Source organism: Phodopus roborovskii, unplaced genomic scaffold (genome assembly GCF_943737965.1).
Source record: "Phodopus roborovskii unplaced genomic scaffold, PHOROB, whole genome shotgun sequence".
Lineage (NCBI taxonomy): Eukaryota > Metazoa > Chordata > Mammalia > Rodentia > Cricetidae > Phodopus > Phodopus roborovskii.
This window is the reverse complement of record NW_026125264.1, coordinates 2848587-2969990: the sequence shown is the minus strand read 5'-3', so window position 1 is coordinate 2969990 and position 121404 is coordinate 2848587. Positions and strand designations below refer to the sequence as shown.

Sequence of the window (121404 nt, the reverse complement as noted above, 5' to 3'; positions counted from 1 at the left end):
AGATGAGAATTGATTCACTAACCTATGGGTATGAAAATAAGTCGTTAGGAGTCAATTTAACACTGTTTAATCAATTAATTAATTTAATATTTAAATATTATTTAATACTCAATACTATTCAACAGAGTAGTAGTAGGTTGCCCCTAAGTCTATGACCTATCTAACCACAGATTCTTGGCCTGATAGTGGTGTTTGTTAGGTATGAGGTTCACCTTATAGATCAATATTTAAACCCAATTGGAAAGTGATTGCTTCTCCCCTTGATGTTTGTGCCACTATTGTATCATTGGGCAGGACTCATAGCTGGATAAGACTGATGATTACTTTTCTCCTCTGGTAGCACAGCTAGTACCTTCAAGACTATGAAACAAACCAGTAGAGATGAAGCTTCCAGATCAGTACCAGCTTAGTTTCTCCATGTTCTATGACTCAAGTATGTGCTGTCTTCATCAAGAGGGTCTTACTGTCAAATTCACATAGCATAGTCTGTAATGTTTGAGTGTCTATGGGATTTCATTGGTCTGCAACTTCAAAGGAGGTAACCCATTTCTGGCACTGGGCTTTTCACTGTTCGCCTGAAATGTCTATAAGGACATTGTTGTTCCATTACAGGGTAACTCCATTTAAATTCTGTGTGTTTCTAGGAAGCTTCTGTGGTAGTTTCTATAGGGAAGGCATGGTAGACCATTTTTGGTTTGGGTTTTTTGTTGTTATTGTGGGTTTTTTTGGGGGTGGTAGTGTTTTTCTTGGGGGGTTGAAGGCAAGGTTTCTCTGTGTAGCCCTGGCTGTCTTGGAACTTACTCTGTAGACCAAGCTGGTCACAAATTCAGTAACCTACCTGCCTCTGCCTCCCGAGTGCTGGGATTAAAGGCATGTGCCACCACTGCCCAACATGTTTTTGTTTTGTTTTTTAAGATGGGGTCTCACTGTCTAGCCCTGGCTGGCCTAGAACTTGCTTCATAGATCTGGCTGGCCTCCACTCACAGAGATCTACCTACCTCCGCGTCCTGAGTGCTGGGTATAAGGTCACAGACACAGAACGGGAACTCCCCAGTACACCTGGCTGAACTGGCTTGCTGAGCAGTTGGCTTGCATCCCTTCCAATTTCTTGGACAGTCAGATAAGCATCTCAACTTGGGTTTTGCCAAGTGGGCCTTCACCATCGGAGATCATTTAGGACTAGTGCCAGAGCTCAGGCTAACCCAGTGGCTGCTGTGATCTTTCCTCCACACTGTACATGCCTATGCCCTTGTGTTTCTGTTACACTTAAGAGAATGTGCATTTGTGAGAATGTGGTGGGCTGCTTGATGGGGAGCAGAAGCCACCAGCTGAGAGTGGGCTTATACACGCCTGTGCCCGTCTACCTTCTCTCTGTTCTGTGTGCGGTGTGTGCGTGCTAGATCTGAATTTGGGGTCCTCATTTCTCTCTGCCTAGGTCACTTCCCAGTTTTGATTCTCTGTGTCCCTTCTCTCACCCCATCTCCCAAGTAGTCTTCCCCTTTTCTGCCCCCTGGGAAGACCTCCAGAAATGGCAGAAACTCTGGATTAGAGAAACAAGCCATGCCATTCTGACAGTGTCATTCTCTCCTAGTGGATTCTCATCATCTGTAAAGTGGGGACACATGGTCACTGACATGTTGGTCTAGCGTCATTCTCTCTTCTTGCCTCTTTTCCCATCATCAGACAGCCCTCTGACCAAACTGACTATATCCAGTTTCTAAGTACAAACCCTGCCTCTATCAATTTGTTCGTCAACTAGTCGCTAATCACTCTGGTATTACTTGGGACATATTTGAGGAGCAATCTGGAAGAGCCCCGCCAGGAAGTATCACAGTAGGGCTACAGCTTGCTGTGATAGGTGTTTGGTGGGCCAGTGCCAATTGTGGGAAATTGCAACTGAAAAAGTATGGATGGAAAACGCATGTTTCTCCCTTTAAAAATTCGTATTCCCATCTGTGTCCTGTTTAAGCTTCACAGGATGGAAATGTCCTAAAAATAAGGAACTAAGTAAGAAGAGGAATCCCATTACCTGGAATTTTAAAAGACTCTCTCAGGGTTCGTGTGGACCCTCTTCCCAGCCGCTGTGTGGTCTGGCCAGGCCAGCCAAGTCCCCATGCCCACCCACCTCCAGCCCCAAGCTTTCCCAGGATTCACATGGTAATGAAGGCATCCATCTTCCCACACATACACACTCAAGACCCTCTAGGCCACACAATGGCCCAGCACAGTGGCCCCACCACCTGTTGGATTTTCCCAGGGAAGGGAGGGAGCTGACCAAGAGGAGGAGTCCCCATCTCCCAGCCCCCACCTCCTATAGACTCTGATCTTGGGAATCAACCAGCCAGAGCCTGCTGTCCTTGACTCGGCTAGCAGCCATCCTCCTCCACACTGTATTTCCTCCTCAGCAAATGGAGGTGATGCTTTGCATGTAAGCAACTTAGTGTGGCAGGCCAGGCTACTGATGTCAAGGTGGTGGCAAGCTAGCAAAGGTATGCTGCAGGACAAATGGAGAATGGTCCAGGACTAAGCGCCAGGCTAGAGCTGTGTGAGATCTTTTAAAATTTTTACTAATCTAATTTTTTGTGATAGAGTTCTTCCCTAGCATGCAAGAAACCAAGGGTTCCAGTCCCAAGAACAACTCCAGTCCTTGTGGCTTCTTGGGGACTTAGCCAGACTAAGCTGGACAGGAGGCTGTCTCAAGTTTGATATATGTCCACCAAGCCACAAAGCTGGGATATGAAGGCAGTTTTGCTATTCCAACCTGAAATTGGAAGCACATTAGGTCATTATTAATATCAATTAATGAATTAGGTAATGACTTTGGTCATGTGCAAACCTCAAGAAAGCTAAGGAGGGAAGAGACCAAACGTTACCTACCACTGTCTTCCCAGAACTTGGCCAGAGCATGACAGTAGGTGCTTAACACTGAAGATCAAAGCCAAGTATGATGGGCCTGCCCACAATTCCTGCTCTCACTCCAGATGCTGAGGCATAAGGATTGCAATTGTTTTTTGTTTTTTGTTTTTTTTTTAATTTGTTGTATTTTTGAAATAGGGTCTTAGGTACACAGGCTGACCTTGAATTTGCTGTGTAGCTAAAGATAATCTTAAATTCTGACCCTCCTGTCTCTACCTCCTGAGGGCTGAGATTACAGAAGTATGCCAAGCTTCTATGGTGCTAGGAAGAGAGCACAGGGTTTCCTGCATGTTAGGCACACAGGCAGCTTCACTGCCTGCCCAGGATTATAGCAAGACCCTGCCTAGGCTGCCTTGAAGAAGAGAGAGAGAGAGAGAGAGAGAGAGAGAGAGAGAGAGAGAGAGAGAGAGAAGAAAAAGTACTGAAGATGAATGACACCTTTAATCCTAGTACTCGGGAGACAGAGACAGGAGGATCCAGGTCTACAGAGTGAGTTCCAGGATAGGCTCCAAACTAAAACTACACAGAAACCCTGTCTTTAAAAAAAAAAAAAAAAAAAGTGACTGTATGACATGACCAGGTGATGGCCACATATCTTCACTCTACAGATGTCCTGTCATAGATGATGAAGGTCTCCCGGCATCAAGGTGCTCAGCTCTGGGTGCTTCCAAGCTTGTTTGCCAGGTCTCTAAGTGATGTTGGAGACATTATTCCTCCTTGGTTTATAGCCACCAACACCTCAACTGCTCATGAACTCAAACACAATTGCACCTCGACATAAATGAAGGACATTGGGGTGAGCTGGGACTTTTGCCAACAACAGAAACAGAATCAGAAACTCTATTCCAATGGGATCTTGGAAGTCATTGGCTGCCCCAGCTCTCCATTCCCCATGTAACATAGTATCTTCACACTTCCCAAGTCTATCTCCTCCTGCCCACACAAGCAAGCTACTTTTCTCTGCATTCAGGAGAGTGAACTAAGACTTCCATTCCATTTAAAGACAAACGTGTCTCTAAGTGTTCCACTGTGGATGTGTTGTCATTTTAGTAAGCACACTACAAGCAACACAACACCACAGACTACCAAAGGCTGCAGAAACATGGACAACACATCGAGTCTGAGTTGCTCATATAATACCCATCCTAATCCCTACTGAAACAGTCTGCCAAGCCAGTGTGATAGTCCACAATTCAGGAGGCAAAGGCAGGTGGGTCTCTGAGCTCGGAGCCAGCCTAATCTACAGATTGAGTTCCAGGACAACTAGAGCTATGAAGAGAAACTCTGTCTTGAAAAGAAAAAGAAAAGAAAGAAAGAAAATTGTCATTGTCTCCATGCTTTTTTGTTTCTGATATGGGGTCTTTTTTAAATGTGCACTGGTGTTTTGCTTATATGTATGTCCATGTAAGAGTGTCAGATCCCTGGAACTGGAGTTTTAGACAGTTACAAACTGCCATGTGGATGCTGGGAATTGAACCCACGTCCTCTGGAAGAGCAATCAGTGCTCCCAACCTCTGACCCATCTCTCCAGCCCCTTGACATGGGGTCTTAAAATGACCTTAAATCCCTCTGTAGGAAAAGATGGCTTCAGTCACCTCTGCTTCTCAAATGCTGGGATTACAAATGTATGCCATCGTGCCTAGCTGTGCCCTTAAAAAATATGTTCCACTGAGCATGGTGACACACACTTTTAATACTAGCAGTAGAGACAGGCAGACCTCTGTGAGTCTGAGGTCAGCCTGCCCTGCATATCCAGTTCCATGCCAGCCAGGGTTATATAGTGAGACCCTGTCTTAAAAACAAACAGAAAACCTATGTTCTACAACTGGAAAGGTAAGCTCACTTGGTAAAGCACTTGCCTAACATGCACAAAGCCCCGGGTTCAGTCCCCAGCACTACATAAACCAAGTATAGTGGCACACATCTGTCATATCATTACTCAAAACAGTCTGAGCTACATAGCAAATTCAAGGCCTGCTGGAGCTACATAAGACTTTATCACAGAAAGAAAGGAGCTGGAGAGATGACTCAATGGTTCAGAGCATTTTTTGCTCCTACAGAGGACCCAGCACCCATATGGTGGCTCACAATAGCATGTCACTGTAGCTCCAAGAAATCTGACACCTCTGGCTCTCATGGGCACCCACAAACACATACACATGGACACATGATAATTTTTTTTGTTTGTTTGTTTTGGTTTTTTTTGGATTTCTATATTGTTTTGGAGTCTGTCCTGGAACTAGCTCTGTAGACAAGGCTGGCCTCCTGAGTGCTGGGATTAAAGGCATGCACCACCAACGCCTGGCTTAATTTTTTTTTTAATCTAAAATAAATAAAGAAAACTAGTCTTGGTTGAGTGTGCAGCCAGCAGCTTACCTCAGAAGGTGAAACCCTTACCTTCTCAGCATGCACAAGAAAGGTCCTGGGGTAGCTATCCTAGCCTTGTTAAACAAAAGGGGGGAGTGTCCCTTGAAAACCTTACTTCTATCAAAGAAATTGTAAGGCAGCTATGGTGGTGCCACATCTTTAATCCCAGCACTCCGGAGGCAGAGGTAGGTGGGTCTCCAAGTGTGAAGCCAGCCTGGTCTACAGAGTAGTGAGTTCCAGGCTAGCTAGGGCTACACAGAGAGACCCTGTCTCCAAAATCAACAAAAGCAGAAGTCACCAAGGATTCACCCTGAACAATTCCATTTACATCGAGTATTCAGCCAGATATATAAAGACAGAAAATTAATTAGAGGCCTGGGGTAGGTTCCATGGGAGTAGTTACTAATGCCTTCTCTCAGGCAGTGGGAATGCCCTATAATCCCAATTGTGATGGTGACACAGCTCTGCCAGTTCACTAAACACCACTGAGGAGCAAGCCGTTGTTTGGATATCTTTAAAAAGTTTGTTTTATTAAAGTGTGTGTGTGTGTTTGTGGAATGGGGTCAGAGGACAGCTCTCTGGAGTTGTCACTTCTTTCACATTACATGGGTGTAGCATTGAACTCAGGCCATCAGGCCAACAGCAAGTACTTCTACCTTTCACCTTAAGGCACAAAGCAGGTTTTTGATATTGTTGTTTGCAGTACTGAGGATTGAAACCAGGATTGCATGCATTCCAGGCAACAAGCTACAGCCCCAGCCTGTTGTTTTCATTTGTTTGTTTGTTTGTTTTAAACAGGTCTTATTGTGTAGTCCTGGAACTCACTATATAGACCAGGCTGTCCTCAAACTCGGAGATCCACCTGTCTCTGCCTCTTGAATGCTAGAGTTTTTTTTTTTTTTTTTTTAAGGCATTCACCAGTAAACCTGAATGTTTTCCTTTTTAAGAGATTTATTTTTTATTTTAAATTGTTTGTACATGTGTGGGTATGTATGTACATGTATGTACCAATGCCAGTGGAAGAGGCCAGAATGCATTAGATTCCTGGAACTAAAGATGGTTGTGAGCTGCCATATGGGTGCTGGGAACCAAACTTGGGTCCTTTGCAAGAGCAGCAAATGTTCTTAACTGTTGAACTATCTCTCCAACCGTGGTAGTTTTCTTTTTTAAGACAGGGTCTTGTGCCGGGCAGGAGACAGAGGCAGGTGGATCTCTGTGAGTTCGAGGCCAGCCCGGTTTACAAAGCAAGGACAGGCTCCAAAGCAATACAGAGAAACCCTGTCTCGAAGAAGAGGTAGAGGAAGGAGAAGAGGGAGATGACAACAGGGTCTTACTGGTGTAGCTTCCACTTCCGAGGGCTGAAATTACAGGCTCACATTCCCTGCTCCACTATTCCTCGCTCTGTCACGTGACTACGACACCATGATTCGAGACGTGCCTTGGTAATGGCTGTGTGGCTTTTCCAGCTGGCCGCCCTTCTCAGACATACATTATTTCCCACGTTTGAGGACATCCTTAGGACAAATTCCTGAAAGGAAAGTGCTGTCTCATGAGGTCCCAGAGGCACCAGGAATTCATAGTTTATTCAGCCATTCTTCCAGTGGCTGTTTCCTACGACTTTCTTCTGGTTGCTCTTTCAGACAGGCTGCCGCAAACATTGTGGGAAGTCTCCTTGAGCCCTTGGCTGCCTGTCAGTCAGCATTGTGGGCTTGCTCTCCCAAAGGAAGAGAACAAATTAACCTGACTTTTTTTAAAAAAAAAAATGGAATTTAAAATATTTTTATTCGAGTGTGTGTAAGTTTGGAGGTCAGGGGACAATTTTGGGGAGTCAGTTCACACCCTTCGTCATGTGAGTTCCTGAGACAGAGAACTGAGTTTATTAGGCCAGCTGAGCCATCTCACCAGACTTTTTAAACTGACCTGAGACAGAGGCTCATACAACCCAGTCTGGCCCCAAACTCACTATGTAGCTAAGAATGGCCTTAAACCTTCCATCTTCTTTTCTCTACATCCCCAGTGCAGACAGACAGGCAGAGCTGGAGAGATGGCTTAGTGGTTACCAGTACGTGTTGCTTTTACAGAGGACCCAGGTTTGGTTCTCAGTACCCATATGATGGCTCACAACCATCAGTAACTCCAGTTCCAGGGGATCCAATATCCTCTTCTGGCCTCTTGGGGCACCAGGTAATAGGTACAATACACTTACGTGTGTGCAGGAAAGTCATCCACATAAATAAAAATAAGCAAATTTTAAAAAATAAAAAAGGTTACCTTTTACACATCACACAATGGTGTGTACTTATTAACCTACAATAGGGGCTGAGATGGCAAGGCAGGGATACCCTGAGTTCCAGCCTGGGCTACATAGCAAGGTCATCTCAAAATTAGTAGTAGTAATAATACTATCTCTTCTCATATGAGGTAATGTATTTGTATTGAGTATCTCCTTGTCCCCACCTCCAAAATGAAAGCAGCCCAGGACAAAGACTGGAGTTGTTTCTGTCCCCCTGTAATATCTCAGCACTGGCCAGAATCTGGCACGTAGAGTCCTCCAGATACTTGGTTTTGTTGGTTTGGGGTCTCATATAGCCCAGGACTGGAAAACGATTCTTAGCTGAGAAAGTCCTTTAACCTCTGATACTCCTGCCAAGTGCTGAGGTTATGGGTTTGACTCCACACCATGCTGGACTCCCCTAGGGATTCTTGAGTTAGGTTTGTAAAGTCCCAGCAGACAAGAAGCTAAAGAAGGCATGGTGTAGAGGACCCAGGCTTTGTGATTCTAGATTGTAGCAGCAGGCCCTACACACTACCACCTGTGCCTTTGGTCCAGTCGCTGCTGTTGAAGACCTACCTCCAGGTTCATGAAGCCTCGCTGGAGGCGATTCTTGGATCAGCTTATGCACAAGTGGCTATGAGAGTAGGAGGTTTTGAGCCCCGCTGTGGCCAGGATGGTGTGGTTGCACCCACAGACTCCTGTGCCTCCCTACATCTGGGTGGCACGGTGGTGCAGGGTGTGGGTGCGGTAGACCCAGGTTGAGACACGGGATAACATCAGCCCTGAGACCCAGACCTCGGTCCCTGGCTTCCCATGCCCTCCCCAGCGGCCACGAGGGAAGGATGCAGGAAACTGGCCTGTAGGTTTTTCCCAGGCCCCCGCCCCACTCTCGCGAACATCTGGTCACAAACATCTGCCCTTCGCCTTTGTCGCACAGCCGGGGCCAGCCTCGCACCCATCTGCCGCCGCCCCCGGCGCCCGCCCCATCTGTGCCCTGCCTCACCCTGGCCACCGGTCGGTTCCCACGGTCCAGCGCGCGCAGTCCGGGCTCCCATCTGCCGGGGCGGGGGATGCTTTCGGGCAGTGCGCTCCCAGAACAAAGCCGGGTGCAAGCCTCTTTCAGGCCCGATCCTACTCAGTCCCAAATCGCCGCAGGAGCAGCTGGGGCCAAGGCCCATGCCCATGCCCAGCTCTGCCTCAGTTCTGAACACTGCAGGCCTGGGCTGAAGGTGCTGGCTTTGATTGTGGGTTTTTGTTGTTGTTGTTTTTGTTGTTTGTTTTGATTTGGTTGTTGTTGCTTTAAGGAGGTCCCATTAACTTGCCCTGCGCTGGGTCTTTCCATCACCTTACCTCCAAAGCTTAGGCATAGGCAAGTACTTAGAAGCCCAGAATGATACTGAACTTCCAATACTCCTGCCTCTACCTGACATCACAGAAACGGACCACCATGCCTAAGTTATGCAGTCCTGTGGGTCAAACTCAGGCCCTCATGAATGTTGGTAAGCACTCTTAACAACTTAGCTACATCCTTAGCCACCTCATACTGTTTCTTTTCTTTTTAAAGATTTATTATTTTAATTATGCACATGCTGGTGTGTCTGTGGGGGAATTAGGGAGGAATGAGTTCATGCCAGAGCCCATGAAGACCAGAGGCAACAGATCTTCCTGGAGTAACAGATGATTGGAAGCTGCCAGTGAGGTGCTGGGATTCCTATTGGAGCAGTATACACTAACCATTTCTCCAGTCCCTCCTCTTCCTTCCATAAGGATTGACTCCTTAGTTTAGCTAGTGCTCCCTTTTCCTCAAGGCTAGCTACCGATCACCCCCCACATCCACTGTCTGTAATGAAGTGAGCATGTTCTCTTCCAGGACATGCTTCTATTTTTGAGGTGGTTGTTGTTGTTTTTGCTTTTTAGGTTTTTGTTTTGTTATTTTTTGGAGTTTTTTGTTTTGTTTTGTTTTGTCTTTTGGTTTTTCCAGACAGGGTTTCTCTGTGGTTTTTGTAGGCTGTCCTGGAACTAGCTTTTGTAGATCAAGTTGGTCTCAAACTCACAGAGACCCACCTGCCTCTGCCTCCCGAGTGCCGGGATTAAAGGTATGTGCCACCAATGCCGGGCTTGTTTTTCTTTTTTGTTTGTTTCTTTATTCTTTCAGAATGGTGACTCCCACTTCACAATCATTTCATCAAGAAAAAACATACATATCTATATCACCTTTCTGTTTTTGTTTTCAAGACAGGGTTTCTCTGTGTGTAGCCCTGGCTGTTGTGGAACTCACTCTGTAGACCAGGCTGTTCTCAAACTCACAGAGATCCACCTGCTTCTGCTTCCTGAGTGCTGGGACTAAAAGTGTGTGCACCACTACCGCCTGGCCCATGCTTCTATTTATTACTCTCCCATGCTTCTTTCTTTCCAGGGTTCCCAACCTCCCTAATGCTGTGACCTACAGATCCTCAGGTTGTGGTGACCCGTAACCATAATTGTTTCCAATGCTACTTCACAATAGTAATTTTGCTACTGTTATGAATCTTAATGTAAATATCTGTGTTTTCTAATGGTCTTAGGCGACCCTGTGAAAGGGTCATTTGACTCCCAAGAGGATGTGACCCACAGGTTGAGAACCACTGCTTTAAACTTTGCTGCATATAAACATTTTGACATTGCTGGAAAGATTTTTTTAGTGTTTGTTTTTTCTGTCATTCTGCCCTTAGCAAGAGTCGGTCATGTATCTGTTGAGTGCCCTTGTTGCTCTGGCTCACCCAGATGAAATGTTGCACAGCTGGCCATTGTCATTTCATTTCTGTTCCATGGAGGACAAGGCACTTCCCATTCGTGGCTGCTGGGCAAGTACTAAGGGTTCCAGCCCACATCTGCAGCGGGTTGTATGAAAGACTCTCTGGGTTTGTCAGTGGGAGTGAGAGCAAGCCTCTGGGTCACAGGGTGCTTGAATGTTCACTTTTACTACTCATTGCCACACAGAGCTCCAAGTGATCCTACCAGTTTCCACGCCCACCAGCAGAGGACCAGAGGTTTCCTTCCCCAACACCATTACCAGCGTTTTAATTAAGCTGCCTTGAAAGGGCTTTGCAGTGTGATGTAGGCATTGATCTGCAGATGCTGGAGCTAAAAACATCTGCCTCATCCGGGCAGTAGCCTCTTTGACAGGAAGACCCCCTTGACTTCTATGTGTAGTCAGTCCCCCATAGTTCCCTGTATTCTCTGTCCCAGCCTGGGGAACTTGGGAGATGATGGCCTCATTACATACAGTCTGTCCCTTCTAACAGACTGAGTTCCCCAGGCAGGGACCTGAGTTTCAGGGCTACTGAATCAGCTGTGAAGGGTACACAGGCGCCTGTTCTTGCAGGAGTTTTTCCTACCCAGAATATATGGCTTCCACTATTACAAGAAGTGTGCTGTTGAGGTGACAATGGCCAGCTCCAGACAGCTTCTGTACGTCCCAAGCAAATCGTTCCCATTTGGTTACTCCCAGCTGAACGAATGGGGTCCCCTAAAGTCATGAAGTCAAATCATTCCCTGTGGTGCAAGTGTGAGCTATGGAGATATTATGGAATAAATAGCCATGGTGGGGCCTCTAAGAGATAGCATAGTGTTGGAGACAATAATTAAAAAGCAGTGTCTACTGAAGGCTGATTTTGCTGGACCAAGCTCCTCACTGGCCTAACCATTTCATCCTCTCAGAGGTGGGAGCATCAGCCATCCATACTCTCAAAGATAAGGACACAGGGATATGATGAAATGAAATTGCTCAGTCCTGTGGTGCCAAGCAGACTCTTGGGGCCTCTGAGGTACCCGGAGAAGGCTTCCTTTCATCTTTAAGAGTCTGTGGATGTCTTTTATTATTATTATTATCATCATCATCATCATAATCATTACTGTTTGTGGTGGTGGTGTTTGTGACACGTTCTCCCATTGTTGCCCAGGCTGGCCAGAACTCACTATATAGCCTAGGCTAGCCTTGAACTAAAGGTAACTCTTGCCTCAGCTTCCCAAGTGCTAGGATTGCAGGTTGGGCCATCAAGCTCAGTTTCCTGGATGTCTTAACTTCCTTTTAACCAGCGCGCCACTGCTTTGGCCTTGGTAAAATGATTATACTTTTAAAAAGAACAGTAGGAAAGGCACTGTGGTGAGTCACACATCTCCTCTGAATCCAGCTGTCCTTCCTTGGGGCCTGAGATGAGGGAGTAGCTAGAGGTGCCAACCCCCAGTGACAGGATACTCAGGGTTGGGTGGAGCAAGACAGGAAGGGGGTGCTCAAGGCTTTGAGGGACAAGGATGGGCAGGGAGCTGGGTGGGGTCCTATGAAAACCTCAGCTGCTCCCCTGGTTCCAGGCCCTGGAGCAGTGGGAGGGGGAACCCAGGTGTATGGGAGGTAGGTGAGTCAAAGGAAGGCCAGGTCACATGCTAGGGAGGGAGGGTGCTGCTTCCATGATGGGATCTCTGGAGGCTCCTGTCCATCCCCAGTGGGTGCATGAAGAAACCACTGAGGCCCCACCCAGAGGTCTCTTGTGCAATCTCCTTGTCCCACCCTTCCACCTCTGCTGGGCTTTGCTTAGGCTGTAGCCTGGGAGCCTCAGAGCACTCCAGGGTCAGGCTAACTCCTACACTGAAGTCCTGGGAAAGGGCTAGGTCTGCATTCGTGGGTGTGAGACTCCTGAGGTCTGGATAGCTATGGCTGTGTGTCTGTGGGGCTTTTGTAGCATTCTGAAGCATATATTCATGTTGAGGGTCAAGGGGTTGTGTATAACTAAGACCACTTGGGGCTGGGTGATAATACAGGGGTCTTGGTGGGATATTTGCTTGTTTTAATTTTAAGCTCTTTAGACTCACGTGATCTGTTCTTTATTTTTGTTTATTGTTATTTTAAGACAGGTCTCCATAGGTAGTCGAGGCTGGCCTTGAACTTGTGATCCTCCCAAGTAGCTGGGATCCTAGTTGTGTGCTATCACCCAGCCAACATGGAGTCTTCATCCTGGTGTGGGTTGACAGTGGCTAGATGTAAGAACTGTGATAGATTTCTAGAGGAGGAGTTTTTATCACAGCTGCAGGCCTTGGTATGGCTGGGAGGCTTTTGTTTGCTTTTTAATATTTTCATTTTTGCTTTGGCTTTTTTGATTTTTGGAGACAAGATCTCACTTAGCATGTAGCCCCCGTTAGCCTGGAACTTATTAGGTAGACTGAGCTGGCCTCCGATTCTCAGTGATCTTTCAGAGCCCTTCTCCACGCTGGGATATGAGGCCTGTGCTTGGTTCCTTTCACTTTTGCCGGGTTGGAAATGGAACCTAGGGTCTCCGGTGTGCTCCAGCCATGCTCTGCCCCAAGCTGCACTTCAGCCTGGGGATGGTGCTTTGGTATGAACAGTTGGAAGTGTGTGTGGTGCTAGTGGTTCCAGTTGGTGCAGGGGAGGGATGGGTGTGTGCATCTGTGTGCTGTTCGGTTCCTGGGATGGCTGCATGTGCTGTGTGAGTGGCTGGGATGAGGGCAAGCATTCTGTGGTTTGTGTGTTGTCTCTTTAGTGTCCAGTGTGTTGGCTTTGTGCAGAGTTTGTATCTGTGTTTGTGTGTGCATGTTAATGTTCATCTTGGCAGGTTGCTCCTTTGGTGAGTGTGCTGCTGTCACGCTGCCGGTGTCTTTTGCACACTCGTGCGGTGCTGGATCGGGGCGTCTATATTCTGCTGTGTGGGGGTGTATACAGCAGTGAGCTGCCCTAAGTTTTGGTAGCTTAAGATAGAAGCTCCCTGGCATAGGCTTTGCCCTTTCTCCTCGTCAGTGGAGACACTGGGGGATGGGGACAGCAACCCTTTGTCCAGTCACAGGAAGGCCCCACCCCCTTCATCTGCAGGGACCCGGGGAGGGGCCCAGACTACCAGGCTCCAGGCTCCTGCCCATTGTTCTAGGGCCTCTGTGGGAAACTGGGGTGGACTGCAAACGGTGGGTCCAGGCCTGGACCATCACACTCCCTAGAACCTCCCAGGAACCTGGCCGGTAACCTTTAGGGTAAGGCTGGCTATGGACCCCATTGTGCAGATGGAGAAATTGAGTCCAGAACAGAAAGAGATGATTCCATGAGTGGTAAGGCCAGAGAGGTCACACACAGCCTTCACACACCTGGTATGTGAGCTCCCCACCCCCACCCCCTCCTGCTGGCCCCAGGGGCTAGATAAACAGAAAAGAAACAAAACTGTCCTGGCTCGCATTTCACAGTACTTGTGAGCTGAACATTTGCCCTAGCTCCTGGTTAAGTTCAACATTTAAATTCTATCTTGTTATTTTATTTACTTAGTGTTCATACACTCATGAGGACAGAGGACAACGTGTAAAAGCTGGCTCTCTCCTTCTCTCATGTGGGTAGGGTCCCAAGAACAGAGCTCAGGTTGGCAGCCCTTGCCCAAGCACCTTTCCCCTCCTCCACTGAGCCATCCATACAGGCCCAAGTTCAGTTTTTGTCATCATTTTGCAAATGAGGAAACTGAGGGCCTTAGAGAAATAACTTACTACTTAACTAAAATTATCTTAAGAATTATTCAGCTCCGAGTAGTATGCTGTGTGACTTTCTTTGAGCAAGCTGTTGACCTTTTCTGAGCTATGCACTTCAGTGAGCCACTAATTCTGCTCCCCCCCAACCCCCTCAATAGGGGTTGTCCTATGCAATCTACGGCCATCCAGCTGCATCTACCTGAGTGCCAGGATTACAGGTTTATCATGCCCTGTAACTCCTTCTTGCTTTCTAGAGCTCATGGGTGGAGGATGGGATCAGGAAGGAAGTGGATAACAGAGCACAAGACAAAGATCACTTTAGATAGTAAAAGAAAATAGCCCAGGGTGTTCCGAGGTCTCCAGTGAGGAGGGGACTTTTGACCTGGGACCTCAGGGTGACAAACTTGCAGAGATCTGGCTGGTAAGTGCTCTAGGCTGAGGGCACATCCAGGGCGAAGGCCCCAAGCCGGATGGAACTGGTTAGAGGAAGTCAAGAGGCTGCAGGGAGAAGTCGGAGGACAGGAGGGGGGGGTAGTGAAGAGGAGGAATTTGGGTTCTGTTCTCGATGAGATGGGCACAGACACTGTGTTAGCTGGGCCAGAGTCATGGGGTGGGATGGGGGACGCCATAGTCTCTAGTTACAAGCAGGGGTGGGGACAGCCAGAGCCCAAGGTCTTTCCCCAAAACTCCCTCAGTCCCAGCCCAGAGGCGCCGGCCTGGCTGCTGGAAGACTACACTGTGGGCACATCTGGGGAACAGCTGCCGGGCCAGGGCCAGAGTAGGTCACGTGGCACCAAATAGGCCCGCCCTGGAGCCTACAGAGCCAAGACTTTGGGAAAGGGCAGTCGAGGAACAGGCTGGAAGTACAGGTCCACAGAGACACATTACAGTGTGGACTTAGACGCAGTCTCCTCACACCCTCACACAGGAAGGCAATGCCACCTCCACACTGTGTACCCTGAAGCTGATCATTCTAGGGAGCACGAAGTGACTGCTTACTCCAGGGGCAGTTGATTCCTTATTCAGTGACCTGTGCCTCTCCAAGGTGACAAACCTGCAAAGCACGCTGAACTCCCTGGCTGGGTGGAACAGCTGAGCCCCCGGCCCTCTGGTGCTCCGGCTTAGGCTAGTTCTTAGAACAATGCCAGAGACTGAGGGAACACTAAATTACTCTGAGCCATTTGCATGACAGAAAGGGAGGCCCGGTGACAGAAATCACACCGAAGAAGCTATCCCTAGCAGGTGTGATAGCACATCTGTAGCCTTGGCTAATGGTGCCCTGCCTGTTTCTCCTGTGCCTCTCCAGAGTACACAAGGGTAAATTGTCATCTTGACTATCAATTTGACGGGAATCAGAACTAATTAAGAGACACACCTCTGGGCTTGTCCGTCAGAGCCATTTCAAAAAGCTTGAGTTGAGAAGACCCAGGGTTCAAGAGTGAATAAAGAGAGGAAAGAGGGCGTTGGAGCTTTGCACCAGCGCTGTCTTTCTGTGCTTCCTTACTGGATACAGTGTGACCGCCGCTTCACACTCACACTGCCCTGCCTTTCCTGCTCGATCTCCCACGGACCATGGTGCCTTTGCCACTCCAATGGACTACCTCCTGCCAGCCGAAAAAAACCAGTTCTCCCGTGAGTTGTTTTGTCAGGTCCTTTGTCACAACGACGAGAAAAATAACCAATATGAGAAATCACCCTCGCACTGGCGGCTCTTCCAGAGGATCAGAGTTCAGTTCCCAGAACCACATGATGGCTCACAACTGTCTATAACTCCAGTTCCAGAGACTCCCATACCTTCTTCTGGTTTTAGAGGGCATGGGCACCAGGTACACAGACATATATGCAGGCAAAAACCATACACATAAAATAAATAAGAAGAGGGCTGGGGTGTAGCTCAGCTTGCACAGGGAGAGCTTCCCTGGCCTTCACAAAGCCCTGGGTTTGATCCCCAGCAACACATAAAGAAGGCATGGTGAGGCATATCTATAATCCCAGAGCTCAGAAAGAGCAGCAGTTAATACTACATAGTTAAGTGGCATCCACCCTGGGCAAATGAGACCCCATCTCAGGAAGGGAAAGAACAAAAGAAAAGAGAACTCCTTCTGTTGTTTCTAGGGCATCTAGTAAGATGAGTTGATTTTGTGGTCCTGCTGGGAGAATAATGACAAGCCCAGACCTTTCAAGGTTAGAGAAGTACAGCAGGTAGGAACACCTAACATGAAACCCTGAGAAGCTGCGTTTAATCTCCAGAAGCCGTGCTAGATGGAGACCATGGTGGAAGGAAATAGCAAACTCCTACAAGTTGTCCTCTGACTTCACATGCACCAAGCCTGCGCACACCTGCGCTTCCACACCCTCGTCCACTTAGTTCTGATCCCTCATTTCTGTCGCCCCTACTGTGTGCAAAGCATTCTTGGCCTTGACCTCTTTTCCGCAAGCAGTCGGACCCAGAGGTAGGAACTAAGTCTGTGAGGCAGACTACTACACAAAGGAGTATAGACACAAATTTTTCTTTTTTTTTCTTTTTTCCCCTTTTTCTTGCCTATTTCTTCCTCCATTGCCTCTGTTTCTATTGAGAGGGCCTGCGACACACTACATTCTGCACTGTGAGCTTCACCCTCACTATATAAGCTTCTGTTAAAAAAGCACACTCATAGCCAGGAGTAGTGGTACTTGCCCTTAATCTCATCATTCCAATCTCTTGAGTTTGAAGCCAGCCTGGTTCAAGTTCCAGGCCAATCAGGACTATACATGACTAGCAACCTTGTCTCAAAAAAAAAAAAAAAAAAAAAAAAAAAAACACATGCATTTGGAACCTGGTGTGGTGGCTCACAACAGAAATCCCAGCAGTGGGGACTGGAGATGCAGAGGCAAGAGTCAGGAGTTTCGTGGCTAAACTTTAAACTTTGGATACATAGTATGTTTGAGGCCAGACATGAAGCTCTGCCTCAAAAAAAAAAAAAAAAAAAAAAAAAGTCTTCAGCCTTGGCCTCTTAACCTTCTCAGTGTCGATTCTTATTAGTTATATAGTTTTTCTCCCTATCCCTTTGGTGGTACTGGGGTTGAATCTACCTAGGTCTTTGCACATGCTAGACAAGCATTCTATCCAGAGTTACACCTCCAGCCTTTTATTTACCCACCCAGGCCAGACTGGCCTGGATCTCACTATGTAGTCAAAAATCAGCCTCCTACCTGCAGTCATCTTTCTGCCTCTAACTCGGGGGAGTTTGAGATTACAGGTGTAATCCATTAGGCTTGAATCTTTAACAGTGTTTCAATTTTGGGCCAGGTACATGTCTTAATCACAGCACTTTGTAGGAAGAGTGGGTCTGTGAGTTTGAGGCCAGCCTGGATTACATAGTGAACAAACTTTTTTTTTGTTGTTTTTTGTTTTTTTGAGACAGAGTTTCTCTGTGTAACTATTTTGGCTGTCCTGGAACTCACTGTGTAGACCAGGCTGGCCTTGAACTCACAGAGATTTGCCTGCATCTGCCTCCCAAGTGCTGAGATTAAAGGCATGCACGGCATAAACTTTTTTAATTTATGTATTTCCCCCTAAAATTTAAAATTTGAGATGGGATCTTCCTCAATTGCTCTGACCAACCTTGAACTCAATGCATAACCTAGACAGGTTTCAAACTTGCAGTCTGTCTTCCCTTAGCTCCCAAAGAATCCTGCTAGTATTACAGGAGGCTGGTGCTGCCTCAATGCAACTCTTTTGAGACAGCAAAGCTGTTAGCATCCTTGTTGCAGGAAGCGCTATGTGTGTCTTTGTAGGTTTCTCAAGAATTGACTACAGTAGAATCTTTGGGGCAATAAATGATTAGTTGTTAGTGTTGTAATAAAAAAAAAAAGCAATGCACAGAGAAAGACATCATACAGCAGAGCTTGGGTGGAGAGGTTTTTATTGGGGGAAACTAGCTGGGAAAAGGGAGGAGGGGAGAAGGAAGACCAGCCTCTGGGGATAAAATCAGCAAAAGAGAAGGGGGGAGGACAGAGAGACAGGCAGAGAGAAAGAGAGAGAAAGATTGGAGGTGGGCAGGGCCCTTTTAAAAGGAAACAGTGGCTGTAGCTAAGGATGTACCCTGTCAAAACTCCAAGGACAGGCCCATTACAATACAGATGCCTGAAAACTAACAGTAATTTATTAATATTCTAATTCCCTTCTCTGGCTACCTAGTGCCTTTCCAGTCCTTCAGGCAAGTCTCTCTTTTTTAAATTATCTAATTTCGTGTTTTTATTTATTTTGTGTATAGCAGGAGATGTCTTATGTATGCATCATGATGCACTTGGAAGGCAGAGGACAACTTGCAGGGCTCAGGTCACTCCATCTACCCTGTGGCTCCTGCCTTCAGGCTTGGCTGCAAGTGCCTTTACTTGGTGAGCCATATCACGGCCAACCCCAAGCAATTCTTTTGAGCAGTGCAAAGTGCAAACCTATTGTGATATGATTGTTAGCTGTTTGGCGAACACTGGAGCTTGTAAGGAGTTGGGGAGGAGAGAATTTGGCTCGTTATTGACATGTTGCTTTTTTTTCAGAACAGGTTGGCCTTAAATTCCTAATCCTGTGGATCCTTCTGCCTCATTGTTTGGGGATTGCTGGGATTGCAGATGTGACAGCCTCCTCTTTGAAACTGGTCAGTTTTCCTGGTTTCCTGAGGTGCAGCAGGCATTGGGTTATTCATTGTTCCAAGTATTTGTATGAATTCATTGCTGTGGGGAAGAGAAACCACAATGTCATCCTCTCCTAGGGAGCATACAGTATTTACCCTTGTTTCTCAAGGTTGTCTTGAGTGACAAGTGACAAGCCTCAGTCTTCTGCTTGTGATTGTCTAGGGTTCTGGGGTCAGGTAGCATGTCCTCTTTAAGAGGGAGGGTAAGGGTCAGGCCCTCACATACATACACCGTATATACCAGCCTGGCCTTGAGCTCAATGTGTGGTTTAGTATAAACTTTTTGTTTGCTTGCTTTTGGGGTTTTTTGTTTGTTTGTTTGGTTGTTTGGTTTGGTTTGGTTTTTGAGACAGAGTATCACTGTGTAGCCCCGGCTGCCTTGGAACTCCTTCTTTAGACCAGGCTAGCCTTGAACCCACAGAGATCCACCTCCCTCAGCCTCCCAGGTCCAACTATCCCCCAGCTAGGATAAACTCTTGATCCTCCTACCTCTACCTTCGAGTGCTAAGGTTGCAGGCTTGTGCCCCCACACAGGTTTTATTGCATGCTGGAGACAGAACCCAACTGAGCTACATCCTCAAGACAACACTGTGCCCTTGATGTAACAGTGCTTCTAGGATAATAGCTAAGGTTCCTGGGAGGTTTTTAAGCCCCTGTTCTTTTGTGAATAAACTAAACAGGTCCGTCTTTAGTGGTATGGAGAAAACTACGACAGATGAAGGCAAACTTCACATAGCTCTGGTTCCGAAAAAGAGCAGCGTGACTGGTCGTGGCTATTGTACAAACCAGGCAGAGTAGAGCAGAAAGCATGCACTTACACCGCGACCCTTCTAGCTCCTTCACATCTCAGACTCTCCTCCGTTTTAAAGATGTCCCTCCCTCCCAAAAGAAGACATTTCCGGTATCGTTCTATGGACCTAAGTCCTGGTCCTAAGAACTTCACGTTCATTTTCTGGAAACTGAGTCAGCCTCGAAGTCCAAAAGAAAAGAGGGCCTGCTTTAAAATCTGTCTCAGAACATGGTGACAGAGCACACCTGTAGTCTCAGTGTAGGAATCCAACTCAGCTGAGGAGGGGCCTCGTTCGAGAGGGGTTTGGAGTGTGAGAAAACCTCCTAAACCACACGAGCTGTGGGGCTGGGTGGAGGAGACTCAGCAGGTGTGGGGCGGGGAGGTAAGTTGACCCTTGGTCAACGACCGCGCCCACGAGGAACGCATTCCCAGGCCTCCCGCCCAAGGTCTGCAGGTGACAGGCTCATGGGAGGGGGAAAGAAGCGGAGAATGCTCCTGCCCAGTTTGCCGTCTCCATGACGACCGCCCGCGCGGCGCCAGTTTGACAGCCCGTCCGGGTTTTATGAATGGGTGACGTCACGGGCCTGGCGTCTAACGGTCTGAGCCGCTTGTTCAGACGCTGACACAGACCAGCCCGGGAAAGGAAAGGGAGGGGTGATCTCCGCAGCTGCTGCTCTGTGGGAGGGAGAGCTTGCTCCGAGGGCTTCAAGAAAAAAAGGAATCTAGCAAAAAGAGGAGAAAAAAATTAAAAATCACCAGCTGCTGCAGATTTGGGACCTTTCTGCAAGAGGCTGCAAATCCAGGGTAGAATTGGGGGGATGTAGTCCCACTCCACAGCGACCCTTCTATCTCGTGCAGGAATAACTCTGTCCTTCACTTTAAAGATGTTCCTGGTATCGCTCCCAGTTCAACCGACCTAGGTCTTGGTCCTAAGAACTTTACAGTTCATTTTCTGGAAATTGAAATCAGCTGGGGCGTTCAGAGTACGCGAGGGCTCTTAACATGATGTGGCAGGGCACACCTGTAATCTCAGCACCTGGGAGGTGGAGCAAGGAGCATCATAGCAAAGTTCTGAATCCAGCTTGGGTTACAAGAGACTCAGTGTCAAGACAAACAAAAACAAACAAACAAAACCCTCAATAAATAAATAAATATAAAAATAAAATTCGCAGAGAAACCCTGTCTGGAAAAACAAAAATAAGTTCGACTTTAATAAATGGCGATCATAGCCCAATCTTCCGACTGTATCTGGGAATACTGGGTTAGTCCTTAGTCAATGGCCACCCCAGAGCCAGCTACTTCTCCATTTTCGTTTATCTCATCTACAAAATAGACCTGGAGAAGCTAGAAAGAGACCACAAGAAGCTGATTCCTGGGGTCTTTTTGTTATCTGCAAAATTGGCTTAGCCTCTTTGCTTCCTTAAAGAAGCCGTTCTGCCCATGGCCTCCCACCCTTTCTATTCTTAAGCCCCACCACCTTTCCAGGAGCTGGGATCCGAGGGCGCGCTAGACCACGCCTCCAGACAAACCATTGGTTGCTTTTGAACGATCTGAACCCGCCCTGGGTCCGCCCTTATAAAAGACTGGCTCGAGCGCAAGCCTCTCATTGTACAACCTTTCCATAACTTCTGTGCACTCTCTTCCTACGCTCCCTTCGCAGACTCCTCCGCTCTTCCCCGTCTGCCTTAGAGATCATGAAGGTCGCCAGTGGCAGCACCGCGGCCACCGCGGGCCCCAGCTGCTCGCTGAAGGCGGGCCGGACCGCGGGCGGCGCGGGCGAGGTTGTGCTTGGCCTGTCTGAGCAGAGCGTAGCCATCTCGCGCTGCGCCGGGACGCGCCTGCCTGCCCTGCTGGACGAACAGCAGGTGAACGTCCTGCTCTACGACATGAACGGCTGCTACTCACGCCTCAAGGAACTAGTGCCCACCCTGCCTCAGAACCGCAAAGTGAGCAAGGTGGAGATCCTGCAGCACGTTATCGACTATATCAGAGACCTGCAGCTGGAGCTGAACTCGGAATCCGAAGTCGGGACGGCTGGAGGCCGGGGGCTGCCCGTTCGGGCTCCGCTCAGCACCCTGAATGGCGAGATCAGTGCCTTGGCGGCCGAGGTGAGGTCCGAGTCGAATCATTACATTATTCTTCTGTGGGTGGGTAAACTGAGGTCATGGGGAGAGGTTAGCGGTATGTCCGCCTTACTTTTCGGGCACATGGCTATTTAGGGGCGCCTAATGGGAAAAGCTGGCTGCTTCATCGTGGCCCTTAAGAGTGGAGAGGTGGGAACGCCTTTCCTCTTCTTGCCTTTCCATCCTGTCTCATTCCTTATCTCGCTCTGGTGTTCACAGGCAGCATGCGTTCCAGCCGACGATCGCATCTTGTGTCGCTGAAGCGGCGCACTGAGGACCAGATGGACTCCAGCCCTTCAGGAGGCAAGAGGAATAAACTGCTCTGGGTTCCCCAGGGAAGCCCGGGAAACACTCTAAGACTACCGCGGCCACTGGACTCTTGGCGGATCTGGCCACCGGGCTCAGAGGGTTGACCAGCAGAGGCTAACCCTCTCCACCTTTCAGCCCCCAGAGACTTTGGGGAGGGAGTTAACCAACCCCGTGTGTTTCTATTTTTTGAAAAGCAGACATTTTTTTTTAAATGGTCACATTTTGTGCTTCTCAGATTTCTGAGGAAATGTGTCGTATTGTATATTACAATGATCACTGGCTGAGAATATTGTTTTACAATAGTTTTATTGGGGTGGGTTTTTTGTTGTTATTAAACAAATACTTTAGATAATGTTGTAGTGACTTCTTGGATGGAGGGAGGGGGGGTCTGTGGGCAGGAGTGATGACCTCTGACCATTTTCACAGCTGGTGTTGAGAAGCGAGGAATTGGAGGGTCACATCTGCACTGTCATTCTTTCTGACCTGAATGAGTGTTTCCGGTGTCTTTAATGTCTATTCTTTTCCTTCATCCCTGGCCATTTCCCTGTTCCCTAGTGCCATAAAATTAAATCCTCTAGTAGGGCTTCTCTCAAAGTGGTCGCTGGGCCATCTGGATCACCCAGGGAGGTTGTTAAAATGCAGATGGACCTGCTGGGTCAGCCTGCTCTGGGCTGGGGAGTATTCATGCCATTCAAGTTGGAAAAGCAGGTCACTGGACCATTCATTTCCTTGCCAAGGGCAGGGGTGTGTGTCTGTGTTGTGTGATGAGACCTAGGCAAAGAGGCCTGTATAGGGCCATAGCTTGCCTGAATCAGGACTTGTGTGGCCCTCTCTTCCCCGCTGAGCCACCTTTCTCTGGATGCCAGCAGGCTGCCTTAGGGCTCCTGGCTTGTCCAAGTGGGTGATGAAATTGGCAGGGTTAGGCTGTGTACAGCTGCAGGGCCACCTGCTCTGGGTCTGAACTCAGCCCCCTCACGCTGGCCTGGCTGCTAGCAGATCAACATTTCCCCTGAGGCTACTGTGTAGGCGAGTCATGTTCCCAGCTCCTGAGAAGGAAAGGTTTCACTCAGGTTCAGTCTACCTGGACATGTGGCTTTGTGCTCACAAGGGGAGTGCACAGATGTCTAGGCTTGCCTGTGTGTGACCTGAGCAACTTGGTAGGACTGGGGCATCTCTTGTGCAGGCTTGGTGGTGTATGTAGGTAGCAAGACACGCATGATAAGCACATAGGTTCTGCAGACTAGTCCCTCCAGCCCTTTGGGCTTTACTTGGGTAGTGCTCATACCTGCCTGGCTCTGGGTTGGTAGATACTGTATGTTACAGGCTGTATAGCCACATTGGGCTCCTTTGTAATTGCCGATTACTTTGCATTTCTAGGCCACTGCCAGGTCCAGGGCAAGAGTGGAGCATCTCTTTAGGCAAACCATTTCTCAAAAGTACAATTGCCACCTCCCTGGCCAATTGTGAGTTAGAGGGGACACTGCCCTTCAAGTATCCCTGCCAGGTTAATTCCCATGGAATGCCAGAAAAGGCAAATAACTTGTCCCCAGTAGTAAGAATGATAATTTGTCACTAAACAAAATCATATAGCGTGGTCTCCCACAGCCTGGTCTGTGTAGCAAGATCCTGACAACCTAGAGCTACACAGGGAAACCCAGGGTGTCTCAAAATACACCATACAGATTGAAACCCAAATAGCCAACACTTAGAACCAGGAGCCAGACTGCTCCTCTGTCTGAAGGACCTCATGGATCCCAGTTGGGGTTAAAGACAGAATTCTGAGACAGTTTTTCACTGAGGAAACAAGCTGAACAAAAATAAAATTCAGAAATATTTATCGGGCACTTAGATTAGGTTTGACTAAGTTACGTTGACTTTAACACTAAGCCAGGTACATAAAATGATCTCAAGCATTTGATGTACTTTACCAAACAGCGCAATAATTGTAGGTGATTAAACTCTTCTGTGCCCTCTCCATCTGGCAGTTTTATAGAACTAATCTCACAGAATTGTCCAAAATAAATGAAATCCAGCACAGAGTTTTTAGCACACTGCCTGGTGCATAAGACAGTTAGAAATTATTAATCTGAGGCACACACGTGTGCACCCACTTCCTCACCATGTGAGTCCCCCCACACACACACACACACTCTTGCAAGCCCACCCACAGGGACATAGGCGTGTCCCTGCGTGCACCTCTACCCTGCAGAGCCTTTTTCTAGCCCAGGAAGGGGCCGCTGAGCCCCTGGCCACTTCCCCCGCCATCCAGGCACACTCTGGCTTCCACGTTTCCCTCTCTTCCTCTTTGGCCCAGACCCAGCCCATCTGGAGGCCGGCTCCGCAGCGGCCTGGGAGCGTTTCCATCAGCTGGGCCCGAGGAATGCAGAACTATTTAACCTGAGCATCCCCAGGTGTACGGAGGCGCCTGGCTGTCTGGGCCCGCCGACTTTGGCACGGCCGCGCTAGACAAACAGCGGCCGCCCCCGCCCTGCCCCTCCGCCCGCAGCTGCAGCCTGGCCTGGGAACGGGGCGGGCGCCGGCAGCTTGCATAAGAGATACCAAGGAGGGAGGGGGTCAGAGGCCACCAATGTGTGTGCATATTTCCAGTTGTGTGTGTACCCCAGACCAAGGGAGGGCCAGAGGCCACCAACGTGTGTGTGTGTGTGTGTGTGTGTGTGTGTGTGTGTGTGTGTGTGTGTGTGTGTGTTTGGAAATCATTAACATCTCAAAAATCTCCTGCTAGGAGCAGGACAAAGACTGAAGAGGAACCACAGGGCAAGTTCCTTGGGTGCAGGACTCAGGGTCCTCTTTATTTAACAAACACATAGGGCTTAGTATTTGCTAGAACTTATCCTACACTGGGTCTTAGACAAAAGGCCAAGAAATGATTAGGGACTTCATATATATAAGTGATAGGCATTACATATACTAAACTTTTTTTTAAAAATGTCAATTTATGCCGGGCAGTGGTGGTGCATACCTTTAGTCCAAGCACATGGGAGGCAGAGGCAGGTGAATTTCTGTGAGTTCAAGGAAAGCCTGGTCTACAGAGCAAGTTCCGGGACAGTCAAGGCTATTACATAGAGAAACCCTGTCTCAAAAGCAAACAAAAATCAAGTTAGTTAACCCCTTCATCACCCAATGCAATCTCCTGCTCATTTTGGTTGGGAGTCTAGTCTTTAGTGCTGAGCCATCTCTCCAGCCCCTTAAGCTCTTTTTACTAGCAAAAATAGTAATGGTTGAGCCTCAAACATGATAGACAAGCACCCTGACCGACCACATCCCCAGCTCTTGCTCTTTTTGAGACAGCATCTCACTCTGTAGCCTGCCCATATGTGAGCTGGCTTGAGAAATGGCATCCCTCCTACCTCTGTGATTACGAACTGAGGAACAGAGGCAGGAGGATCAGGAGTTCAGGGAAACCTCACCTACATAACAAATTTGAGGCCATCCTGAGCTACATGAAATCCTGCCTCAAATAACAAGAACAAAATCTAACCGGAACCCGGAAAGGTAGAAATAGCCCAGGTTCCCTCTGTATCTAAGATGTCCCGGGTCAAGTTTAATGTGACCTGCCTTTGAGAGGACCCACATAACCAGATGGAAACCAACCAAATCCTATGTAAAGGTCGGTTCTATCTGGAGAGTGAGGGATCATCGAACCCTAATATTTACATGCATTCTTACCTCCATCCCCAGGGGCCAGTGGTACTTACTGAGTTTTTGTTGTTTTTCTGTTTTTGAGGCAGGGTTTCTCTGTGTGGCCCTGGCTGTCCTGGAACTTGTTATGTAGACCAGGCTAGCCTCAAACTCACAGAGCTCCACCTGTCTCTGCCTCCTGAGAGCTGAGATTAAAGGTGAGCACCACCAACTGCCTGTTCTTAGACTTTTTCTTAATGACATTAGTTTTTCTTTTTTGTTTGCTTGGTTTCTTTTTTCTTGATCACTATGTAGACCAGGTTGGCCTCAAACTTAGAGTGATCCACCTGCCCCTGCATCCAGAGTTCTAGGGTCAAATGTGTATCACCACTATTAGTTCCCACTGCACCAGCAGCCCGCCTGTGCTGCCAGAGCACTTAAGTTACATCATCACTGGTCCCCAGGTGCCTTTCCATCATCAGCTATGCAACACGGGCACTCCTTTAAAATGTTCACCAGGAGTTGGGTGGTGGTGGCATATGCCTTTAATCCCAGCACTCAGGAGGCAGAGGCAGGTGGATCTATGTGAGTTCCAGGCCAGCCTGGTCTACAAAGCTACACATAGAAACCCTGTCTCAGAAAATCTTAAAAAAAAAAAAAAAAATCCACCAGGCACAGCTTTCTCTCTTGCCTCTCTTCTTCCTCTTGTCCTGGTCCTGTCTGTCTGTCTGCCTGCCTCTCTCATGTGCCTACTCCTATATGGCCTTACACTCTTCCCCTCCCCCTAATAAGTCTAACTCTGTTGCACGTGGTGTGTTTGCTTTGTGGCATGCTTTGACAGGGCCTGATAAAACATACCCACTTTGCCTTCCTTTCTCATTTATCATTACATTATACATCACAAGCTTGGCTTGTTTTGAATTGGAGACAAGGTTTTACTCTGTTACCTAGTCTGGCTTTGAATTCAAGGCAGTCCTCCTGCCTCAACCTCACAACTGCTAGGATCACAAGTGTGGGCCAGCCACTGCCCCCAGCAATAGCACTGACTCTTATTGAACACCAGAGCCACCAACCAGAGAGGGTTACCTAATGCCCAGGGTCACATAGTTGGGTTCCCAAGTGGTAGGCACACCTCAGATCCTGCCTGGCTGCTGTAGGGAAAGGAGGTGAGTCACAGGGCCAGGCAAGAGTTGGGTGAGGCTGGGGTGAGGACCAGGCACAACTTTCCTGGAAAAGGAAGGGAAGAGGAAGCTGTGCTAGGAGGAACCACAGGTCGAGGGAGCAGGCCTGGCTCCCTTATCTCTCTGACCCCACCCTGGCTGGCTCTGCTTCCTGCCCCTGACTCTTGCAAAACCTCCTTCCCAGAGCTTCCCCCAAGAGAGGTGCCCCAGGCCCGTACAGGGTTGCATCAGGGCCTTGTGCAAGGAGCGGTTAGGAGAAGATGAGAGGATGGCTGGAGGCCAAGAGGGAAGCAGGAGAGCCAAGCCCAGTGCCATTTCTGATCTGATGTTTGCTTCTGCCTGGCTCTCCAGCAGCATCGAAAGTTTCTGTACACTGCTCTGAGGTTCCAGCAAAGTCAAATCTATGCACCCTGAGCCCCAGGCTAAGCTGTTGTCACTACTCCTGGGAATTTATAGGAGTCCCAACTCTTAGTCATCCTGTAGTTAGAAAGCTCTTCCAGTACACAGGGACAGACTACCAGAACTAAGTCCCAGCAAGACTCAGCACCATCTAAGAGTTTCTATTCTTAGATGAACATGGATGGTCAATGAATATGTGAATATGCACACATTTACACTGAAATGACCCAACAAGCTTAAAGTTCAGGCTCCTCACAATAAGAGTTCTAGCTTAGAGTTCATGGGTTTCTTTGTGAGATTTATCAAATTTGTATGTTGTGTTCTTGTTAGAGAGCCACAACACCTAGGTTGTGCCTTGTGCTTGAAGAGAGGCAAGACAGAAGAATCACGATTTCGTGTCTGTTGGGTGTTAAGACCCGGGATCTCTAAGCCAGGAGAAGGGTGAGGAAAATTGCTGAGAGATGAAGCAGTGGACTCTCCCCATCCCCCCAGTAACCCTCATGAGGCAAGCAAGTATCAGCTGTGTGGGTTCTGGTTTTTATCTGGCCACTCGCGCCCCCTCTCGGAAAGAACTGGGACTGCGCCCGCACGGGTGAGAAACCCCATCTTGGTCCCCACTGTTAGAGACACTCTGAATCCTGGCGGCCTCTAATGGACTGTGAGAGTATTAAATTCAAGTATGTGTGTGCTGCCCTTTGTTTGGTTTATGAGTATGCATCCAGGTTCTCAGATAACTGTTCCCCAGAATCCGAAAACTTCCACCCACATCAAAGCTCTGATTGATTAAGAGCTTGTATATTGGGGCTGAGACATGGCTGCTCTTCCAGAGGACCTGGGTTCAATTCCCAGCACCCACCTGGAAGCTCAAACTGTCTGTAACTTCGATTCCCTGGGATCTGACACCTTCACACCAATGCACATAAACTAAAAATAATTAAAAAAAAAAAAAGATCTTGCTGACAGGTGATGGCACATGCCTTCAATCCCAGCACTCGGAAGGCAGAGGCAGGCAGATCTCTGTGAATTTGAGGCCAGCCTGGCCTACAGAGTTTCAGGACAAGCTCCAAAACTACAGAGAAACCCTATCTTGAAAAACTGAAAAAAAAAAAAAAACTTATATATCGCTGGGTAGTGGTGGCACACGCCTTTAATTCCAACATTGGGGAGGCAGAGGCAGGTGGATCTAAATTCAAGGCCAACCTGGTTTATAGAGTGAGTTCCAGGACAGGAAGAGCTATTACACAGAGAAAGCTTGACTCCAAAAAACAGATGGATAGATAGATAGATAGATAGATAGATAGATAGATAGATAGATAAAGATAGATAAATAGAATAATTCATTTTTTTTTAAAGTATCTCAGGCTGGCCTTAAACTCTTTCTTCTTTCTTTTTAAACTTTTTTGCCTTGAACTCCTTATGTAGCTGGGGATGATCTTGAACTTCTCATACTCCTGCAATCATCTTCCAAGTGCTGGGATTACAGGCATGCCATACCACGTAAAACCTAAGATCACCCTCAACCACAGAATCCCAGGCCAACCTGAGACTCGTGAAATGCTCTCTCCATCAACAAACAGAACAGGTGACAGAAAGAGTTTTGAGGGTGTCTCAGTTCACAGTTTCACAAGGTTGACTCCATCATGGTGGGGAGGGCGTGGGAGGAAAGCTCACATAATGGTGGATAGGCAAGAAGGGCCACAGTAGAAAGGGGCAGGGACAATATTTTCCTAAGGACCTACCTCCTACTTTCTTAAAGCTGGGTCCCATCTCCTCCTAAAGTCTCCAGAACCTTCCAAAATGGTACCTCCACCTGGAGGCCAGGAGCTAACACCACAAGCCTGTGAGGGACAGTTTTCTATTCAAATCATAACACAGACCTTGTCCTGTGACACAAACTGTATAGGGCTCATGGTGTATCTTAGGGTGAAGCACGCACTTTACATATTCCAAGCCCTGGGTTTGAGTGAGGCCCAGCACAGAAACAAACCAAACCAAACAGGAAACAAAGACAGAAGCCACTGAGTGACCCCAGGTTTCTTTCTTGGGGGAACAGTTCAAAACAGGTGTGTGTGCATGTGTGCCTCTGCCTCCAGAATGCTGGGATTAAAGGTGTATGCCATCACTGCCCAGCTGACCCCAGATTTTGTTTTTTAGAGACTGGGTTTCACTGTGTAGTCTTGGCTAGCCTGGAATTTGCTATGTAGACTTGCAGAGATATGCTTGGCTCTGCTTCCAGGAATTACAGGAGTATGCCCCACCAGGCCCAGCTCCAAAGTTTTGTTTTTGTTTGTTGTTGTTGAGGCAGGGCCTCAATCTAGCCCAGGCTGACCCTGAATGCACACTATAGTCCAGGCGACCTTGAACTCAAGATGACTCTGCCTCAGTACCCTGAGCGCTGAGATTACAGCCATCATGCCTGCCTGCTCCTTCCCAGTTGTTTTAAGACACAGAGTTTGGGGTTGTTTGTCAGGGAGCGTAGCTGATCTTTCCTGTTCAGGGAGCATAGCTGAGGTGATCTTTCCTGTTCACTTGTTCATTGTTCTTCTCTGTCTCCCTGAGTGTTCTGCCTGCTGCCCTATGGCCACTGACGGCCACAAAGGCATTGCTCAGTGAACATGTGTTTCATAAAGAAGGCAGTTAAATAGATCCCGACCTGCCATACTAGTGTCCAGCTTCGTATCCAGCTGGGTGGAATTTGGGACAATACTGTAGAGACCCTGGCGTTGAGGAGAGGGGAATGTAAGCTTCCGACATCTAGAGCCCTCAGCTGTGGGGCAGGAGCATTGAGAACAGCTCCGGTTCTAGAATGCGGGTGATGATAAATGTTATAATAAATTGTGAGGGGAACCTTGACAGATTCCATGGCAGGCGAGGGTGACTGAGGCAGGGAACAAACACGCCAGGCAGACAGCTTAGCGAGAGGTTTAATTAAAAAGGGAAAGTGTGTGTGTGGGGGGGGGCAGGGGACATAGAGACACAGAGACAGAGAGAGGACAGAGAAGAAGAGGGAGACAGGAAAAGTCCGTCTGCTCCTGATGAACAGCAGGAAAGAGAGAGGGAAAGAAAGTGTTAAGTGGGTGGGGTCTTTCTTCTAAAAGGGTCCTTTGCACCTCCGTGAAGACTATGCAACCATGGAACCCTGGGATGACCAGGGTACTGCCTGAGTGCATTCTGCCAGGTGACGGGGCAGGCCAGCATAGTGCCTGAACCCTTACACTATGGAGGCTCCTACATGCTCTCTTGTGTCACTTCTAGAGCCCACAGCTGTGGTTCTGGAAAGCTCATGATGATATGGAGGCCCTTACATGCACCCTCTTCTTGTTCTGACCTGTAGACTTTGCACAAAAGAAAAGAAAGAAAGAAAAGAAAAACTTCAAACAATGTTTGCCAAATCTCCTTTATCTGAATTCACCTCCTCCGGGAACCTCTCACAGGCTCCCCTGGGGCTATAGTCTGGATTTGAAGTGCCTTTTCAAAAGCTTTCTGTACTCAGGGCTTGGTCTCTAGCTAGGAGCAATGCTAGAGGCCCCTGCTCATCCATAGATGAAGCCACTCATTGGTGAATTCATTATTACATTTTTTTGTTTTTTGATTTCCCCAGACAGGGTTTCTCTGTGTAACCCTAGCTGTCCTGGAACTAGTCTTTAGACAAGGCTGGCCTTGAACTCACAGAAATCCAACTGTCCTCTGCCTCCTGAGTGCTGGGATTAAAAGTTTAAAACCACCAGTGCCCGGTTCATGATTAAATTTTTAAAAAGGCTAGGCCGGTTGTGAGACTAGCCTTTAACTAAAAACATTAATCTAGTCATGAGCTTAATGGTGGAGATGCACACCTTTAATACCCACATTGGGGTGGGGGGCAGAGACAGGTGACTCTATATGAGGCCAGCCTGGTCTACAGAGTGAGTTTCAGGACAGCCAAGACTGTTTCACAGAGAAACCCTGTCTCAATTTTTTTTTCTTTTTCTTTTTATGTGTATGGGTGTTTAGTGTGTATGCATGTATATCTGTGTACCTTGTTCATGCCCAACACCCAAAAAGTTCAGAAGAGGGTAGGGTGTCAGATCCCCTGAAACAGGGAGTTATCGATGGTTGTGAGCTGCCGTGTGGGTGCTGGGAACTGGAACCGGGTCCTTTGGAAGAACAGCCAGTGTTAACTGCCAAGCCATCCCTCCAGCTCCAGATTCACAATTTGATGGCATCATTAAAAGGTGAAAGAAAATAGAAGGCAATGCCTGCTTGGAGGAAATAGGTCACTAGGGGATGTGACGTCGAATGGCATGTCTTGTCCCTGATCTCTTCGTCTGTCTGTCCATCACTTGTTACTGGTTGCCATGAAGCGGTGGCATCTCTGCTCTGACACTGTTCCGATGTACCACACAGCCATGGGCTGAAATCTATTAAACCATGACTCACCTTTATGTTGTTTCTCCTAGTTGTCTGCCACAGGAATGAAAAGCTAACTGACATGCTTCTGGAGTTCCAAAGACAAGCTTCTTCCCCTACTTCTGTAACTCCTTCGTTTTGTGTTCAGACAAGGTCTCACTGATCTTGGGCTGGCCTTGAACTCCTGAGTGCTGAGATAATAGAGTCTTAGAGACAATCCTGTCATTCTAACTATGTTCCTGCAAAGCAACTTCTTATCTCACATTACAGCCTCCCAATAGTCACCCAGAATCCATCACTTCCACAGTTGAGTCTAGTGACCCTGAGCTTCTGTCCCAAGACACCCTCTGAGAGTCAGGTCTGCGCTGAGAATTTTGTAGCAGCACCTCACTTCATACCTGCTCAGCTCAGTGAGGGCAGAGCTGTAATCACTCCAGCTGAGGAGCTGAAAGAAAACGTCATTCTGGATATATAGTTGACAAGTGTTCTTCCAGATCCATTTAATATCAGCAATATGACCATAGCTTTTTCTTCGCTTTTATTACTTATTTACTTAAGAGGGTACATGGTGCATTGATGTGGAGGTCAGAGGACAACTTTCAGGAGTTCTCTCTTCCTACCATGTGGGTCCTGAGGATCAAACTCTCTTCCGATTGGCAGAGAGGTTTTACTCGCTGAGCCATCTCTTCAGCTACTCATCTTTTAAAACAGGGTCTCGTGTAGCCCAGCCTTGCTTCATAGTGAGTAACCTGGACCATTTAGTAAGACCCTGTCTTAAAATAGAAAGTAAATTATTTTTTAAAAAGTTCTGGGGATATAGCTCAGTGGCTGAGAGAGAACTCACCTAGCATGTGCAAGGCCATACGGTCAAATCGCTAATCAAGGAGAGAAAGCAGGGTGTGTGTGTGTGTGTGTGTGTGTGTGTGTGTGTGTGTGTGTGTTATAGAGGCATGAACCTATAACTCCAGTGCTAGGGAGGCAGAGAGGAGAGGCTGCCTGCGCTTGCTGGCTAGCCAGCCAAGGACAATCAACAAACTCTAGGTTCAGTGAGAGACCCTGTTCTGTAAGATAAGGTAGAGAGTGATAGATGAAGACACAGGAGGCTGACATCTGGCACATATCACACATATGGGCATGCACGCACGCACGCACGCGCACACACACACCCCTCACAAAGTAAAGTAATAATATTTGGGGTTAGAGAGATTGCCCAGTAGTTAAGAATGTTTCCAGAGGACCGTTGTTCAGTTATCAGCGAGCACATGGCACAATAGCTCACAGCCACCTATAACTCTGACTCCAGGAGATTCCATCTTTAAAATATAATAATGGGTTGGGCGGCGGTGGTGATGCATGCCTTTAATCCCAGCATCCCATAGGCAGAGGAAGGTGGATCTCTGTGAGTTTGAGGCCAGCCTGGTCTACAGAGCAAGTTTCGGGACAGCTAGGGCTGTTACACAGAGAAACCCTATCTTGACAAACCTTTCATCCTAGCATTTGGAAGCAGAGGCAGGTGGACCTCTGTGAGTTCATGGCCAGCCTGGTCTACATAGTGAGTTCCAGATCACCTAGGGCTACATAGTGAGACCCTGTCTCAAAAAATAACAATAATTGTACAGTAGGGCTGGATCAATGGCTCAATGGTTTAAGGGCCTTGCTGCCCTTGCCGAGGACCTGAAATCAGTTCCTAACACCCACACAGTAACTGCTGTTCCAGGGGATCAAATTCTGTCTGGCCTCCTAGGGCACCAAGCATGCACGTCTCCAAAGAAATATATATACACATGCAGGGAAAAACAAACAAACAAACAAAAAACACTCAAACACATATACTGAAAAACAAACAATTCGACCGTGTTTTAAGAGCCACAAAGGATGTTCTTCAATGGCCCTACAGGCACAGTGGGCCGCCATACCTACCATGCCCCGCGAAGGGGGGCCTGTCTTCTTCACTCTTCCTCAGCCCTGGATAGAGCTTCCAAACAGATGGTCCTCATCAGCAGCTTCACTCCACATGGCAGGCCTGCAATTCCCACAGAAGCTGGTGGGAAAAGATAGGGAAGGACTGAGGGTCATGTTCCACATAAGCCCTCCCTGGGGAGGCCCTGGGAGAGGCTGGAAACTGAGGCCCAGAAGTGACACTGCTCGTCCACTCAAGTGTGGCTGCAGTAGAACCCACACATAAGCTACTCCTCCCAGTACAGCCCCCATCATCTCAGAAGAGTGCAGGCATGCTGGGTGTGGTGGCAAGACCCTGATTCAACCACTGGGGGGGGGGGTGCAGAGCCCGGGAGTGGGGTAGGGAGGACTAGGCTGTGGCATGGAGGACTCAAGGTGTGCTTCTTCAAGGTTACATGACAGAGTCCTCTGTCCTCCGCTCTAGGGTCTCCTCTCCATCACAGTTTGTCAGTCTCCAAGAAGGAAAGCAGTCGTTTGGTATCTCTCACATCTGGAATTACCTTGGTTGGAAGGGGAGGGTGGCTCCTAGGAGAGAGTACTAGAGAGCCTGGCTGGACCTGCCTTTGGCACTGGGCAGAGGAGTGGGGCTATTAAAATCCCAGGACCTTGTGCCAGGCATTGGTGGCGCTAGCCTTTAATCCCAGCACTTGGGAGGCAGAGACAGGCGAATTTCTGTGAGTTCAAGGCCAGCCTGGTGTACAGAGCTAGTTCCAGGACAGGCTCCAAAACAATACAGAGAAACCCTGTCTCGAGAAACTAAAACAAAACAAAATAAACAAACAAACAAAAAATCCCAGGACCTCATATTTACCTTCCCCAGGTCCTGCTACCCTGGTCTAGAATGGAGGTGATATGCTTCGTGCCTTTAAGTTCTTCTAGTATCTTCTTTTGAATGTTTGCCCTTGCAAGTTCATCCTTCCTTGAGGACTAGGTGCCTTCCTTTCCGTAAACTGGTCTGAACAGGCTGGAGCTCTGATGGGTGCGCTGGGGATGAGCACACACCGTGGACACACACTGTGACTCCAGTTCACAGTGGGACCACAGCCCTCGTCTGCCAGTCTACTGACAGTCTGTCCTTCCCTCCTAACCGAACCCATGCTCTTCTTTGCTTCCACAGTACTGAAACTGAACCCAGGGCCTTGGACGTGTTGACCATGCACTCACAACTGAGCTGGATCCCCAGCTTTCTTGTTCTCTTTGGAATAAAATTCAAGATCCTGCTCGGTGGCTCACCCGTCTCTCTCCCTCACCTAGCCTCCTCTTGCAATCCTCCCTGGCCTGTCCACCGTGGCCTTCCTTCTGGTCTGGAATACACCCTGGGTCTTTCTGTCTCCAGGCTCCAACAGGTCATTCCTGATGCCTGGAACCAGACATAGAACAGGAACTATGTCTGGTCTTGTCACTGTATGCAGCTGCATTGGGTCTCAATACATTCTTTTCTTTAAAAAAAAAAAAAGAAAGAAAGAAAGAAAAGAAAAAGAAAGGAAAGGAAAACGTCTGTTTTGCTGTGAGTGCTGGGATCAAACCCAGACCCTTGTCTATGCTAAGCAAGCATTCTTCATCTGAACTACACCTCCCTGCTTCCCAGCCCTACCCCTCACCCCTTTTTTCTTTTTTTTTTTTTTTTTTTTTTTTTTTTTTTTTTTTTTTTTTTTTTGAAGTAGGATCTTTCCATATAGCTCTTGCTGGCCTGGTAATCTATATGTAGTCCAGGCTGTCCTTGAACTCAATGTGATTCTCTGGCCTCAGCCTCCTGAATGCTGGGAGTATAAGTGTTTGTCATTAAGCTCCATGGGCTACCGAGGTCTGACTCTGTAGCTCAGGTTGGCTTTGAACTCATGGCCAGGTAGGAGCACTTGCTGAATGAATTATCCTCTGACCTCCACCTGCTTACTATGGCAGCCCCCCCCCACATATTAATAATAACTTTATTTCATTTATTTATCTTTTTTTGGAAACAGGGTCCCTCTATATAGCTTTGGCTGTTCTGGAAATCACTATATAGGTCAGACTGGCCTTGAACTCATGGAGATCTACCTGTCTCTGGTTCCCCAGTGCTGGGATTAGGCTGCTTCATTGGCACAGTATCAATAAATAATTCTTCTGTTTCTTTTTGTTTTTGAGGTGGTGCCTCACTATATAGCCTTGCCTGGCCTGCAACTAGTTATGTGGTTCAGGCTGGCCTCCAGCTCAGAGTTGCCTGTCTCTTTCTCTGGAATGCTGGGTAATTATTTATTAAATGTACCTGAGCTTTTTCTGGTAATGAAGTTAGTCCAGCCAGTGAAGTACAATACAGGAGGTAGGGAATACTAACCTTAGGTCTCTCTCATGGGTGAGAAAATGAGCTCAGAGACATCAGGCCATTTGCTGAAGTCACACAGCTCAGATGAACAATCCAGGGGGAGGCTCTATCTCTCTTTCCTTAGAGACAGGGTCTTGCAGCAAACCTGTCCTTGAATTTTGTGATCCTCCTGCCTCCACCTCTGGAATCCTGCCACTGCTGGTGGCCTTTCCTCTCTTCCCACACCTCTCCCCTCTCAGGATAGAGGGCTGGAGCAGAAAACCCACAATGGTGCTTGAAGGCTGCCTGGGGTAAGAGGCTGGAAGGCTGACAAGACAATATAGTCACACCTGTAACCCCGGAGACCCGGCAGTGGAGGCAAGAGGTAGCCAAGTGTCTGCTATATAGTGAGTTCGAGGCCAGTCTGGGCTACACGAAACCCTGACTCAACACAAAACCAGAGAGCATTCCTGGTGGAATGACAAGAAGGATGCAGTAACAGGGACGTCTTCCTGCTCCTCTGCCAGCCAGGGGTCTGCGGCGGTCCCCCGCACCGGGGGACAGGGAGAGCAGCTGCAGCCCTCCCTCTTTTCCCTGGGGACGTGGCCCAGCACAAGCGACAGAGGCGGGACGTTCCCACGTGGGGGTGGCGGTCAGAGGCGGGGCGTGCTATGGTCCCCTCTGGTCCCGTCTGCGATTCCCTGCCAGTCATTCACTGGGCAGCTCTGGGTTGCTCCGCTTCGCTGACTTCAGCCTGAAAGGTGAGTCCCACCGGGGGAAGGGTCGTCGAGGTGTGGTGTTCGTGGTGGCCTTTGCCCCAGCACCGCACAGCCCTCCCTTCCTGTGATCCCCTTACTGATGCTGAGGTCCTAGTCCTGAGCATTCCTTCATTCCCGGGAAGTGGGGTCTTCTCTTCACAGAGGATGGACTGGCCTTTTTCCTAGATGTGCTACCTCTCCCACCGGCTGACCTAGTTTGGTCCTTTGCCTCAAGAGAGGCTGGGATGCCAGACCCTGCTTGTCCACGAGATGGTAGGGCGCAGCCTGCCCCCTCCTTCTGCAGCGGAGCAGGCAGACCGCACGTAGGCAGTCAATTAAGGAGACCTCAGAGCAAGACGCAGGGCATCTGCTCCGAGACCAGGGCCAACTGCCCTGCAGGGGGGAGGCTCAGGACTTACCTCTGGGGCAGACGATTTAGTGGGGCTCCCAATCCGGCTGGTGTGAGACTGGCAGCAGAGATCAGGCTCCCTAGTGCCAAACTGTTCAGACCTTATCCAGAGGCTTGACCTCCTCCCACTTCTCAAATGATGAATGGAGAACCCATGAGGGCCTCAAAGATCTAGACCCCTTCCCCCATCTACTCCCACGGTGGTGATTAGACAAAGTTGGAAGGGTCACCTCCACCCCACCAGCAAATCAAAACCTGGCTGTGAGGGGCAGCCAGACAGCCGTGTGGTACAGAACCGCACGCACTTGTCTCCCGCCCCACAGATGCTTCCCAGAGCTGCCTGGAGTCTGCTGATGAGGACGGGAGGACTCGGAACTCGAGGGACACATAGTCCCGGAGGCACTGGTAAGGCTCAGATCTAGAAGTCCAGCCCAGCTGCAGAACTCTGGCAGAGAGCCGTGTCAACTGCCTCACATCCCTCGTTTTGATCCTGCCCCTGAGTCCTGTACCGAGTTCCTCCAGCGAACAGAGCCCACTGAGGAAGAAGAGAGTAGACCCCTTCATTCCATTTCATTGGAGCCTGTCTCCCACACCTTAGCCCTCTAAGACCTTTGTGTCCCAAGTGGGAGGGTGCTACAAGGATGGGGACCCTGAACTCTTTCCAGACCTTGGTGCTGGGACTAGACAGAAGAGGTCTAAATCCGAAGAGATTTCAGCCAGATAGCAGAGGGGATCTCTTGATACTCAGGTGAATAATGTCAAAGATCACATTTGTTGATCCATTACTGGGACCTCCAAGCTGTGCTCGTCACTTTACTTTAGATTTTGCAACAACAATGTGAGGCAGTGCTATCCTACTTCTCAGATGAACAACTAGAGCCCCGAGTTGTAGATATTAGCCAGGCAGCACCCAAGGCCAGGTATGGTGGCTCTCACCTTAATCCAGGTACTCAGGAGGCTAAGGGCTGCCTGCCATGCATCACAAACTAGCTTGGCCTGTGGGCTGACTCCCTGTCATGAACAAAAAAACAAAAACAAAAACAGCAAAGCTGGGCATGGAGGTTCATACTTACAACCCCAGCACTTGGAAGATCGAACCAGGAGGATTACTGTGGGTTAGAGACCAACCTGGGCTATAGGGCGAGACTGGGGGGGGGGGGAGGAAAGGAGGGAGGGAGAAAGAGGGGAAAAGGGAGCGAGGGAGGGAGGAAGGGAGGGAGAACTCAGAACGGGACTGCTCTGATGCTCTCCTGCCTCTGGTGTCACTAACAGGAGAACCTGTAGTGAGACCCTTCACTTTCTGGCCTTGCTCTGGGGCAACCTGGCCATCTGCTCAACTAAGCTGAGGCCCAGTTTCCAAGGAAAGCATCTAGAAGTTTGGGAAGAAAACCATCCTTTTTGGACCTACAGTCTCTGAACACTGCAGTGTACCAGGCCTTTGATGATTTAAAAAGTGCATTATTGTTTGTATGCATGATGTAAAGGGGTCATTTAAATTTATTATTGTATGTGTGCAAGATATATGGGAGGCTTGCCACACCGTGCTCGTGGAGTCAGGGGACAGCTTTGGGGAATCTTCTGTCCTCCCATCTTTGTGTAGGTTTTGAACTCAGGCTATACTGCCTCTGCAACTGCCTTTACCCACCGAGGCATCGTTCAGGCCCTCTCCTTTCCTTTCACCTTGTTTTATTTTAGTTTTTGGGCACAGGCTCTCATGTAGCAGGCCAGCCTGGAACTTGCTATGTAGCTGAGGATAACCTTGAATTCTTAATCCTCCTGCCTCTACCTCCCAAGTCCTCCAGAGTGGTGAGATGACAGGCATGCTCCTCCACAGGTGGTGGTGCTGGGACTCAAACCCAGACCTTCTCACATCCCAAGGCTTCCTGCCTACTAGGCGAGTACTCTACCCACTGAGTGACATTTCCCGTCCCTCTCCCCCAAGTGGATCTTAGGATGCATTATCTGGAAGCTTCCACTGAAGTGTGATGCAAACCTGTCGCCCATGCTTTCTAGACGAGGCTGTTCGGATGAAACTGTATACAATGTGGGCTGAGTGTCAAGCTGCAGTACAAACCCAGCTGTCTCCCTTAAGCACATGCAAAGACACACACAGAGCGCTTTGCAGTTTGCATGGCATTTTCGCCTGGATCTCAGTTCCCTCTTTAAACCCTTCCTCACCCCTAGCCTCTGCCTCTCAGACTTAGTTCTTCCCAGAGTGACATGTGACCCATGAGCCAACTCACCTGAAAGCCTTCAGCTGGCACACAGTGACCAAGAAACGTACTACCTATAGTTAAAGTCGTGGTTAAGGACAGGTGGCCTGGACACAGCTCCCCCCTCCCTTGTACCTGCAGCTGGCAGCCAGCGGAGGAGAAGCCCCTATGTTGACTGCTATGCCCAGCGCTCCTATCCCATGCCCGACGAGCCCTTCTGCACAGAGCTCAGCGAGGAGCAGCGGGCCCTGAAGGAGAAAGAGAAGGGCAGCTGGGCCCAGCTGAGCCAAGCAGAGAAGGTGGCCTGTAAGTATTGGGCCAGGCTGGTTGTCTGGCGGGAGAGAAAGGGAAGGCACGGAGTGGGTGGAGTTCAACTCCCCCCTTTATTCACTGAATCCCATGACTAGTGACACTGGGGACATGAGGACAGTCGCCTGGGCTGATCTCACAGTGCGAGTCAGGATGTGTGGCTAAGGTGGGATGTGTCGCAGGGGCTGCGGACCAAAAGACAGACAGGGTCTCTGTGAGGTCTTTCTGGGGAAGAATAGGAGTGGCGTGGAGAGAATGTCACCCGAGCAGGTGTGGAGGATTCTTATGTCACTGCATGGGCACAGAGAGGCAGCTGAAGTAGGCAGGGGAGAAGGAAGGAGAGCTAAGTGACCCTGGGCTGACCTGGGCTATCTGGAGCCTATTTGCTTCCTTCCACAGAGGGGGTGCTGGTGTCTCTTACTTCCAGGGGTACTAGTGGGCAGTAGCTGGCTCTGCTCACCACTCATTCTCTCTCTCACTGGCATCTACAAAGGCAGGAGTTGGTGCGGGTGGGGACAAGCCTGGAAGCATCCTTGCCCTGTAAACTTACATACTCGGTGCCCTGCCTGCCCCTTTCCCACCTCCGTCGCCCCTCCTCCTCCCCCACTTCCCTCTTCCTGTCTCTTCCCTCTCCTCTCTTCTGCTCTCCCCTTTGCTTTCTCTCTGTTCCACCCATCTCCTTCTACATCAGAAGGGAAAGACCATTCTCTTCTTCTTCTTCACGCAAATGACATCACATTAAGTGTGTCCCTGTGCCAACCATTAGCTGGCCAGCAGCTGGTCCCACAGTCATAGGAAACTGAAGCTCTGGGAGATGAAGTCCCTGGCCAGGCCAGTTACTAGACATCAGACTAGTACCGCACAGAAGGCACCAGGACCATACCACTGCCACCCACACACTCTGGGCTAGCTACAGGAGGGCGGTCTGTGCTCTCAGCAAACAGGGACTGAGCCCTGGACCGCTTGCCACCTCCCCCACCTCCTTCCTTCTCTCTGCCCCTGCCTGGGTGGAGATTCACTGTGGCAGCCAAACTGCCCAGCCCTGGACACTTGTGCCCAGCAACCGGTGCCAGAGCTCGTTTTCCTTCACACAGCCATTCCATAGCTATTTAAGGTACAGAGACACATTGTTCACATAGGCTACACTCTTAACGAACTGCCAGAAGGAGAGAGCGGTAGGGAGGGCAGGAAAGGGGGGGTAGAAAGAGAAGGAAGGGAAAAAGAGGGTAAAGAGGGGGCAGGCAAGCTGGCTCAGCAGCACTGGCTGCTTTTCCAGAGATTCAATTCCCAGCACCCACATGGCAGCTCACAACTGTCTGTAAACTCCAGTTGCAGGGGACCTGACACCCACATACAGACATGCAGGCAGGCAAAACTCTAGTGTACATAAAATAAAAATAAATTTAAGCAGGGCAGTAGTGGTGCCCGCCTTTAGTCCCAGAACTTGGGATTCAGAGGTGGCGGGTCTCCGTGAGTTTGAGGTCAGCCTGATCTACAAAGCTACGCAGAGAAACCCTGTATCAAAAAAAAAAAAAAGAAAAAAGAAAAAAGAAAAAAGAGGGAAGGAAGGAAGGAAGGGAGGAAGGAAGGGAGGAAGGAAGAAAGGAAGGGAGGAAGGAAGGAAAGAAGGAAGGGAGGAAGGAAGAAGGAAGGAAAGGAGGAAGAAGGAAGGAAGGAAAGGAGGAAGGAAAGAAGGAAGGGAGGGAGGAAGGAAGGAAAGAAGGAAGGAAGGAAAGGAGGAAGGAAAGAAGGGAGGGAGGAAGGAAGGAAGGGAGGGAGGAAGGAAGGAAAGAAGGAAGGAAGGGAGGGAGGAAGGAAGGAAAGAAGGAAGGAAGGAAAGGAGGAAGGAAGGAAAGGAGGAAGGAAGGAAGGGAGGGAGGGAGGAAGGAAGGCCAGTATCATTCCTGAAGCTCACCTGAGACCAGGTTCTTGTCACACAGAAATTCCTTGTCCCCTCTGCTGCTTTTTCATTCTATGACTCTTGATCTGAGCTTAGGATCGAGCTGGGTATTGATTGGGCCACGATGGGCCTGGTCCATGCATCTCTTGATAGCCATGCCAGAGCTTAGCTAGGTAGGCATCCAACTGTGGCTATATTTTGATATTTGATAATTACTAGAAGACCAGAACTTAAGCAAAAATAAAGCTTTAAGCTGGCATAGTAGCCTGGCGATGGTGGCGCACACCTTTAATCCCAGCACTTGGGAGGCAAAGACAGGCGAATCTCTGTGAGTTCGAGGCCAGCCTGGTTTACAGAGTGTCTTCCAGCACAGCCAAGGCTACACAGAGGAACCCTGTCTCAAAAAGCAAAACAAAACATAAAAAAGAGTTTAAGCTGAAATGGTCACATATACCTGTAATACCAGCCCCAGGAATGACTGAGGCAGGAGGATTGTGGGTTCAAAGGCTGCCTGGGCTGTGAAATGAATGCTTTCACAAAATAAATCAACAGCTTTACAGTTTTAAATGCATGATAATATAAGACAGCTCCTCTTTTGTGCAGCCGGCGGTCTAGGTTCTTCTGAGGGTCTGAGGAGGCGAGCTTTAAAGCAGATAAGATTCTCAGTGGAAAGGGGGAGGTCAGGAAAGTCCTGATAAAAAATTGTCACATAAAAGCTTGTTTTTGTACTTCTGTGTCAGAAATTCACCCTCCCTGTTCAGTTAGAATGGATCCAAATCCATCTTCCCTGGGCTGGCCAGGTCCTGTGGGAACTGCCTCCTGATGCTCACTCCTCCTCAGCCATGATGCCCTTCTCTTTCCCATCTGTTCCTGTCCTGGGCCATTTAATTTAATTAATTTTTTAAAATAATGATCTAGCTTTTTGAGTCAGGGTTTCCCTGTGGTACCCTGGAGGTCTTAGAACTTGATCTGTAGACATGGCTGGCCTCAAACTCACAGAGATCCACCTGCTCCTGCCTCCTAAGTGCTGGGACTAAAGGCGTGCCCTACCACCACCAGGCCTTTTTTTTTTAAAATTTTTACAACAAAAGGTTTCATTAAGTAGCTTAGCTGGCCCGGAATCCAATACGTAGCCCAGGTTGACTCTGAATTCACTGAGATTGTGTACCTGTATTTCAGCAATGTTGGGACTGAAGGTGTGTGCCACCACACCATGCTTTGTTTTAATTTCAACTTGGCTTTCTCTGTTTGATTTTCTAAACCTGGAAACCTCTGAGAGGTCTTCTCAGTCTCCCTAATGGAGGGAGGCAGCTCTCCGACCCCTAACACGGTTGCTGAAACAATTGGGTCCTTCCCTCCTAAGTTCCATAAGGGTAGGAACCCCTGTGCACAGGTTTACCATGCTTTGTATACATTAAGTGCTTAATAAAGAAACTGATGGTTGAGCTACCTTGGGGGGGTGCAGCATTCAGAAAGCAGAGGCGGGACAGCAGAGTGAGACCTTATCATGAAACAAATAAAACACACAGGCAAACAAGAATGGTCTGTGTACTGGAGAGATGGCTCAGCAAATACCTGCCATGAAGTCCTGAGAACCTGAGCTCACAAAAACAGCATCATCATCTGCCTTTATTCCCAGCCATGGGGAGCTGAAGACAGGATGCTCTCCCTTGCCAGCTGGTATAGACACATTAATGAGCTTAGGGTCAGTGAGAGATCCTGTCTCAAAGTACAAGGCAGAGTGTGATTGAGGAAGACATTGTATGGTGACGTCTGGCCTTCACATTCACACACATGTGTCATGTACACACTTGAACACTCAGATGTGCACCAGGCTTTTTCTTTTAGGCCACAAACCAGCTCCCAAGTCATGGCACAGAGACTTACCATTGGTTTTGAATGTTTGGCCTAGCTTTAGGGCATTTCTGGCTGGCTCTTTTAACTTAAATGACCCTGTTTCTTTTTATCTACCTTTTGCCTTGGGGCTTATTACTTTTCTTTCTTGTACATATCTCACTTTTACTGCTTCTCTACATCTGCCTGGCTTTTGACCCTGGGCGTGTCTGTTCCTCCTTCTCCCCCCCCCCCTTCCTCTCATTACTCCTCTCTTCTTTCTCTAGCCTAGATTTCTTCTATTTATTCTCTCTGCCTGCCAGCCCCAGCTATCCTTTCTTCTGCATAGCTATTCGCCATTCAGCTTTTTAGACAAATTTCAGCTAGTATAGGCCAGGTGCCTTGCAAGATGAAACAGATGTAACACATCTTTACATAGTTAGACAAATGCAGCACAAACAAAAGTAGCACACCTTTACACAGTTAAAAGTAATATTCTGCAGCATAAACAAATGTAACACCTTTCTGCCTAGTTAAAATAATATTCTACAACACAGAGACTGAGTGATCAGCCTATGGTACAAGAAGGGGCAGCCAAGGGTTTGAGGGGTTAACAGCTGACTCCTGGGTCCTGGGTGTGGACCTGCATGAGTCCCCCTCTGCACACTGCCTGTCTCTAGTGTACCGGCTCCAGTTCCATGAAACCTTCGCAGAGATGAACCATCGCTCCAACCAATGGAAGACGGTGATGGGCTGTGTCTTCTTTTTCATTGGATTCACGGCTCTGGTGATTTGGTGGCAGCGGGTCTATGGTGAGTGGACCAGTCGCTTGACTGTAGGTGATGTATGTTCTCCTGCCCATAGCCACTGGCTGAGCTCTCAAGGGGTCCATATTTAGGACTTGCCTAAAGGGTTCTGAAAAGTGTCCACAGAGGGAGGGTGAAGAAGAGAGCATGGCCACCTAGGGAGGATGTAGGGAGGTTAGCTCTCTGCACATTAGTTTTCTCATTGGCAAAATGGAAATAATAACATCCAGCTCTCTGTCTGGGCTCTTGTGAGGATTTAATGAGAGGGCTGGTAGGTCATGTGGGTGCATGAATGGTGGTGTTTGATTGCTATGTATTAACCATGGTTTCTTAGCATCCTTTTTCAACAGTTGGAAGACACAAATCTCTCGTCTTTTTCTTTTCTTATTTCTTTTTTTGACAGGGTCTCACTATGTAGCTTTGACTGTTCTGGAACTTACTATTTAGACCAGGTTGGACTCAAACTCACAGAGATCCATCTGCCTCCCAAGTGCTGGGATTCAAGGTGTGCATGCTGCAACCAATTCCTTTCCTTTTTCTTTTTTAAAACAGGGTTTACTATGCAGACCAGGCTGACCTCAGATGATAACATGTCCTTGCTTAGCTACAGGAGAAGCTGGGAAATGTTGTTTTTCTGGGCATCTTCTCTCTCCTTCTCTCTCTCTCTCTCTCTCTCTCTCTCTCTCTCTCTCTGGGATAGGATCTCACTGTGTATGATTTTCTTGCCTGGAACTCCAGGCTGGCCTCAAACATACATGCTAAGATTAAAAGGTGCCTTCACTCCATACCAGACACTTTTTTTTTTTTTTTTTTTTTTTTTTTAATGCAAGATCCTGCTGGGCAGTGGCAGTACAAAGTGGTCCCAGCACTTGGGAGACAGAGGCAGGTGGATGTCTCTGAGTTTGAGGGAAGCCAGATCTAAGAGTGAGTTCCAGGACAGCCAGAGCTACACAGAGGAACTCTGTTCCTCCCTCCCCACAACAAGTAAACGAATGAATGAATGCTCTTACTCTTTAGCCCAGTGTGTAGTCACTGTTATTGCTGTGCAGAGACACCATGACCATGGCAACTCTCATAAAAGAAAGCATTTAATTGAGGCTTGCTTGCAGTTTCAGAGGGTTAGTACGTTGTCAAGTAGCACATAGGCAGACATCGTGCTGGAGAAGTAGCCGAGAGTTCTACGTCCAGATATGGGAGAGACACTGGGATTGGCTCATCAGAGAGCAGGAAGAGGGCACTGGGATTGGCTCATCAGAGAGCAGGAAGAGGGCACTGGGATTGGCGTGTGCCTCTGAAACCTCAAAGCCTACTCCCAGTGATGCACTTCCTCCAGCAAGGCCACACCTCTTACTCCCTTTCAAGTAGTGGCACTTCCTAATGACTAAGCCTTCAAATTTGTGAGCCTAGGTGGAGGGGAGGGGGTCATTCTTCTTCAAACCACCACACCCAGGCTGCTGTGAAACTCACTAAGGAGCCTAGGTTGGCTTCAAACTTGCAGTAATCATCTTGCTTTGAAATTTCCAGTGCTGGCATTACAGATGTGAGTCACCAGGCCTGAGTTGTGGGTTTTTTTTTTTTTTTTTTTTTTTTTTGAGGGGGTGGGGAGTTTCAAGACAGGGTTTCTCTGTATATCTTTGGAGCCTGTCTGGAAACTTACTCTATAGACCACACTGGCCTTGAAATCCTCCTGCCTCTTCCTCCCAAGTGCTGGCACTAAAGGCATGTATCACCACTGCACAGCATCTTTTTTTTTTTTTTTTTTTTTTTTTTTTAACATGGAGGTCAAAGGAAAGCTTCTGGAGTCAGCTGTTAGGCCTGATGGCAAGCACGTTCACCCATCAAACCAGCCCTTCAAGTGTTTATTTTTTTTAGACAGGATCTCATTATGTGCTCCTGGCCGACTTGGAACTCTATGTAGACCAGGCTGATCTTGAATTGACAGGGATCTGCCAGCCTCTTCCTCTGCCTCCTAAATGCTGGGAGTAGGGAGTAGCCTGCTATGATTTTTTTTTTTTTTTTTTTTTTTTTTTTTTTTGTAAAAGATTGATGGGAATCCCTGTCTTGTACAAACATGAACAGGGAAAGTCTGGGGAAAGGCCTAGCTCACGGCTTGCTGTGTCCACCCCTGGACAGCGATCAATGCTGAGGTTGGGAGATGTTTAGTCAGAAAAGTACTTGCCATGCAAGCGTGAGAACCCGAGTTTGGATCCCCAGCACCAGCATAAAAAGTGGGTATGTTAGGTCAGAGAAATGGCTCAGCAGTTACTCTGGCTGTTCTTCCAGAGGACCTGGATTCATTCCCAGTACCAACATGACAGCTCACAACTGTCTGTCACTGTCTGTCGGTAACTCTCTGACACTCTCTTCTGGCCTGCTCAGGCACCAGACACAAACATGGTGCACAGATGTACGTGCAGGTAGAACACCTAAACACATGAAATAATACTAATTAATTATTGTTTTGAAGCTGGGACATGCATGGTGGGGTACATTTATAATTCCAGCACTGGGGAGGCGGAGAAGTAGGAACCCTGTAGCCAGTCTAGTTGAGCAGTGAATTCCGGGCCGAGTGAGAAACCCTGCCTCAAAAACTACGGTGAGAGTGTCTCAGGGGCTGAAGGTGCACAGGACCATGCCAGTCCCCAGGGGCCACATGGTGGGAGGAGAGAGTGTCCTCAGACCTGCACACATGCACCTTAGCTCACATGAGCACTCCACTGCACACACCCCCACCCCACCCCACGAATGAATGCATGTAAAGGGAGAGTTAAGTGCCAGGGATAGAGGCTATGCTAAGAGGGTTCACAGGTAAGGGTCTCTCAAGTCCCTCCCTGAGGGGTCAGTCTTTGGGTTAAATGCTGTTCTCCTCTGGTATTTATTGTCACTATGTAGCCCAGGCGGGCTTTAGCTCTCTATCCTCCTGCCTCAGCCTATACCACCATCTAACTCCTCTCCTAGTCTGTAAAGTGAACAGTGTCTACCTGCCTTTAAATCCCAATTATTCTACCCCCCCACACACACACACGCACAGCTGCAGGGTACAGAAGGAGCTCCCTCACCTTCCTGTCTAGAGGGAGACTATAGCCAGCGCTTCCTATCTGTCCAGCCAGAGAGATGCCCAGAACCTCAGAAGCATTTCTACTCCATTCCCATAAGCCTCGACAGAGCCCATTCCTGATAGGGGAGGAAGGTAGGGCTCAGATTTGTGAAGTAACTGGTTCAAGACTGCACAGAAGAGAAGTTGTGGGGCTGGGCGTGGCACAAGTCCTCAAGTCAGCCTGCCATTGGTCACAGAGTGAGGAAATAGATTCACTGAGGGGAAGGAGTAAGTCTAAGGCAAAGCTTTGAGCAAAGCCCTGGTCCTGGACCATTCTTTTAAGAAGAGTCTGAGCCGGGCAGTGGGGGGGTCTTTAATCCCAGCACTGGAGAGGCAGAGGCAGGTGCATCTCTGTGAGTTCGAGGCCATCTGGTCTACAGGGTAAGTTTCAAGAAAGGCTACAATGCTACACAGAGAAACCCTGTCTTGAAAAAAAAAAACAAAACCAACCCCCCCCCAAAAAAAAAGTCTGGAGAGCATGGTGGAATGTATACACCATTAATCCCAGCATTTGGGAGGCAGAGGCAGTTGGATCTCTGTGATCAGCCTGATCTACGTAGTAAATTCTATGACAACCAGGGGTACATAGTAAAATCCTTTTTCAAAAAGAGAAACAGGGACAGAGGGGTGAGGGAGAACCAGGGGATAGTAAGGAGTGTGTCCTTCGGTGCAGGGGACCCTGGCTGTGGTTGTAGACCAGGGCTCCATGGAAGAGAGGCTGTGGACACCTGGGCTGAGGCTACCTCACCCTTGCCTTCCCTGCAGTGTTCCCTGAGAAGGTTGTCACCCTGACGGATGAAAGGAAAGCCCAGCAGCTCCAGCGCCTCCTGGACATGAAGAGCAACCCCATACAGGGTCTGGCTGCCCACTGGGATTACGAGAAGAAAGAGTGGAAAAAGTGACCAGCATCACATCTGCCTGCCACTTGCCCTTTCAAGACTACCCTGGTACAGAGCCTGAAGGCCAGAGCCCCCTTCTCTCCTTCCCGCCCCTCTGCTCCAATAAAAGCAGCCTCTTTTCTTCTGCCTGCAAACTCCCCTTGGACTACAGCTGGCATCTAAACTTACCCAGTGAGATGGGGGCAGGAGCATGTCACGGAGGGTTTCCCGGAGACGTGGGCAAGAGGGAAGAGAGAGGGCATTCAGGGGAGGCAGTAGCAAAGTCAAAACCACTCTTTTACTCAGTGAATTAACCGATGTTTACAGAGTAGTAAGTGGTGTACAGAGTAGTAAGATCCCAAGCTCTGGGGATGCTGCAGTGTACAAGTCCTTGGCTGTGACGGAGGAGACTTGCCCTGTGGAGGCCAGTACAAAAGTGAATGATAAGCAATGGTGAGAAATATCGAATTGCAGGAGATAAGTGCCACAAAGAAAGCAGGATAAAAAGTCTGGGAAGCAGGTGGAGAGCCTCTTAAAGGAAGTGGCACTTCTGAGGAGGGCAGAGTGGAGTCAGGTAATAAACCTTGAACAAAAGGTGGAGGTCTTGGAGCATGTAGCCTTGCAGTACCTCTCTTGCTTGTGTATGAGGCCCTGAGTTGCCTCTCTGGCATTGCAAAAAAAAAAAAAAAAAAAAATTATATATATATATATATATATATATATATATATATATATACACACACACACACACACACACACACACACACACATATATAGACTAACAAGTGCAAAAACCCTGAGGCTTAGGATCTGGTTTGCCTATCTGAACTTCAGGGAGGCCACAGTGACTGAAGAAGTCCCGGAGAGGAGGGGAGCGGAGATGCGTGTGTTGGAAGAGAGCTGGTCTTGGGCTGGGGAGCAGGGTACACAGGGCCCTACAGGGATTATGTTCCAAGCACGATTGGGGGTGGGGGTGGGGAGCTTCCATGTTTGGGATCTCTGAGGGACAGATGCAAATTGGTTAAAATGGACCGATTGGACTGGGGATATGGACGGAGTGCTTGCTGAGCATGTGAAAGGCCCTGGGTTCAACTTCCAGTATTACCAAAAAAAAAAAAAAAAAAAAAAAAAAAAAAAATCAGGGTCGAACACCGGAAGGTAACAAAGACACAAAAAGAAACTTAAAAGTTTCCCAGGGGAACCCCAAGGAATCAGGGTGCTTCCCCATGCTGGGGTCCAGATCTCTCAGGAGCATGGATGTGGAGAAGCTGCGAGGGTACCTGGCTCCAGCTGTTTGTTCCATAGTCATGCGCAGCCAAACAACCGCAGCTGCAGGGGCTGAGGCTGGTGGCCGGTGGAATCTGCGGATGTGAGGTCCAACGTGGGCAGCCTCTACCTCAGGAAGGCTTCAGGGGGCCTCGAGGCCCTGAGAGCTGGGGTGGCTGTCACCCGCCCCGTGGCTGGGGTGATGATCACTAGAGGACACACAAGGGAGAGAACACTTTCTGCCCACAGTGCTCCCTCCGGCGCCCTCTACCGGCAAAGCTCCGCATCATCATGTCCTGAGCTTAGGCCCGACGTGAATTCCAGAAGGCCCAGCTAGTACTAAGGAACCTGGTTCCAGGCACCCCCACCCACCCCACCCCCGTTAATGTTTGTTCTTTCTTCTTCTGTTCATCTGTTCATTAGTTCGTTTGAAATATGGGTTCCCCATATGACTCTTGCTGGCCTCGAACTCACGGTAATCTTTATGCTCTGCCTACGCAATACTGGTTACAGACATGAGATGAGAGTCTATTGACAGTCTCTCCACCTCCTTCTTTCCCTCCCCACCTCTGACTATTTCGGTAGGGTCTTGCCATGTAGCCCAGGCTGGCCTCAAACTCATGAGGTTCCTGCCTCAGTCTTCTGAGCAAGGGGTGAACTTGAAGCTGAGAGGCAATGGAGTGCAAGCTGCTATATGCATCGGCAGACAATCTTGGAGGGATCAATGGGACGTTTGCAGGACACAGTGCTCAGGGGAAGAGTCCTGCCTCTGATGCCATTTGCCTTGGAGAACACTGTCCCACTAGCAACCCCATGGGTCAGGCTGTAATTGGGGGCAGCACAAGCAGTTAAGACCAGGAACACTGCAGTGATTTGAAAGTGTAGGTCTGAACATTACCCTTCCTTTCCAGCCCCACCTTCTCCAGACGGTTTTTTTTTTTTTTTCTTTTTTTCTTGTTTTAGTTTGTTTTGTCTTACCATGTAGCCTTGGCTGGCCTGTAGTTTATCATGTAGACCAGACTGGCCATGAACTCAGAATCCTCCTGCCTTGGCTTCCCCAGTGCTAGGATCAAAGGTGTGCATGCACCACCATGTCAGTCCCAGACAGGGTTATATGAAACTCTAGCCTAGCTAGTCTTAAATTTATTATGCAGCTGAGGATAGCCTTGAACTTCTGATCCTTCTGCCTCACCTTCCAAGTGCTGGGATTGCAGATGTGCTCCACCACTCTCGGCTTTATGACTGCCCTTCTGAAGACAGTGGGGGCAGTGTACCCCACAGACAGACTCCCACGGCAAAGGAAGGGTTTAGGGGAACAATAACCGCAACAATATTCATTCAACCAACACATTTGCATCCCAAGCTCTGAGGGCACAGTGAATGAGGTTTCCTGCTAGGGTCATTAATTCTAGTATTGTGAATCTGAAAGTCGGGGACAGGAACATTAATCAGATGGCCAGTCTGGTAAACCAGAAAGCAAAGAGTGCCCAAAAAGAAGCCAAGTGGTATTTGGATGGGCCAATCACAGGCTTGGCCTGGAGGAATTCCCGGAGGAAGTGTCTTCCTTGTGAAAGATGACCGGATGTAAGCCCTGTGAAAGAGGCGAGGTAGAGAGAGTCACGTGCAAAGGCCCTGTGGTGGTGAGGGCTATAACGGGTTAGGGAGACAGAGATTTCCAGTGTAAAATAGATGGGACAAGGAAGGTGGGGAACAGACAGACAGACAGACAGTCCTCCATCCAGGGCCCTGCAGGTTCTGCTGCTCTTACTGAAGAGGGGAATTTGGAGAAAAGCATTGGAGGAACCAGCAGAGTAGGAAGTGTCCAGAGCTCAGCAGGTCTCCCATCCCCATACTCTGTAAGGTGTGAGTCCTGTTTACCACTCACTGCGGGGGGTGGGGGGGACAGGGCGGACGGACACGGGTGGGGGGGTCAATGCCAGAAAGAGAGAGAGGACGGGGGATGGGGTCCCACCCTCCATGCCTGCTGGTCTGTGGTGTGGAACCCACAGCTGGGGGTGATGAGGTAGGAACTCTAGAATGCTCCGCAGCAGTTAACATGGTGATGTCTGACTGTGATCCTGTGATCCGAGCATCTGAGAGGCTGAGGCAGGAGGACTGAAAGCTCGAAGTCAGCCTGGGCTTTGTGGTGAGACCCATTCAGAATGGAAAAGAAAGAAAGCTGGCTTGGGGCTTGGTGGCACAGTATATTTTCTGTGCCGGTTTCGACCCTGCTCCTCGGGCAGTCATGTGGATGTAGTGAACACATCTAATGTACAGGCAGTGAGGATGGTCTGTTTAGTCAATTATGAAGGAGTGAAAACTGTCAAAATCAGTCCAGGGAAAACTGAATCAGCCTGTCCCATCAGTCATGGTGGGTGTGGTCAGCAGGGGAGCCTGAGTTAGAACCGCCCCCCACCCCACCCCACCCCCCAAAAAAGGAGAAAGCCTATGCACAGACAACCAACATCCTCTAGCTTTTGTTTCCACCCCCCCCTCAACGCATACCTACCCCCATGGCCGCTGAGGCTCTCTGAGGCCAGTTATGGGTCACTGTATTGGTTTGTGGGGGCAGCCATGACACTGATCCACAGGCTGGGTTTAAACAACAGAAGTTCCTATTCTCACTGTTCTCAAGGCCAGAAGCCAGGGATCATGGAGCTGGCAAGGCTGGGTCTCCCTTATGTCCAGATCTGTGGCTTGCACACAGTTGTTCTAGCTGTCATATGAGTGTGAACAGCTCTGCTGTCTCCTGAGTCCTAGTCTCCATTTCTCAGAAGGGTACCAGACAGATTGGATAGACTGGATTGTAGCCTTTGGGGCTCTCCTTGGCTACTTCATTTGAATTTAGGATCTTGCTGCATTGTCTGGACTAGTTGTGGAGTCACCATCTTCCAGCCTCAGCCATCTGAGTGCTGAGACACAGGTATGTGTCACCATGCTCAGTTACTTAGGTACTTGGGAACCTTCCGGTTGTTATAAATTTTTATATATGTGTATGTCTAAGTGTCTGTTATATATGAGTGTGGGTGCCTGAGGAGGCCTGTGGAGGCTGGAGAGGCTGAGGAGGGCATTGGAGCCACTGCAGCTAGAGTTACAAATGCTGTGAGCTTCTTGATGTAGATGCTTGGAATCAAACTCTGATCCCCAGGAGAGAAGCACTGCCATCTCTCTCACCCAAGGAACCTGCTTGTGGGTAATTTTTGTTTTTGTTTTTTGTTTTTTAGAGACAGGGTTTTGCTGTGTAATAGCCCTGGTTGTCCTGGAACTCACTTGGTAGACCAAGCTGGCCTCAAACTCACAGAGATCCTCCGTGGGATTTTTTGTTTGTTTATCATTGTTGGGAGAGGTCTCATGGTAGGCTGACCTGGAACATAGAACTTGATATATATTTGATGATGACCTTTAACTTTTGAACCTCTACCTCCCAAGTGCTGGAATTACAGGTCCACACTATCACGTCAGTACATGTGGTACTGGGGCTGGAGCTCAGGGTATAGTGCATGAGCAAGCACATCTATCTATCTGTCTATCTATCTATCTATCTATCTACCTACCTACCTACCTACCTACCTACCTACCTATCTACCTACCTACCTATGGGGAAGAGGGTTGTTGCATGTGCCATGGTTCCTGTGTGCAGGACATTGGATAACTTGTAGGAATTGGTCATCTCCTCCCACCCTGAGAGGTCTGGGTTTGAACTCAGGTTGTCAAGCTTGGAGGTAGGGATCTTTACCTGCTGAACCATCTTGCTGGCACAAGGCAAGTACTTCTACAACCGAGCTTTCCTTATCTTCAAGTACAGTCACATTCTGAGTTGCTGAGGTTAGAAGTTGAATATATGGATTTCAGGACTACGATCCAACCCATAGCTGGCTTTAGATTTATTCCATGTGGGAACGTTGGGAATCTTTTCATAGCAGGAGGCTTGAAGAGTCAGAGGAGTGAGTAGGGGCACTACTCAAAGAGTTTCATGGAAGCTGATGTAGAACTTTGTTTGGTTTTTGCTTTTTTGAGACAAGGACTTAATGTGAAGATTCCTGCAGCTTCCCAACCAGCCCAAAACACGGTAAGTAAGATCTATGGTGTGGGAATGGTAGAAATAAAACAGGCCACATATGAGCAAGACAGATAAAGCTGCTGCAACACTTCTTTTTATTATTTATTCACTTATTTTTAGGCAAAGTTGAGGGTGAGCCAGGACCTTGTACACATCAGGCAAGTATCATCACCCCTCAGTTGGCAAACTTGCCCTACTGGGAGCAGAAGGGACTCTACTCACAGAGGTATTCTTCATGGGGGTAGCAACAGGCTTTCTCTTGACTTCTGGGATTAGGCAAAGATCTGATAATTGTTCAGTTGTGGCCAGCATGGTTCCTAATGAAGGTTTTCTTCTTGTGATCAAGAATTCTGGCCTTGGGGATGGAGAGATGGCTCAGCAGTTAAGAGCACTGGCTGCTCTTTGAGAATACCTGGGTTCGATTCCCAGCACCCAAGCTATAACTCATAACTATTTGTAACTCCAGTTCCAGGGGATCTGATGCCATCTTTAGGTCTTTACAGGCACTAGGCACACAGTGCACAGAGACATGTTTAGGAAATACATCCATATATACAAAATAATAACAAAAATAAAAGAATTTTGGCCTTCTACTTGAACTAACAGTTGGTCACTTAATTGAGGACCTGTTCACCTTCCTGTGGCTGCTGTCACCAGTCTCAGGGTTTGGTCTGAACCTTGTGACAAGGCTGAGGAACTAACTGTAGCTTAAGATGCCAAGAAAGTCCAAGGTTATCAAGAACAAGATAGAAGAAACACAGATTGCTCAGTGAGCATAACAATAGGTCAAGTTAACCTTGTATTACTGTCTTAAATGACAACTGTGTCCACATTGGAGCCAGGCAGAGTCAGACTGACTCACTGGGCAGCCAGCAAAGGAGACAGACTGTGAAGACAGTGATCCAGCCTTTGCCTCCATCTTACTTGTCCCTCAGCTCTGCCCAGGCTCTCATAGAGGTGCAGTGTTAGCCATGTGTGGTGGCACAAGCTTTTAATCCCAGCACTCAGGGAGCAGAGGTAAGAGGCTCTCTGGGAATTCCCTTCCCTGGGAATTCCACACCGGACTGAGCCACATAGTGAGACCCTATGGCAAAAGTAAACAAACAAAATAGCCTGCTCGCCTCCTCAGTCACGAAGTGTGAGAGGGAGAATGGGGGTTGGGAGCAGCTCAGGTAGTGGAGTTCTTGTCTAGCATGCCTGATGGCTTCCATCCGCACGCTTCTTAAATCTGGAAGTGGTGGCATACTCCTGCAATCACAATATGCGGGGGTGGGGGGGTGGGGGGGTGGGGGGGGCTGAGGCAGGAGGATCAGAAGTTCAAGGTCATTCTCAGATACATAGGAGGTTGGAAGCCAGCCTGGGCTACATGAGTATCTATTCAAAACAAAAGAAAGAAAACCTAAAATAAATAAATAAATAAAAAAGAAAAAAGAAAACCAACACCAACACAACAAGAAAGAAGGAAGGAAAGGAAGAGGGAAGGGGAGAGGGAGGGAGGGGTCAGGAACTCCATAACACTCTCCCTGCCCAGTGAAGTCACAAAGACCTAAGGACCCTTGATAAGCCCCACCTCCCAAAAAGTGCCATTAACCCAGAGTTGTACTTCCCTGGGGATGGAGGTTCTGTATCAGAACCGCAGCCATTGGCCACGGCGCACTTGGGGGAGATCCACATTAAGGAAGAACTTGGTGGTCTAATGGGGCACCTGACAACTCTGATGGGGTGGTTATCTGCCGGGCCAGGTCCTGAGCATTTTACATCTGTGCTATCACCACACATGGTGTGTGTGGCCATCATGGCCTACCCTCTCTGTTCTGGGGGTGAACTCAGGGCCTTGCATATGCCAGCAAGACTATTACTGAGCTGCATTTTCACCTCCATTCCAACTTTTTTAGGGGGAGGCAAGGCTGGCCTTAAATTTGCAATCCTCTCAACTCAGCTTCCCAAACTGGGATTATAGCTATACGCCATGCCAGCCCTCCCCCCTTTATCAAGTAAAGGGACCTTGACACCTAGAATGACATACCGAAGGTCACATGTTATCAGTCTTGCTCCTAAACACCATATTGTTCTTCTGTCCTTGGACTTTGTCACTCTACCTATGAGCTGGGCACAGCCACAGATGGGTCCCTCTCTTCTGGCCATGCCCTTTAGTGGTCAACTGTGCAGTGTGGCCATCCATGAGGAACACTCATTCTTTGTAGTTTGTCTACAGGTGACTTGGCACAATGTCCAGTGTAAAACTGACTTGCCTGGACTGTAGAGATAGCTCAGTGGTTAATAGCACTGGCTGACACTGGGCGGTAGTGGCACAGCATCCCAGCATTTGGGAGGCAGAGGCAGGTGGATCTCCTTGAGTTTGGGGCCAGCCTAGTCTACAGAATTCTAGGACAGCCAAGGCTGAGAAACCCTGTCTCAAAAAACCAAAACCAAAACCAAAACCAAACCAAAACAAAAAAAGCACTGTCTGCCCTTACAGAAGACTCAGGTCCAGTTCCCAGTGCCCACAGACCTCACAATCATCTTTAACTTCAGTTTGCCAGGACCTCATGCTCTCTTCCGGTCCCTTCAGCCACTGCATACATGTAGTACACAGATGTGCATGCAGGCAAATCATCCATACACATAAAATAGTTAAAAAATTATGTTTGTGGAATTTGCATTTATATCTGTCCTTGTGGTAAGTGGCAAGGCACGAGAAGGGCATTTACAAAGGTACAGGCATGCCCAGATTTATTTATTTATTATTTATTTTGAGATAAGTTTTCTCTGTATAACAGTCCTGGCTGTCCTGGAACTCACTTGGTAGACCAGGCTGGCCTTGAACTCAAAGAGATCTACCTGCCTCAGTCTCCTGAGTGCTGAGATTAAAGTTGTGCTCCACCACGCCCGGGTGACATCTCTTTATTTATGTGTGAGGGTGTGCAAGCACCATGGTGTATGTACCGGGAACAGAGGACAATTTTGGAGGAGTGTGTTCTCTCCCTCTATTGAACTAGGTTGTCAGGTTTGGCAGCAAGCTTCCTTCCTTACTCAGTGAGCCATCTTGTTACTATTCCCCATTATTGTTTGGATTTGATGCTATTGTTGTAGTAATGCATCTGTAACAGCCTGTGGGGATGGGTATATTTGTTTTTTTACATTAGTTCAACTTGAGCCTAACCTGGGGACATCCTGAGGAGGCTCACTTCCTCTAGAGCAGTAAGTGCGAAGCCCAGCAATCGATAGGCCATTACATTAAGTTTAGATTACTTTCTATTTAATTCCAGAAAACCCTATTCTTATTTTATACCCACAGTTTTAGTATCTGAGTATTTTAAGAATGACGTTTCCAGGCTGGGTGTTGGTGGCGCATGCCTTTTATCCCAACACTGGGGAGGCAGAGGCAGGTGGATCTCTGTGAGTTCAAGGCCAGCCTGGTCTACAGAGCTAGTTCCAGGACAGCCAAGGCTACACAGAGAAACCCTATCTTGAAAAAAAAAAAAAAAATTAAAAAAAACCAAAACACACTTGAAGAAAGAATGATGTTTCCAAATTACAAGATCATCTTGTTAAAATTTTGTAATATGTCCCTTTAAATTCCTTAAGGATTCACAAGGACTTTTACATTGAAATGAGCATTCAAGCTAATTAATTATTCATGTAAGCCTACTGAAATGAGATGTCTTATATAATTTAGGTGAGGATAAATACTTTATGTTCTTAGCTCTCAAACATCAATGTGTGGATATTTAGTAAAAAATCAAAGAACACATAAACTTAGCTCACATATATTAAGTTGTTTCTTTTTGTTGTGGCATTGAACCTAGGGTACTCGGTGTAATGGCTACGCCTTTAATTCCAGCACTTGAGGGGCAGAAGCAGGGATCTCTCTGTGATTTAGAGGCCAGCTTGGTCTACAGAGGGAGTTCTAGGACAGCCATGGTTAACACAGTGAGATCCTGCCTGGGGGAAAAAAAAGGAGATAGGGCATTGTAAGTGCCTGCAATGGAGCTACATCCTACATCTTAGCCATTTTTCTTTCCTTTCTTCTCCTTTCCTTTTGTGGTAGTTTGAAATGCTTGAGGGCTTGGTTCCCAGTTGATGAACCGTTTGAGAACGATTGGGAGGTGAGGCCTTGTTGGAGGAGGTGTCATGGTGTGGCTCCGAGGTTTCAAAAGCACAGTGAAGGTCCAGAGCCTCTGCCTGTTACCTGGGGATCAGGATGTAAGGCTCTCAGCTGCTGCTCCGACATCATGCCTGCCTGCTCCCGCCATGATGATAACTGATTAACCCTCTAAAGCTGTAAGCAGGGGCAGGGAGACAACTGGAGAGTTGGCTCAGTGGTCATAAGAGCATGTGTCCTTCAAAAGGATTGGATTCAATTCCTAACATTTACATAGAGGTTCACCACTTTCTCAGGCATGTATGTGGCACACATATATACATCCAGGCAAAACAGGCATACACACAAAATAAATCTGAACATTTATTTTAAAAAAGTTGATAAAAATAAAGAGTTGTCTTGGTCATGGCGTCTCTTCACAGCAATAAAACAATAACAAAGACAGCTTTCCTTGCACTCATGTAGCCCAGGCTAACCTAGAACTCACTATGTAGTGGAGGAAGACCTTGAACTTCTGATACCCCTGCCTTTAGCTTTGGAGTGCTAGGAATACAGGCACATACCCACCACTGAGTGTAGTGCAATGATTTGAAATCAGAGTTTTGTGCCTGCCAGGCAAGCAAGCTTTCTACCCACTGAGTAACATCCCCAACCTATTTCTATTCTCTTTATACCAAGGGGAAGTTCTTGTTTTTAACCTCATGACACAGCTGTCATGGTAGAGACAGATAAGTCCAGAGCAAAATGTTTTATAATTAAATTTTTAAAAAATTATTTTTTTCAAGGGTGTGTGTGCCACAGCATGCATATAAAAGCCAGAGGTCTACTGGCTAGTCCTTGGGTTCCCTTGTTCCACTCTATGTGGTCCTGGGACTTGAACTCAGGTTGCCAGCCTTAGCAGCAAGCACCTTTACTTACAGAGACATCTCTCTGGTCCCTCTAATGAATTTAATCATTAGTTGCTAGGTTTCCTGCATGATTTGCTAATTTTGAAAACTTGTTCAAGTAGTTTGCCACAGTGACTCACACCTGTAATCCCAACACTCAGGAGACTGAGACAGGAGGACTGCCACAAGTTAGAGGCTAGCCTGGATGACACAGTGAATTCTAGAACAACCTAAACTTCAGAGTGAGTGCTAGTCACAAATAAGGAACCAGGGAAGAGCTGAGGGTGTGGCTAGTGACCTAGCATTGCTTAGCATGTTCCAGGCTCTGGATTTTCGGCACACCGCACCAGAAAAGAGTAACTAAACAGAGAAACTGGCAAGCACACAGGCATGCTCTTGGCTCTTGGTCCAGCTCCATGCAGTGGTGCAGGCATACTGCTGATTACACGGGGTGGGGAGGTGGGGGCTGTGGGAAGAGATGCATGAGGAAGAGGAGGAAGATTGTCTCTCATGGGTTCCCATCCAGTCAAAGCAGACAGGAGGGAAACGAAGGCTCTAACACTGAGTTCTAGGCACAGCTACCATGAAGGACGTAACTAAACATTTTGATCAGAAAACACTCCCAAATCTGGGGCCTGAGGCTTGGGGAACTGGAAGAGAGCTGCAGGCTTGCTCTTTGTACGTGTGCTTCCCCATTTCTCAAATGCCATTGAAAAGTAGATTTGGAGCTGGTTGTGGGGGCTCGTAACTATAATGCCAGCACTTGGGAGGTGGAGATAGGTCATTCTTGCTTCTAGAGGATATTCTCGGCTACAGCAGAGAGAGAGAGAGAGAGAGAGAGAGAGACAGACAGACAGACAGACAGACAGACAGACAGACAGACAGACAGAGTTTGCATGTATTTGTGCCTGGTACTCTCAAAGGCCTATTGTGAAATATTATTTTAAGATGTGCTACATTTGTTTATGTTGTGGAAATTTGTTTTAATGATGCAAAGATGTGTTACATTCTTTTATGTTGCATTTGTTTAACTCTGTGAAGCTGTGTTACTTTGCCTGTCTAAAACATCCCATTGGTCTAATAAAGAGCTGAATGACCAATACTAAGGCAGGAGAAAGGATAGGCAGAGTTGGCAGGCAGAGAGAATAAATAGAAAGAGAAATCTGTGGAGAATATGAAGGGTTGTGAAAAACAGAAAAAGATAAAAGTCCAGAGGCAAAAGGTAGATGAGATAATTTAAGAAAAGATGGCTAGAAACAAGTCAAGCTAAGGCCAGGCAATTAAAAAGAAAGAATAAGCCTCCATGTGATTTATTTGGGAGCTGGGTGGCAGGCTCCCCAAAGAACAAAGCCGAAAGAGCCAAAGAGTAAAATCAACAACGAAGGCCAGAAGGGGTTTATCAGATCCCCTGGAACTGTAGTTACAGGCAGTTGTTCACAATCAAACAGGGTACAATTTAATGGAGGGTAACTTTGGGTTGATATTAAAATTACTTCATTGAGGACATTGAGAAATAAATATTACAGTTAAGGGCTGGGATGTACCCTTCAGTGATAGAATGTAGGCCTAGTACAGGCAAGGCTCTGGACTCAGTCTTCAGGGTCACATCTCCCCTGTTCCCCTACCCCAAAAAGCCTTTTATTTATCTTGAGATAGAGACTCACTATGTAGCTCTAGTTGACTTTATAAACCTTTAAACCCAGTACTCAGGAGGCAGAGGCAAGGCCAATCACTGTGATTTCCTGGTTAACACAGAGAGTTCCAGGCCAGCCAGGACTACATAGTGAGACTGTCTCAAAATCCAAATCCCAAACCATTATTTTTTTATTTGTTCCTGTTTTTCTAAGACAGGGTCTCATGTGTTGGCCTCAAACTTGCTATGCAGCTGAGGAGCTACATGCTGGAATTGTAGGTATCTGCTACTATGCCATTTATGTGGTGCAGGGGATTGAATGAAGGGGCTTTGCCATTATCACATGCAAGCCTGGTGCCCATGGAGGCCAGAAGAGTGATGGGAGGTGTCATTCTGTAAATGTTTCTCTTATTGGTTAATGGATAAAGCACTGTTGGTCAATAGGGAAGCAAGATAGGTAGGACTAGGAGAGGTGGAGGATTCTGGGAAATGTAGGACGGAATCTTGATGTGATCTCAGGAGGAGAGGATGCATTGAGTCCAGTGTTCTTGGTAAGATAAGACCATGTAGAAATACATACATTAGTAATTGTGGGTTAATAATTAAAGCAGAGCTAGCTAATAAAAAGCTCTAGACATTGGCCAATAGCGTTATAATTAATACAGTGTCTCTGTGTTATTTGGGGCTGATGCAGCAGTAGGACCAGGTTGGTAAGAAAATGTAACAAAATGGCACCCAACATGGGGCTCGAACCCACAATCCTGAGATTAAGAGTCTCATGCTCTACCAACTGAGCTAGCCAGGAGTCAGATCCTCTGGGACTGAGTCATAGATGGTTTGAGGGGACATGTGGGTAGTGGGAATTGAATCCAGGTCCTCTGGAAAAGCAGGCAGTGCTCTTAACCACCGGGCAATCTCTCCAGCTCCTAAAAATAAATATTAGAAAAAGTTGCAGCTACAGAGCCCAGACCAAGTTGTCCCTGCCTCCTTTTAAAGAGTTGCCCAGGAGCCTTCAGTCAGTGTGACTCCAATAGTGTGATGACATGTCTGGCACTGGGACTCTTGAAATTAGGGATCTGGCTAAGTCTGGTGAAAGTCAGATGTGGTGATTCAGATGTTTAATCCCAGTTCTTGAAAGACAGAGGCAGCCAGTTCCAGGCCAGCCAAGGAAACAGAGCTGGACCATATTTCAACCTCCCAAATTTTGTGGAATATTATATAGCTTTTTAAAAAAAGGATGAATATGTTCTGAATTGCAAATGCCTGGAGCTGCCAATCTATGCACAGATAGCAAAACTTCCACAGGTTATACGGAAGAAAATAGAAGGGCTACCTGTAGCAACCATTTGTAGCATTTGCCTATAATCCCAGCACTTGGGGAGAAGAAGCTACTCTAGAACAGTTTGGGCTACAGAGTGAGACACTGTCTCAAAAATAATGTAAATAAAAAATATGCCCCAAAATTTAGGATGTAGAATCAAAGCATATTTTATATGTGTGTATTTATCTATGTGAAATATATTTCTGGAAGCATATGAACAATCTGGAAAGGGGGTCTTTGAGTGGCTAGGGTAGGAAGCAGCTCCAATCCTTGGGGGGGGGGTATGGATGGGCAGCCAATGATGGCACTGACTGATAAGCCTGAAGCTGCGAGAGGGAGAGGTGGGTGGGAGGCAGGAGGCTTTGGAGGAGCCCTAGGGGAGTCAGGCAGCTCCATTCCCAAGTGATGGGATGTGCTCTAGTGAGCAGAGCAAGGTGGGAGGACACTGGGCAAAGCTGTCCTGCAGAGTCAGCAGTCACTGGCACTGTGTAAGAGCCCATGAGTCGGGATGGCTTTCAGGTCTCATTTGCATCCATGGGAGGCAGTCAAGCCTGCTCAGAAAACCATCCAGTATGGGCTTCCCTCCTCCTTCCAGCTGTAGCAACATAGAACTTGAAAGCAGTACTTCTTTGCCTTGGAATGTGGCTGGCTGGTGTGAGGGGTTCTACCTTAACCCATTTCTCGAAGACGGTCATAGGGGTTTCAGGAGCAGTGGGCAATGTCACAAGGGCCATAGTGACCCAGGTCACACATCCCTAAATCCAGAGCTGTAATCAACAAATGGCTTCTTACTGCTCTCTGGGGTTTCTTCTAGCTCCTTTCTAGAATGTTCTCATAGCAGCTAGAGAGATTTTTCAGAGCTCTAAGGATCATATGCTTCCTGACCAGGGCCAAATCCATGTCCCTCATCTCCAGTTAATCTGGTTTCTAAGCATGAGGCTGCTCAGTGCCAGACATGCTAGCTTTTCTTCAGCCCTCTTCACCCTTCAAACCTTGGCTCCCTCTAGGAGCCCATGTGTCCCAGGAGTTGTGTGGACTCTGTTCAGTGCTTGTCCTCTGAGACAGGTCTCATTATGTAGCCCAAAAAGGCCTGGAACTCTGTGCAGATCAGATTGGCTTTAAGCTCAATTGATGTGCCTCTGTTTCCCAAGGGTTGGAATCACAGTTATGTGCCACCACACAGAGCCCAGTGCTTGCTATTCATGTTTCACTAGCCCCCAAACCTGTCACTTTTTTCTTTGAGACGAGGTTTCTCTTTGTAGCTCTGGCTGTGCTGGAACTCCCAATGTAGACCAGGTTGGCCTCAAATTAGAGATCCCCGGGCCTCTGCCTCCCAAATGCTTGGATTAAAGAAGTGTGTCACTATGTCTGACTTCTGTGTCATCTTTACAGAAAAACTGGGGGTGCGGGGTGGTGGGGGATGGCGGTGGCAGTGGCACACGCCTTTAATTCCTGCATTCGGTGGATCTCCGAGTTCCAAGCCAGCCTGATCTACAGGGCAAGGTCGAGGACAGCCAGGGCTACACAGAGAAAACCTGTCTCGAAAACCAAACATCTTTTTGCTTGACTAATTTATGTGTACATGTGAGGGTGCACGGTCTTGTGCGTGGGAAGACGCTGGAGAGGGCCTCACATCCCTTGGAGCTGGGGTTCCGGGCAATTGGTGAATACTCTAAGTGGTGCTGAAATCTAAACTCTGGTCCTCAGGATTGCACAGCAAGCACTCAACCTCTGAGCCACCTCTCCAGCCTCAGATGTCCTCTTTTCTCTAGGCCATCTCTAATTCATGTGAAACTTGAGACCCACCTTAATGTCACCTCAAATCTGGTCGCTTTATTCTCTCTCAAGTCTTCCATGTCTTGACAGAAGACAGTCGCTCTCTCATGGGAGCCCTAAGCCACCAGCACCACACTTCCACACCCATCTTCTCCACTAATGTGCAAGCCTCAAAAAGGCAGGCTTGTGCTGCAGCAGGGCTCAGCAAACATTTGTCCCGTGACTGTGTGACACTTGGGCCCACTAGAAAGTCAGCTCCTGAGGGGGAGGACTGTCCTGTTCACACAGGACCAGCAGGTGCTCAGTTAGCCCCTATGCCTGTTAATGTATAGAAACAAGAACAGACTCCCTTACCCATGAGGCACAGAGCCAAGGCTGCGGTTCACAGAGTCGACACCGTTTATTACTGAACTGCACTTTCACCTTCACACAAACTATTTCAAAGAGCTGGAACAAGTGTAGGGTGAGGGAGAGGAGGGACAGGTGCCTCTCAGAAGCCAGGACCCCCAGTGGGCTTCCCCAGGCAAGGGTAGGGAGGGAGCATCAGGCTGTCAGTCTCTGGGCACCAGCTCTCCACGTGCACGCGCACAGCAAGCCAGCAGCTCCTCACACATAAATACAGACACGCTTAACAAAAATAGTATATCATCTTCACAAGGAATAAAAACTAGTCTCGAATATATACAGCAGAGAGCCCGGGGTAGCCAGAGCTGATCTGGGACCTCCAGGGATGAGACAGGCCAAGGGTGGAGCAGGAGAGAGAGAGAGGCCTGAAGGGCTCCTGGCCAGGCCACTCTGACCTTGGCAGCCCTGCTGCCCAGGCTGGGTGGGGGCAGGGCACTAAGACTGGGTAGGACAGGCCCTTGCAGCCCCCCCCCCACCTGTGCACCAGGCTCTCCTTCCTGCCCTTCCTGCCTGAGGTAGGGAAGCCCCCAGAGGCTCCCACAGCTGCTCTGTATAGCTCCCCTTCACTTCTGGGCTGAGGCCAGAGTTCCTGGACCCTGTGGCCAGCACCCAAGGCAAAGATGCCACAGGCTGATCTTGCAGGAAGTGAGGCAGCTGAAGTCATTAACAGCTCTGGGGCACCTATCTTGGGCCCAGTTGGTCCCTCAGTCATGGTCATGGGAGCCAGGGGAGGGGTGGAGAAGGGTCTAGGGTGGTGCTACAGCTTCGAGAGCCACTCTAGCTCTAAGGCTGGAGGACTTTCTGCAGCTAAGCCCCTCCTCCTGAGTGGGGCTGGCCTTTAGCCAGAAGCCTCAGGAGAACATTCAGACCAGGAGTGGGGGCTTTGGCCAGGACACAGGACATGGAGGTTGTGGTAACTGCCTCTTTATCCCAAGTAGCTTGAATTTCTAATTAGTCAAAAGGGGCTTCTCAATGGCTCTTGGGGTTAGAAGAGGTGGGAAGAAGGGGGGGCCCAGGGACACGGTGGGATGGGAAATGATCAATTCTGAGGCCACACACATCAAAACCAAGGCAATCTAGTCTCTTTCTGGGGAAAAGGGTTAGAACGCTTTCCAGCTCCCTGCCAGAAAAGCATTCCCAGGAGACTCAGGGGTTAACTGAGGGTCCCCCAAGCAGGCAGGCCCCTCTCCTCCCTCTAGCACACCCTTCCCCACTCCTGCCAGCCTCCAGGCGGCCCATTTGGGGGGGACAATCTTGTGAATCTTGAGGCCAAGTGAATTGAGATGTGGGAGGAAGGTGGCTCTCACAGAAGTGTGGTAGGTTCTAGAAAGCTAACTGCAAGGGGACTTGATCTAGGCCCAACCCTGTGATAGGGGTAGGGGCGTGAGTTGCATGTAGTGGTTCTCCTGGTAGCAATGGTGGCTAAAGAGAGAGTTGTGGTGGGGACAGGGTGGGGGGCGAGAGGTGAGTGGGTGGTCATTGTCTTGTCACTTCCGACTGAAGAGCGAGCCCAGCAGAACCACACCAGCCACAGTCATGCCCGTCAGGAACCAGCGGTTGAAGCGCTCCTGGCCTTTCCGGCTCTCAGCTGCTGCATTGTTCCCATAGAGTTCCACGAAAGTGTCCTGTAGGGACAGAGAGGGAATGGTAGACATTTTGTGAATCCTTGCCCAGAAAAAGGGCCATCTGCAAGCAATGGCCTTGGTGAATTGAAAAGCTATAGCACTAGTGCCTACTGTGGCCAGAGAAAAGGTTAAAGGCTGCCCTTCCGAACCCCAGCTGGGAAAGACCAACCTAACTTACTGCTGAGAATGCAGGTACGGAGAGTGCTTTTTGCTTTAAGAAACAACAGATAAAACCAACCAACCACTTTTAAAAAAATGGGCTGTGGTGGTGGCGCACGCCTTTAATCCCAGCACTGGGGAGGCAGAGGCAGGCAGATCTCTGTGAGTTCGAGGCCAGCCAGGGCTGTTACACAGAGAAACCCTGTCTGGAAAAACTAAAAGAAACAAATAAGCACAGATAGTTCGGTGGGAACAACAGGAGATGGGAGTGCAGGAGGGGGGGTGGGGTAGATGAGCATTATCACACAACCCTAGAGACTGCACAGAGGCCAAGAGCAATGTCAGCCTCTGGCTTATCCATTGCTAGACCACAGGAGAGGGGAGTTTCTCAGAGCAATTCTACTGGGGCACTCAGCTATAGCTGACTGGTAGGTGGGAAGAACAGAGTAGAACACTTAACACAAGCATGGGGAGACCATTCCTGTCTCCATCCCAGGGCTGTCAGTCCAGGCCCAGGAGGAGGTAAGCAACCACTCTGTACCAAGGGACATATAACTCAGTGGGACAGCCAGCACATGGAGGTCATGGCATCCAGCAGGCTGCAGCAGGCTGTCTCTTCCTCACATACATATGAGGCAGCTGGAGCTCTGGGAGGAAAGGGACCCAATTAAGGTCACCCCTACCTGGGCACTGACGGACCAGAATCCAAACTTGGTGCTTGGACCCTAGGTTAAGTGTTTGCTGTGTTCTGTAAAATGAGAGAATTGAATGTTGACTTTAGAGCCCATGCAATTGCCTCCATGGAGCTATGTCTCCATCTGGTCCCAAGTGGAGGCTCCCTGATAGGACTTCCATCCATGTCCAGGTAGCTTTGGGCTACCTGTGTGCTCACTCAGGATGCAGCCTGATTGACTTCTTATCTTCTAATATCCCTCACCACTACCACATATCCCCAGGCCATGCTTTGCTGAGATGACTGCTTAAAAACACTGACCTCCACTCTAGTAGCTCCCTTCCCCTGTACTTAGCAGGGCATCTCTGCATCCCTGGTACCTAGCAGCAGAATGGCACAAGCTTTGAGCAGACTGACCTGAAAAGACCAATATTTATGAAACTGTTGGAGAGGCAGTGAGCCATGAGCCCTTATGGCAAAATTCCCCATCCATTTAGGGAAAAGAACCGGAAGCAGCAGGCAGATGGGAAAGTCCTTTCCAACCACAATGTATCAACTCTCCATGTTCCTCACACCAGAGCAGTCCACTTTCCTTCCCACAGCTGTAGTTCAATAGAGTCTCTCTTCCCCTACTCTGGCCACATGGCCTTCTTTGTGGATCCTCCTGACCACAAACTAGAGCAGTGTCCACCCCAACCTTGTTACATGTCTTTTCCTTAGCATACTAACTTCTTTCTTCCTGCCTCTCCTCCTCCACCCCTTTTCCCAGAGACAGGAGCTGGCCTTGAATTCTCAATCCTCCTGGTTCAGCCTCTTGAGTACTGGGAACATTGAGGTTCTAGATGGCCACCCCTACCTTCTCAGCTTCTCATGACCACACAACACACTACATTTCACTGTGATTTGCCTTCTGTACTAGATCTGTCCAGTCAAGGGCTGAAACCCTGTCTTGTGCTCAGAATAGGGTCTGGCACAGAGTTGATGCTCTGTAAGCTGTCATGTGTTGCATAACAATGTTACACACACACACACACACACACACACACACCTGTAAAAATTAAAACAGAGCCTGTAAGGTTTTAGCTCTTCTAATGAGATGTTTTCCTCATGTGTTTGTGATGTTGGTGAAAACAACCTAACTGGGCTGCCAGTCACGTAACAGTGAAGCTCAGTAATGAGGCACAGCAGGTGGATCTCTATGAGTTTGAGGCCAGCCCCATCCACTTATCAGGACCACCTCTCTCAAAAAAAAAGCAAGCAAGCAAGCAAGCAAACAAACAAACAAACACACAACAACAACAAAAACAACAAAAATGAACACACAGTTCTGTGTCATGTGTAGTACTTGGCAGTAGTAATAATTTTGTTACTGTTATTTTTGAGCATTCTGCTACTTACAAGAAAAAGCCACTACACAAGGATGGGTAAGTTAGCAATCTCCAACTCCTTCTCTTTTTGCCACTTCCCTGCATTGCATCATATTCTCGTGTGACCTTCCCGAGTTTGTTAAGTACACTCTGATATTCACACAAGAAAGTGGCCTAATGACACATTTCTGAGTTCATCCCTGAGAAGTTAAGCAACACACGACTCTATACAAGGAGAACACATATACTGCACGTCTACTAAGTTCCAGACATTGTTCCATCTTCTCTTAGAGCCCTCAGAGGTAGGTGAGAGTCTCATTTCCCAGCCGAGATAAGATGCCTGAGGCTTAAGGCATGGAACACATGAACTAACAGGTAGCAGAGTCATCAGACTTCAGGGACTGCCTGGCTTCACAGGAGTGCAGGACAATGTCTGCTGGGTCCTACAGAGCATTCGGTATGGATGAGGCTCTGAGGTCCATCTTTAGCAAATCAGAGTGACTGCTATTCCAGCTTCCACCCGCTGGTAAAGGGAAACCTGTCATATTTCAGTGCCATAAGGGTTTTAGGGCAAAGGAACCATGACAGTGGAGCCGAGAGGAGCCCAGGACCGGGGCAGAAGCAGTGGCTGGTTGTGCCTTCCTGTCTTATCCATCCTGGCCAGCCTCTGTGCATCTTGGCAGAGAAGAAACCTCTTATAAAGACTGAGGGTGTAACATAGTAGAGTTTCAGGCTAGCATGCAGTAAAGCCTTGGGTCCTTGGTACCCTGCATAAAACTGGTATGGCGGTGCATCCATAACCCCAGTATGAGGGAGTCAGAGGCAAGAAGATCAGAAGTTCAGGGTCACCCTCAGATACATGGGGAATTTAAGGCCAGTCAGTTAAGTAGGCCCAGGTAAAGCATCATAAAGATGAGAGTCGTAGGCTGTGGGAAGGACAGGAGAAAAAAAGGTCACAGCTAGAGAAGTCTCAGTTATTTCAAGGGGCCAAATGTCCCACAAGGGACCAGGGACACTGGGGTGGTCACCAAATTAGAGAGCCTTCCACACTGGAACTTTCCTGAAGTAGAGGATTGCCAGCCATAGGAAATTTTTGGCTCTGGGGCTGGGCTGAAGTAAACAGGCCCTGTCCCCACAAGGGCACAAAGCGTTCACTGTCCAGGAACAGTCATTCCAGGGTGGAGGGGACACAGAGAACAAGGCACTGACCACTCCTGTCTCTGTTCCTAAGCTGCATTCTTGGCCAGGGTGATCTTGCTCAGAGCTCCTTCTCCTGGGGTGGGGGTGGGGGAGCAGGACTTTCAAGGGCGTGGATCCTGGCAATGGCTTTTGCAGAGAGCTGAGCAGAATGGGGTGTGCTGTTCCTGGGCGGGTGGGGGCTGGAGAGGCTGTGGTGTGGGTATATTTAGCCCATGGTTCACACGACACACTTGGAAACAAACATCCATTTTCTCAGCAGGCGGCTGCTCTGGGTAAATAAACAGGACTGCTGAGCTCCTGGGTCTGGAAAAGCAGAGATAAGCCCTCACTGCTTACTACATACTGGGTGGTGGACTGAAGGCATGGATGCTCCCAGGAAACCCAGGCCTGAAGGTCTGTGAGACTCTCAGCCTGGGATAGAGTTGGAATTCACTGCTGTCTTGGAGATGCACGTGGGGTTTTTAGGGTAGTTGGAGACACAATGACTAGTGACCTCTACTACAACAGTCATGGACTCCTACCTAAGCAGAATAAGGTTGGAGGGTCAACCCACAGAGAGTTTGAGCAGAGCCTAGAGCTCTTCCAACTCTCACCCAAGGAGAAGTCTAGTCTAGGACCCCTAAAGGGGTTTCCCTCCACCACTACAGGGCTTCTGATAGTCATGGCCATGCACACTGAAGGGCTTCACATGCTCTGTTCTTCATTCCTCCTCACACTTTTTCCAGCCCACGAGATCCTACTGTGACGTCCACTCTTCCCTGCTTACCTCCCCAACTCTGTAAGGCATCTCTCTCTTGTGCTCCAGGGTCTCTGTGCTCTCAATCATGTCACTAATGTCCATGAATCACCTACAATTTTTCAAGGCCAGCCCTGGAGATAGGCAGGAACACGGCTTGCAGGAAATGCTTTATGTTTTAGCACATTCTTTGCAGTAGTGAGATCACCTCCAAAGAGATACTGTGAAAAATTCTTAGATACTCCAATTATTTTTGTGGCTATCTACAGTGCAAAAAAAGTGTTTCACTATGGTATTCCAATTTCATAGGTAGCACAACAATGTTTAGAGAGATTCTTGAGGGAAAGTTTGAAAGAAAAGGGAGGTGGTGGGGTGGGAGTGGGAGGGGCTGGAGAGATGGCTCAGGGCTTATGAGCACTGGGTACTCTTCCAAGGGGCATAGGTTTGATTCCTAGCAGCCACATGATACTTCACAGTCATACATTTATAAGGTAATTCTAGTTCCAGGAGATCTGATGCTGTCTTCTGGCTTCTGTTGGTACCACATGCATGGGATATAGAAACACATTCAAGCAAACACCCATATACATAAATATTATTAAAGAAAAAGAAAGAAAGAAAACATCCAAGGAGAGAAAATTATCACAAAAAAATAGTAGGATAATTCCACAGATAATGGGGCTTTGAGGATAAGATGTAAGGGTAACTGGTGTGGGTACAGTCCTCAGGAAAGTCTTTGAGGAAGGGAGGTTTATCTTGAGGAGGTTCTCAATGATGAGCCAGTGGCAGCCTGGAAGGATTAAAATACCTTAGGTGCAAAAGAGCATGCTCCCAGGGCATTGGGTGTTGGATCCTGTGCCGAGCCCCAATTCAAAACAAAACAAAAAGGCCAGGTGGTGGTGGCCCATGCCTTTAATCCCAGCATTCAGGAGGCAGAGGCAGGTAGATCTCTGTGAGTTCAAGGCCAGCCTGGTCTACAGAGTGAGTTCCAGGACAGGCTGCTCCAAAAGCTCATAGAGAAGAGAAACCCTGTCTCGAAAAACCAAATCAAACCAAACCAACCAAACAAAAGCAAAACCAAACCAAACCACACCACACATTCCACCAGAGGTTCATAAGGTACAAAGACCATGGTGGCGGGATAGAGGAGAAGGGGAGCCCCTATCTATGCGTTGGTCTCCCCTATCAGTATAGCAGGACAAACCCAAGCCAGACCTGAAAGCGACTTAAGGACAGGCCTCTGCCTAGAGGCAGCTAAATGAATGAGTCAGCTCCTTCTACAACCAACACCACCACCCAACAAGTTAAGGTGACATGATGTCTGGAGGGAAGGGGCTCACCAAAGGCTGAGTACAGTCCCTGTCTAAATGAGATCTGTCTTCCCTTTCTTCTCTTTCACTTGTATCCATGCTTCTTCCCCAAGTGTGATTATGAGCCAGTTACCCAATCTCTCTGGTCTTCACAGTCCTCATTTGTTAAATAAATAGCAAGTGTCTTACCACTGACCTAGATAGCTTTAGCCTCTTTTCACTGTCTGTTTAGAGATGGGGGGGGGGGTCTCAGTATATTGTCCAAGTTGGCCTTAAACCTTATCTGCAGCACAGGCTGGCCAGGAGCTTGAGATATCCCTGCCTTAGTCTTCCACACAGCTGGAATTACAGACCTGTGCCCCTTTTTGGATATGTGCCAGGCTGAGCTAAAGCACTTTACATCCAGTAAGCCAGGCTTCCTAACCCATTTATGCTCCCATTTACTTGAAAGATGAGTCTTTGTCCTGCCTTCCCCACCTGTTATCTCTACAGCCTGGCTCTGCATCTGGAATATAGTAAGTGCTATAAAGGATAAATGAACGAGTACTTCTGTTTGAGGTTCATGCATTTCTTAATAACCCTGTTTTGTGAATGTTAAGGTGGAGGATTTAGGTCACTCAAGATCCCTATCTAAGCAGGAATGGGTCTGGAACGCTTATCCATTCTGGTGTCCCATCCTGCCATCTCAGTGTCTGTACATCTACTCCCAAGAAAGCCCTGGCAGTGGGAGCAGCCGGCAGTTTCTCCACACCCACCTTACAGGGTGCTCTGCTTTGTCCTATCTCCTGGTCAGCTCATCAGCTGGATCCTCATATTGTCACTTGGTACTACTGTTGCCTTCCTGAGGCCCACAGATCTGTAGCAACAGTAGGCTGGGCTCTTCTGCTCAATTTCCAAAGACCAAGCCTGCTCCTGCTCTGATAATGGGTCACGCTTGTGCATCTCTGTGAAGGAAGGAGGTCTGCATTCTGAGCTCAAGTACATTGTAGCTCAGAGCCATTAAGAGTCCTTATCAAGTGGGCAAAGCAGTTTAAGCCCAATGTGTCAGGAAGCAAATCCCACATTCTAAGCCAGGGCCAGGCCCTGGGTCCTTTAGAGAGAGTAAGGTGGTCTAAAGCCATCAGCCAAATGAACGAGTCCTACCCAGCCAGTTGAGAGGTGCCCCAGGGAAAGGATGTGACGAAAACCAGGGAAAGTGAAACACTTCCATCCCACAGGCTTCGGGGGAGGAACAAGCAAGCTCCTGTGCCAGACGGTGCTTCCTTCCTCCTAGGGACTCTGGAAAGCCACCAGGCCTGTGCCCACTGCTTCCTTCCTGTTCAGTTATTTCAGGAAAGATGTGGGTGGAGAAGAGGAAGGGGCTCCTAGAAGTGGCCCTGTGCCAGAATCAGTGGCAGTCTGCCTTCCCCTGGCCTTGGCATGGCCCTGTATGGAAAAGTTGTGAGTCACACGCAGAGTTACCTTCTGCTCCTAGCCTCAGTTTCTCCCAGAGAGAAGCTGATAAAATGCCAGCTGAGTAGACAAACAAGGCCTTGTTAGGAGATCCCTGGGAGGCATCGGGCAGGGTGGGGGAGGGGTGGGACAGACACATGCAGAGGCCTTATCTCTCTCTTGGCAGTAGTGAGGCTTGTGGCTGGAATCCACTTCCCTTGGCTTTCCTGGGGGAGCTGTTGACCTGTGTGATGTGAGAGGAATGAGCTCTCTTCTGCTCTGGAGAAGAGTGGGCATCCTGGACAGGCAGCTCATGGGGGTAGGGTGGGAGCAGAGGCAGCTAGCTCTGGAGTGCTGGGCAGTGTTGAGATCAGGGGGTACAGATGCTCAGTGAAGTAAGTTCATCTTTTGAGGATTTCCTGGCTGAGGGTCTAGGCCATGTGAACTTCGGGAATCTTTGGGGACATTTTCACATCTTCCTCTGCTGGTCATCTGTCAGCCTCTCCCCTCCTTCCCCTTCCCCCAACATTAGTTCTAAGAAGCGAAGCCTGACAGATGTGCTCATTTCTCAGAACAGGAAGCAACTGTGCAGGGAGGAGATAACACCTCACTGGGGAATCGAGAAGTATCTGGCCAGCAAGCGAGCCCTTCTACTGCCTAGCTTTGAAAGAGGCCACTCAGCTGGGCACCAGATCATCACAGGCACTGTCTGGGGCAGACCTGCTCAATGGAGTTTGCAACCACCTGCTCCCAGAGGACAGGTGACATGACAACCAGTATTCATTAGACCAGTGCCTTGTGTGTAAGAAATCACCTAGTCCTCACAATAGCCAAAAGGAGTGCGGGGCATGTTGTAAACCCAGCACTCAAAGGAGGCTGAGTCAGGACTGCCACGAGTTTGAGGACAGCATGGTCTACATAGTGAGCTCCAGGCCAGCCAGGACTACATATGACATGCTAAAAAAGAGTAACAACAATAAAACCAAACAGATCCTGACGAATAAGTGTTTTTCCTATCCTTCATGTCATAGACAAGGACAGATAGGAGTAAAGAAGCATGGTCTCCCCAAGGTCATATCACACATCTATGGTAAAGCTGAATCCTAGCAGCCTGTTTCTATCTAGAGTCCAGCAATTCACTGCTCTGGGCAGGCAACGTGCTCGGCGAAGCCTCTTTTCACTCCAACCCTCTCATTTCAAGCATGGTGCCTTCCTAGTACTCTCAAGTAGAAGATAACTGCTCACTATTCTCCCAGTGTCCAGGGTCAGGCCACTCACACACACACAAGTACATGTGCGCATGCTTACATGTATGTGCCTGCTAAGGCTAGAAAAAGGTGTTAAATCCTCTGGGCTTGGAGTGACAGGTGCTCTGAGCTGCCCCATATGGGTACTGAGAACAGAACACCGGTCCAAGAGTAGTTAAGCAACCACTCCAGCCTAAGAGTAACTTTCTAACATTACTAGCCACCTTCACATGAGATCCCCTAACACTAGCTACTCGCTGATGGAGTTAAGGAGGATGGAATACCATGGTCACAGTTTACCCTATGTAGATGGTGTATATCAATAGGAGTTTATAGCCATTCCACGGCAGATTCCTTTCTGTATAGAGCCCTTTACACATGGGCAGCCCCACTGGAAAACTATTCTTTTAGAGAGCAAATGTTTCTGCTATTCAAGGCTGGCCTTGGATCTGTTCTCATCTTTGCTGTTCTAGCTGCCAAGGAAGGTTAACTGTGATCAGAAACAGCACTGCCAGTCTCCTTTGGCTGATTTAGTTCCCACCAAGCTGGACTGTCAGAGCACAGAATACACAGGCAGCCAGTAAGTCTGGCAAGTAGAAGTAGACTAAGATGTTTAGTTTTGGGCCTTATTCATGAAATGGGATTAAAAAGTGACCTCAATTCAGATCACTCATTCATCATAACACAGCAAATCATGACACAAGGTGACCACTGAGGAAATGTTAGGTATATCTATTATGCTTACTACTACTAGCCAAGGAAGTTTGAGTCTGGGTCTTCCCATCACCTGCAAGGGCCAGTGGGGTTTCCTCAGCCTCAACTAGGGTCAGGCTGCTTCGCTTCTCTGCTCACATGCCACATTTTGCTCTGCCTCAAGTTATTTGGCATGCTGGTCTCTTGGCCCAGCTTCCTCCTACCCTTTTTAGGCTCACAGAGCATATCTTCAAGGAAGCCATCTATTTACTTTCTCCATTTATCCATGAGTTCTGGTTTCTGGGCCTAGGCTTGTGCTTGGCCCAGAGACGGTACTGAAAATAATCAAAGTCAGCTGTCTCACTCTTCATCCCTATCTTTCTGGGCAATACTATAAGGCGGCCTTGCAATATCAAGCAACTAGGCAGGAACCTGGCATTCTCCAGACACCAAGTCCTCAGAGGCTCATGGAGAAGGATAGGAAGCTTATGGGAAAGTACTAGAAAAGACATCTCCTGTGAGCATACACCTTTAGTTTAAGCACTAGAAGCAGGTATCACCGAACTGGAGATCAGCCTGGTCTACACAGCGAGTTCCAGGTTAGCCAAGACTACATAGTAAGACCTTGTCTCAAAACAAATAATCAAGCAAAGAAACAATTACCTTCTATGGGCAGTGAGATGGTTCAGCAGGTAAAGGTGCTTGCTGCCCAAATCTGACAACATAGAGAACCAACTTCCATTTATGTGCCATGGCACATATGCTCCACCAAATAAATAAATGGAGCCAGGCGGTGGTGGCACACACCTTTAATCCCAGTACTTGGGAGACAAAAGCAGCCAGATCTCTGTGATTCTGAGATCAGCCTGGTCTACAGAGTGAGTCTCAGGACAGCCAGGGCTATTACACAGAGAAACCCTGTCTTGAAAAACCAAACAAAAACAAACAAACAAAACAATAAATAAATGTAATAATAAAAAGATGTCTTCTGCAATGTGCTGGGAGAAAAAGGGTCCTAAGCAGCCTCTCCTGCCTCCTTCCCCACAATCATCCCCAATGCCCAGTCTCTGTCCTGGGGGTGCTTATCCTGGCTGCTGCGGAAGAACAACACTGGGCACTGACTGGCTTTTCTTCCCAGCTTCATTGCTAGTTTGTTTGCATTGAGTCCATTCCCGTGTCTGGTGTTTCCCTATCTATATAAAGTGAAGGAGAGGCTGGAGAGATGGCAGTTAAGAGCACTTGTTGCTCCTAAAGAAGACCTGGGCTCAGTTTCCCAGCACCTACATGGTGGCTCACAGTAATCCATAATTCCAGTTCCAGGGAGCCGACTCTGACGTTCTCCTCTGACCCCCAAGGGCATCAGACACACAAGGAGCACAGACATATAAAGCAGGCAAAACACTCACACACATAAAATAAATAAACCTAAAACAAACCAAGTGAAGGCAATCATATCACAGGGATTCTGTGAGGGCTACTGCAAAGAGGAAGAGGGGAAGATAGTAACTCACTCGGGCAACTGAGCACTACTTGGGCCCTTTCAGGGACATTGTGAGAAGCAACATTCTGGGATGATGTGTGGCTGCAAAAGGGTCTGTCCCTCCTCTACCTCAGAGCCCAGTGGCTCTGCTCCCTATCCTGAGGAATTCCGGGAAAGAGAACAGTGACACATATATGACCCAGGGCAAGTTCCCAAGTAGTCAGACCTTGCTCAAACACTGTAGCCTCAACCTTTTCACCCCAGCACTGCCTCCAACTAGTCCAGACAAGTCCTGGGTATTTTCAGCTACCTTTATCTGATCAGAAATGTTTGGAATTCTACTGACTGAATGCAACCGATTTAGAGGATTCTGCAATGGGTACAAATCTCTAGAATGCCCTTCCCTCCTGTGTTCTCTTCTCTTTGTTACATATGAATGTATCCCATCCTTCAAGAAACTGAAACCTTAGAGGTCCTTGTGGGCCACATGTAATATAATCCAGGTTCATCAGCCCCTCATTACACAGAGCTATAGGGTACCTATGACAGGGAACTTGAGCCACAGACATTCAGGGAAGGGCTGTTTTAGCAACTGATAAACTATACACCACCTCTATGAAGTTCAAGAGTAGCTAACTATCCGGTAAGACATATGGACTGCTCAAAAATCTTAGTGTTGCTGGACAGTGGTGACACACCACCTTTTTAATCCCAGCATATAGGAGGCAGAGGCAGGCAGATCTTTGTGAAGCCAGCCTGATCTACAGAGCTAGTTCCAGGGCAGCCAGGATAGAGAGACCATGTATTGAAAAACTATAAACTTAAAAAAGCAAAAAGCAAAACAAAACCAAAAAATCCATCTAGATCAATTTCTGTCTCAACAGATGGACACTTAGATCCAGGGACATCCCCAAAGACCACCAGACAGAAGTCAAAGCCTGGTCTCAGGTCTCCTGACTTCTGGGGCAAAGACTCTGCTGAGTTGGGTGTTCTAGTATGCAAGAACAGCTGTACTCACTCCTCAGGCATGATAACAGAATTAAATGGTCTATAGTATATACCCAATAAATGCTTTGACTTCAATTAAAGATGAGTGGCACTTCTCATAGAGTCTGTTTTAGCTTTATTTATAACAGCTAGTAAGTACCCCGCTGCTCTGCAAAATCTTGTTATATAGCCCAGGCTAGTGTTGAACTGGCCTTGAACTCCAGTGATGCTATTCCCTCCGCCTCAAGTGCTCAAAATACAAGCTGGTACCACCACAAGCTTTTAAGTCCTGCTACCCTTTCCCACATCTGATACTCTTAGGTTCTAGAAGTTGGAGATGACTTCCAGACAGGGATGCAATATGACCTCTGGTTCCCTGAGCATCTGAAGAGACAGTAAAGGAAGGGCATAATGATTGTGTTCTGTTCCAACTCACCTACGCACCACCCATGGTGAACATTTACAGAGGCTCTTTGCAAGCCAGGCTGCCTCTTTGCAAACCAGTTTGAGGAGGGTACAGACAAGCTGCCCTGTATCTCTAGGCCTTCATTTATTCAATCTGTATTGTATTAGGTGTTGAGCATGGATGAGTTGGGGACAAAGCAGCACTTAAATCAGTTGAAAAAAATTCTAGCTGTATAGATTTATATCCTAGTGGGAAATGCAGTGGACTCCAGACCTTCATGTCACCCTGAATTCTCTCTAGCACTCACAACTTGGCATGTTCCAGGAGATTGACAAAAGAAGTCTTTTAGCCTGCATGCCATGTGTATGCACTATGCACTATGCATGTGCCTGGTGCCCACAAAAGCCAGAAAACGAAGTTGATTCCCTGGTACTAGAGTTACAGACAGTTGTGAGCCCCCATGTTGGTGCTAGGAGTTGAACTCAGGTCCTCTGGAAGAACATCTGTGCTCTTAACTGCTGCTGACCCATCTTTCCAGGCCCCTGGCCTAAAGTCTTGACGCAACAGTTTCCTGGGCTCTCTCAGAGTCCTTTTCCCAAACAGCAGCAAGAAGAACCCAGAGTGCAGGGTTCTATCTGCTCACAGCTCCCTTAACCTGCCCACTATCCAGAGGATTAAGATAGAGCAGGGTCACCCAGCATGCTTCACCCCTTTGCAGGGGCTCCCACTTTTTCTCTGCTCTAGGGTCTTGGCGTTTCTCATGTTCTTCCTTAAATATGCTACACCTTATAGCCAGGGGATTTCTGCACTTGTTTCTTCTGTCTGTAATGCTCTGTTCAAACTGTTTCATAGTCTACTCTCTCCAGCTATGGAAAGCTCTGCTTACTGTCCCTACCCCAGAGCCTTTCCTAAGTAACCTTTAAGACAATGCCAATGGCTGTCCAAGCCCCCAACCATTCTCTTTGTCCTTTTGACCTGTAAAGCTCAAGCAGAAAGGCTTTCCCAGTAGGTGGAATGGTGCTTAGTAGACCTTAGTATTAGGTAAATTAATAAGTGAAATAAAAAGATAACTTATCACTATTCTAAAATAAAAATCAGTCACCACAGATGGAAAATATAAAACAAAAACATTGATTATTAAAGCAAAAAACTGTTCATTTGCATGTCACCTCTAAGTTGTCCAAAGGATTGCATATGAATTTTGGTGCAACACTTTTTCAGAGGAGACAACCGAGTCTGGGGCCAGTCAAAGTCCACTGGGCTGGAGCCCTGAGTTTCCTCTGCTTAAGTCTAACATATATTCACTGAAAAGATGCTGCATGGGCTTTAAGATAACTAGAGGTGTCAGGCATGGTGAGTTCCAGGACAGCCAGGCCCACACAGAGAGACCTGTCTCAAACAAACAAACAAACAAACAACCTAGAGGTAATATACAAAGGGCAGCCTGGGGCCAAGCTTTGCCCCTAGAGAATAGCTAAAGAAAGAAGTAAAGTCTCAGGGAAGGTGTGGCTAGGCTAGGCAGCAGAGCCTGCTTCAGACTAGAAAAGCCCTCCCTGTGCCAGGCACAGAGCTGGCAGTTCTGTAGAGAACAAAGGCCAGAGTGTGCCAGGCTTGAGGGGCCTAGTGGGGCAGCATCGTGGGGGACGGGCACGCACAAACGTGTAGGTGAGGTCCATGGAGATCAGACAGCTGAGGGCAGAAATGAAAACAGGCTGGGTCCCAAAGGGCAGCAGCTTCAGCTCTGTAAACACCAGACAAGTGGAGGGTTCAGGTGCAGGTCTGGGGATAGGGCTGAACTCAGCAGGAGGATGGGACCTCCTCAGTCTCCTCCATCAGTGACAATGACACTGATGAACAGAAGCCACAGACATGCCTGGGCAGAGCCATCTTCTCAGTCCCCACATTCCAGATGGACTTTCCCACCCTGGGCTTGATCCTGCCAGCTCCACCCACAACCCTTGAAGATCCTATCCTTGTTTAGAGGAGGGCATCCTTTCCCTGCCCCATGGGTCTCTGTGAACATGACTGCAGGTGCAGGAGCAAAGTCGGAGTTGCTGTAACTGCCAGGCCAGCAGTGCCTGACCTACATCTCCATGCTTGGTTGCATGAAAAGAAAATACCAGGGCTTTCCGTTAGTGCTCACTAGATGCAGCTGGTTCAGGGAAGAAGCCTGAGCTTTCTGAAAGCCTGTTAAGAGTAGGGCAGGATGGCTTTGGGGGTCTCTGAAGATTTCAGAGATTAGAATCTTCCTTCTACTAAGGCCCTCCACTAAAGCTTACTTCTTTTTCTACTATATTACCCTTATTAGGAAAACTAACATGGGCATTCCCACCCCCTTCCAATAGTTCAATGATTCATTTGGAAAAAAGTTCCCAAACTAAACAGTTGATTTTCTTACAAACCACTGGCATTTGGTAGGCTTTGGCTTTTCCACAGGAAAAAATAACAAACAAAAAATCCAATGGGGGGGGCACCCACATTTGAAAGTTCTGGCCAAGAATGGTAGGGTACACCTGTAACTCTAGCATTTGGGAGGTGGAGGCAGGAGACCAGAAGCTGAGGGTTATTTTCAGCTACATAGCAAATTAGAAGCCAACCTGGGCTGTCGAAGACTCTGCCTATGCCTAGAAAAAACAAAAAACAAACAAAAAAACCAAACCCAAACAACAATAACAAAAAACCTGCCAAAGTTTGGTTTGTGGAAAGGACCTGGTCAGGAGACATGGGTTTCCTCTTGTTCTAGCATGGTGCTCCCTGGACACAGGTATCTCAATTGAGTGGGCTTTGCTTACCTCAGTACATGACAGATGAGCTTAAGAGCTCTCACTGTGGTTCTAAAGCCCTATGACCCATTTGAAAATTTTGCTATCCTCAAGGAATTTAACGAAAGGGACTGAGTTTTTTTTTTTTAATTCTATCTGGAGCCAATGAACTCATGAATCTTAGAGAAGAAGCCACTACTACCACTTTACTAAGCCAGTATAATTCCTAACTGCCTTCTAAATACTTATCCTCACATGCATGGGTTAAATGTAGCTCTCTCCTCATCACAGACACTGCTATTTGCAGAAGATGTGAGACCATTAAAGAAGCCAAAGCTGGTCAAAATGTGGAGAACTACTGACCATTAGGTGCTGGCCACAACTGATACAACACAACCCCCACATCCAAGGGTTAGAGAATGCTGTAAAAGAGGGTGCAAACAAAAGATTTTAAGAGCCAGAGGACCAAGAAGTCTGCCTCAAGAGTGTGTCACCTAGAAATGACAGACAGGGAAGCTACACTCATGATACCTCAACAATATGGCTGCCTAAATAAGACCTGAATAATGAGACCATCAATGGACATACTAACATAGAAGGGGGAAGTCCAACTCTAGACAAAGAACCATGGGAAACCAATGCGGGGAGAATTACTCTCCCCCTGGGAATTGTTCCCTACTTGGTTATCTAGTACCATGTGGACAGCTCTGAAATCATATACATACGAGCTACACTAAATGGATTTCACCCATTGTACTTATATTTTAAGAATATATATTATGTAATATGTAACAATAAAGAAAAAGAGGCCATTAATTTGCAAGGGAAGGGGGGGTATGAGAGGGGTTGGTAGGAGAGGGAGGAGAAAAATGATGTAATTATATTTTAATTAAAAAAGTGGGGGGGGGAGAGAGGCCCTGTGGTTAAGAGCATTTGCTGCTCTTATGGAAGACCTGGGTTTGCTTTCCAGCACCCATACTCTTCTGACCTCCACAGGCTCCTGTGTGCAAATGGTGTACACACATACACACACATAAATAAAACAATTTCTGAAAAAGTTATAATAGAAATTCAACATTGAAAAAATTTTTGTGTGAGTATGACTGTGTTTGGGAGTCAGAGGACAATCTTGTAGAGTCAATTCTCTTTCCACCTTTATGTGGGCACCAAGTAAAGTTCAGGTTGTAATCACCTGCATGGCAAAGTGCCTTCCCCTAATGAACCATCTTGCTGGTGAAAAGTAATGTTGAATCCCAGCAGTGTCTTCTATTTTGTGGTATTGAATACTAAATGCTAGGCCTCCCTGAGGCTGTATCTCAGCTCCCAGCACTGGCATATATTTAGTTACTGAGTGACCCTGGAAGTCCCTTCACCACTAGTGGCACCTATGGGGGATGAAGTCCTCAGTCAATGTATTGTTGACATTTGGAGCACGGCCCTGTCATGGGCCCCAAGCCTTCTCTTAGTCTATGTGCAGAAAATATTGACCACCGCTTTGTCTACTGGTGTTTACATTCTGAGACAGCTCCCCTATAGAGATTAAATAAACCTGCCTCCTTGTTCAGCTGTATACAAATAGACACGGCTCAGAAGTTTAAAACAAACACTGAACTTCTGGGTAGCTTCTGGTACAACTCCATCACAGCCCCATCACCCTACGCCAGCTTTTCTTAGGTATGTCTGCCTTTTATTCATTCCCTCATCACCCCAGTAATGGTCTAGTTCAAAGCTGTGCAGATTCTGGCAGGCATCAGACTTTCTTCATTTACAAACCAAAGTGCTGAAAGAACATTGAAAAAGTCCTTTAAGAAGCCCTTAGCACCCGCCTTACACTATCCACCCATGAGCATATCACGGGCTCCTCAATGTTTTTGCCTATGTGGGCTTCTCCTGGGAACTCCATAGATCCTAGCTGCACATTCATGTGGACAGTTACTCTTTCAAAGCCCAATTCCTCATCAGTATGAGACCCCATGGCCAACTGTTATTCCTCCTGATAGTACAGGGCATACTTTAAAGAGTATCATGGGTATTGGTCAGGTGTGGTGGCAGTACACATTTAATCCTAGCAATCATGAGGCAGAGGCAGAGGCAGGGTGGTGGTGGTGGTGGTGCACGCCTTTAAACCCAATACTTGGGAGGCAGAAGCAGGTGAATCTCAGTGAGTTCCAGGCCAGCCTGGTTTACAGAGAGAATTCTAGGGCAGCTGGGGCTACACAGAGAAACCCTGTCTTGAAAAACAAACAAACAAACAAACAAACAAACAAACAGAGAGCCAGAGGCAGGAGGATCTCTGAGTTTGAAGCCAGCCTTGTCTACATAGTGAGTTACAGGCTAGGCAAAGCTATATAGTTAAGGCTGGTGGCCCATGTCTTTAATTACAGCACTTGAGAGGCAGAGACAGAAGGATATCTGTTGAGTTTGAGGCCACCTTGATCTACATAATAAATTCAGGCCAGCCAAAGCTACAAAGTCAGAGATCTTATTAACTAACTCCCCACCCACCAAGAAAAGAAATTAAAAGTGGATGTGTTATATATTAGGATTAACCCGGGTTTAATCTTAGCTCTCCACCACTTAACTAGCTGGGCCAGTAACCCTGGCACTCTAATCCTTCTGATTTGCACACTTGGCTCTGTTGAGGTCTGATTGTGGTGGGCATGCAGCAAGTTGTGGTGGCTATGCAAGTTTTACTCAACACATGAAAATGTGATTTTGTTGTATCCCTGGTACTACAAGACAGTAATAAATGTGCAGTACCAACCTCTGGGCAGGATGGGTGTGCTGAGGAAAAGATGCTGTAACTGGAGCTGCAGACTAGGCTGGAAACACCTAAAAAAAAAATCAGCTCTGGGAGCTGGAAGTGACTACTGGTTAAGAGTGCCTGCTGCTCCTCTAGAGGACTTGAACTTTGTTGCCAGCCATTTTCATCATAAAACAATGGTTTTATGAGACTGGGTCTTTCTGGGCAGCTTTACCTGTTTTGGAATTCCCTCTGTGAACCAAATGGGCCTCCAGCTCAGAGATCCACCTGCCTCTGCCTCCTGAGTGTTGAGATTAAAGGCATGTGCCACCACTGCCTGGCTGCTTACAAGCATCTAAAACTCTCTCCAGGGAATCTGATGCCATCTTCTGGCCTCCATGGGCACCTGAACATACAGGTGGAATACATTCAGACACATATACAAAAATAATTTAAAAGTCACTTTTTAAAGATATAATTATTATTTAGCAGTGTTTCAAGATGGGATTTCTTTGTGCAGCCCGGGCTTTCCTGGAGCTAGCTCCATAGACCAGGCTGCAGAGATCCATTTTGCTCTGATTCCCAAGTGCTGGATTTAAAGGTGTGTGTCAACAATTCTACATGTTATGACTTATTCACTATAGCCACATTATATTCATAGGTGGTCTAAGAAACATATAGGGTTGTTAGCCGAGTATTATAATCATAGAGGGTGATGGGGAATGCCAAGCATGAAACTGCACACCTGTAATCCTAGTACTCTGCAGGTGGAGACTGGCATCACCTGAGCTCAGTAGTTTGAGGTCAGCCTGGATAACACAGCAAGGCTCCCATCTCAAATCAAAACAATACAGAAATTAATAGCAGTATTGGCCTATAAATGTTAACCATTTTTTCCCCATTTGTACAGGGGTAACACAGTATTAAATAAAACCTTATCTAGATGGGTTTGGTTGCAGAAGTTAAAAGTATTCTCTAAGTAACAAAAACAAAACAGAATGACAAAAATAAATCCATCACTGAGGTTCCACAACTATTAATTCAGTGCCAACCTGATGCCATCTGTTCTTCAACCACTCTCTACCCTTGTAGTAATATGAAACAAATCCCAGATGCAGTTCAGTATGTTTTTAATAAGCAAGGAACACTCAGGACAAATTTTTTATTTAAAATTTGAACCCTTCTCCCAACAAAAATATTGGAAAGGCTCTAAATGTGATCAAAACTCTTTTCCAGAGAGGATAGCTTTGTTCAGTATGAGAATGCAGTATATGTAATAAGTTCTAAGTATGACTCGTGTCATAAATGATTTAGATTTTTAGCCAGTTAACAGTCACTGAAATAAATGTATTCCACCAACAAAAGCACTAAAGTAATAAAAGAGTTAGTTGCAGATTTGTTAAGGACTTAAATGCAGGGGGGGAAAAGCTTTGAAACCCTTAGATGAGGGCTATCGAGGGGGCTAGAGGGGTAAAGGCACTTTGGGTCAAGCTTGAGGATCTGAGTTAGGACCTGTATGGTGAAAAGAAAAAACAAATTCCTGAAAATTGTCCTCTGAACACACACACACACACACACACACACACACACACACACACACACTATAGACAATGCCTTAGGGATCACAGGAAAGGGAGAGAGACCCTATTAAGATATAAATGTTATAAATTACAAAGGCTTCAATTTCATTAAAAGGCTGTGTGGTTAGTCGGGCAATGGTGGCACATGCCTTTAATCCCAGCACTCAGGAGGCAGAGGCAGAGGCAGAAAGATCTTTCCCAGTTCCAGGACAGCCAGGTCTTGAAAAACCAAAAGGGAGGAAAAAGAAAGAGGAGGATAAGGAGGAGAAGAAAGACCTCATAGAGAAAAAAGAGAAATCAGAAACTGAAAATTATAACATGAATAGACAAAATACTAACATTCAGGATAATATAAGGAACTCTATGATTCCTCAGGAAGAAGCCAACTCAGTGGAAGTAGGCAAAGACTTCACAGGTATTTTACCAAGAAACATGAATGGCTGGACAGAGAAGAAACCTCTTTGCCCTACTTGTAATCTGAAGAATGCAAATACCATCTCATACCCAACAAATCCATAAAATTTAAAAGTGTGACCAGATCAAGATTAGTGAAGATAAGCATGGTGTAAACTCAGGAGAACAATCCAACATTACCTTCCCATCAAGGATTCCATATCATTCCTGAGTATACACTCTGAAAATGAGGTCCAAAGACCTGCAGTAGCAGCATTTGAGTTTGTCAGCTACTCAGGGCTTCAAATCAGACTTGCACAATCAAACTCTGAGGAGGAGCCTAGAATCCTGTGGCTTATGCAAACCCTCCAGGTGATTCTGATGGGTTAAAGTCTGGGAACTGCTGCCCTGGAGAAACTTTTGAATGTGTACTAATATAAGTGCAGGACACACACATGCGTATGCTCACAACAATATTGTTTGAAATAGTGAAAACAAGGAACTCAACACCTCAAATAACTACTAACAGAACACTGGACACATACCTTAAGACCTAACCATACAAAAGGAGATGAAAAGTGAGGATGTTGAGCTGGGAAAGTTGCTATGTCTGTAGGATTCCAGCACTGAGGGGGCTGAGGAAAGAGGAATGTCATGAATTTGGGGCCAGTTTGGACTAAAAAGACCTTGTTCCTTAAAAAATTCTTTTAAAAATAAAACAACAAACTTCCCAAAAGAAAAAACGGATAAACTACAGCTCTACATATAACATGGATGGATCTCAATGCTGAATGAAAACAGCAAACTACATGGGGACACACAAATCTAAACAAGGCTTAAAGGCATGCAGAAGGAGTCTACACTATTTGGGGATATATACTTAAGTTCAGGAACCGACACTCTAAAATGCTTTGCTGGAGCATGATGATTACCTCAAACTGAGGAGGGCATTTGGGGAGGAACAGAAAAGAGTACAGGGAAATGTTCTACCTTCCCTCATAACCTAAAGGCAGATCCAGAAAAAGAGAAGACTGTCAGTCACGAACCTGCTCCCAACCCTCTGGCAATCTCACAACCAGGAAAAACCGAACTAAGAAGAGCTGGCCACAACACAGCCCAGACACATTGCATCACAGGCTCCTCCCTTTTCTTCCATGGGAACCTCCAGTGCCCACATCCCACATCGCTCCTTCTCTAGCTCTCACTGGGTATTGAGTATTCATTTTCTTTCATGCTGTGCATGCGCCTGTACATGCAATGAACTTGTAAAAGTCATAAACTATCTCACCTGTTAGTCCATCCACTGTGATTTATCTCACAGACTCAATTATAGGACCCCCACAGGATAGCGGGAGCTTTTTCCTTTCCCTAGATAGCCATGCAAAACAAAGCCTCCCAAAATCCCAGGCGAGTAAGCACTGAGTGACTGACTGGGAAAGAGTACAGAGGACTCTATGGTACTACTGAATGTTAGAATTTGCTTTTCACATTTATTTAGTGTGTGAGTGCGCGCCTGTACGTGTGCGTATACATACACAAGTTCAAGAGTTCGTGGAGAATAAAATGCAGGAGCCAGTCCTCTCTTCCACCATGTGGTTTCCAGAGAGGGTGAACTCAGGTTGTTAGGTGTTATCTGAGACATCTCATCAGCCTGTATTCTCTCTTTCTGCTTTTTAGAGAGAGGGTCTCATTATGTAGCTCCGGATGTCCTGACACTACCTATTCTGATTCTCTGTTTTGTCTCAATTAAAAAAAAAAAAAAAAAAAAAAGTTTTTCTGTGTAGTCTTGGTTGTCCTCGAATTCCCTCTGTAGACCTTGAACTCACTGAGGTCCACCTGCCTCTGCTTCCTGAGTGCTAGGATTAAAGATGTGCACCACCACCACCTGGCCACATTCTAATTTTTTAAAGATGGGTAAAGACTTTACACACTTGTTTGAAACTAGACATTATGTTATATATTATATAATGCTATGATTAAACTATACAATACTATGCATTCGTTGTTTTTGCCAGGGAAGTGGTTCATACCCTACAAATCACAGCACTTGACATTTGAAGCAGGAGGACTGCCCCAAGTTCAAGGCCAACCTGACAAAGGCTACAGAATGACACTTTGTCTCAAAAGACTAAAAACAAGTAATTCCTTGCTGTACATGTAATAAATTTATTTTATAAAACACCACCCAGTGTAAGGGACCACTGCAACACATACTCCAAGGCAGAACTGCAACCTAACTGACTACATATGTGGTACCTGAAGGGTTAAGCTAGCTTCTTTGCCAGAGGATGAGAGGGCCAGCAGCTGGGCCACAGTGGGAGTTCCTGGCTCCAGCTGGCTTCAGCCTGGATCAAGCTCCACGCCCAGGAACTGGCACCTGGGGGAGGGGTCTGGACAGGTGGTACCTACAGTCCCAGGAGACCTGTTCTCTGTGAAGGGGGGGATCCAATCAGCTCCTGTCAGAGCTCTCCCAGCTGCTAAGAAGTTTGTGGGTGGCAGGCTGGAGGTGGTGAGAAAGGGAAGAGAGCCCCAGTGTCAGGGTGGGGGTAGAGAAGGAAGTGGGTGGGCTGGGCTCAGATGGGGGGGAGGCTGCTGGGATTATCACCTGCTGAGAGTGAGATTAGGTTTCTTGGGAAGGGCTCTTCCAACTAATACTGCCTAGAAAGCTGTCTCCCAGTGGCTTTTCTCTGCTGGACAGATGGTGTCTGAGCTGTCTGTCTCTTGGAGGGTGGGCTTTGTGAGGTACTGGTGGAGGTAGGGTGGAGCCCAAGGCCTGCTCTTCAAAAGTCTGTTAAACCTTGGGACTCCCTGCCTTCCAACAACTCCAGCCTGTGCTACTCTGATTCTGAGTCAGACAGTACCCTGAGTCTGTCACACAGTTTACTCCCACTTAGTCTTACAGCTCAGACGAAAGTCTTACATTTGAGGAAACTGAAGCTTGGTAAAGTTAAAACACTTGCCCAAAGTCAAACAGCAACTAACCAGAACTTGAATGCAAGCAGTCCAAGGCCCCATCCCCAGCAGAAAACCATCATTTGCTGTGATGTATTATTCTCCTGCTCCCTATATGGAAGCAAGTTGCTTCCAATTGTTCAGCCCAGATACCTGGACCCTCTCTTTCCTTTCCTCCTTCCTCTCAGCCAGTCACCATCAAAACCAGTAAATCAAGCTCTGACCATTCCTCACCACTTTTGTCATACCTCATGTTGTGGTGATCCCCAACCACAAAATTATTTGTTGCTACTTCATAACTATAATTTTGCTTCTGTTAAGAATTGTAATGTAAATATCTGATATGTGACCCTAAAGGGGTTGTGACCCACAGGTTGAGACCCCTGCTTCAGAGTGACCAGAGAGATTCTCCTAAAATCTAAGTTGGATCTGGTCATTTCAAAACACCTCCATGCCTTCCAGCCTGTTCTCAGAATAAAAGCAATGTTCAATGTGCTCTACAGGCGGACCTGGCTACAGGTTACTTCTCAGGCTCTATTTTCTTTTCTTTTCTTTTTTTCCCCTCAGGCTCTATTTTCACACATTCCTTACTTCTCTGATATTAACATATTTGAAGCTCTTTTTTTTTTTTTTAATTATACACTTGTTGTTTCCTCTATTTCAATATTCTTTTTCCTAATACTTGCATGGATCACATGTCATTCAATCAGGCCCAAGGTAACCTTATCTATCAGAGGCCTTTCCTAACTAACCTAGCTACAATAGAAATCTTTCCCCTTTCCCTTATTTTTTCCTGTGGTCCTAAGTACTATCTGACATGTTAATGTACTTAATCTTTCTCTCTTAACGAGAGTGTCAGTTGAATGACAAGAGAATGCTCACACTGTTTGCTCAACCTTTAGCTCAATGCCTGACATACAGCAGGAACTCTGTGTTTGTTAATGAACAAATGAATGAATGACCAACATCCCTCAGGAAATGACTCACGTTAGAGGGAGGAAGGCTGCCATACCCTTGGCTTTTTCTTAACCCTGTGACCTTCGGTAGCATAAAAGCAGTGGTTAATGTCCTTCCCTGTTACAAAATGTCCTGGGTACATACCATCGTCACTGTGTCATCAACTTATGCTTGCAGGCATATAATGTGTATACACACAGGGACATAGGAGTTGGAATACAGGACTGATTCTAAGAGAGGGAATGAGTGTGGGCACTTAAGAGACCAGGATCAGTGAACTCTAGGGCACTTACTTTGTTTTGTCATTGCTGCCCTGCCAAAGTCCCTTATACTACACACTTTGGTTTTTATCTTCATGGATAGTTGAGGGGGCTGATACATAGTTATAATCACCACAGAGGCAGGATGACTAAGTTCAAGGCCAGCCTGGACTAAGTAATACTAAGATGGGATGGGGGTGGAGAGAAAGTTAGTGGAAGATTTTAAGCCAACAAAACAGTTTGACCTAAAATCTTAAAAGGCTCACATTTGCTGGGTGAAGGGAGCCAGGGCAGAGCAGGGAGACCATGGAGGATGTGGTTTCCTTGACTAGGTGAGAGTCATTCCGACTCTTAGCCTTTGGCCTGGCTATTTCCACTGCAGAAAGCATAGCCTGGGCTTCCATTTAGCTGTTCCCATTAAGGCACCTTGTCTGTTCTGCCAACACCCTGGTTAGGTGGGTGTCAGCAGAATCCACATTTTACAGGGAAGAAATCTGAGGATCTGAGACACAAAGTTACCTGTTAAAGATTATACAGTAAATGATCAAGAAATCTGACTACAAAGGCTGGTAAAGGTGGTAACAGAGAAGCCCTTATTTACTGATGGTGGGCATACAAACTAATACAGCCATTATGGAAGTCATAGGAGGTTTCTCAAAAATTTAAAAATTGAGCTAACATATTACCCAGCTATACTACTTCTGGGTATCTGCCCAAAGGGCTGCACATTCTATCACCGAGATCCTTGTATAACCAGTCCCTGCTGCTGTACTCACAGTAACAAGGAAATGGGACCAGTTTATATGTCCATCAACAGAAGAATGGATAATGAAAATGTGATATACATAAAGCCCATGACAAGGGCTCACTCAGTACCTGTGACTCCTCCAAGCACTGCTCTCTAGTATGCTCTTCCCTTCCCCCAGCTTCTCATTCCTATAGAGACCAAGTACTCTGCTGGTGCTAGGCTCTTGGCTCCTGGTCCCCTCTCTTGTCCCTCTCTCACTGGCCCCCATGCTCCGTTTAAGTCTGGACTCTTCTTCCAGTTGCCTCTAGCTGTACTCCCCCTTCCACATAGAATATATATACACACAATGGTACTTCATTCAGCAATAAAGAAAAATGAAATTATGAACTTTGCAAGGAAATGGATGAATCTAGAAATTATAATTTTAAAGTGACACAAACTCAGAAAGACAAAGAAAACCAAAAAAAAACCAAAAATCCCACTCTCATAAATGGATCGAGCCTGTACAACTGTGTATGCATGTGTAAACTGGTATAAATATGGGCAGAGCCTAAAGAACTAGAAAGGAGACCAGGAGAAGATAATAGTAGGTGATGAAGAATCAGAGTGGTGGGCAAAAGTACATGGGAAAATAGAGTAGGGAGAAAGGTTAAAGATGAGGAGAAGGAGAATCTACTAAAACACACTGTTCTGGATGTTATAATCATCTCTAATACTGTGTGTTGATTTTAAAAATAAAAAATATGAAGAAAAAAGCTACACAGCAAATCACCAGCCCCTAGCCTCCAAAGGTGTTCTATTTCTACCTGAATAGACTACACCAATCAACCATCTAACCAGGCTCCAAATTCTAGTTCCAAGCCAACCTATCCCCAAAAGCCTCACCCATGCTTTTCCAATGGACCTGTCCTCTGTTGAGATCATATCAAAGGGGCTACCTACCACTTACTGAGTGCTCTTTCCAAACTCATCCGATCATGCAATCCTCCTATCTGGACCTCTCCAGTAGCCAAGACTATATGCCTATGGGATTGCACCCAGTTCTAAATGCTTCTAATGTGGTATCTCATGTGATACTCCACCTACCCAAGGAATCACATATCCTGATGACATCTCTTTTACATATAGCACCAGAGTAGCTGAGTGAGGCGAAGTCACAGGCAAGTAAGTTTGGATGCTGTTTTACTATCACAGAATTAACCCATCCTTTATCACTGTTAATGTGTTCCCTTCTCACTTGCTTTGCTTTGATAGAGTCAATACACAGCTACAGCTATCCTGGAAAGCACTATGTAGGCCAGGCTAGTCTTAAACTTGTGGCAATGCTCCTGCCCCAGTTTTCAAGGTGCTGATATTACAGGAATGAGTCACCAAAATAATAATAGTAATAATAATAGTAGCAGTAGTAATTTAAAAATATAAAAATAATGTGTATGTCTGTGTGGGAGTCTGTCCATGTGAAAGAAAGATCCTGTGAAGCGGGAGTTACAGGTGGTGTTGGGAGTGAACTGGGGTCCTCTGCAAAAGCAGGAAGCATTCTTTTTTGTTTGTTTTTGGATACAGGGTTTCTCTGTATTGCTTTGGAGCCTGTCCTGGAACTAGCTCTATAGACCAGGCTGGCCTCGAACTCACAGAGATCCGCCTGCCTCTGCCTCCCAAGCGCGTGCATCACCAATGCCCAGCTGAAGGAAGCATTTTTAACTGCTGAGATTTCTATCTCTCCAGATCCCCACTTCTTTCTTTTTGAATAATATTTTTCTTTTTGTTCATTGGACCAAGAGAGAGCTCCAACAGATGACATTGTGGTGTTGCTCCACTCTGAAGCATTCAAGTTTTTTGTTTGCTTGTTTGAATTCTCCTAATCAGACTCTAAAAGCCTTAAATTCAAAATCTAAATCCACAAATAAATTTTGTTTGCACATCTATAGTGCTGGTCTGAGCTTAGGACTTAGGCAAAAACAAAAACAAACAAACAAACAAACAAAAAACCCAGAAGGGTCAAGAGTCCACAGAGTTAAATAAAGGCAGAAAAGAAAACCTTGAGACACCTCCTGTCCTCAAAAACAGCTTTCTCACCAAAATGAATCTTTTAAGCCAGACATAGGACACACCTAGAATCCCAGCAAAGGAGGCTATGAGTTTGAAGCCAGCAAGGGCTATAAAGTAAGACTGGAAGAGGAGAAGGAAGAAAATGCACTTTTTAACGATTTTGTTTTATTTTATTTATTTATCTTTGGTTTTCGAGACTGTAGCCCTAGCTGTCCTGAAATTCACTCTGTAGACCAAGCTGACTTTGAACTCAAAAGATCAAAGAGACCTTTTATTTATTTTTTTAAATTTTTTAAAAAATAGATAACACAAAATAAATAATAGGGCCAGGCATGATGGCACAAACCTTGAATCCTAGCACTTGGGAGGCAAAGACAGGTGGAACCTAAGAGTTCAAAGCCAGCCTGATCTACATGTAGAGTTCCAGGAAAGCCAGGGCTACATAGAAAGACCTTGCCTAAAACAAAAACAAAAAAAAACATGGTCTTACTATACAGGCTTGACTGTTCTGAAACTCATTATATCAGTCCTAGCTGGCATGGAACTCATACACCGCACTTGACCTGCCTTTTAGCTTTTTGTTCATTTGTTTTTGAGACATGGTTTCTCTATATAGCCCTGGCTGTCCAGGAACTCAGGCTAGTCTTGAACTGAAAATTCATCTGCCTCTGCCTACCAAGCACTGGGACTAAAGGCTTGTGCCACTATACCTTGACCCTTTTTTGGCTCTTAAAACACTGAGCACTGTAAGTTCTAGCCATGACCCCATAGACAGGTGGAACTCCCATGCCCGAACTTCATTCTGGAGAGACTAGAAAAGCAGGAAGGGGCAATGACTTTCAGTTCCCGTAAGTCTACAGCCAACAGCTGATTCAGCTAGATGATGTCACCTTCACAGACCTCCTGACAAGCAGCTGAGAGGGTAAAAGCAGGAAATCAGAGGATACTGAATGGCTAAGTTCAAACATGCCTCTGGCAAAGGCCTACAATAACCCTAAGCTTTAGAACACCCCTTACAGACACACTTTCTCAGCTGGCAGAGCAGTACATATCCCTCAATACTCTAATTCCAAGATGCTTCCCAACCTTGTTTCTGTGTTTATGAAGCACACTGGGAAGAGCAACAGAATGAAGCCTGGCTTTGGAGAAAAGCTATCTGGGTCCAAATCTAGGTTTGTCTTATATAAAAGTAGAGAATCTTAAGCATGTAATTTCATTTCTCTGGGCCTCTATTTCCTTACTGAAAAGAAAATAGGACCACTTACTGCTCAAGTATATGCCCCAGTGCTGGGGAAGCAGAGACAGGAGGATGCTTAATTGGAGCTTGTCAGTGGGGCAGCCTAGCCCCTACTTGGGAGAGCTGCAGGCAAATGACAGAACCTGTCTTAAAAGGAGGTAAACAGCATTCCTGAGGTTGATACCTGAGGTTTTGTCTTTTAGCCTTCATAGGCATGCATGTGTACACACATACAATAATAATACACACATTAAGAAAAAGATATACATGGCAAGAAGAATACATGCAAATTACTAAGTATACACTTGATACTTGATGAGCATTCAAAAGGTAGGCAGACTGGGCTATAGTGGTTCACAGCTTTAATCCCAGCACAGGCAGAGATAGGCAGATCTGAGTTCAAAGCCAGCCTAATCTACAGAGCAAGTTCCAGGAGAGTCTGGGCTACGCAGAGAAACTCAGTCCTGAAAAACAAACGTAGTTTAAAAGAACACTGTTAATTCTTAGTAGCTTCAGTTTTGTTGTTGTGAGACAGGGTCTTGTGTAGTTCAGGCTGGCTCCCGACTCATTATGTAGCTGAGGATTATGATAGACTCCTCTTCCTGCCTCCATCTCCTAAAAACTGAGAGTATAAAACATATGGTCACCACATCCCACTTTGAATTTAGGTTCTAAAAAGCCACTCTGGCTGTAGTGTTGAGGCAGATGTGGTTTTCTATGGTCTTGATTTCCTCTCTCCTCTCTCCCCTCTCCCCTCCCCCCCCCTCTCTCTCTCTGAGACAGGGTTTCTCTATGCAATAGCTCCAGCTATCCTGGAACTTGCTTTGTAGACCTTGATGGCCTCAAACTCAGAGACCCACCTGTTTCTGCCTACTGAGTGCTGGGATTAAAGGCATGCTCCATCACTGCCCTGCAATCAGATCTTAATCAGAGCTCTAATGTGGGTAGAAGTTTCTGGATTCTGGTGTACACTTATCTGAGTACATGCTGGGATTAAAGGCGTGTGCCACAGGTGCTTGATCTCCTTTTATTAATCCTTCTAGACTCTCATAAACTGGACAAGAAGAAAAAAAAAAAAAAAGAGAGAGAGGATGTGGAGAAAGGGGAACACTCTTCCATTGCTGGTGGGAGTACAAATTTGTACAGCTGCTGTAGAAATTTGTATTATTTCTCAGAAAATTAAGGAACAACCCACCTCAAGACCCTACAATACCACCGTTGGGTGTGTACCCAAAGGAGGCATTCATATCACAAGGACATTTGCTCAACTAAGTTTATAGCAACATTATTTGTAATAGCCAGATCTTGGAAATAGCATAGATGACCCTCAACTGAAGAATGGGTAAAGAAAATGTAGTATATTTACACATTGGAGTACTACTCATTGTTAAGAACCCCTGATATATGAAAATTTGCAGGAAATGGACAGAACTAGAAAAAAACCATCCTAAGTGAGGTAACCCAAAACCAGAAAGACAAATATAGTCTGTACTTACTCACAAGTGGATACCAGACATAAAGCAAAAGATACCTAGCCTACAATCCATAACCCCAGAGAAGCTTGAACCCTCTTCCAGAAACAGATGGAAGCAGATGAAGAAATCTATAACTAACCAACGGACCAATCTCCTGGAGTACAATTGAAGTGAGGGGGGAGCGATAATATGAACAAATGAGTCAAGACCATGATGGGGAAACCCACAGAATCAGCTGACCCAAGCTAGTGAGAGATCCCTGACTCAGTTCTGACAAATGGGGAACCTGCATAAGCCCAAACTAGACTCCCTTAATATAGGTGACAATGGTGCAGCTGGGACAATATATGAGGCCACTGGTAGTGGGTCCAAGATCTAACACTAACCCACAAACTGACTTAGTGGAGCCCATTCTATATGGAGAGATACCTTGCTCAGCCTAGACACAGGTGTGGGGGTGGAGAGGTGCCTTAGTCTGCCTCAACTAGATGATAGGACAGACTTAGTAGAACTTCCTAGGGGAGGCCTTACCCTTTCAATGGAGCAGATGGGAGTGGGGAGTAGAGGTGTAGGAGGAGAGGAGGGAGGGGGAACTGGAATTGGAATGTAGAAAATAAATTAATAATAAAAAAAGACCATTTAAGGAAAAAAAAAAAAACAACAAAAAAAAAAAAAAAAAAAAAAAAAAAACTCCAGAAGAACAGAGGAGATAGGAATGATTTTCTGCCCTAGTCAAAGGGTAGGGAATCTTTGGTTCCTTGCTCTGTAAGTAGAGGGAGTGGCCCACTCAGGGAAGGGTGAGAATCCTAGCTCAGAAAATATCCCAAAGCCACCTGTATTGTCTCTGCCTCCCTTGTGGTAGTTTCTGCCAATGACACAAAGCTCTGGAATGCAACCCCCCTCAACACAGGGACTCTCTCTCTCTCTCTCTCTCTCTCTCTCTCTCTCTCTCTCTCTCTCTCTCTCTCTCTCTCTCTCCCTCTCTTTCGTTCACAGAGTCAAAGCTGTATTTTGTAGTCCTCCCAGGATCTGGTTCAGAGCTAGCCTACAGGAAATGGTCGATAAAGAGCTTCTGATTGATTAATGAAGAGAGGGAATATTCTCCACCATTAAGCAAATATTTATGAGTACTATGTTGGTCTCAGGGGATCTGAGGTGATTAGGATGGGTTTCTAGTTTTGTTTTGTTTTTTTTTCTGAGTTCAGAATCAGCAGAGAGAACAAAATCAGAGCTACAGTGATGGATACAACAGCTACAGCAGCAACACTTGCTAGCAACCCCTCACCCCCACTCCAACCCAGGACTAAAAGGCTTCGAAGACACATTGCTTGGATTCAAAGCATGACTTTATCTCTTACTAGCTACATTTCTGTGATCACTTTCCTTCTCTGTGTTTTCTTTCTCCTCTGTAAAATAAAATCAACAGTAATTCTTGGTTTGAGATTTTCTTTTGTTTGTTTTTTGAGATAGTTATCTCATGACCTGAGTTCAATCCCTAACACTCATGTGAACAGCCAGGTGTGATGGAATGCACCTGTAAAAATACTACTTGATAGATGGAGACAGGCAGGTCCCTGGGGTTCAATGGCCAGCTGTTTAGACTAAGTATCAAGAGACCATGCTTCAAAATAAATAACTAAGTGGCTGGATGGTGGTGGCACAGAGAAACCCTGTCTCAAAAATAAAACAAAAACAAAACAGAACAAAACAAAAAAGGAAAGTGCAGAATGACAGAGAAAGATAGTTGAAGCCAATCTCTGGCTTCCCTGGCTTCCTTAACATTTGCACACACAGGCAAGTACACACAACACACTGATACAGCACACACAAACAGGAAGAAAAAAAAGAAATGGAGCAGCAGGTAAGTGCTAATGCCCACATTCAAACTTGAAACTGCAATTCTACAGTCATGCTTCGAACTAAAGCAATCTCCTTCTCATAAAGATCTAGCACAAGGGACCAGAGAGATGGCTTAGCAGGTAAAATGGCTTGCCACAAGTCAGGGCATGATGGTACATTCCTTTATTCCCATTACTCAGGAGGCAGAAGCTGGTGAATCTCTTGAGTTTAAGGCCAATATGGTATAAAAGCAAGTTCTAGGACAGACAGCGATACATAATGAGACCCTCTCTCCAAAACCAAAAAGTACATCATACAAGTGTGATGACCCGTGTTCGATCCCCCCAAACCACAAAAAGATAAAGAACTGACATCAAAAAGCTGTCCTCTGGCCTCCACACACTTGTTATAGCACAGACGTCTAAACACACACATAATAATGATGCCAATAATCATGATGATGATGAAATAAAATAAAAAGATTTAGCAAAGCATCACAAGCAACAGAGGCCATACAAAGGAAGATCTGCTCATCAAGTTATTAATAACTCTGAGCTCTGAAAGGGCTCAAAGGGTAAGATGACAACTGCAGGCTTTGCTCTAGCTTTCCACACTTTTCTTGAGGTTTAGAGTGCTAATGTTGAACCCTATCTTCTACTAAATCTGACCCGGAGAGTGCTTCAGATGCACTCCACCTGCACGGACAGGCAGGCAGGATGGACTTTGTCTGATCCTATACACCTTTCAGTTTCACCACTTAGCCACCATTCTGGGGCCTCATAGCTGCACCTGCTCAGCTTGACCCAGTCCCAGGAGACCCAGAACCCTAGACTTGGGCTTCCTCTCTGTCCCAAAAGGTCATCACTAAGAGACTCCCTAAAGACATCCCCGACATGATATAACCCCAAGGGTTTTATCTGAGTGTGGGTGCTGTGAGTAAAGGGAGTAATAGGTAGAACAAGAGGTAGCTATTCTTATTCTGAATCAGAGGTGAGTGTGGGATGAAGTGTTCTGGCCCTGGGTTTTTTATGGAAGTGGCACTGCTCTGGGCTGGGTAAAGTTCCTACTATTACCCTAGCTGGGCAGGCAAGGCCATCTGGGGTTAAGAGCCAATACTCATTTCTACTTACCATTTTGAGTCACTCAACAGTCTGAGCTTGCCTGGTAATTTCATGGTGAAGGGAATCAGTAGCTAAATTAGTGACTGATCAGCCACACAGTGAAAGAATTGTAAAGACCTAGAATTTGGTAAGCTTATTTTCTGCACTAGGCAGTATATAGGGCACTCTACACATACCAGCCATCCTTAGGAATGTGTGCTAACCTGGCCATTAGATACTTAACCACTAAGTGGTAGGTAGGCTCAATGGTAGCTGGTAAGAGTGAATAAAACAATCTGGTGCTCAATAAACTCAAGAGCTTTCTTATTAGTTGCCCTCAACACACACCCCAGTGAAACAAACCTGTCTAGAAAGAACTATTTCCCCTTTAGAGATGTCTAGGCTTAGAAAGTAAGCTTGTCCAAACTCATGAAAACATGGAAATGTTAAGTCAAGGTTTCTTTCTTTCTTTCTTTTTTTTTGTTTAATGCCTGCTGGTTCAGTGAATGAATGAATGAATGACACAGCTATGGCTGTGGCCTTAGTCAAGGAAGAGTAACAAGACCAAACATTTATAGTTCTCAAAGTGCTTTTTCACTTATCACCTCCTTGGGCCTCCCTGCCAGCCCAGGAGGGAGGCAAAGTGGGTGTTATCTTTGTTCAACATGAGGCGACAGGCAGAACTCAGGCAAGAGGCTTATAGTCATTGAACAAACAAGAAATGAGGCCACCCCAGACCAGTTCCAAGTACCCACAACACATCACATAGTTTAGTTATACAGATATAGAAGCACCCAATGTGTGCTAGGCATACTCCTATACACTTTAAATGCTCAACTCATAAATCTTTTAGTCATTAAATATGGAGGGGGTCTTCCATCTTGAAGAATGTTGGCAAAGATTTGAGAAAATACACCATATTGCCAAATGCCTAGTCAACAACATGGTTGATATCAAGCTGTGTACAAGTTCAAGTTCTGACTTGAGGCCCAGGTCGGGGAGGTGGGGATAAGCTTGTGAGCCAAGGCCCTTGATTTCCTAACTCTTGGGCCAAAGGCTAGCTACATCATCTGTAGCTCAAACAGAAACTCCCAGAAGGCTTCTTTTAACCTCAGCACTCAGGAGGCAGAGGCAGGAAGATCTCTATGAGTTTGAGGCCAGCTTGGTCTACATAGTGAGTTCTGGGCCAGTCAGGGATATATAGGCATAGGGCAACCTTGTCTCAAATGAAAAAAAAAAAAAAAAAGAAAGAGAGAAAGAAAGAATGAGAGAAAGCAAGCTCCAACAACAATCACAGCAACGTGATTATCTGTGATAGCAATGGTGTAATAGTAATAGCAGTAGCCGTCACACTGAATGAATAGTAGTGTATGCCAGGTTCCATGCATCTTAACATGTCTGCAAGCTCAGCAGAGTGTATCCTTGCTGTGTTTTCAAAATCATTTTACTTATTTAGTGTTTATTTTGTGTATGGGGCAGTGAGTGGGATGGCAGCAGCATGCCCATGGAGTCAGAGAACAACCTGGGGGAGTGGCTTCTCTCTACCACATGGGTTCTTCAAATTGAACTCATGTCATGAGGATTTGTGGCAAATGCCTTTATCTATTAAGTCACCTCACCTGCCCTGCTCTTGTTTTGTTTTTGTTTGTTTGTTTTTTTTTTTTTTCAGACGGATCTTACTCTACAGTGCAGGCTAGCCTTGACGGCATTCTTCTTGCCTTAGCCTCCCAAGTGATGGGATTACAGGTAGGAGTTATTAGTTTGAGACAAGGCTAGGCTAGCTTAGAACTCCTTACACAGTCAAAAGTGACTCTGAACTTCAGATCCTCCTCAGTACTGAGTTTCATGACTGTGTCACAAAGCCTTGTAAAATGCAGTGCTTGGGATCGAGCCCAGGGCTTCCTGCATACTAGGCAAACACTCTTCCAACCCTACTGAACCTAACTCTTTGACAGTGATCATCAATTTTCTCCTAAGGAGATAGTGGCAAGCCAAGTACCATAAATACCAGGGAAAGGGTGTGGAGGCCTCCAGAGACCCTAGAATCTTTCTCACCCATCTAGCTGTAGTCTCAACCATTTTCCACAGGTTTGGAAACAGGGTCTCTGCGGGGACTAGCTGGTCCTGAATTCAGTCCCGATACCCTCTCAGTAGCTGGTTTTACCATCCTACTGAGAGAAGAAGAGGAGACAACTTATGCTCAAGACAACAGAATTTCTTTCTTTTTGTCCCTCAAGGAGTATGTAGCTTCTACTGGCCATCCATCCACACCATGCCTGGAGAGAAGTGGAAAGGGTGGACTGGAGAGGCTTCTCCTTGGGCTTGATAGACTTGATAGGACAGCCAAGAAGAAGCCTATTGTCTGGATCCTCCCTTAGGCCACGAGCCTCTGCATGTGACAAGGTGCATGTTCTTCACAAGGAACTGCTCTGGGCAACACCAGTGTACCTTTTGGACCCAACAAGTCTCAAGGATGACAGACTGCACAGCCCTGAACTGCAAGCTAAGGTAACTATTTCTAAGCTTTGTAACTAGGTCATCAGGTTCCTGTAGAAGCCAGCTGTGGCTAGGGGAGGCAGAGGGAAGTTTTGAAGCCTACCAAGATCCCTACTTCCCCTCAGGCCCCACCCTCCTCGAAATCTGCACCTGCTCTCAAGCTGACCCCTCCCCCTAGTAGGCCCAGCTGTCCTGGCTCCCAGGGCCCCTCTTGTCCTTCCTCGCATGGGGAGGGCCTCTTTAGTAGAAGACACCTTCTTGTCTGTCACCTGAGACTTTCAGAGGAGCTAAAGAAGTAGCCGCCTCTCTGGAGGGTAGTTTTGCTCTACCAGGGCAAGAAAGCTGGGTCTCTTTGGGACTGCCAGGGCACCTTGCTGGCACAGTCACAGCAGGTGGCAGGAGACAGGTGATGTTTACCCTACAAAGGCTAGAGTTGCCAAAAGGCTTCAATCAATCCTTTGAATCTGCACCTGGCTTTGAGCCCCAAATAACAACCAGGGCAGCCTACCAGATCTGCACGTCCCAGATGCCTTTGACTCTTCCCTCTCGCAGCTCTGCCTGCTGAGTCCCAGCTGGCAAGGGATTCTTTCTCCCAGGAGTTACTGGAGACCTAACTGCACGCCATGGGTGCTCTGGGTCTCTCCCTTTTGAATCTGTCACTACCATAAGTTACTGCCATCCCTGGCCTGCATCAGTCTGCGCTTCCTTCTGCCTGACCAGCTTCACTGCCAACCCAGATCCTCTTCCGCAGAAGTTATAGTAGACAGCTCACCATCTCCCAGTGTTTCACATGCACCCCTCAGATCTGGCTGGCTGTTTCTCACCCAACTAGCCTGTCCCAGCCACATTCCTTTCACCTATTTAAAGCTTTCACAGGCGGGGTGTGGTAGTGCAAGCCTATAACCCCAGCTACTGGGGAGTGTGTCATAGGAGGACTGAGTTCCTGAGTTCCTACAGAAACCCTGTTTCAGAACAGGCAGAAATGGCTGGGACTTTAGACAGAGGAAAGAACATTTGCACAGTATACTTAAGGCCCTGGGGTCAACTCCCAGCATCCAGGGGCGGGAAAGAGCAAAGAAGCCTTTGTGTTCCACATCTTCTTAACAGGTATATGTCAGGCAGAAGGCTATGTGGTCTACACTACAGCCAGTCTCTCAAAAAATATCGGCCAAATGTCACCTAATTCCAAATATTCTGTTAGATGCTAGTTAACAAAAGAAAACTTTCAAGACAAAGGCCATATACTCTGGGAGCTTAGGTTTCTCTGAATTAGACAGTAAACATGTAAACATGGGTGGCCTTTGGGGAGGCCTGGAACATGGAACCCTAAATGATAAAAAAGGGAGTCCTAATCAGACCTGAGGTGGCAGAGTGACTTTCAACAGAGGAAAACCATGGAGCCTTGGGAGGAGAGACCCATTCCATTACCTTCATTTTACAGACAAGGGAATGGAGACCTCAGCATACAAAGCTACACTGCTGAAGTCCCCAACAACTTTCCCCATTCTCACCCTTGGCACTGGATGTGGAAGTCTAGCCTGGCAATGCAGCTGTCCTGGGGCCAGGTGGAAAGGTGATGATGCACTGAGGGTGGAGGCCTCTGAACAAGTAATCTAATGGGTAGTGATGGTAGAAGTGGGACCATTTGGCAGAGGCCCAGACTACCTGTAGGATGTAATCAGTGGTGTGGCCCCTTCCACTTGGAGTCTACACCACAGATTTGACACAAGCCATTCACCAAGTGTTTGGAGCCTAGTCCTGATTGGGATGTATTTGCTTCCTTGGGGACTGACAACGTAGTACTATATCTAGTAGTAACAACCCTCATGTTCACTGAACAGACCCTAGCCAATCCCCTGCCGAAGCCTGGGCACTGTGCCAGGTACTCAGGATAAAATAAACCAGTCCAGGTCTGCAGAAAAAGCAACAACATAGTGGCATAAGGAGAGATTTGGGCACATGGCATACTGTCAGACTGTGGTCTGCCTCTTAGAAGATGTGTTACTATGGAGGTCTCTGGGTCTTGGATGTACCCTCTTCACACGGGAGCAGTTATAGAGAACAAATAAGACGATTATGTCAAGGGCATAAACACAGCACCTGGCATACAGCAAGCAAGCACTCCACACACAACACCTGTTATTATTCCTAACAACACCCAGGCATTCACTCATTTATGCCTTGCTTACTCTGGTATGGTTGGCATTATCCTCTCAGGTTTATGGATATGAGAATTGGGTTGCTTCACATGTGAGTTGAGAACTTTGTCTACTGGTTTGTTAAAAGAGATTAATACATACTGCTTTAGCTTGGCTCTGAAATATCCCTCAAAAGTTTATGTGTTACCCAGGCACAGTGACATATGAATGCAATCCCAGTACTTTCCAGGCAGAATGCAGTAAGCTCCAAGTTAGCTTGGGGTACATACTGAAACTGTCTCCAAGCAAAAAGAACACCCCCCCCCCACCAAATCTCATTTGTTAAAGACTTGGTCCCTAACACAATAGTCTTCAGAAGCAGGATCTTCAGAAAGGGGACTGGATCATGAGGACGGGTGTAATTGTGGGTTCACTGACTAACTGGGATCAAACGGTTTTATTCAGAGACTCCAAGGGGAGAGGGGCTAAAGAGGTCTGCTCAACCTGACATCCCTGTCAGGGTAGATCTCCCAGACCTCTTCTCATCACTACAGAGCAATTTGTAATTTTTGTTTATTTTGGTTTTTTCAAGACAGGGTTCCTCAGTGTAGCCTTGGCTTTCCTGGAACTATCTTTGTAGACATGGCTGACCTCAAACTCACAGAGATCCTTCTGACTCTGCCTCCCAGGGCTGGAATTAAAGGCCTGAGCTATCACTGCCTGGCCTGGTCAATGGGGAAAATGTTAGAGGGAAGCATTCTTTTCCTAGTGCCCTCTCTCTTGTGCTCTTGAAGTAAGCAACTCTGCTTCACCATTTGTGGATTTGTCTCACTACTCATAAATCAGAGACAATGGAGCCAAGGGCCATGAATTAAAGCTCTGAAACAGTAAGCGAAAATAATCTTTCCATCCTTTAAAACTGTGTCTAGACTGGAGTATTCTGTCCCAGCAACAGAAAGCTAACACACTAACTAAAATGAGCCCTGCCTGGCTTGTCTGGGAGCTGAGGGGACAGATAGATGATCACATAGACTAATTCAAATGGCAAGAAAGACTCTAGCCAGTTCCATGGTGTGAAGCATTGAGACGGAGCACCACCAGCAGCCATGTCGTCTCACTCACCACCATAGCTAAGGCATGTTTTAGCATTTATTGATTTAAATTCAATGAATCCAGCCTTAGGAGAGGTAGATAGCACTAGTAACAGCAGGGTAAAGGCCAGACACAAGACTGGGGCATGGTGGGGGGACATGCCTGTAATCCCAGGAAGCATAGGAAGAAGGATCAGAAGATCAAGGTCCTCACTAACATAGTGAATTTGAGGGCAGCCTGGGATACACGAGACTCTCTTGTAAAAGCCCCTGACCCCCAAACAAACTCCAGGCCAAATGGGACTCTAACTCTGACAAGCTCTAACTCTTTAATTTCCTCCCTAGAAATGTGAACAAAATGGTCTGGTACATTAGAAAACACTATCAGGTATGTAAAAGGAATTGTCAGTAGGCTGCAGACTGCTAAGGTGGTACAGTTTTAGAAGCTAAAAACTCTGAGTTGGAATCCCAGCTCCTCCAGGGATTGGCCCATGAGGCCTGAGCAATATCATTTTTCTTTCAGTCTCAGTTTTTCTTAACTATAAAATGAAGATGCTACCTACTTTGTAGGCCGTTTTAGAGACGAGAAACAAACAGACCTGGTATCAAGTCCTGACTCTACTTCCTATACAACCCCTTCCAAACAGCCAGAAACGTGCCTCCCAGGCTTTGCCCAGCACTAACTGCTACTTCAAACAAGCTACTTTACTCCTGAGTCTCAGTTGTGAAAGGGGCTAATAATAGTACCTACTTCATCGGGTGCTGCTGTGAGAATGGAATCAATTAGTACTTGTAGCGCACACTGAACAATGCCTGGCATAGAGTAAGCATTCAATAAATGTTAGGTGCTATTAATAGCAATGTTAACAATAATATTAATCACCAAGCGGAATAAGAGGGAGGGGCTTAGTTCTGGGACATGGGCATCCCATGGAATAATTCCACAGAAGTACCTGGACATGTGCCTGCAAGCAAGCTGTCAGCCTGTGGGAGACTCTTCTATGAAAAGGGCATGAGGCTGGGCTCCTAAGTCCCAAGCCCACTGACCAGGGGCCAGCCTCTGGGGAGACCAGTCAGGTCCCTCAGAAGGGACACTGTGTTCCCAGAGGTTGTGTTCCAGGCGCTGCCTGACTCTGACTCGGGGAACAAAGGCACATGTGTGTGGCCAGGGTGGAGGGAGGGGAATGTTTCCCTTTCAAGAGTTGGAACAAAGGATCTGAGGCATAGTTGAGTGCATTCCAATCTCCTCCCAGGCCAGCTCCCATTCCTCAGATGACTGTCCAACAAGGTTCGCAACCTTCCAGCTTCCTCCTGAAAGGTGACTTGGGAAGGGGCAGCAAGGTCTGTCACTCTGCTCTGTCATCAATCTCCAAGAGACAAAATTTTAAGTGCAGAACCATGGATACCTGTCTTAGGAATCTCTGTTCTATTCCTGAATGGGTAGGAACCCCTGGGAGAAGTTAGTTCAAGGATGACAGAGGGAACTCCAAGTGACAGCTTTAATGCCCCTCTAGGGGAGCGTTACAACTGATGGAGCCAAGGAGACAAGCCAGGAGTCCTTCGGACTGACCCCCACAGCCTAGCGTCAGTTGACAGAAGCACCAAAAGGGCATCCCCAGTTCTAAGGGGAAGATGGCAGGTTGGAGGGAGAGGCTTGGAGAAGTGGGAAGGGAATGAGAGCAGAGAAAGTGACTGAAAGAGGAAAGGGAGGGGCATACAAAAAGTAGGGGGCACGCCTCTTGGGACATTACTTTCCAGTTTCCACATACTGCTGCAGGAATCTGGCTGCTGGGCTGGGACAGGAAGCAGTCTATGGAAGTCATGGCAATGGCATTTCCTGAAGAGCGCAAGAAAAAGCTCTAGTTCCGAGGGGAACTCTGCTCTCTATCCAGAGAACGCTGTAGCTTAGAGCCAGTGTAGGCCTGGCCTGAGACACACTGGAGATAAAACCAAGCAGCACAAGGCCCTAAAAGTGGCTTCTCTCTATTAAAACAGTGACTGAAGGAGCCCAAACATTATGGCAGTACTGCCTAGATGACTGTCACCGTTCTGAGCACTTTAGGCCAAGAATTGCCTTTCTGAACCATCCACCAAGCCCAGGTCACACATCAGGTAACCAGTGGAGTCACTGCATCTCTGAGCTGCCTGCTCCTGTGACACAGAGATGGCACTGTCCTGATCACCAATCTGCATGGCTAAAGGTATCAATAAGGTAGATATGCTAAGTGCTTTGTAAACTGGAATGTGCTGTCAGTGTGCACAGAGTCTTAATCTTATGAGGCCAGTGACAAATCTGTGATAATACTGTGTCCTGGACAGAAAAGAGCCAGCCTAAAATAACTGTTGTAGAATAGCATTCTTGGTAAAATCTGCCATAGAGTTGAAGACCTCTGAGAATCAGGGCTCCTAGGATGTCAATTTCAAGATACCACCATCATGAGGGAGAAAATGAAGTATGGGGCTAATGTGATCTGGTGACAGACTGAATATGGAGAGCTAAGAGAGTATGTTTGGATCCTTAACCTAAGACCATTGAGATCTTGGATCACCAGGGCATATACACACTAGAGCTCATACTGTGACAGAAGGATGCCATGAGAATGCACTAATGGGTAACTATGAAGAAAAGAGAGAATGAATGCTTTGTGAATGAGTCAAGAGTTCCATGGTACAGATAATCAAAAGTATTACATCAATATGATGTCAGGCCCTCCATATCCCAGGTACATGTCAATGTTTTATCATTGCTCTCAAGATTCAGGAGTCAAAAGAGACTGGGTAAGTTAGGATTTTAACTCACTCAAGCTGCAGGTTTTTCAGGCAGAAACAGAAGACTAGAGGGGGGCCATTTGTAAAATGTATTTGGAGAGAAGTATTTCTGAAAAAGAGAGGTTATTTATTTAGGCATAAGTTCACTCTATAGCTCAGGCTGGCCTTGAATTCATGATGTAGTCTGGGCTGGCCTCAAACCTAAAGTAATCTTTATGTCTCAACCTCCTAAACTCTAGGATTATAGCCATGCACCACCATGCCCAGCCTAAGTGGGACCTCGTTCTATCTAGACTCTCCAAACAGTCAAAAAACATGCTTCAATGTGGTCAGACAGACCAGTCAATACACCATGTGCAAAGCTGGTCTCCTCTTGTCTCCTCTCATTACCTCTATCGTCATTTAAAGCCCAGATGCCTTTTCAACTGCCAGTGGCACCAGCTTCTTCTCTTCTCAAGGTGAAGACCTGCTTCCACCCCTACAGAATTCTGATCATAACCTCCCTCCTCTACACCTTGGCTTCTCTCTCACTCCAAGCCAAAGCCTCAACCTACCTTGTAATGTTCTGTGTTCTGGTACCCAGGGCTCCCCCCCCCCCAGGTTTCTTTGACTTCATCTCCTTGATGGGAAGCAAAATCAAAATAAAACAAACAAAACAAAAAAATCTCCTCTGTTCCCTGATGCTTCTTCAGCCAAACTGACCTCTTGCCATCATGAAAATGCCAAGCATCTTTCCTCAGTTGCACCTTCTACTTGAAAAGCTCTCTATATGTACCCAACCACATAGTGAACCATCTCTTCTCCTTCAGATATTGGCTCAAATACAACCTTCAGGTTATTATCATTTGTTGGAGTTCTGGAGATCAGAACATGTAAATTTGGCATACTTGAAGCTGGTTAATCTGAGAAATCCACACTCAGAGATGTATAGGAGTGTTTTGTATAAAAGAAACAGCTATAAAGAAATTTGCTACAAAAAGTATTTATATCAGTTATCAGTTTGCTCTACAACTTTTATTACCTGAGACACTTCTATCTAAATAAGAAAAAATATCTATTCACTATAATTTGCAGCTGAACCTCTCAAAACTTGAATGGTCACTGTATGAATCCCAAACCTTATTCCTTCCATATATTTACTTACTTACTGGTTTGAGGCAGTCTCACCATGTAGCTCTGCTTGGCCTCAAGCTCAAAGACCTGCTTGTCTCTGCCTCTTGGGTGCTGAGATTAAAGGCATGTTCGCCCAAACTCAGCCTCCTCAGGATGCTACCTCAATCATGCATCTACCCATTATGAGATTGGCTCTCGTGTATGCATGGCTTATCAAACTTTTTTTCTCCTGTTAATTTGTCTTATGTCAAGTTAATTCATATTCTAGCCAAAGAAAATCAACAGGCGAAGTGTAAGATATTTTTCATTCCCCTACATCTTGGCTGTTCACTTTTCAAATTTCATTTATTTACTTACTATTTATTTGCTGGGGGAGGGGCACGCCATGAACATATATGGAGGTCAGGGTATAACTTGCAGAAGTTAGTTCTTCCCTTCCACCAGGCAGGAACCAGGGATCTAACTCAGGACATCAGGCTTGACAGCATGCACCTTTACAAGCTGAACCACCTTGCCAGGCCCTTTGACTAACCTTTTTAAAGTACTGACTGTCCCATCCTGCCTTGTTTTGCATTCTCTATGGACCAATATGCTTTATTTTATTCAGAATACCTATTATCAGCTGATATATAACACATACACAAATGCTAGAAACTGAACTTCGGTCCTCTGGAAGAGCAGGAAGTACTGAGCCATCTCTCCATCCCCTAGACTATTTCATATCATGGGACTGCTACAGTGCCCAGTCCATCACTGACAAAAATGTTGTTATACAATCGTGTGTGTGTGTGTGTGTGTGTGTGTGTGTGTGTGTGTGTGTGTGTATATATACTCATCTTAGCTTGCATATATATGTACAAGCATACAGAGGCCAAAGGTTAACCCTAAGGATTGTTCCTCAGGAGCTAGCTACCTCATTGGCCTGGAAGTGACCCGTCAGGCTAGGGTGGCTGGCCAGCAAGCCCCAGAAATCCCCTTGTCTCTACCTTACAGCTTTGGGATTATGAGTGCACACCATTGTGCCTGGCTTTTTTTTTTTTTTAAACATACATTCTAGATTCTGGTGATCAAACTCAGATTCTTTATTTTTCTTCAAGCTGGCCTTGAACTCACAGAGATCCCTCCCCTGCCTCTGCTTTCTTAGTGCTAGGACTAAAGGTGTGTGTCACCACACCCCTGCCAAACTCAGAATCTTATGCTAGCATAACAAGCATTTTACAGGCTGAACCCTATCCTCCATTACGTATTTTTTGTTTGTTTGTTTTTTTCTTTTGGTCTCTTCACCAGAATGAGCTACATATGGCAAAAACTTTTGTTTTTTTTCCCCCAGTAGAGTGGGGGACTCGATAATTTGTAGAGGAGGCTCCCACAATTATTACTCTGACCTGGCTAGGTCCTTTCCTCAGATACTCAGGATCTCTTTCATAGGTGACTACGATACCCAAGACCTGTGTTCTGGGCTAAGAGAACCAATTTAAGATGTGGATTCTGCCTTCAAGAAAAGAGGACCCTGCAGACTTAGGTTTGAGACTGGGGATGGAGACAGATCTTGATAGACTAAGGTTGTTAAAGATGTTGTTTCTGTTGAAGAGCAGGCTCACTGGGGATTATCCTTAAATCTAAGCACAGGAGGATGCCCAAATCCATTGGCTTTAGGACAAAAGTCTGCTAGGAAAAGGGGTCAGCTAAAAACATGGCTTCACACAGCCCAAACAAAATTGGTGGTTACCTACAAGAAAGCGAAGAAACTCCTCCAGGTTCCACTGGGGCCCCCTGAAAAATACCTTGGTAATTTTCAAGCAGAAGATAAAGAGCTCCATGTTGCTGCTGGGGATATTGCTTTAGAGAGTCTGGAAAACCCTGTGATGGCAAAAGAGTTTTCAGAGTCACCTAAAAAAACGATACCAAGAAGAAGTGGGTGTTTCATGGGGGAGCCCCCAGAGACACTTCTACTTCATTTGGAGACCTGAATGAGATTACTAAAAATTTTGTGTTGGGATTTCTGATGGGGCTTCCCCCAAGAAAACCACAGAACTGCCAAATTTGCAAATGGAGCTGAGGTGTTTCAACTAAGCACTGAAGAAGCCAGAATAGGTTAAGAGGCTGCAGCTTGGATAAGGCCAAACTAGTTTTTCTCCTAGCTATGGCTCCAAACACCCCCACCCCCAAAAGAGTTTCATCACTGAGGGTTAGGCTTAGTTTCTTAAAAAGTAACCCCAGGGGGCAAAGTTCAGAACCTTGAGGGAGGACGCTCATTCCTGAGAAGAAGTGTGTCCACCCTACAATTAAGGTTAGGGAAGGACTTTTATTCTGGTGGCTGGCTATCATTATTCCATTTTACAGGTGGGAGAGACAAGAGACACAACAGGTTCAGCATTTTTCCAAATGACTGGGCTGTAGTATGGCCAGAGGCTGGGGTTCCAATCCTTAGAGCATCACCCCACAATTAACAGAGATTCTGGAGCAGGCCATCTCCCTGCACACATGACACTCTCAATGATTGACAGGGCTGAGATTTTTAATAATGAAACACTAACAAGAACCCACCATGACTGGGAAAACTCGTAATGCCACTCAGCACTTGCCATATCTGCGTTTTACTAGTGCCACAATCTGAGGTTGCCACATATTTGGGAACCTGCTACTGATGATAAAGACACTGTTCTCAGATGCTTGAACAATGCTACAATTACACCTTGGAATGAGCACGTTCTACAGGCATGTTTTTCTCAGCCCTGGTTTTCTATGCTAGTCTCTCTGGATTATTACTTCCTGAACAAGGTATGGATGGAAAAGGTTTAGACTCTGAAATTAGGACAACTTCAATTTAAATTTCTCACTCAAGATACTTTGTTGGCTGAGAAACATTTAAGCTCAGTCATTTAGCCACAGGGACTTTGTGTACAACCTGGGAATAAATCCACCTACCTTGGAAAGTTACTGCATGGAACATATGAATGACCGTATATTTCCAAGATGGAAAGATAGTGTCTAGCTTAATATAATAACTGCTCAGTAAACTGGCTACATTAAATAAAGGATGAAACACAATGCTGAATACATGAGAGGTACTCAAGGCACTAAAGAAAGGCTAAGGTCTTTCCCTTTTCCTACAGGGATGCTAAATTCAGAGCACACCCTGAGGGAACTACCTGAACCACCCAAACTCTACAACCTCCAAGCTACACCCCCAGGGAAGTCTGGGGTACCATGCAGCAGCATCGGTGCAGCTCAGAGGGCGTACCTAAAAGGAAATGGGCAGGTATCACCCACCAAGGTTCAAATGACAGAGTGGAATGTTCTTTACCCCCTGGTGTCAGGGGAAGAATGTGAGCCCAGAAATGGCTCTGCCATAACCGGCTCTTCTACACACATTCACCCTCTGCTCACCAGGCACAAGCGGCAAGTTACCAGGTATGTTGCCCAGCAGGCTCTGGAGATTCTTGGGTGAAGAGGTGGTGGTAGATGGAATTTTAATCAGTGAGAGCTGATGAACTTGCTCTAAGCTGCTGCCTTAGATGAGTTTAGCATTTTTCCAGGTGACTGGAACATGACATGCAATATGGGGCAGCTGGCAATTTGCAGTTCTAGTAGCCTCTGTAGAGGCTGGCTGACCCAGCAGGTGCCTCTTCCATCTGCCTACTGTTTATAGCTGGCAAGAGCCTACCTGCTATTAGGACCACTAACTAGCTAAAGACAGTAACTAAGTGGTAAGAGTCAAAGGGCCCAGGTTTACTTGGAGATGCTTCAGAGGGTGTGTCTGAAGGGCTGGAATCCTGTCCCTCCTGTAATCAATCAGCTGAACAAATATTTGCCCCAAAAGAGAATCAAAGCAAGAGAGAATGAATAGAAGAGGTCATAGCACAAACCAACAGGAACTATTTAATCATTTATCTCCTCAGGGAGTTCATTTACAGACTAACTTTCAAGTCTGGCAATCCTTAGCTTAAAGGAGACCACCTTTACCTCCGACAACTCCATCCTGGTCATCTGACCTCTACTGACAACTGACCTCTTTGCCTTTACAAGAGCTACTGGCGGGGAAGAGTGGGTGAAGTTTCAAAGAAATGGGAAACTAGAGACGGGATGGGTTTCAGGGCAAACCCAGGAGGTCTCTGGCTCAGTGGTAAAAGCAAAGTGCTTGCCCCGCCCTAGGCCCAGCCTATGGACAACTGAATTCTTGACATTCCCGAGTCCATGGTGCATGGCCCCTTCCACCTCACTTCCTTCAATGGATTACTTATTTTCCACAGTTTGTCCATTTTCTACATATTCTGAGGGGACTTCTCATAAGCCCAGAGCTCCCCTATTCAGGAATGGAGTTCACTACAAAGGGTGAAAACTGCCTACTAAGGTGAGTACTGTGAGGAAGCTCTCACCTCTATGTCACCCTGACTAGGTGACAAGCAGGATTCTCTTAAGAGAAGGCTCTCACTCTGCTCACATTATCTCTAAGAGTCACAATGCTCTATTAAGCAAGGAGAGCTTGCCACATTTTTTTTTCTGTGTTAGAAACTAAGGCTCCAGAAGGTAAACCAGCCTGTCCAAGGTCACATGGCTAGTTAAGTCACAAGGCCAAGACTCACACCCACATCCAGGGTCATCAAACCTTAATTTCCTATGGAGTCTCACAGCTGTGGTTCTTGCTCTGCCAGCAAACACCACTCCAGTAAAGAGGCCCCGGGGCCCTGACCAGAAAGGCAATAGGCACAGCAGCTGGAGATCCCCAACTGACCCTGGGCAGTGAGGTGCAAAGTCCTGGGGCTCAATATATGACACAGCAAGAGCTCTACAAACAAGGCACCCGTGCAGAAAGTTGCACACTTTGGGGAAAACGAACTTAGCAAAACCACAACTGGCCCAGGCCACCCTTCTCTAAAATCAATACTCAGCCACCCAAGTCATTGGGGGCTCCTGACTGGCCAAATGGCCCGAGTACCATGCATGCAAGTATACATGGGCCTGAGGTTGCCAGCTCTCCAGTTTCTCCAGGTATTCTGTTCATCACTCCCAGCCAAGGTGACCCATTATGTGAGAATGAGCAGAAAGCAGGGAGAACTTGTCCCTCTCATAGGTTTTGAGCCAAGTAAACACACAGGCTATATATTTTTCTTTGCTGAAAAATTGAAACAAAACTATGAAATTGTGGGGCCACAGGGGTAGCCAGAATGAAAGATGCAGGTCTCTCAAGAACTGGGTCATCTGTATTTCCAAAGTTAACCTCTTGTGTTGAAATGAAGACAGGCAGGTTTCCTGAACAATCAACATCCTCAATAACCATGCCATGCAACAGAAAAGAGACCAACAAGGGCAGTTGGGGATCTCCAAAGATGACACACAGACACACAAGGGGCGTGGTTCTTACCCAGCCGCCGTTGTCCTGGATCCAAGGCTCTAGGTGGTCATTCAGGTAGGTGGCCATCCAACTTGCGATCCGACTCACCAATACCTGCATCTCCTTGTCTACGCTTTCCACACACAAGGCTCCACCGAAGGAGAAAAAGGCCACAATGCGACCCCAGTTTACCCCATCCCGGAAGAGTTCATTCACTACCTGTTCAAAGCTTTGATATGCAGTCCCTGGGGTTATATGAAGCTGGGATGTGAGATCGCTGAATGCCCGCCGGTACCGCAGTTCAAACTCATCACCGGCCTCTCTCAGCGTTTGCTTCACTGCTGCCATGGGGATCATCTCCCGTGCATCCAAACTGCTGCTGTGGCCCGTGGCTCCATTCACCGCGGGGCTGTCCGCCAGGTGCCAGGATGGGTTGCCATTGATGGCACTGGGGGTCTCCCTCTCTGATTCAGTTCCTTCTGGGGCCTCAGTCCTGTTCTCTTCGACATCACTAAACTGGCTCCAGCTGTACCCTTTCTGGGAGAGCTTGTAGGAGAGAAAGTCAACCACTAGCTCCCGGTTGCTCTGAGACATTTTTATAATAGAGATGGGCTCAACCAGTCCATTGTCCAAAACACCTGCTCACTCACTGGGTCTGCTCTGTTTAGCGACTCTTTTCCAGGATCCAAAGCCAGGATAAGGTTCTGAAGAGAGAGAAAGAGCTTCAGAAGAAAATTTTAATATGCATGTCATTTACCTTACAATATCCCATTCCTCCTCCAGGTACCAGAATTGGTTTCTTTGTGGCTCTTACGAAGGTCTGAGTCCAGGTTCTAAGGGACTTCGATGAAGTCAAATGGAAAGGACCAGCCAGCTTTGAATTGTTTCATCAGCCTCTTGTTACTACTACCACCCACCCCTTTTTCTCCGAAATGCCTACCTCAAAAAGTCACCCCCATTGGCGGCCTCCCCCCCACCTACATTCAAATCTATCTCCGGCGACAGCAAGCAGGTGCAGCCCCCGGAAGATCTTTTGTATCATAGGTCGGGAGGAGGTGGTGGCTGGGTTGCCGGTAACTCTGCCTGCCTCTCGGCGGCTGGCAAAAAAAAAAAAAAAAAAAAAAAACCAGCCCCGGCCGGAGGGATCATGCGACCTGGTAGGCAGCCCAGAAGGCGACACAGGAATTGTGAAGCTTAGGAACCTGCCTCCTCGTTTGTTTCCTCCATTGCCCAAACCGAGGGCGGCCTCTGTGCTCCGCAGCCTCCAGCCACCCGAGAGCCCAACCCCCTCGCTCTAGCACGCCCCTTGGCTCTCTGCCTCCTACTGGGAGCCAGGAGAACTCTCCCGGAGGAGGTACGGGCTTAGTGTAATCCCCCCCCCCCCCCGCTTTCTTTCTTTCTATTTAAGTACCAGCCCTGGATGAGGCTTCCAAAACCCTGAAGGGACTTCTCAGTGAATCTCAAGGTTTCGCGCAGGGGAGGGGGAAACGGCTTCGGATCTGCGATCTGAATTCGGAAAGCCCACCCCCGGGCCTTTCCGAGAGGCTGTGTTCTGGAGACCCCCCACAAACACCGCTGGTTGTCTTTGAATTCCCCAAAGGCCCTGGACATGGCGTTGGGGGACTGCCAGGTCCTCCATTCCGCGCCCGGACACAATGGCCGCCGGCACCCCGCACAAAGACGGGGTGAGACGGAGGCGCTGCGCCCCGCCACCGGCCGGGAAGAAGAGTCGAGGCCCCCACAGCGGAGACCTCGTTTTCCTGAGGCCGGGCCCGAGGCGGCCTCCTGGAGCCCCCTGCAGGGCTCGAGGGCGGGAGGCTGCGACGCGTAGAAGCCAGGGGTGGGTGGGCTGAGGAGGCCTCGCTTACAGCTCGCGCTCCCCTAGGCCGGGTACACGCCGAGCCACCGCCCCGTTGCTAGGCAACTGCCCTCCCTCAGGGGCGCCCCCTAGACCTCTCTGGAAGGAGGGGTCTCGCCCCCGCGGCCCGCCCCGGCGCAGCCAATCCGCGGGTCGAATCGGCGCGGAAGCGGGACGGCCAAGGCTCCCATTGGGCGCAGCGCCTGTCAAGCACAGGAGGCGGTGCTCTCACCTGCGAGCCCAACGAGCCGTGGGGGGCCACATCCCCCCTTCATCGGCCCGGTGGCTTCCAGACGCCAGGGCGCTTTGCGGCCGAGTTGTACGCCGCGGACTCGGGCCGGCCTACCTGGCTGACTGCTCGCACCGTGTCTCCCGGAGAAGCCGGCCTCAGTTTCCCCTGAAGAGACCGGGGGAACTTGCAAGCGCAGTCACTTCCGGTGCCGCGGCAGCGCGCGCGAGCCCGAGACGCAGGAAGAGTGCGCACTGGAGGGACTGGCGTCGAGACGTGGAGAAGAGCGCCCCCTGGCGAGAGATTGGAGGAGCCGCAGACGCGTGGAACACTTAACGGGTTCACATTTATTTAGTCCCGCCACCCATCTGTTTCTATACAGAAAAAGCACTTTTTCCCCGGATGACCAACAACGGGGCAGGTTTCTCAACTTATGTTTTCATTTGTAAAATAGATATCAATATTAACCTCTCATTGAGCGTGTGTCAGTTGCTACTAGAAAAGGCTGAAGAATAGAAAACCTTTAGTTAGGATTGTTGAAGATAGTTATGAACAAGGCGAGACAGGGTCTCTGTTTTCATGAAGACTTATACCCTGGGGTGGAGACAGTGTCCAACTAGGAAAATACACAAACAAGGTAATCGTGATGCCTTGAAAACAAACCAACCAATCTTGGCATTATGCTAATGATGAAGGGAGAGTTGCTTTTGGAGTGACCAAAAATGCAAGGCTCGGCTCTGGCTGTCTAGTGCAGTAGAAACTGTTATTTAACAGTTTTTTAGATCTATGTAGCCCAGGATGGCCCTAATTTCTGAACCTCCTGTCTCACTATCAGATCTAGTTTGTGTTTCTGGGGATCGAACCCAGAACTTTGTGCATACCAGGCAGACCTTCCACCAAATGGTCTATAGCCCCAGCCCTGGTTTAAAAAAAAAAAAAAAAAAAAAAAAAAAAAACCTATTATTTTATCTGGGGCGTTTGAGTGTGGGTGTATATGTTATTTCTTTTTTATATATATACACAGGATCTAGTTATGTAACGCAGGCTGCTCTTGACCTTGAACTCACTATAGTCTAGGTTGGCCTTGAATTCATAGTGGTCGTCCAGCTTTTGTGGACTGAGAGCTACTGGGGTCTTAGCCTCCTGGTTTGCAGATGACCACGGTGGACTGCCCTAACAATACAAGAGTCCTCTTTCCCGATTCCTGGGCTGCTGAAGGACATGCCATCAGTAAGAGGGCAAGCTGCTCCCACATCACCAGGCAATCTGGTGACAGCAACTCACTGTCTTTCACCAAAGATGTGGCAGACAGAATACACTGTTGGCAACAGAGTTCATTCCACACTTTTGGGAAGCCCCTTGACTGAATATGGGTTGGGTGCTGGAGAGCTGAGCCCACGTGGGAACGGACACACCAGACTTGTTTCAGACTCATTATCTTCACTGAGCCGCGTACATCTCTCAGGTGTGTGTAATTAAGCCAGCCAGAGGAAGTTGAGACTAAAAGAAATTAATAAATTACCCAGAATAAGAAAATAGTGGGGGAGCGGAAAGAATCTGAAACAAAAATGATGGGTGCTGGAGCAGAATGGGCCCAGGTCAGCCAGAAACCAAAGTGTTGCTTAACCAACATGATGATAAACTACCTTGGGCTCCATCACTGGATCAAAGTAGCATGTGTGTCTTTTACCCTTTTCACCTGTCAGCTTCACATGTGTGTCCTGCCCATCCCCTCCCCCTCCCCCAGCAGAGAGCAGTACTATTTGCTGCAATGGCCCGAAGGTTAAATGACCTTACCGAGAGGAGAGGGCTGGTGACATGGCTCATCCTGGAAAGGTGCTTGCCACCAAGTCTGACAACCTGACTTCTACCCAGGAACCCACAGAGTGGGAAGAAGAAAACTAACTCAACCCCCCCCCCCAACTCCTGGTAGCTCACACACATAGTGTGGTCTGACAGTAACTTAGGTCCTGGGCCAGATCTGCCTTCCCTTTTCCCTTCCCCTTCCCCTTCCCCTCCTGCTGCTCTCTTAACGCAGTAACAGCTGCTTTGAGCCATGGCCAGGCCCCTCACCTCTTAGAGAATCCCTTTAAAAGTAAGAGACGTTGGCTTCTGCTCTGTCTCTGCTTCCCTAGCTGGCTGGCTCTTGGTTTTTCTCACTCGCTTTCCCTCCCTCACCCCCTCCCTCTTCCATAGCAACTCTGGACCCATTCGCCTGAAGCTGACTATCTCGGTGTTGCTATGGCGGTCTCTCAGCTCACAGCCCTGTCATGCTGCCCCTGGTGTGATGTGCTGTCCTTAAAGCCTTCCCAGTTATGGCCTGACCATGGCCTGGTGTTTGTGCGTCCACCCTCTTTATAGTGCTCATTGTCTGAAGGGTAATTTTGTGTTAGATCATTTCCCAAACCAAACCACTGATAACAAGTAAGTGTATTTTTGTTTGTTTGTTTTTTCAAGGCAGGGTTTTTCTGTGTAGCCCTGGCTGTCCCGGAACTCACTCTGTAGACCAGGCTGGCTTTGAACTCACAGAGATCTGCCTGCCTCTGTTTCCTGAGTGCTAGGATTAAAGACACATACCAACACAGCCTAGCAAGTAAGTGAATTCTTAAAAAAAAAAAAAAAGGATGTATATAAACATTTAGCACATTATAACCAGTGATTATTTACAAATTTTATTTGATCATTGGGGCTGAAGAGATGGCTCAGTGGTTTAGAGCACTTACTTTGCTCTTTTAATTAAGAGGACCCAGGTTCAGTTCCCAGTATCCACTTGGTGACTTACAACCATCTGTAACTCCAGTGCCAGAGGAGCTGAAGTTCTCTTCCGACTTCTTCTGCACAAACATACACATGGTACACACAGGCATGCAGACAGAACGCTTATACACAAAATAAATCTAAAGGGGCTGGAGATGGCTCTGAGGTTTAGAGCACTGGTTGCTCTTCTAGAGGTCCTGAGTTCAATTCCTCAAAACCACATGGTGGCTCACAACCATCTGTAATGGGATCTGGTGCCCTCTTCTGGCCTGCAGGCAGAACGCTGTATACATAATTAAAACAAAAAACAAAAAGTAAAGAAAGAGAGAATGTTAATTAATGATCATGTATCTGGAGACAGAGAACAACATTTAGGAAGTAGGTTTCTTTCCCCCACCTAGTTTGTTTTCTTTGCTTTCAAGGCAAGGTCTCTATTGTTCTGCAGCTCTCTGATCATCCTATCTCTGTCCCCACATTGCTTTAACAATGCTCTGGCTGGGAGCACACATGTTGGCTGCCACATCTGGCTTTATAAGGATTCTGGGAAGCAAATTTAGGGTGTCAGGGTCGAGTGTAAGTGCTTTTACATGTTGAGCCATCTTGCTGACCTGATTTTCTAAATTAAAACAAAAAAACAAAACAAAACAAAACAAAAAAAAAAAAAAAAAAGGAAACAACATGGTAGCTGGCACGTGGTGGCACACACCTTTAGTCCCAGCACTTGGGAGGAAGAGAGAGGTGGATCTCTGTGTATTTGAGGCCAGCCTGGTCTACATAGTGAGAGCCCTGTGTTAAAAAAAAAAAAACAAACAACAACAAAAAAAGACTAGAAACACAAACATCAACTTTATAAGGATATGCTGTCCTTTAATCACCCATTTCCCCTGCTTTGGGAACATTTAGGTAGTTTCCAGTCTTTCCCCATTACAAATAATGCTGTAATTTGTCTAATCTGTGTTCTACATATGTTGGCATTTGAAAGATAAAAGTTCCTAGAAGTAGAATTACTAGTGTATGAGCAGATTAATCTGTTTTGACCTTAATGAATATTGGCAAAGTGTTCCATACAGTGTCTGTACTAGCTTAGCTTCCCATTAGCAAATTATGAAGTTCTTCATATGGAAGATCACAGTATGTTATATAGTGTGTGCACATGGGTGCTCTCTGTGTTGGAGGGAACCTAAGATCTTACACATCAGATTAGCTTTTCATCACTGTGCTCCAGTTTTTTTTTTTTTTTTTTTTTTTTTTTTTTTTTTTTGTTTTTTATCCTTGCAAGACAGGCGGGTTAAAACAGAAAGGCAGCTAGGACCATAACCCTAGGAGATCAGGGGTTCAAGTTCATCCTCTGGGCAAAAGATGTTCCAATCCAGCCTGGGCTACAAGAAACTCTGTCTCAAAATGTTATCAGCACAAAGCAAACACCACAGTAAATCAGTCTTTCATTTAATACTACTGTGAGTGAAGTTGAACAATTAATTTTTTAGTTGTGGTAAATGTGTCCTGGAACTCACGCTATAGACCAGGCTGGCCTCTAACTCACAGAGATCCATCCACCTGCCTCTGCCTCCCAAGTGCTGGGATCAGAGGCGTGTGCCACCACAGCCCGGCTGCTTGTTGTTTTTTCAGTTGGTCTTTTTATTCAACTGATTATTTATTTATTTATTTATTTATTTATTTTTGCTGGGGCAATAGTGGCACATGCCTTTAAGCCCAACACTTGGGAGGCAGAGGCAGGTGGATCTCTTTGAGTTCGAGGCCAATCAGGGCTATATAGAGAAATCCTGTCTTGAAAAACAAACCAAACAAAAAAGGAGTTATTTTTTATTATTTTATAGATAGCATGTATCTGTGTGTGTCTGTATGTGCATGAGTGTAGGTGCCCTAGGAGGCTAGAGATTTCAGATCTCCTTGGAGCTAGAGCTGTAAGCCACCTTATCAGTGGTAGGAACTGAACCACATCTTCAAGAGTAACAGGTGCTCTCAACCACTGAACCGTCTCTCCAGCCCTACTAGGCTTCCTTTCCCTCCTCCCCTCCCTCCCTTCCTTTCAGTTTTTGCAATGCAAAGGATAGAACCCAGGGCCTTGTACAAGTGCCCTATCACTAAGCTACCTTCCCAGCCATTTTTTGTTTTTGGTTTTATGTGGGGTCTTGTTAAGTTGGCCTTGAACTTGTGATCTTCCTGGTTTGGTCTCCTGAGTAGCTGGGATTACTGACATGGTGCACTTGTGTTGAATTTTATTTTAGGGATGTATGAGTGCCTGAGTGTATATATGTGCATCTTATGCATGCTGGTGCCGTGGAAGACAGAAGAGGACCAGGCTGTCCTAGTTTGCTTCTCTGCTGCTGCCGTGATAAAATACTGACCAAAAGCAACTTTTAAAGAGGAAAGGATTTATTTGCCTTATAAGTCACAATCCACCATCAAAGGAAACTCAGGCAGAAACCAAGGCAGAGACAGCAGGGGAGTACTGTTTACCAGCTGCTTCCTCTTGCTTGCTCTTACATAATCCAGGACTACTGTGAAGGGGTTCACCCCTCACAGTAGCCAATTAGCAATCAAGAAAATGCCTCAGACCTGCCCAGAGGCCAATCTGTTGGAGGCAGTTTCTCAGTTGAGGGTTCCTCTTTCCAGGTGAGTCTAGTAGCCATCTGAAGGTAACTCTGGCAAGAACAGTTATGAACTGCTGGATATAAGTGTTCTAAGCCAAACTGGGATTCTCTGAAAGAGCAGCAAGTGCTCTTAACCTATGAGCAATCTCTCCTGTCCCCTCCTTCCTGATGTTTTAACAAAACATAATAGCTGCATAATGAGTTTATATCTATTAACATTCATCTTAAGTTTCACTTTATTCTCTCTCTCTCTCTCTCTCTCTCTTTCTGTGTGTGTGTGTGTGTGTGTGTGTGGTCATATGTAGAGGTCAGAGGACAACTTGTAGGAGTGGGTTCTCTCCTTCTACTATGTGGGTCCCAAGTATGGGACCCAGGTTGTTAGGGTTAGAAGGAAGTGCCTTTAAATCTTCAATTTAGTTTTTAATTTGGACTGGAGAGATGGCTCAGAGGTTAAGAGCATTGACTACTCTTCCAGATGTCCTGAGTTCAATTCCCAGCAACTACATGGGAGACCTGGTGCCCCCCTCTGGCCTGCAGACAGAACACTGTACACATAATAAATAAATTTTAAAAAAAGAAATGAAAAGAAAAACCTGTTTTTTTTTTTTTTTTTTTGAGGTGGGGGGGGGGCTCTGGTTGTTCTGGAACTCACTCTGTAGACCAGGCTGATCTTGAACTCAGGGATCTGCCTGCCTCTGCCTCCTGATTAAAGGTGTGTGTCACCATGGCTCAGCTTCTCAAAGTACTACTTATTATTGGATTCTAGGCAGTTTCATAAAATATTTCCTTACTTAGGAAAGTTTAGGTAGTTTCCAGTTTTTTGAAACTTTGTATAATGCAAGGACTGGTCATTGGTTTCCTTACTTCTGTCGTTGGCACCCTCCATTAGTAATGCTGGAATTGTGGATGGCATGGGCCAGATGTGCCCTGTGCTTCTTGCTGGCACTAAAATTCTGAGTGTGTGATTTCAGACCTCCTCCTTGCCGCCTGTTTATCCAGGAAGGGCATTTGAGCTGAGATCTAGGTAGAACTCAGTGAATGTGGAAGATATGACAGGCAGGAGTCCTTATGGCCAGGCACACTTCTTAATTTGGAAGGACCTGGGCCTTCTGGTATGAACAAATGAATGCCATCATTCATTCCTTCTTTTCATCAGCCACTTAGTGCCTTTTTTTCTAGTAGGCCCTGAACACACAGCCCTGTTGCACCTTCAATAACAAAATCGTACCCTTATCCTCACCTGGGTGTGTCTGCTCCCTGGCCCTGTATGTGCCTGCTGGTTCAGTGATGCATGTCCTAGACCCCTGCCCTCCCTCGCCTACCTCTTCATCTCGATGGTGCACCCTTCAGGCTGAGTCAATACCTGCTACATAGCTCCGCTGCTAACTCACTGCATACTTACTGATTACATATTTGCCCTGTTTGATATGTCTTCTCACTAGAATGTCAGCACCATAAGGGTAGGAATGGGGTTTCCTTCTTTCTTCTCTTTCTTCATCTCCCTTCCTCGGCCCCCTCCACTCTCCTAGTGAAGACAGTGTTTATTCTTGGCTAGAAATGAGAAATAAGGCCAGGGATGGTGGTATGCCTCTAATCACAGCACTTCAGAGACAGGCAAGAGGATCTCTAAGAATCTGAGGCCAGCCTGGTCTATATAGTGAGTTCTGGGACAGCCAGGACTACGTAAGTCCTCTCACTGTGTAGACCAGGATGGCCTCTAGCTCACAGAGATCCATCTCCCTCTGTTTCCCTGGGCTGGAATTAAAGGCATGTGCCACCACCATATCAGGTTTCATAGCTGCCATTTTTTTTTAAAAAACCTTGTTTTTTAAATTTATTCTTCATGTGTTTCATGTATACTGATCCCACCCATCTCCTGTCCTCTTGAATCTGCCCTCTGCCCCATGCAATCTCCCAAATAAAACATAATAAAATTTAAGATAAAAAAGGAAGAAAAAAAAAGGCAAAAGTCATGGAAGCTGCAGTGTGACAGTGAGTCACACAGTAAACCCCTTTATCCAAACATTTTTACATGCACATGTTCATTGCAAAGAATCATTGGTTTGCCTGGTGGTGCTGGTGCATGCCTTTAATCCCAGCTCTTGTGAGGCAGAGGCAGGTGAACCTCTGAGTTCGAGGCCAGCC

General features: G+C 47.1%; 3 protein-coding genes and 1 non-coding gene across 11 annotated transcripts; 2 read left to right on the top strand and 2 right to left on the bottom strand.

Annotated features, from left to right (window-relative positions):
• The first annotated feature begins 21177 nt into the window (after positions 1 to 21177).
• Id1 (inhibitor of DNA binding 1) lies at positions 21178 to 22300 on the top strand. 2 transcript variants are annotated; one of them, XM_051193500.1, is made up of 2 exons: positions 21178 to 21629; positions 21859 to 22300. In XM_051193500.1, the coding sequence occupies exons 1-2, from the start codon at positions 21211 to 21213 to the stop codon at positions 21911 to 21913; spliced, it is 474 nt and encodes a 157-aa protein (XP_051049457.1). In that variant the 5' UTR covers positions 21178 to 21210; the 3' UTR covers positions 21914 to 22300. The 2 variants fall into 2 exon arrangements, with proteins under 2 accessions (XP_051049457.1, XP_051049464.1); XM_051193507.1 differs by having other exon boundaries at positions 21182 to 21624.
• A 14096-nt stretch (positions 22301 to 36396) lies between these two features.
• Positions 36397 to 48156, top strand: LOC127228584 (cytochrome c oxidase subunit 4 isoform 2, mitochondrial). The gene is made up of 5 exons (XM_051193473.1): positions 36397 to 36554; positions 37284 to 37365; positions 39315 to 39479; positions 43896 to 44027; positions 47884 to 48156. The coding sequence occupies exons 2-5, from the start codon at positions 37284 to 37286 to the stop codon at positions 48018 to 48020; spliced, it is 516 nt and encodes a 171-aa protein (XP_051049430.1). The 5' UTR covers positions 36397 to 36554; the 3' UTR covers positions 48021 to 48156.
• Positions 48157 to 60679: 12523 nt separating this feature from the next.
• On the bottom strand, positions 60680 to 60752 carry Trnak-cuu (transfer RNA lysine (anticodon CUU)). Its single transcript has one exon. It is a non-coding gene; the product is annotated as a tRNA-Lys (tRNA).
• Positions 60753 to 63425: 2673 nt separating this feature from the next.
• Positions 63426 to 114166, bottom strand: Bcl2l1 (BCL2 like 1). Of its 7 annotated transcripts, XM_051193434.1 has the most exons (4): positions 112782 to 113166; positions 111831 to 112504; positions 72119 to 72194; positions 64936 to 65074 (listed from the first exon to the last, which is right to left on the bottom strand). In XM_051193434.1, the coding sequence occupies exons 2-3, from the start codon at positions 112392 to 112394 to the stop codon at positions 72120 to 72122; spliced, it is 639 nt and encodes a 212-aa protein (XP_051049391.1). In that variant the 5' UTR covers positions 112395 to 112504; positions 112782 to 113166; the 3' UTR covers positions 64936 to 65074; position 72119. The 7 variants fall into 7 exon arrangements, with proteins under 7 accessions (XP_051049355.1, XP_051049347.1, XP_051049365.1 ...); XM_051193398.1 differs by lacking the exons at positions 72119 to 72194; positions 112782 to 113166 and adding an exon at positions 114005 to 114166 and having other exon boundaries at positions 63426 to 65074; XM_051193390.1 differs by lacking the exons at positions 72119 to 72194; positions 112782 to 113166 and adding an exon at positions 113891 to 114112 and having other exon boundaries at positions 63426 to 65074.
• Between the last annotated feature and the right edge of the window lie 7238 nt (positions 114167 to 121404).

Coding starts and splice junctions, on each gene's coding strand:
- Id1 (XM_051193500.1), top strand. CDS start 21,211: ATGAAGGTCGCCAGTGGCAGCACCGCGGCCACCGCGGGCCCCAGCTGC. Junction 21,630..21,858: donor GCCTTGGCGGCCGAGGTGAG/GTCCGAGTCGAA, acceptor TGGTGTTCACAG/GCAGCATGCGTTCCAGCCGA.
- LOC127228584 (XM_051193473.1), top strand. CDS start 37,284: ATGCTTCCCAGAGCTGCCTGGAGTCTGCTGATGAGGACGGGAGGACTC. Junction 39,480..43,895: donor CCAAGCAGAGAAGGTGGCCT/GTAAGTATTGGG, acceptor GCCTGTCTCTAG/TGTACCGGCTCCAGTTCCAT. Junction 44,028..47,883: donor TTGGTGGCAGCGGGTCTATG/GTGAGTGGACCA, acceptor CCTTCCCTGCAG/TGTTCCCTGAGAAGGTTGTC.
- Bcl2l1 (XM_051193398.1), bottom strand. CDS start 112,394: ATGTCTCAGAGCAACCGGGAGCTAGTGGTTGACTTTCTCTCCTACAAG. Junction 65,075..111,830: donor TCCAGGACAACGGCGGCTGG/GTAAGAACCACG, acceptor CTGTCCCTACAG/GACACTTTCGTGGAACTCTA.